The 115,799-nt window shown below is 39.0% G+C and overlaps 5 protein-coding genes and 1 non-coding gene across 14 annotated transcripts; 1 reads left to right on the top strand and 5 right to left on the bottom strand.

Moving 5' to 3' along the window:
* Window positions 1-1,353: 1,353 nt before the first annotated feature.
* Window positions 1,354-64,396, bottom strand: ldb3a (LIM domain binding 3a). Of its 9 annotated transcripts, none has more exons than XM_047154034.2 (20): window positions 64,290-64,396; window positions 55,427-55,617; window positions 42,045-42,196; window positions 38,293-38,368; window positions 30,742-30,764; window positions 29,683-29,886; window positions 28,066-28,095; window positions 26,699-26,862; window positions 25,768-25,804; window positions 16,475-16,633; window positions 15,453-15,602; window positions 14,726-14,848; window positions 10,897-10,953; window positions 10,144-10,337; window positions 8,777-8,827; window positions 7,087-7,525; window positions 6,774-6,954; window positions 6,547-6,667; window positions 5,149-5,264; window positions 1,354-5,059 (listed from the first exon to the last, which is right to left on the bottom strand). In XM_047154034.2, exons 2-20 carry the CDS (start codon window positions 55,520-55,522, stop codon window positions 4,970-4,972), a joined length of 2,463 nt encoding a protein of 820 aa, XP_047009990.1. In that variant the 5' UTR covers window positions 55,523-55,617; window positions 64,290-64,396; the 3' UTR covers window positions 1,354-4,969. The 9 variants fall into 9 exon arrangements, with proteins under 9 accessions (XP_047009990.1, XP_047009988.1, XP_047009991.1 ...); XM_047154032.2 differs by lacking the exon at window positions 64,290-64,396 and adding an exon at window positions 55,821-55,903; XM_047154035.2 differs by lacking the exons at window positions 28,066-28,095; window positions 64,290-64,396 and adding an exon at window positions 55,821-55,903.
* A 2,124-nt stretch (window positions 64,397-66,520) lies between these two features.
* Window positions 66,521-111,590, bottom strand: opn4a (opsin 4a (melanopsin)). Its single transcript, XM_017462838.3, has 9 exons — window positions 111,303-111,590; window positions 100,605-100,747; window positions 99,923-100,056; window positions 98,382-98,585; window positions 96,879-97,050; window positions 96,192-96,353; window positions 95,744-95,851; window positions 68,279-68,474; window positions 66,521-67,499 (listed from the first exon to the last, which is right to left on the bottom strand). Exons 1-9 carry the CDS (start codon window positions 111,465-111,467, stop codon window positions 67,407-67,409), a joined length of 1,377 nt encoding a protein of 458 aa, XP_017318327.1. The 5' UTR covers window positions 111,468-111,590; the 3' UTR covers window positions 66,521-67,406.
* Window positions 76,482-77,754, bottom strand: LOC128632740 (kelch-like protein 10). The gene is made up of 2 exons (XM_053679815.1): window positions 77,452-77,754; window positions 76,482-76,918 (listed from the first exon to the last, which is right to left on the bottom strand). The coding sequence occupies exons 1-2, from the start codon at window positions 77,718-77,720 to the stop codon at window positions 76,600-76,602; spliced, it is 588 nt and encodes a 195-aa protein (XP_053535790.1). The 5' UTR covers window positions 77,721-77,754; the 3' UTR covers window positions 76,482-76,599.
* Window positions 78,086-79,437, bottom strand: LOC108262320 (uncharacterized). Its single transcript, XR_006982168.2, has 5 exons — window positions 79,401-79,437; window positions 79,143-79,231; window positions 78,891-78,986; window positions 78,630-78,762; window positions 78,086-78,548 (listed from the first exon to the last, which is right to left on the bottom strand). It is a non-coding gene; the product is annotated as an uncharacterized LOC108262320 (transcript).
* On the bottom strand, window positions 83,185-85,903 carry LOC108262309 (tubulin beta-4B chain-like). The gene is made up of 4 exons (XM_017462846.3): window positions 85,723-85,903; window positions 85,263-85,371; window positions 85,041-85,151; window positions 83,185-84,368 (listed from the first exon to the last, which is right to left on the bottom strand). Exons 1-4 carry the CDS (start codon window positions 85,777-85,779, stop codon window positions 83,308-83,310), a joined length of 1,338 nt encoding a protein of 445 aa, XP_017318335.1. The 5' UTR covers window positions 85,780-85,903; the 3' UTR covers window positions 83,185-83,307.
* On the top strand, window positions 90,693-91,997 carry LOC128628624 (kelch-like protein 10). Its single transcript, XM_017462854.3, has 2 exons — window positions 90,693-91,023; window positions 91,551-91,997. The coding sequence occupies exons 1-2, from the start codon at window positions 90,755-90,757 to the stop codon at window positions 91,867-91,869; spliced, it is 588 nt and encodes a 195-aa protein (XP_017318343.2). The 5' UTR covers window positions 90,693-90,754; the 3' UTR covers window positions 91,870-91,997.
* Window positions 111,591-115,799: the final 4,209 nt, after the last annotated feature.

The raw sequence follows: 115,799 nt of genomic DNA, 5'->3' as shown, positions 1-115,799 counted from the left end.
AATTTAGAGTCTGCAGTTCACCCCCTGACATGTTTTTTCAGGTGGGAGGAAACCAGAGAACCTGGAGGAAACCCACTGAGACACAGGATGAACATGTGAAAGTCAGTAGCCCAGGCTCAGCATCAAACCAGGGACTCAGGTAAGGCAGCAGTGCTAGCTGTTGTGCCACAATGCCACCTTTAATCAGTAAATCTACCATATTATCAACTACACCTACCCTATGGGTCACTTTGTATTTATATAATTACAGTGTATATATAATTTAGGACTGTAGCCCATGTTTTACATCTGTTCATTTTCCCTTTTCTTTCCTTTTCTTTTGTTCACGCTATATCCCTATTCATTTCATCATTGTTTACACTGTTTACAATGTTTGCACTGCATTGCCACTTTAATTCCACTCAACTCTGCTGCTTATATCTACAATGTTTACACCCCACTGCACTAACACATCACACTCTTACACTGTATTATATATAGATAGATAGATAGATAGATAGATAGATAGATAGATTAGCAGTACTATACAGAGTGAGAAGTATACAAAAAAATTTCAAATATTCTTAATATGTTCTTATTTTGTTTAATTTATAATGTTTTTCATGACTGTAACAAAACTGTAAAAATCATGGTTTTAACCTGTTCAGCTACTGACCACATATTTGGGTCGTGACACAGCAGTGACACTGACATAATAGTGACAGGTTTTCAGAAAACATTTTTAGTTCAGCTCAATGCAATATCCTCTAGGTTTCCATCAGAGTCAGTTTCTACCAACATTGTCTCTGCTCAACTTTTAATGTCCTTTCCTTTCTAGTGATGGACTGGGTAGAGATGGACGGGCGACCCTGCTCCTGGAGGGCTACCTTCCCGAAGACGTTAACTCCAACCATAATCATGCCCAGCTGACCATCTAATCATTGCTTAAGAAGCTCTTGATCAACTTAAACATGTGTGTTTAATTTTGGTTGGGGATGAAAGCTGCAGGAAGGGAGATCTCAAGCAAGAGGGTCGGTGACCACTGCTGTAGGGTTTCAGCGAGTCAGATCAACTGGCTCAGTTCACCACTAAGAGCCGACACTTTTGGGTCCCAAATGGCTCACTACCATATTTAATAAACCACACAAAGTTTGTGATCTTTAACCAGTGATTATTCATATTTGCCCAACTGTGACTGAAATTGTTTAATTAAATCTTAGAGTACCTTCTAATAATTATTAGAATTTTTTTAAACAGATCTTTCCACTGTATAAAAAAAAACAGCTCTCAACGTTCACTTAAAAGAACGGTCTCAGAGCCGACTCATTCACAAATGACTGGTTTTCCACAAAGTAAGCCACAACCAAATGTCAGTATATTGCAAAATAATATGTTTATTATAATAATGACACACAGGAAGGAGTCATAATTACCTTGTACATTTCTGGCAGCCAAAGCAACGCTAATCATATTAGGCTAGTGCAAGCACATGGTAAACCAGGGATTAAAAAAAAAAAAGGCCGATGGAAATACATTCACAGAGCCTAACAATTTTCCCCTCCAGATATTACAAATCTTTAATCATGTTTATATACAGGTTTTTTGTAATGCTAGCACCTGCATTATTGAACAAGTGAACAAACCAGAATTCCTTGAACACTAACCTCATACCCTGTAGTGTGGAAGTGTGTTGTTTGGAACAGAGTGATGTGAATGAGTGATGAGTGATGAATGGTCAGAACAGTGATTTTTCTGTGCACTGTGACATTATCATACATGCTACAAAATTAATACAATATTCATACAAAGAAATGAAAGAAATTCCATACGTACTGAAACTAAACATAGTTTATCTGAAATAATCATAGAATTTTTGTCTCAAACAAATTACAAAAATATGCTGGACAGGTTACTTATGTGTACCTGATTGCAAAATTAAAAATAATAATAATAATAATAATAATAATAATAATAATCATCATCATCATCATCATCATCTGCTGTGTAGACTACATTAATGGAATTACAGACACATTCACAGGTAAAAGAGGGCATGGTTTATCCTACACTTAACCATGAGTTTTGTTAAGTTTTATCAAATTAAAACCATCAGCACCAAGAAAATTAGCGGGGACACACATATAGAGAAGTACTCATTCATTTATTCATCTTCAGTAACTGCTTTATCCTGATTAGGGTCGCAGTGGATCTGGAGCCGATCCCGGTAACACTGGGTGCATAAAGCGAGAGAATTCCCCATGGATGGGAAGCTAGTCCATCGCAGAGCACCGTTCCCACACTCATACACACCTGTAGGGGCAATTTAGCATAGCCAAACATGCATGGGGAGAAAGCAAGCAACTCTGCACAGACAGTAACCCGAGCTCAGGATCGATCCCAGGACCCTGAAGCTGTGAGGCGGCAATGCTACCCGCTGCAACACCGTGCCACCTCATGTACACTTGTACTGTTTAAAAACCTGTCAGTGTGCTGGAATGGCAGACTGTAGCAATGAGACAGGGAATGAAAGGCTTGCGCATTCAATGGAGCAACAAAGGAAAATTTTGATTTAGTACACGTATATTATATGATATGTTCTATGTTGAGCAGTTCAGTACTGGATGTGCCCTTCAGATGGCACAAAACAAAAATGTCTACAGTAGCCAATCGACTTGAAAACTGGATCTATGTTACGAGAGTACACTATGCATCTCAGCACACTTAGTTATTCCAATTTTTAAACCTTTTTTTTTGCCAGGTTGTCTGACAAGTTCTGAAGTTGTGAATGATAGGGTTATTCCATTCATCCATCCATTTTCTGTACCGCTTATCCTACACAGGGTCACGGGGAGCCTGGAGCCTCTCCCAGGGGACTCGGGGCACAAGGTACAAGGCACAAACCCATCGCAGGGCACAATCGCACACGCATTCGCACACTACAGACAATTTAGAGATCCCACTAAGCCTACAATGCACGGGACTTTGGACTGGGGGAGGAAACCAGAGTACCCGTTACAATCCACAAATGTTGCATAACGGAACTCCAAACCATGGAGGTGCAAGGCAAACGAGCTAACCGTGCCCCCTTGGCAGGGTGATTGATTTTAGAAAATTCAACACAATGACTTTCATTTGTTACAATCCACAAATTTTGCATGCCGGACAAATGGTAGCTCACTGTAAAACCAGTAGTGGAACGAGAAGTATTTCAACAGGATACAACAAAGAAATATATGGAGAGAATGTACATAATATTTGAACATTTCTGTGAAGTTCCTACACACATCCCCTTGGTTACAAACTGTCTCTACATACACTGCTACACAACATTACTTTACTTTTAAATACACCAGTTAAGTAAAGATGACAGAACCATGTTAAGCTGATCACTCGCTTTAAACCATTTGAGTAGATAATTAGTTGTTTTGAGACACTGTTCAATAAAAATGCATTTTCATAGTGGAAGGTACTGTATATAAATACATATATTAGCCTGTTACACCATTTTACAACAATACTTTTTTTTTTTTTTTTTTTTTTTACAATATTACCTAAATTGGTGTATTGTTTATGGAGTTTATGGTGAAATAAATAGCTAAATAATACACACAGAATAAATAACAGGAGTGAAATCCAACAAAGTAAATCCCCACTTAACTATAGAAACTGTGTAACACTATCAAAACCAGTCAAGTTCTTCATTACCATTTGTGTTTATTCATTCATTTATCTTCAGTAAGCACTTTGTCCTGGTCATGATCGAGGTGTATTCGGAGCCTATCCCAGGAACACTGGGTGTAAGGAAGGAATACACTCTGAATAAGACTCCAGTCCATCACAGGGCACCACACACACCACACAGGAAAATTTAGCATAGCCGATCTACCTACCAGCATGTTTTTCAGAGAAAACCCACTTCAACACGAGGAGAACATACAAAACTCTTTCTGTTTCTTCAACTAAAAATCAAAAGACAGACATATGGATTATAGCTCAACAGGCCAGATGTGATCAATTATTTGATATCAGTGGAACTGGAACATTATATATACAGATGCAAACAATCCATGCACTGCCTATCACACATACACAAAGCAAAAATAAATTAGGTATCAACTCAGCAATAAAACAACAGCACACCAAGGTTTCAGTACCAGTGTTACAATGTTATCTTAGATTTCATAAACCTGGATGTATACAAATAAAACATCTTGTGGGGAGAAAAAATTCATTAAATAAAAATATTATTAAGGTTCTCGTTTATGGGTTTAAGGAACAGGTACACGGGTACGTTTCATGAATTAACAGACGTATTCTCAAGAATAATAATGACATGATCTGGGCATAAAGAAATCCAGAACACTTTGCTTACAATAAATATTTCACACCCAACAACTTTGTTTAGTTAAAATGCATTATTAAACCTCATACCAAGTGATTCTAACTAAAATAAAAATACCAACTTGCCTCTCTGTAGATGTGTATTGCATTCATTTACCAATTAAAAATCGACACAATCCTTAGTCCTAACACAATAAAAGTGAAATATCAAATTCTATTTAAATAAAAATCTCAATCAATAGAATAAAACACAATCACCCCGAATAAAATGAGCACATTGCAAATGCAACATGCATGATCATACATCAATTCAAGTTCATCTGAAATTATATCCCCCTCCACATTGTACACTTAGAGCTCTGCATGTTCACTTCATATCAAATTGCATTAAATGCATTAAGATGATCTATCTATGCCCAGAGCATACGCTAAATTCACCATTTCTGTATTAAATTAAAACGTGACATTGCACCAACTCAACTTTTTTTAAAAAAAATATTAGTATTAGAATTAAATATATAATATGCGGGTTGGCCGTTTTGTTTTTCGGATCCGTGTTTAAATTGGTTTCGAATCCTCCTCTAAAAGAGCTCTAACCAATATTAAGGCAAATACAGTGACCAGCACGATCACGGTACTCCTGGTGGATCTACACGTTGATGGCGTGAGCGTGTTTCTTGCATAAAGGCTTGTCCTTCTTAGAATAGAACGGCTGGCCTTCCAGATTTATATGGCAAACCTGAAGAAGATAAGTGATTTGAGCATTGACGAAATCAACACAGCAGAAACAGAATGCAGATGTTCACAAATAGTTGAAGTTGTTCTTACCGTACACACAAAGCAGGTGTCATGCCATGTGTGGCCAAGAGCCTCAATAAACTTATCCCCAGCCTCCACTGGGAAATCACAGCCATGGCACTTAGTACTGAAGAGCGCAATGTAATCTGAGGAAAATGAAAAAAATAAAATAAAAAAAGGCAGTTAAAATACAACACTAAATACCTACACTTGTAAGGGAAGTTCAAGGGGCAGTTGTTGAGCAAGTAACAAAATGTTTACTTGAAAAAATAGTTTTATTTTATTGAATTCTTCAAAATTTTTACAAATTAAGCTCTTAATGTATGTAATTGGTCCTTTGTGGTCCTTTAACCGACACATTCTACATAGATGCTTAAAAGAGCCTCCATCTGGTCACAAGTGGATACCACAAAACCTCTGGAAAAGTGCAAATTAATAGAAGTACTATTCCAGTGGTGGTTAAACTTTACAAAACTACTTATCACTACTGAGGTCCTAAGAGGCCGTGTATTATTACTTTTTTCTTTTGTTTTCTTGTGATCTCGGACACTAATGTGGAAGTTGTCAACAATAAAAACGTGTTATGTTGAGTACACAGAAAAATTAAGTCATGCTCACGAGAAAACAACTTTTGTGAAGTCGAGATCACGAGAAAACAAGTGTTTGTTATGTGGACATGTCAAGAAAATTAAGTCGAGGTCATGAGAAAATGAAGTCATGATCATGATAAAACAAGAAAGAAAATAAAAGAAGAAGAATGCATGGCCTCTTAGGGTTTCAGTATATCACAGTTTTTTTTTGTATGAATCATTCGAATACATTCTAATATTATTTCTATAATAACAACTCATTCACAAGGACTTGTACACTCCACAAAATCTAAAACTAGTAATAAAAAGTTTAACAAAGAAAACATATCATTATCGATATGGCCGTTTTCTGTCGAGCCATGTTTATTTAACAATTTTGGAAGGAGTTTCCAATACATCTCCATCTACATAAGTCTGCCTCATCCTAAGATCTTTATTATTATAGAGCAACAGTTCTATAATCACACAAGTGCTTGTTGGCCAAATTCAACAACGGCCCTTGTCTGTGGTGATCAGACATGTGGAACAAGTGCAGCTGATAGAGACTGGGTGGAAAATGATTGAGTATTCCTTTAAGATGTGGAGCCCTGGGTTTACATTCACACATAAAATTAATTCATTTGGCAGATGCTTTTATGCAAAGACTCTTTCCAGCAAGGACATGTTATAACAAGTATAAGATGGCAGTAGGGAGGAACAGATACAGCTACAACTGAGCATGAGGGGTGGTCTAATTATGAGTACACAGAAGTGGTAATCACTAGTCACAAAGGAGCAAAACAATAAATAACACAATCCTACAATGTCATATAGAGCAGGTATTCTTTTCCCACACTACCTTTCTCACAGTAAGGTTCTCCATCCTCCATATGAAAGAGGCTGTTTCCAAACGGTTTCCCACATGCAGCACACACAAAGCAGGTAGTGTGCCAGGTCTGCCGCAGAGCATGCATCACTTCCTGTTTAGGACACAGTGGGCATAGTGACTTCCTACACATGTACCATGTTTAGAACTATGTGGGTGATTAAGTGTGTCTCTTTTTGTGTGTAGGTGCTAGAACTCACTCCCATGATCTTAGTGCTGCAGCGGGCACAGGTAGGGGCGAAGAACTCTCTGTAACAGTTCTCACAGTAAACATTGTTCTGCTCCTCCACAAAGCTGACGTCAGCCAGAGATGTGTGGCAGTAATGGCAGTTAAACTCCTCCGGGTGCCACGAGCGGCCCAGTGCCACTAGGAATGGCCCCCTACACCAGAGCAGTGATCAAATAAAAAGGAAACAACAAAAACAACAACAAAAAACCCATAATTTTATTGAAAACACACAAAACTGAATTTCTGTGCTTTATGTTTGTGTGTGCATGTATATTATTTCGCACCTGATGATGTTGTTGCAGGATCCACACATTGGTGTCCTATTGCTGGCAGCAAAGCGCTCTGCTCTCTGTGCTACTCCACGAGCCACAGGTGGGAAAGAGGCAGGGACAAAGGGGGCTGGGGCAGGGCTGGGGGCAGCAGGAGCAGGAGAAGGGTTGGGGATGTAGGCAGGAGCCGGTGGGGCCGCAGTGGGAAGAGGCTGCACTTTGATGCTGGTGGTGGTGGTCTTGCTGGGGTCAAACTTCTGGGCAAAAGTGTCATCCATAACCCATGGGGGTCTGTTGGAGGATTGGGCAGGGCCAGGGGCAGGAGCAGGAGGAGTGGAAGCAGGAAAATGAACTGGGGCTGGAAGAGGAACATGAACTGGGGCGGGAGCAGGAAAATGAACTGGGGCAAGAGGAGGGACTGGAGCAGGAGCATGAACGGGGGCTTGAACAAGGGCTGCCAGATGAAAAATCAAATGATTAGAACACTCAAAATCCTCCTAAACATTATAAAACATGTTGCTGTTTTTTTTAATTTGTGGTTCTGATTCTGTGCAGGCAGTAATGTTGTGTACTAATTTGGTTGGATACAAGCCAGTAGATTTCCAATTCATCACCAGTTAATGCACCTACATTGAAAAGGATAGGGTAATAAAACAGAGGGTGTGATTTCACTTTGGTCTAAAACTGCCTTACATTAAAGCCTTTTTTTAAGTCTTAGTGCCTTCTATTAGGACTGTCTCTTTGTGCCCACTTGTGGGAACCTCTCCTAGCACCCACTTTCTGGACTTACTCTTATCGCCCTCTCTTCAAACCCTCTCTTGGGACCTACTCTTAGAGCTCTCTTTTAGGATCTTCCCTTTTGTGCCCTCTGTGGTGGAAAAACACAGAACGGTTCACAAACTGGCATAGGCCAGGAACCCGCACTGGAACTGTGTCAGTGGAAAAGGGGCATCTTAGGACCCTCTCTTAGATTCCTCTTTTGGGACCTCTCTTAGAGCCCTCTTTTGGGAGCCCACTTAGATTCCTCTTTTGGGTCCTCTCTTAGAGCCTTCTTTGGGACCCTCCTCTTAGAGCCCTCTTTTGGGACCCTCTCTTAGAGCCCTTTTTTGGGACCTCATTTAAAACCCTCTTTTGGGACCTTCCTCTTAGAGCCCCGTTTTGGGACCCTCCTCTTAGATCCCTCGTTTGAGACCCTCTTCTTAGAGCCCTCCTATTGGACCCTCATTGTAAAGCCCTCTTAGTCCCAAAAGAGGGCTTTACAAGGAGGGTCTCTTAGAGCTCTCTTCTGGGACTGTCTCTTAGAGCTCAATTTTGGGACTGTCTCTTGGAGCTCTTTTTTGGGACTGTCTCTTAGAGCCCTCTTTTGGGACTCTCTCTTAAGGTGGCATTTCCCTAACTTCAAGAGAAGCCAGAAATACCTATATGTTCCTTATGAACTGGCTTTGTGAATGTACACTAGTTATGTTACTTCAGGGGTGAAGCTATGGGGGAGGCTGCCCATTTGGAGGCCTGGTCCACCCAAAAAGAACTGTTGTGGCTAGGGGTTATTCCACAGTCTTGTAAACATTATTCACGAAAAACAGTTCTAGTTCACTAGCAGATGCCACTTTAAGAAGTCGCAATAAGTGACATTGCTCGGAAACCGGTGTGAACTGTTTTGCGAAATGTGTAGCTGTGTAACAGGCTAGTTCAATAAAGCATTTACCTTCACTGAAATGGACGCCACGCTGTGCCTTTTCACCCTGCCACTCACACGCTGTAATCAGGGGATATAACATGAAATGTATTTCAGTTTCTGTTAACACACGAAGAACAGAACTGCATGTCTTTGAGAAATGCAAGGTATAAGGCTAAAACAAAGACATTTGTACTAAAAAATTCAAACTGTAATAAAAATGCTTAACAAAATTATTACTGGATTAAGCAATGTAATGTAATGTTAGGCACTAGTCTAAGCCTAAAGATGGGCAAAGTTCCTGCAATCTGTGGTTTTATCTGCTGTATCTGTGGCAACGTGTGGCAATGTCCATGTGTGTGTGTATACTACAGTAAACAGTTGGCACTGGTGATGACAATACTATGTGTTGTGAACTGAAGAGAGTTAGGCCACAAGTATTTGTGCAGTTGAATTGCCTTGCCCACCCTGTTTTACCCAGGCCCACCCATTGTTAAATTTTTGGCTTCGCCACGGTATCACCTTATTTTATTATAAATAGTCCACCTTACCCAGCTGAAAAATTCATTTGTTAGTCGCTTTGGATAAAAGTGTCTGCTAAGTGAATAAATGTAAATGTAAATGTAAAAATAAATATAACTAAATATGACTAGAAATGTTTTATCTGCAACAAATAAGAATAAATCACCCAGTTGTGTCTAATCAGTGTAAATCAGACTGCATGCCAGAACATTATTATAACAGAATTAATTATTATGGAATGCTAACAAAACTCATATTTGTCAAATGTACTGCATTGCCATAATATAGTAAAAAAAAACTGGCCGATATAAAATGCTATCCCAGAGCCTTACACATAATAGTACGTCCACAAATGTGCAGGAGAATACAGAAAACATATTAGTTCTGTTAGCCAAATGGTTTCTACCTAAAATATTGATATGAAATCTGAGTCCTTTTGAGTTCACAAACTGGCCAGATTGTAAAAAGTGTCACCAAAGTGTTTAGATGTATTCTAAACACAAGAGAAAGGGGGAAATAAATCACTGAAGAGTCTGAATTATAGCAAGTGTTATCACATCATAACATATAAGAGCGTATCAGGTTTCAATGTGCAAATGAAGCACCTTGAAGCACCAATTTGCATATTCAGAAAATCTGGATTTATTTATGAGAAAAAAAATTGTAAGCATGCGTTTGTTCCTATTAATGTTTATGTCTGATGATATTTATCCTGGAACTGCCATGCCAAGCAATTTATTAATTACGATAGAAAAATCTTGTGATCTTTAAGCAAGTTTTGGGTGACAATTAATAGGCCCTCGGGCATGTTTTTATGTTTTTCAGAAAAGACTTATGATGATACAAGTGTGTTGGATTGGATGTGCTGTAGTTACCTGGAGCAGTGGGATAAGCTGTAGGCACAATGGTGGTAGTGCTGACCAATTTATTTGGAGACGGACCTACAGGGATATGGATGGAGCTCTGCTGCATGGGCGGGGCCTGTTGAGTGGGTGGAGCAGTTTGAATGTGAAGAGGCTGTTGAGTAGGTGGAGCTTGCTGCATATGTGGTTGATGTGCATACTGGTTGCTAGAAAAAAAAATGATGATACCTGGAGTGACCACACTTCTGTTTGGATTACAACTAATTACCAACAAATATGACATTTATTTTATCAAAAACACTTGAAAGAAAATTTTCATAGGTTCAAAGATTGCCTCATCATGTCCAGGTGAAGAGGGTCCAGGTGTCATATGACCTTACCTGAGTTTTCCTGTTCATCATTTTTTAAGGAAAAATTAGTATTGCTTTTTTTAAACAGCCAAAACCCACATATACAGAAAGAGAGACAGAGAACCTGGTGTCAAAGAGACAGTGTTAAAAAATGTTGTTGTTTTTTTTAAAAGAGCCACCATTACCACAGTAAGATACAGTCAGCACAGGTCTTTCACACTTGCATACTGGTCAGAAAGGGTTAAAGCACAAATGGTTAAAGGAACATCATTAAAGCATAAGTAGCATCTTTAGAGTCAGTAGGCTAGAAATAAAGAGGGGGAGGGGAAGAGCAGGTTTGTTATTTACTCTAACGCTGTTATGGTGGGAGAGAAAGAGTAGTGGGGCTGGAGAAGAAGCTGTGCTGCACCAGTACCTGATGCCGGAGGTTTGGTACTGTGATCTGTAACTGGAAGAGGACTGCATGGTGAAGCTACAATGCAAGACAGTGAAAGAAAGTGACAGTGCAAGTGTGTGAGAAAGAGGCAACGTTCAAAATACTGAGATTTCCACAAAAGCCATGTACACTCATAGCTGTATACCATTACAGCTGATTTGAGCTATTACATTAAATTTGGGTTTGAACTTACTCTTGTTTTCCAAGACAAAATTAGGAACATCAGCAAACAATTCTATAATAATTAAATTATTTCCTGATTGTGTTTTTCTTTGTTGTTGTTTAAATGGTAGCAGTCCAACTTTATAGCCAACTATATATGTATTCCATTAGTTATACTGCACTGTATAGCATAGCAGATCAGAACAGTTTTGTTTCATAAACCATGCTTTGCTCCTTTACATGCACATACAGGCAGATGTTTTCTTACATCTGGCTCTGCTTAGCCTGAGGGTAGCAGAAACAGATGTCTGAAGGTCACTGTGCTAAGTTACAGTATAAGTGAACATGGCAACTAAACAGGATAGCATTTTATCTATGGAAAACATGCACTCACTCACTCAGCACAAACTAAACAAACATATACTGATGTGTCCATGTACACAAGGTTGTCAAGCCAAACAGGAAAAAGCTCTCCATCGTTGGCTTGCTGACTAAAAGCACTTGTCTCTCAATCCTAACACTTACAAAAATGAACTATTTACTACTATACTATGTCTGTCATAATTTGTAAAATTAGTCATATAACATTTAACAGAAACACCACAGTGAAACCATGGTAATGTCATGGTCAAGAGTATAACAATAATAGTTATTAAAAGACACCACAGTAAAGCTGTAGTTAAATACGTCAAAGACATGGTTTCCCTAAAGTACCATAATAAAAACCATGACAGCATAATGTTTTAATATACATTCACCAGCCACATTAATAGTAACGTCTGTACACCTGCTCATTTATGAAATCATCCAATGAAAATATGCAGCAGCAGTAACACAATACCGTAAATTTAATACAGATACAGGTCAAGAGCTTCAGTTAATCTTCACATGGATGTCGGCACCAGACGGGTTGATTTGAATATTTCAGAAAGTGCTGACCTCCTGGGACTTTCACACACAGTGAAAGGTCTTCACACACAGTGACAGGGCTGTAGCGTTTCCACAGAATGGTGTGGTGGAAAAAAAACAAACACCCAGTGAGCAGCAGTTCAGGCACCTTTCTGAAAACCAGACTGGTTTGAGCTGACAGGAAAGCTGTGGTAACCTAAATAACCACTACTTTACAACCCTGCTGAGCAGAAAAGCATCTCCGAATGCACAGCATTTTGAACCTTAATGTGGCTGGGTTACAACGGCAGAAGACCACATCGGTTTCCACTCATATCAGCCAAGAAGATTGGAAAAACTTAGTCTTTTTCCAATCTTAAACTGTTTAGATTCTGTTAGCTTGTACCTAATGTGATTGGCTGATTGGACAATTGCACGAATGAGCAGGTGTACAGGTGTTCCTGTTAAAGTAGCCAGTGAGTGTCTTACCTACCATGAAGTACAGCAATAAATTAATGGTGGTATCATAGTTCAGAATTTGATAACCATAGCTACCATGAAGCACAAGAGTAAAACTATAATGTTTCATAGTAAAACTGATGTAAACTATGGTGAAATTGTGAAGTCAGGAGTGCACAATACACTACAACAGATACATTATGATTATCAGTACATTATTTAGTTAAGTACTTTAACACAGAGAGATATAACAATTTCAAAATATGATGTGTCTGTTGCTAAATAATTGTTGCAGAACAAATCTAAAGCAATTGCTCATTATCATTAGTAATTGTAATATTATCATTATTTTTCACTAAAAACACATTTTTATAGTCATTCATTGATCTTCAGTAACATCTTTATCTTGATCAGGATCCAGTGGCTGTCCTGGGAATACTGGGCAGGGATTCACCTTGGATTGCATAGCAGTGACAAATTATAGTCACCAATCCACCTACCGATATGTTTTTTTGGAGGAAACTGTAGAACCCAGAGGAAACCCAGACAGACACGGGGAGAACATGCTAAACGCAGCATACACGGTAACCTGAGCTCAGGATCAAACTGGGGACCCTGGAGCTGTGAGGCAGCAACTCTACCCTCTGCACCACCGTGCCATTTTTAGATGTCTTAGCACAGCCTAAATCTGGTTAGAACAAGTATCACATTTCATGTACAAGTAAATTGAGCCACAGAGTGCTTTCAGAGATGCTCGACATGATATTTCATTTAAAAATCATTTTTCAAACTTAACTAGTAAAAGCAAACATTTGAACAAATCCATGTATCTGTTTAACAAAGTCTCATCACCCCACAACAGTTTCAGTTTCACTCCAGTCCACACTGCATCAACCTCGAGGTTGATGGAGTCATAAACCATAGACAAAGCACAGCAGGAGCGCTGAAGAAGCATGCATGAAGCCCTCCATCAGATTTCAGCACTGTTAGCGAGCAATTGCTTTTCTTAGCATGTAAATGAAAGTACACAAAAAATGCCATTTGAGTAAACTCAAGCCAATGGGTTTTACAGTTCATGGAGAGCTGCTGGTTAGTATTGTGTGTGCATGTATGTGTGTGTGTGTGTGTGTGTGTGTGTGTGTGTGTGTGTGTGTGTGTGTGTGTGTGTGTGAGAGAGAGAGAGAGAGCGAGAGAGAGAGAGAGAGAGAGAGAGAGAGAGAGAGAGAGAGAGAGAGAGCGTGCAGAGTGCAGGGGACGTGCAGAGTGAACACTGGCGAGCGTGGGATGGTGGAGCTGTGCACTACAATCACTCTCACACTCACACTGGGATACTGTATTGTGACATCACACCATTTGTGTCACCAAGAGGATAAAAATTGTGCAGCTGATAAAGTGCCATGTATGATTTATGGAAAATCAAAGCTCTTAGCAAATGCATCCAGGCCTGCTGATGTATCTAGAGAGCCACAGAGGTTACTGACTTACTTTCAGTGACATCATACACTCACTGGAAACACCTGTACCCTTGCACAGTAATGCAGCAGAGCAGTATATAAAATCATGCAGCTACAGGTCAAGAGCTTCAGTTCATGTTCACGTCAAACATCAGAATAGGGGAAAAATCTGATCTCAGTGACTCTGACTGTGGCATGGTTGTTGGTGCCAGATAGGCTGGTTTGAATATTTCAGAAACTGCTGATCTCCTGGGATTTTCACACACACACACACACACACACACACACACACACACACACACACACACAACAGTCTCTAAAGTTCTTGACCTACATCTGTATGATTTTATACACTGCACTGCTGCCACAGGATTGGCTGATTAGATAACTGCATGAATGTGGGGTATAGGTGTTCTTATTAAAGTGGCCACTGAGTGTACAATGCATCACACAATTTTCCTTTAGTGTAGTTATTTTAAATTAAATGATCATTTGGAGATTTGCAGAAAAAGTCGTACCATAAATCTGTCAATCAGGTTATCGTTCATATGATTCACATGTAGGTTCAAGTTGATTCACATGATTCACATGTAGTTGCAAGTCATTTTTAGTATTTTATCCCTTCAAATGGCGTCTTAAAAACCAAAAAATTAATTAAACGCAAAACCTCGGGCCATGGCAGGAGAGCACATGAAACTCAGGATGGACAGATTGCAGGAAAATCACTGGCTAAAGTTTTAAGTCACATGTCCTTCTTAAAGCACTGTATTTGTAGCCCTGTATCCCAGCATCCTCAGTCACTCTGCACACCCCTCTACTACGTTAAGCCAGGTGGATGTCTGTACCTCACTTTCTTTGCTTTTCCTGATTGCTTGCGTTTGGGCAAAGCTCTGCTGCAGAAGTATGGTGTGATTGGCAGGGCCTCCAGCGCAGAGGTGGGCGGCGGCCCTTTCTTATACACATGGTTTCTTAATGGGAGCCAGTGAGAGAGGCATGAAAGATTGACTGAGGTTCAGTTCAGATTGACATTTTTCTCAAGCTGCCGAATTTGAATATACGGAATGTGTTGAGGAATATAAGTCACTATATAGGGGATACGTTCTATACGCAGGGTGCGGATTACAGGAGTGTTTGGGAATGGAGGAGGCCTCGTAATTAGGACTTTAAGTTCCCTAAAAGACAGTAAGCCAACTAGTATCCTAACAACTTCTAGCAAGGTTGACAGCCTTCTCATATGTATCTAAGCTACTTGTCATATTTAGATTTACTAACAGCTAGGAGGCTAAGGAAGCTAACTACAGAAAGCAAAAATGTGTATGACTGCTAATTCGCAAACTGTATAATCCACACTCTGCTTTTATGGGAAAGGTCTACTGATCACATATGAATTGTTGTGAACTGTCATGTCAATTCGACTTCTATTATACAGACAGACTGTCCAATGATTGGACTTATATATCTTCCACTTGAAAAAGGGAGGGGGAATAGTGATAATAGTGATAATCAGTGGTATCGTTTTGAACAGCTCCTCAACTGGGTCTAAGTAGCAATGGACAGGGGGGCCGGGTGTACCTAGATTGAGCAGTCAAAGCAGTTGAAATGGTTGAGGCAGCAAGCGACAGGTGGCGTGGCCCCTCAGGGGGGAGAACAGGGACCTCATTAGCCTCGTGAGCCACAGGGTCAGCTTGAGATACAGCCTGTGGCTCAGGGGGTGACAAAAAGCTGCAGAAGACAGAGTTATAAAAGAGTTATGGAAGCCAGTGGATCAGTGACTGATGAGGAAAGCACCTGTGGGGTCTGTAAATGCAATTTTATGACTTGCTTCTAGCTGACACACACAAAACAAAATATATCCCAGTTTGACTAATACAACTTGGGCAGCTAAGGCATGAAATGGTGTGCAACAGTTTAACTGGTTTTTCCTTCAGCTTCAATCCCAAATGATTCAATAACCAGTGTATGAGCTCCAAGCTGGCTGAAAAGGAACAATCATTAATCAAGCAACTAAAAAAATTAATAAATAAATAAATAAAACACATCATTTATGTAGCAATAATGATACAGTGATGTAGCATGGAAGCAGCAGTGGCCAGTGTAACTGCTGTTAAAAAACAAGCTGAAAATGTTAAGAGTTATAAATCATAAATTACAGCATTATTTGGACTGGAGGACTGACTTTCAATTGCAATGGAGATGCTCTCTGTTCTACTATTGCAATTTCATAGGATCTGTTTCTCTGATTGTAAAAATAGTACAACTCTGAGCATATTTTTCCAATTAAAAGAATTAGAAGTGAAACTATTTAGAGAATCTCTTAAAATTTTGGAAGTTCTCAATTCAGGAGACCTAATATACCTGAGAAGTTTAGAGCAAAATCCATGAGTCCGGACCTACTGTACATGAACACTTGTATACATATTGAAATATTCACATCATGAATCCCCAAAACATCACACATTTAGCTTTCATTTAAACATCAAACATTGCACAAGATTTGTTGCATCACACACATACCTGAGATCAAAATGACAAACCATGGAAAGGTAGGCAGTGACACAAAATGACGCGAGCAAAATCGTAGCATGCAGCATTACCTGACATGGCTAGAGCCTACAGAGGCTGGTTCAGCAGACTGCTCAGGCGCCTGATTGGCTATCTGCAGCTCAGCGGCGAGCTGACTGGGCAAAGCTGCAGAAGCGGACAATGCGACAGCGGCCGTGTTCATGGAGACCGCAGCATGCTGGACAGGCGTACTGCACAGGAAGTTAGGATGCATTGAAATCAAACAAAAAGCCAAAGTCTTATATATGTAGACATGTAGTCTGAATATAAACACACAACAGCCGTGCATTTACATGCTTTAATCAGCAAGGCAACTGCATTAATATCATGAAAAATGAGAGGCCCCATCATTCCTCAGCCCAGTGCTATGATGTCCATCAAGGAAAAAGAAAAGGGGGGGTGGGGGTGTTGGGGGGGTTCAGAGATAAGGACAGCATGAAAGAAAGTAAAAGAATTTTGGAGCACTAACCAAAACATGAATTGCTAAACAACTAGTGAAGAAATCAGTAGCCTACTCAGTAAAAATAATGCATAGGAGAGAAGTCACGATTTACCCTGATTTGGAGGACCTACTATAGATACAGATGTGTAGATAGAGCAGACGGAGTTCTATGGGTTTACAGTGCTTTGCTGTGAATTATTGGCACCCTCTGTAAATAAAGCCAGCATGCTGCATAAAATGTACTCTATAGTTTATTCAGTGTATCCAATGGACCTGGATAAATGAACAATCTTACTGGGCTGTATTCAAAGCTACTTAAGTTAGACAAAATTATGCGAGTAGATAATTAGGGAACGTTATGCAGAGTATTTAAATTTAAATAGGTGTTTAACTCCTTTTTTTTTTTTTTGTCTGACGGTTTCAGGTTTTTCATGTGTAGAGCTTTTGGGACAGGACCTCTTCTAATTGCATCTACAGTACCACCTTTACAAAAATGGCATAAGGTGATAAAATTTTAGAGGCTCGGATTTTACAGGAGAAACATGTGGTGGCCTGGGAAAACCTACCAGACGTTGCCGTGCCTGAATCGTGACCATAATTGAGTTTTTCTGCCTACGATCTACTTTGACACCTCCACTTTAATTGCTAGGGTGTTTTCATTGTTAGCTTACTAGATAATTGTGCTTTCTTCACTCGGTGAATGTCATGTTTGATGCACTTTTTGGATATGTACCACAGTGAAACAATTGTAATCAGTTTGTAAACTGAAATGGTCTTAGAAACCCAGCTGTTAATTATCCATGATGCACATGCATCGTCTCTTACAGTATAGACAAAGTTGTAACGTTTGAATGGTAATCAAACAATGGGAAATTTAGCCAACAAGCGAGAACTAACTGATCAGTAATCCTTTCAGCACTGATATAAGAGTAGACATTGATGACTGCCTGTAACATCTATACTTTAAAGAAAACATAAATATATTTAACCAAATATTTTTTAAAACTGGGCTAGTCCATCTTCTTGCAAAGATCAAGTCTGGGTAAGGTGTCCGTTTAACAAATGTGCTGGTAAAAACAGTCGACCTGTCTAAAGGTGTCTAAAACCTGAGCTTTTATCACACAGTGAATGTCAGGCTTTAATCATATTGTTGGATAGTTGGATAGATAATGAGTTCATTTTGTAATAAGGTACTGGCTGTCAAAATAACCGCAATGCTCCTGCACTACAGTCGGAATGAAATCTTTAAAAGCAATTTTCACTTTTGGGGGTAACCAGATTTAAAATGCTAGAACTTTAATGGTAGATGTGATACATGAAAAATGAAAACCTGGAGTTTTTAGAACTATATGTAATAGAAAATTGCAAAATTGTGCCATGTGAAAGGTTTTCCCAGGATTCCACATATTTATTTATTAAATATTGGTAATGGACTGGTTTTTAAGAAATTCTCAGTGGACATAATACAGCTACATAATACAACAGACAAATGAGAGACTGTTTGAGATAACTCCCTCGTGCACAACTCAATAACGGTGTAACAGTGCACACAAATTTGGTATTGTCTCCTTGCTATAAATACTTAACCCCACAATCAATACGGTCTATACTTATTTCATTAGCGTTGCCTGTTTGGTTTTTTTTTTAAATCCTCTATTACATTGTTAGATGAAGCATGGTCTCCTTTGTTCATCTTTGCAAAAGGTGACAATAATTCAGCAGCACCGTAGCTATATTTTCCCTCTGATTAGACAAGCTACGGCTCAGAGACACTGCGATATTTCACAGCTGTTCATCACAGCTGGGCAAGAGTGCACTAAAATGAAAACGCAAGATAGACCTTTTTACATCACCTCAACACAGCAGTACCTCGATTGTTCTTGTCAAAGTACGGATCTATGCATCATTTTAAAAGTAAGTAATAAAAGTAATAAGAGGTGCTCTTATTGTTACAGATTCATTTGGTTTGGAACATGCAACACAGATAATGGATGTGGGAGGAACCAAAAGTAAGTGAATGGATCTGTGGGTCAAAATGAAAGACAGTGGATGTAAGTGCAACAAAGAAAGAAAATCATCTCTGTGATTACAGGTGTATTATGAAAATCTTAAAATGTTATAAACTGGGCACTTCAGGTGAACTATAACCCAAATTTTAGTGGCTAAAACAATCTACTTTCAGTAATGGATATGTTGGTTGATTAATACACAGTACTGTATAAGTGATGGTGCTGAGGCAGAGGAGTGAAGATAAACGGCAGGCATTTAGCAGCAGCAGCCTGGTGGTGGACTGATGGCTGACCCCTTTTACACACAACCACCTCTCCAAATTCTCTCCATCTACTCTTCCTTCCTCCTAAACCCACATTAAATATAAACAGAGCCCCAAAATCATGAAAGTTATATTCTTCCTACATTGGTGTCATGAGAAGGGCAAAAGAACAGATTGGAGATGATGGTTTCTGGTCTTCACAAATCACTTTCTGTGGTGAACTTATCAGATTATTCAGCACTTTAAGTGCTCTAGATGACGAGATGTGTAGGATGAGTGTGTAAGCTGTGAGTGTACTAGGTGTATTGAGTAGGTGTGTATGTAGGCCATGTGTTATCATTAGTGGAGTGGAGGCAGGATGACAGCAGGGAAGAAGTGAGATGCTTGAACAGGACACACAACACAGGAAACAAGAGCAAGAACTATTTCAACTTCAGCACAAACTCAAGGGGCGATGACTGATACTACTACTACTATTACACCAACACAGACAAAGCACACAGACACGCACAGTGAACAGTGAACGAAAGAAACCTACAAACAAACAAAATGTATAAGATATGATACAGTGGTGTCTAGATATATTTTTTGACACAGGTAAAATAAAGATTAATTCAGTTGGCAATGTTTTCAATTTTCAAGTGATTAAAACATTCAACATTATAAAAGTGCAATAACTGAAACTTAATAATGACAGTGTTTGAATGATCCATTCAGAGTGTTAGCAGCATTTAACAAAACAAAAGGAGACATGGCTAATTAACATTGGCTCTGGCCAACCAGTGGTCTGGTGTACAGGGTTGCCAGGTCTCTTGAATAGTTCCACACCATCTACAGCTCAGAAACTGCACAAAAAGCCCCAAAAATTCAGGCACTGGAAAAGAGAGTCACGTTTTTCTGTTCATTGGAAACCAGTTGACTCTGGCAACTCTGACAACCCTGCTGGTGTGATTCAAGGGGGTGTGTCATTCCTCTGTTAGCTAGCTGTGCTGTGAAAGTCATGTAGTGCTCTATTTTTTAAACCCCTGTAGCCTCTTAAGCTAAGGAGGAAGTTACATTTCAGAGGAAGGCGTGGGGGCATGATTAAGTTTAAAAGTTTATTACACCTCGCATAATCGAAGCAGTGTTTTATGATGGACAGCCTGCATTATTATTCAGTCATATCGAATTGAGAGGAATAGATAGATAGATAGACAGGCAAATAGATAAATAGATAGATAGCACTATCTGCTGCCTATGAGAAGAATTATAATCATAATAAAACAAGCCTTCCCCTTCTAACGAACCGACCCCCTGTTCAAACTTTGTATGAAATGTTCCTTTTTTGACAAGAAATATGGGCAGCTAAATTCTGACTGACTTTTGTGAGCAAAAGTCTGAACTCAACAAATGAGCCATAACCATGACAAATCTTGCAACTCTTTAAAATGATTTAATAATTATACATTTAGAGGCACTTTGCACATCACAAACTGCACTTTTAAAAAAAAAGAAAAAAAAGAAAAAGAAATGTCTACAATGTGCAAATTGATATTGCCATTATAATGTACCATTTTCCCTTAGGGTACATTTCAGTCTTTGAGAAGATGGAAGAGTCATTTTAAGCAAAACAGCACCACCTGCTGACTAATTTTCCAAGGCACATGTGCAGACTGCTACTCAGGGAGATCTGCATTGTTCTTATAACAGTTTCACCCATTCCAAAACCAGCAACTTAATGACAGTCTTTGCAGTGTCTAGCTGGAACCTACAGGTTATTGAACACTCCACAGGGTCAGGCCCATTTCCACAAGTTTAATCCTGGAGTATCACTCTGCTGCACTGCTGATGCTTTTCTTTCTTGATTCCACTTGAATCGACCAATAATTAGCTGTGATATTACTGTTAGTAAAGCATTCAATAGTATTGGGCAGTGGTACTCCAGGGAAATATAATTCACACAGACAAACCTTACACTATATCTGTCTGGTAAGCTGTTAAATCATCAGAAAGTGTCCTTACATCCAAAGTATATTTAAACTAATCACTGCCAAACTACTGTTCACTAATATCCCAATATATGAGGCCTAGCACAAAATCATAAAATCACATCAATTCAACTTCTGCATTAGAAAACAAACATACAAGTGTCCAAAACCTTGGACATCTACAACAACTTTATAATGAGTGGGGCTTTATAAGGGTTATAAATGTGGATAATGCATGCTGAATGAAGCAGACACAAGAAGACATTTAAGAGACAGATGAAAGAACAACAATGGGAAAAAAAACGACCACGTGTGAGTCTAGAGAGATATTTTAGGGGATGTTAGTTCATGGATGACTACAGATAAATGAAAAATAAATAGATAGATAGATAGATAGATAGATAGATAGATAGATAGATAGATAGATAGATAGATAATATTAATAATAACCATCCATCCATCCATCTTCTATATCACATATCCTACAGGGTCGCGGGGAACCTGGAGCCCATCCCAGGGAGCATGGGGCACAAGGTGGGGTACACCCTGGACAGGGTGCCAATAATGATAAGAAGAAGAATCCAAAAATGCATGAAAAATTTAAGCAAACAAACAAACAAGTATTCTACCAATAATGATACTGTTAAGAATGTAGTAGTAGACAAATGAATATAACGATCAGCAGTATGACTTGAAGGCTTAATAAAAACAATAAGGAATGTCTGATCTAAAATACTGAAAACAAAAAAGTAAAAAATATAAGAAATGTTGTGTGTATGCGCACACACACACACACACACACACACACACACGCACACACATTTCTACTATTTAATTGCTATTTGAAGTTTAATACTTTAATACTTTTTTACTTGTCAAGTATTTTATAGTGACTATAAACTTACTATATACTTTGAAAACAACGCACCGTGATTAAGCCAATACTAAATTGTAAGACTGAACAGTGGGCATATATAATGGATTTAATAGGTTAATAACAGTACAGTTAAGACTACAGGGGGGAAATCCTACAATTGTGAAACACTGTGCAATAAATCTACACAGTGTTACTGCTGGTGAAGGAGTTAAAGTCTAATTTGGCATGGACAAATATACATATGAATTATGCCTTACAATAGAACAGATGAGGTGGGGGAGTATGAGGCATGTTGTGTATGTACATATGACTGGTTGAGGAAGAGAAAGAGAAATGAAGGCCAGGAGGAAGGTCAGCAATCAAGAGACACTCTTTCAGGTGAAGTTCCATGCACTGCATGCAAGTGCGGGTGGAGGGAGGCTCAGCGGAAACAGAAAAAGCCCAGATGAGAAAGGCCAAGCAGTTAGCAGTGGCGTTGATTGAAACCAAGACCAAAAAGCAGCCAACAACAACAGTCCATGGCACAGCCATCAGTATTTCCCTATGTCACAACCAGACAAGCAGAATTACCTTCAGAAACAAGTTCTTGAAAGGCTTATCGACTCTCTACTTGCAAATACAGATTTCCTTCTTTCCTCTATTATCTCTTTTGCTGGAAGGAAGCACAGATGGCCAAGGGTGCAGAGATCGTATGGTTTCCATCTCCCTGATAAGTCCTCTCAGCCACAACGCAGCTCTACAGAGAAGACGCTATTCCTAGGATTTAAATCTAGCTCCGCTCCTTTAATAACTGCTTGATAAATCTTGGCTTTTTTTTTTTTTTACCAACTTACACTGTATACTTATGACGGTATCCATACTCATGACTGAAGTAATATATCGCACTATATCTGGCTATACAGTGGTAAACTATTAGAAATGCTACCTCCTGAAATACTAAACTCTGCTTAGCTACAGTTGAGTGCAAAGGTTTGCATCCAGGAGAAATGAAAACATATCTAATGTATCTACGGATAAACAGAATTTAAAAAAACATTACAAAAAAGTCAAAAATACATTGTAGGTGCATACTGACATGAGATAAAGTTAAAAAGAAAGGGCTGATCCTCTCATTACAACTGACCATAAATGCTGCTCAAAGAACAGGAAAGAAGATGGAGACAGTTGTTAAAGGAAAAATTAACCCTGAATGACTTGCACATTAATCTTTATAGTAATTAACATACAAGATTTAATGGCATCCGAGGCTTATTTTGAAGTAAAATTTGAGGTGATTGTTTCCTACATTACTCACAATGTCGTGATAGTGGTGACAATGTGAATTAGATATTGCTTCCTCAGTACCTAAAGAGAACCATGCAGCAGTGCTTTAGTCCTTTAGTCCGTCCAGCTCTCACACCTCCTCGTCTGTACACTCTGTTCACAACAGATCACCTTCCAAAGCTGAAGCCATCAGCACCACTACGCTCAACATCTTGTAGGCTGCGATCTAGCCGAGCCGAGCCGATGCCATAACGCAGCACAACTGCATCCATCGTATAGCTGCATCACATTCTGGAGCTTTCAGTCCAATGCTTGCTGTTTCCACTACTTCCATGTTGGATTTCTCATTAATAAGACAGAGACCATTGCTGGACAATGGTGCGTGAGAAAAGAAGCTCTTGATGTTATGTTTTTCAGCATAATAATGAAACACAACCACTGTCCACTATCTTTGAGATTGATGAAATCCCCCCCTAACCTTCCCCGCCGCCCCCCCCATTTTTCCCATCGGCTCAGAACGCAACTGCTATCTTGTTATGAGAATAACAAAAATATAGCACCGAGCAACAAATTAGCACCAGAAACACTAAACACACCACAGACATGTCAATATAAATATATTTAACATGTTTCAGCAATAAGGTGACTTTTAAGGGCATATGATCTATTCCGGAAGGAAAATCCAGACTGATGTTTTGTTGCTGTTTTTTGCCCACTATTAATAATTTAACATACACTATTTGATCAAATTTATTACTTGTGATACTGAGGGAACATCTGTGAGTCATCTTCATTTGGTTCTAAGGGTATGCAAACCTTTGCACTCAACTGTAAGCTCTCAGAACAGCAAATGCTGTGAGTTTATATAAAGTAAAGGCTGGATTAACTAAAAATACCTTCAAGAAACAGACATGTCTCAGACTTTTAATAACCCTGCCTAGCACTATGTGTTTTTACGAACTTCTATTTAAGATCTGCAAGAAAGAACTGGAAGCTGAAGATCATGTGTCTACACGGCATGCTCTGAGCACTAAATATCTGCTCTCTCTATAAACTGTCTAAATCACGGGTGTCCAATCTTTTCCACAAAGGGCTTGTGTGGGTGCAGGTTTTCATTTCAACCAATGAGCAGCCACACCTGATTCCACCCGTTTAATCAGTTTCTCTTGGCTATGAGAAGACTCCGGTTGGGGTTCTACTTGGTTAGAATGAAAACCTGCACCCACACCGGCCCTTTGTGGATATGATTGGACACCCCTGGCCTAAATGATCAATTATTCAGCAAACTGACCCCATTACAACGTACTACACTAATCACAATATCCAATCTACTATTTAAATGAATATTACATTAACAAATGAATAAAAATACACAGACCTAATAATCTCCACAAGCAGCTTGCTTAATTATCACTCAATCATACTTTGCCTTTAATCCAGATCTTTTTTTGCAGATTTAAACAGTTCCTATTTCAATCATTTTATCAAGCAAATTCAATAGAAGCAAAATGCCAAGAAACCTGCCCAATATTTTTCAGTTAACAGTCCAACAGCTTTTATTTGCTGATTATCATAGACTCAGATACAGAGACAGCGTGAGGAAACATTACACAATGGCCAAGACATTCCATAAAACATTCTACAATCCAGCCACAACATTGTGAGAGTATACAGTGTGAATATGAAATCTGTCCATGGGACTGTGCTGATTGAACCAACTTTGTCTTCTCTCTCAGTCCTTCACTCTCACATGCTTTGCCTGTCTACTTTCCATGACATCATCTGCCTACCGCTGTCTGTCCTGAGCTCTTTAGTGAGCTAAGTTAAGGATTTGAGCAGACAGGCCATTGTGCCAGTTTTTCAGTTTGGCAAAACGAGGGCCTTTAGCTCCTGACTCAAATATTTCTCTGTGGCATGAAGAGAGGTATAGAGAAAAAGACAGAAAGAGAAAGACAAGAGGAGAAGGGAAAAGAAAGAAGTGAGTTACTGATGAATGATGATGACCTCCACTCCAAGACCACTGTCTAAGATCAGTGAGTGTTCAAATACACTCCACGTCCTATAAATTTTGTCTTTAAATAAGAACACTGCTATCTAAGGTCATATCTAACACGTGAGATTATATGACTTTCAAATTTGCTGAATGACACAGTAGACTCTACAAAAAAGGGTTCTTCAAATGGTTCTTCGCTTACTAAAAGGATTCTAATTTGGACCTCTTTCTTATACTATGTTGTATAGTTCTACCCTTCTTTAAAAGTTCCTTTAGAGTGACAGCTAAAGAACCCTTAAGTCATACAGTGCATGACTGTAAGAATCATTAAAAATGCGTGTGGGTGGAGTATGAGATGATGTTTGTTTAAATAATGTTAAAGTTCAGCACAGAGAGGGGTCAGGCTACGGAGGTGCAGGTCAGTCCTTTATGTTTCGAATCGAGTTTTATCACAACTAGTCAATAATACGATGTCTTTGGCCACCAGGTGCTGCTGCTGCTAGCTGCCTACCTCGCTCTTGTAAGAGCTTCCTCGTCTGGGTCTTGCACTGCAGAAGAAAAGAGCGAGAAGAAAAGATTGAAGAATATTAGAGACCAGTAATCCTTCACCATGATAAGTTTATTAATTACGCCTAGCCTTTCAGTGAATAATTTCACCAGGTACTAAGAGAAACTGCTTGTTGTTGTTTACTTAACCTTCATGCTCTGTTGCATAATTTGAAATAGATATAACAGATATAAGCCCTCTCTTTTGAATTTTATTCCAAAAACTAAAACTTCATCTCATTCTGGCACTTTCAAGGCTGATAATGAGACTTTTTCCAATATGAAACCGAGCAGATAAAGTTCAGTGGACCATATTTGAGCGAATTTAGTTTAAATAAGCACGCATAGTGAAAGAGTTAATACCAAAAATTGTGCTTATTGGTATTCAAATCTTAAATGTAACTACTCTACTCAGACAGTAGGGCAGAGTTTGCCGAAAACAGTGGCGTGTCTCACTTATGAATGATTCTGGCCTTCCATTTTTTATGTGTGAGTGAGGAGCAGTATTACATCTGACAATTCAACATAATAATGACGTTAAATTATTCAAGGAGATTATTACATTCATGGATATAATATTATTAATTACTAAATTGTACCATCACTTTTTCTTTTCTTTTTTTTGCACAGTAGACATCGAATGAGACAGCATCGTAATCAGAGACCTTGTTTATCACAAGGACCAAATTAAATATACATAAAATTACGTCCTTTAGACCAGTGGCACATCTCTACAGTAAAGAACATTCCTACTATACACTTAACATCATAATAATGAATCGCTGAAAACATTAATTATTTATATTGTTCCATTTTTAATAATGATAGCTAACAGTTTATTGTCGTGAACAGAACATGAAGGTTAAATGGTGTGTGGGTCTGGAGGGCACACTCACAGTATTCAGTGCCGGTGACATGGGCAAGGAGGCGGAAGGACTTGGATTGCATGTGGGCGGCTCTCCGTGCCCACTCAGCAGGCTCCAGCACTTCTCCGCTGGCATTCACAGCCTGATACACTGGGGAAGCACTGTCTACAACACGCTCTTTAACAGGCAGACTACTGTAACCACAGAGAGAGCCGCAACCGTAAAGCACACACTCCTCAGATGGCCCGAGGTTTACGTGAGTGTACTGAGTGACTGGGTTAACTGCAAAAAGGTCCTTTTATGATATGTATTAAATATTTCCCAGCTTATACTAATAGGTGTTAGTAGTTGTCATAGAGCTAACAAAGGTAAAGTTACTAAGTTTATCTTCTGTGCTTTCATTATTTGTGAATTACAATCTTTTCTATACTAAGGTACAGAGGGAAAAGCCAGCACTCTCTAGCGTAAGCTGACAAGCGTAAGAGGAAAGGCATGGGACATGATTGCTTTCTAAACAGCAGAAGCTTGTCTAGTGCATCACTACCAGTGCAAACATTCAGTTCACATCAATCTCTTGCCCAGAAGGATGACATTAGAGAGTAGAGCAGTGATATTGTGGTTCCCGCATTTAATGTTTGACATATAAGTGAATAAAATCATTAACAAATCACCACACCAAATAGCCACAGTGAACAAAGCCCATTTCAACAGACCTTCCTCCACTATTCTAATGGTCAGTGGTAAGTTTCTTTAAAACTACAGTTCCCAAGTAGTGCAACAGAGAAGTGTTCACCCTCTAATCAAATCCTGAATGCAACATCCACAGCCAACAGCCAGAGTCAAAAACAGGCAAAGTTGGCCATGTTCTCTTGGTGGTGGGGGGTCAGACAATCGTGAGCAATCTAAACAATCTAATCTAAACAATCGTGAGCATGTGTGAGCTCATGTACGCAGAAGAGGGTAGTTTGTGCTTTCTTCTGAGCGTGTGCTGTGACTTTGCATGAGCAGCAGTATAACACGGAGGAAGCATGTGCTAGCCCTCAACCTCCCTGGCTGGTAGGAGAGAACTAGCTCGTGGGTGGCAATTGGCAAAATGAGCAATTTGAGAGAAATTAGGGTTTTTTAAAAAAAAAAAAACACACAAAAAAACCTACAGCTCATATGGAATCATTAAGATGACAAATATTGTATGTTCTCATGAGCAACATCAAGTATATCATTCAGACCTAACAGGTGAAAATGAGGGTTTAAGAGAAGCAGAGAAATGAAAAGATTGTCAGGGTTTAGAGATGAGGTGTGTAAACATGCTGGGTTGAATGAGAAAGACAAAGAGAGACTGCGCTGTGGGAGAATGAATGACCAAAGTGAATAATGAATACATGAATTGAGCTACTTACGAAAGGGGAGAGCCAGAGAGAGCCTCATCGCTGGGAAATGTCACCCAGCCAAGGCAGCAGAGGGGCACAGAGAGACAGCAGAGGAGCACAGAGGGACAGCAGAGGGGCACAGAGGGACAGCAGAGGGGCACAGAGAGAGGGTGGAGCCATGGATGAACATGAGTGAGGAGGGGCAATGAGACGGACACAACTGACCCATCAGACAGACATTTATGAAAAATCTCTGTGTAGCTTCCTACAGAAACATCTTATTTGCCTATCATATACCACATACATACACTCTTAGAAAAAAGTGTTCTTTGTGGGTTCTTTGCACAGGTAAGGGTTCCTAACTTTCTAAAATGGGTTCTACTTGGAATCCTATTTGATAGTGAAACCCTTAAAGGTTCAAGGTATGTCTCCACAACAGAGGAGTTTCACTATCTGAGAAGATTCAAACATGAGTTCTTTGAACAGTTAAGGGTTCTGTCACAGGGTAATACATAAAGGAACATACTTTTTTCCTAAGAGTGTAAAAGCCGGAGCTGTAATATGTATAACATACAGTATTACAGCATTCACACCCCCAACAAGACCAAAACTCGGGTGTAAATCTGATCATGCCCATTCAACCGAAAGCCATTCTAATGAATAAATTATCATGATAATCAATGAGACATGTTAAGTTCATTCTAATACCAATCTTAGGTTACTACAATTCTAGGTTACTACAGTCTGTGTGATTTTGTGTGATCGAGCTTTTACTAACTTCACAACTCATTCTATTCAAGTCCACTCTATCTATAGGGTTTAACATGAAACCAATGAATCTACACTACCAGTAAAAACATTTGGACACATTTGCTCATAGAAGAATTTTCTTCATTTTTGCTATTTTCTACTATTTCAGAATAAAAAATAATTAACTCTATGGAACAACACATGGCAATTACACAGTGGCTAAGAAACTATTGTGTATTTTTGGCATCTTCTCTACCAGCTACATGAAGCTGTTTCGAAAAAGTTCTCAAATAAGCTGAGTTTCTCATTGCTTCTCTAAATGAAAACTATTTGTTTGGGGAAACAATTACATTTTAAATAAAAATGACTATTAAAAATACATTATGATTCACAAATAAATTTACACATGGACGTTAACTAAACTATTAGTATTTTGTCTTATATAACTATAAGCCTTTATCAAAATGTCTTTAAGGCACTGAAAAATGTGTTGTGTCCAAACCTTTGACTGGAAGTGTACATAAAACTGCACAGCTAGCTAAATAATAACAAAAGCTAATATCCACAAAAACACTTAGAGTAGCTGTAACAACACACATGAATACATGTGACTAGAAACATACAGCTAGTGTTCCCCACAAACGCTTTGTACACGCTCAAAGCAACATGAAGTCTTACTAAAACCCATTCAGCAGTCCTTTGCATGTAACCGAACTACACAATCAACAGAAAATAATGGGTGTAAGAGAAAAATAATTGGCCATCTTGATGGAAATCTTCAGCACATAGCAGCAGCTGAACCAAGCACAGCTATTTGACCAGCACAAAGGGGAGGATGGCTCATGCAAGCAGGAGAGAAAAGACAAAAGAAAGGCAAGGTGGTGCATTTGGTCTTACCCGGACATTTCAGCCCCTCTGGCCTGAGACTGACCAGCGATTGCGTCCATGATGGCATCCTGCGAGTACATGCTAATCGGAGTGTTGTACTGGGCGTGGATGATGGTGGCCTTGCCTCCCGGCCCCTTCACTTCAATGGGCTTGTTGGTGGAAAGAGCCGTGTCCTTCAGGGCAATGGGGTTGAAACTGGGCACATACTCGTTGCTGTGGTGGTAGAGTTAGTTGGATGTGGGGAAAAGGTGAAAAAGAGAGGGGAAAGGGGCATGAAGAGAGAGCAAGGGAGGAGAGATGGTGTAGTGATGGCTAGAGGGTAAGACATGCAGGAAAGAGAACGTAAAAAGTTCCTTTGCAGAAAAGGAGACTTTAAAGGAGCTATGGTGCAAATTTTGAATGTGCAACCTGATTACTCATTATTTCTTCTTGTATTTATGCTTAAAATAAAATCAATAGTGTCTTTTAGATACGTCAATGTTTTAATCTAAACTTAGAATTGACACAATGGGGTAAGATGATTAACGCTTCTCGGGGTAATTCATCCTAAAACAATGTAAATTATATGCCAAAATTAGCATTCCAATGCATATAAATTAGCTCCTTTAAATACCACAATAAAAAGCATCCTGCACACGTCAACTATCGACAACCAGCCATAAATTCTGCCCATAACTCTTGTCACAACACCGTAACAGTTCTATGTCATCATCATGCTGGCCACAACCAATGATCAGAATGTAAGCTCTGAATATGACAAACATGCAGCTACAGAGATCATCAGTCTATCCATTCTACAGTCCCATCATTCCTGAGCACACCATGACACAACACAGCGCCACACACTGACATATACATGAAGCATATGCTGGTATGAGCCAGACAAATCTGCTTTCTCAACTCTGCAAAGCAAGATTAATCACAAATTCACAAACTCAGGTAGACAGATTTCAACTGACAATACACAGAATGCTGGACTGCACAAAAATCAAGGACCTGAACACGACACAGACACAGACATGCACATAAACAACACAGCACTACGGCACTCAGTGGCATGGTACTAACTTGATAGGCATGTTGGTAACAACCTATGGTTGCAAGAATAAAGAGAGATAGAAAAGAAAAAAAAAACATCTGTTAAGTGAGTCACAATCTGATGCCGTGTCTGAATTTGTTCCTTCGCCTTATTATACACTACTTGGGGTGCGGCCATTTTGTAGTGGTGTTTAAATTTTTAATGGAGAAAATATACTCCATGAATATTTTACTATATTATTACCCATAGTACACCGTAAATCCGGTGTACAACCAATATACACTCCTTCCACACTACAGTGCACACGATATGACCAAAAGGTTGTGGACACCTGACCATCACACTTACATGTAGGCCTTCCCCAAACTGTTGCCACAAAGTTGGAAGCACACAATTGTACAGAGTGTTGAGTCAAAGTTTAAGGCTCTGTGTTTCTGATCAGAAGGTTGGGGGTTCAAGCCAAAGCACCACCAAGCTGCCGATGTTGGGCCCTATCTGCTCCAGGGGTGCCTTATCATCATGGCTCTGACCCCAACTTCCAAACAAGCTGGGATATGTGAAAAAATTATTTCACTGTGCTGTAATGTATGTAATGTGACACTCATATGGCCTGCAGAGAGCCCTGACCTCAACCCCACTGAAGACCTTTGGGATGAACTGGAACGGCAACCCTGGCATTCTCACCCGATATCAGTGCCTGACCTGTGCTCTTGTGGCTGAATGGGCAAATCCCTACAGCCATGGACTAAATCTGGAATCAGGTGTTTGAAAAGCACATCAGGTATCCACAAACCTCTGGCCATATAGTGTATAATAATTGCTTTTGAAAAGATCTGCTACTGCTGGGCCTCTATGCTGAATCTGGACATGAAACAGTAAGTACACTCCAGGGAAATTATAGTTGTTGTTTTTACATATTTGGACAAGCAAACATTTGCTCCTCTTTGAAACAGTGCCTATTAATAAAGCTGATACACTCTATTAAATGACATAACATTGACATTATGTAGTCATTTTCACAGTTTAAATTAAAAAAAAACAAACAAACAACAGATCGGTCACATGGAAAAAAAGTAAGTACACCCCTACATTTAATCACACCTTCAAATCCATATAATTAGAATCAGGTGTTCAAGATTGGGTGCCAGTGATTAGAACCTGCTTAGGGAGTGCAGGTGGAACCTGTCTTATTTATACCCCTCTCATATCTAGTGTCTGGTGTTCCCTTTGTTATTGAGGTGTGTGGTGTCATCATGCCAAGATCTAAAGAGTTCTGGAAGGAGAGAGTTCTCAGAAAAAAGGTTGTGGATACCTATGAGTCTGGCAAAGGAATGAAAAATATCTACAAATTATTTGAAATACATCCTTCCACTGTAAGGAAAACAATCTACAAATGGTGCAGATTTCTAACGACTGCTAATTTGTCCAGGACAGGCTGTCCCAGTAAATTCAGCCCAAGAGCAGACCGTCTGATGCAAAAAGAATTCTCCAAGAACCCCGAAAGTTCATTACAGGATCTGCTAGTAAGTCTTGCAACTGTTGGTGTCAAAGCGCATGCTTCTACCATCAGAAAGAGATTGCACAAATTTGAACTGCATTTGAGGTGTGTCAAGAAAAAGCCTTTGCAAGACTACAGTTTGCCAATGAGCATATAGACAAATACCCGGCCTTTTGGAATAATGTGCGCTGGACAGATGAATCAAGGATAGAGTTTGGCAAAGACCAAAGACAGCTGTTCAGGAGAAGCAACTCATACCAACTGTGCTGCACAGTGGTGGAAATGTTATGGTCTGGGGTTGCTTCACTGCCTAAGGGACTGGACAGCTTGCACTCATCGATTCAAGTATGAATTCTGCATCATATCAAAGAGTGCTTGAAGATAATGGGAGGTTATCTGTCCAAAAGTTGAAGTTGAACCAAAAGTGGACCTTTCGACAGGATAATGATCCTAAGCACGCTAGCAAATCCATCAAGGAATGGCTCCAAAAGAAGAAATGGAGGGTTAAGGAATGGCCTGGTCAAAGCCTGGATCTGGACAGTACATACAAGAAACCACTCAAACATCTTGCAAATGAAAGAATATTACATGGGAGAGTTGTCAAAATTTCCAGCAATCTGACGTCAGAAGAAGTTATTTCTACTAGCTTCTGAGGCCAAGGGTGTACTTACTTTTCCACAGAAGAATATCACATCTATTGATATTTCTGTTGTTTGCCAAATTTGATCAAGGAATTATTCAAGGAAATGAAGAGAAAATCTGGTATAAAATTGTGGACAGTCATCGGGTGGGATATATGTTTACACACTTACAGTCAAAGAGTGAAAATGAATCAAACAGCGCTGCTAACAGGACAGAAACATAAAATATGCGTTCTCACTCAACTCACACAATTAGCAACACTATTTCCTCATGAAGTAAACATTGTCCTAATGGCCTCATTGGGCTATACTGAGCTGCAATTTATTTTTCATCTCTAAAAGAAAAACCCTTCAGTGTGAACTCTTCAGATGATGCATTATTCATTGCTTGAAGGGGGAACTCTAGATGAGTTGTGAGAGGGAGAGGGAAGGATATCATATTGGTGTGACAACTAGACACTTGAAACTTGACAATCCATGGCCTTTTATAGAGAGAGGTGTAACAGGTGCTCTCTCTCTCTCTCTCTCTCTCTCTCTCTCTCTCTCTCTCTCTCACTGCACTGATCTCTTTAAACTATCTGAAACATAAATGGCAGGTCTCAGAACTTTTATAGAACAGAATCCTCATACCACATAGAAACACTGACATTTATATGTCACAGGAAAGTAAAATGATATTTGTGCTACATTTAGTAAATCAGTAAGTGTCTGTTGATGTCATGGTGCAACATTATATTGCCAAAAGTTTATAGACACCTGACTATTACACCCATATGTGCTTTCTGAACATCCCATTCTAGATTTAGTCCCTCTTTGCTGTTAAAATAACCTCCACTCTTCTGGGAAGGCTTTCCCCTAGATTTTGGAGTGTGCTTATGGGGATTCAGCTACAAGAGCATTAGTGAGGCCAGGCACTGATGTCAGGTGAGGAGGCCTGGGGTGCAGTCAGTGTTCCCATTTATCCCAAAAGTGTTCAGTGGGGTTGAGGTAAGGACTCTGTGCAGGCCAATCAAATTCTTTGACTCCAACCTTGGCAAACCATATGTTCATGGATCTCATGGGTATAGTCATGCTGCAAAATTGTTTGGGCCCCTTAGTCCCAGTGAAGGGAAATCTTAATGAAACAGCATACAGAGACATCCTATACAGTTGTGTGCTTCCACCTTTGTGGCAACAGTTTAGGGAAGGCCAACATAATCGATAAATACTGATCTATAATAATAGAATTCCAGGATGAATAAAAAAAAAATTAATGTATGAATCCTCTACAAACATTTCAAAACATCTTTAAAAAATAAATAACCCACCAAAAGAATACCAAATTGTTCAGGGCTTATGAAAGGGACAGGGCACAGTTATGCATGCAGGAAAGATTTTCACGATCAATGTCAGCCGATAATAGTTTAAAAACATCCGATGATCAGGGCCGAGTATATCCTGTCAATCAAAAGAGGGCGGGAAAACACATCAACTTCGTGCTGTGTGTAAAGATGATGTCTCTTGTGTGGAATGATGTTAAAACTGCAGCCTGTACTCTCTGTAATCTCTGCACTGCTAAAAATTTTACACCGGACACTGCAGCAGTGAAGCAGGAGTTTCGGCGTCGAGTCGAATTTTTTTTCCCCTGCGCTGCTCGCGCTGAATTAAAGCACAGTACACCGTTGAAAGATTTAAATGAAGATGAGTTTACAAAAAAGTATATATATATATTGCACAGAAAAATATATTTGTAGAGTAGTGTATTTCATATACAGTTAATGTTAATATATAAAAAGAAAGCTGATATTATATATTACCAGTTTGATGTTCAGTGATGAAGTAGAAATGCTTTTATTCGTGGTGAGTGAATGTGAGAGTAACAGGAGGCTTTTTAGACTTCAGTCAATGTTAATATGAATTAATAACATTCAATAAGTTAAGAAATCTTACTTTAATCTTCAGAATTGAGTTCATGTGTTAATGTTAATTTGAGTAATGTGTTTTCTGTTTATGAGACCGAAATAAAGTTTTTATTTGTATTTCCTTCAGAATTGTGGAATTCATTATTATTATTTAAAAGAAGGCATAAAAGGCAGAACTATTGGTTATCGTATCGGTAATCGGCCGATATCACTCTGAATATTCGGTTATCGTATCGGCTGAGAAATTTAGTATCGGTGCATCTCTACTTAAGATACACTAAGCATTTTTGTTACTTGTTATGTTTCACAGATTTTAACACGAATGAACATTTTCAGAAATGAATGAACATCTGTGAAACTGGTCACTTAGTTTGTCTCCTGTGGGCACGTAGTGACCACTACTGTTGTCACTTGTGGAAGTGCAATGTCCAGAGTTCCAAACACACTAAATGTTGTGGCTGATTAACAAAAATTTCTGTCTTCTTCATGCCCTAAGGATGTGTAAATTTTGCACATCTATTGTAGATGTATAACAACTGAAATTTGTAGAATATAAGGAATGTGTAGCATGTCATTAGACCTTGAGATCAGTGTCAAAGTGTCCTGAAGGTGGATCATTAAACTGGGCTTTGTTACCTTTGGAGTAAATCCTTTTTTTTTTCTTTCATATTTTAATTCTGGTGTGGATTTTGATTGACAACAGTTTGAAATGTTTAATAAAAAAAAAAAGATTGAAAATGTTATGCCTAGAGGAAACTGATTTTTACAAAACATAGTCTTGTGTCAGAGCACCTGTTGGAAGGCAACCAATCGGCTGCAAGTGTTTGTGGTGTGTATAGTACATCACGCATGACTCTGGCGTGTGTGAACCCAGGCCTGAAGAGAGTTCATGTCCTAGACGGTATGGGAACCACTGCTGTATCGAATTACAAACTGCTTTTTACACTGCTGTCATCCTTCTGTCACACAACATATGCCAGTTAGCAGCCATGTGGGCCAGACCCCTCAAATTCGTTATATACATTGTATTTGTGCAGCTTGTCCAGCATCATAAGCAAGCAAGCTGAATTTTATCTGTCAATTCCAGCTTTTTTTGTCCATTAACATCTCAAGCATTCAGTAGGATTTGCTGGGTATTACCACAGCTGGTTACTGGCATGTTGTATGTACCTAATATACCTGCTTACATACCACAGTGGCTCGCCTGAGCCCAGGCTTTTAGCTCTCTCCTGAAGCATGGCCATTTCTCTCAGCGTTTCTGCTGAGTACAGTCCAATTGGTGAGTTATATTGCTGCCTCTTTTGTGTGCTAGAGGACGGGCTGAGCTCCTGTGTATTGCAGTGGTAGGAATTTGTTTCAGCACAGGTAGCAAGACCACCATTGATTTGATAAGGATGACCCTTAAAGGAGGAGACACATGGATAAAAAGAACAGGAGGTCAGAAGAAGACCTAGATGTGTGGTTCTCAAAAGTGGGGTCCCAAGAGGTCCGCTTTTTTATCAGTAAAAAAAAAAATGTTATTGTGGTGGTCATTACTGACATCTACTATAATTATTACTGTTATTGCTGATATATTTATTATTTTCATTACTGTAGTTACAGTGCCCTCCACTAATATTGGCACTAATATTGGTAAATATGTGCAAAGATGGCTGTGAAAATTGTCTTTATTGTTTAACCTTTTGATCTTTTGTTAAAAAAATTAACAAAAATACTCTGCTCTCATGGATATCAAACAATTACAAAAAAAAAATTACACAGGATTATCAACAAAACTTTTTTTTGTTAAATATAAGTGTGCAACAATTATTGACCCTTTTATTCAATACTTTGTGTTACCTCCCTTTGCCAAGATAACAGCTCTGAGTCTTCTCCTATAATACCTGATGAGGTTGGAGAATACATGGTAAGGGATCTGAGACCATTCCTCCATACAGAATCTCTCCTTCACATTTTCAGGTCCACGCTGGTGGACTCTCCTCTTCAGTTCACCCCACAGGTTTTCTATAAGTCAGGGGATTCTGATGGCCATGGCAGGACCTTGATTTTTTGGCCAGTAAACCATTTTTTGTGTTGATTTTGATGTATGTTTTGGATCATTGTCCTGTTGGAAGATCCAACCATGGCCCATTTTAAGCTTTCTGGCAGAGGCAGTCAGGTTTTCATTTAATATCTGTTGATATTTGTTAGAGTCCATGATGCCATGTATCCTAACAAAATGTCCAGGTCCTCTTGCAGAAAAACAGCCCCATAACATTAAAGAGCCACCACCATATTTAACCGTGGGCATGAGGTACTTTTCCTTATGGCTATCTCTCTGTGTGCACCAAAACCATCTCCGGTGCCAAAAAGCTCTATTTTGGTTTCATCTGATCATAGAACCCGATCTCATTTGAAGTTCCAGTAGTGTCTGGCAAACTGAAGATGCTTAAGTTTGTTTTTGGATGAGAGTAGAGGCTTTTATCTTGAATCCTTTCCAAACAACTTGTGGTGATGTGGGTGACTTCGGATTGTAGTTTTGGAGACTTTCTGACCCCAAGACGCAACTAACTTCTTCAATTCTCCAGCTGTGATCTTTGGAGTTTTTTTGGCAACTCAAACCATCCTCTTCACAGTGCGTCGAGACAATATAGACACACGTCCAATTCCGGGTGTATTCATAACATTTCCAGTTGACTGGAACTTCTTAATTATTACCCTGATGGTGGAAATGGGCATTTTCAATGCTTGTGCTATATTCCTTGCTCTTACCCATTGTTATGAATGACTAAGGGAATTTGGTCTACACGTTACCTCATCTTTATACCCTTGAACAGTAAGTCATGGTTGAACAATTTCCTTTTCCTAGTACACCCAGGTGTACTAATTTAATTTTTTAAATATCCATGGGAATATACGTCAAATAATTTTTCCTCATAGGAATTCACAGGGGTGCCAATGATTGTTGCACACCTAAATATTTATATTTAACAAAGATACTTTTTTGGATAAACCTGTGTTGTGTTTACAATGTTTTGATATCCATGGGAGCAGAGTATTTTTGCGAATTGTTTAAACAAAAGATCAAAGGGTTAAACAAAAAAGATATATTTTATTTTTCCCTGGCCATAAAAAGAGTAAAAGCCTTAATCTAGATGCTACTGAATTTATTTAAATGAAAAATTCTACTGTAATGTTGAATGAACTGATTTTCTAAATAGACTGCACCTTGTTTTGCAACCACTGGAGGGCATTATCAGATTTTCCACAAATGTTAACCCAAGTAAACTGGCATTGCTCTGAAAATGAAAGGCATTCTTGGAAAACTCTCGCACCCAGAGGCACATGCTCGGCTTAGCGTCCTGCAGAGGTGCATCTGTGTAATAATCTGAGCACAACTTCATCTAAGCTGACCCTTAGGCAGCTTTCCCATAAGAGTGAATATCCACAAAACTACACACAAAAAAAAATCATATTCATAGCTTGGGTTACAGGGAACATGACTTCTGCTCGGATTGAAAGTAGATGCATAGAAATTCTTTAAGCCTGGCTAGCACATACCTTCTGGTGAGGGATGACAGGAATTGAAGTGTCAATTCTTGGTGCAGTCATGGACAAAGGGACTGGGCGCTTTGACCTACAGCAAAACAGATGGCTGTCAGAGTTCATTCATAAGAGAGCCACAGCATGCAACACAAAGCTGATTAAAAAAAGCAATCTCCATGACAGGTCTGACTGTAATCTCAACAGAAACAGATCAGTGACAGAAGAGGATAAGGGCAGAAATGAGGAACACCTGAATAATTGTACCAATCTCATACATAGTGCAATATCCAGGAGCACTTTCAGTTACAAACTCATTCCACCAAGGTGAGTTAGAAAGGACTTTGGGAGATCTTTCCTGACAGCTGCTATCAGACTCGCAATTTCTCCTCCCACCATGTTATCTTGTCCCCAGCCTTTCAGTATGGACAATGGGATAAAATATCTAAAACTATACTCTACATCCCACAGAGCACGGAATGTTTCATACTATCCACAACAAAGCAGATCCACTGCACTACAGAATGTGAATGTCTCCTGCACTGTTTGTGTGTATGTATGTAGGGTACATTCTCTTTGTACGTACTGTATGCATGTATGTTTGTATGTACAGCATATATGTATGTACTCAATATACATATGTATATCAATATATAGTGTATGCACTAAAGTTTATGTACTGTGTGCATAAGACCTTGAAAAAATAAGGTTCGATTTTCTTATATTATATATATATATATATATATATATATATATATATATATATATATATATATATATATATATATATATATATATATATATATATGTGTGTGTGTGTGTGTGTGTGTGTGTGTGTGTGTGTGTGTGTGTGTGTGTGTGTGTGTAAATATTAATATAATATTATATATACATTATTACTCATGTCAAGCTTGTAATTTTCTTATTCTATTGGCAGATCATTTTGCTTCTTAAAAAAACTTAAAAATTAGCAAAATGATCTGCCAACAGAACAAGCTTGAAATGAGTACAAGTGGTTTGAAAAATGTTTAATGAGCTTATACTTGGTTTGTTGAAATCATATAATAAGAAATACTAGATAAGCGATAAGCAGCTATATTTAAAGTATTTCCACTTGCTGTCATTTTTTGCAGTGTAAATAGATAAAAAAAAATATCCCTTTAGCTCACTTACTGAAACCTCCATATCATTTCTTAAAATATTCTTATAATTTAACTATTGTTATATTTTATGTATTGGTGTTACATGTAGCTGTTTAACATAAAAGAATAATCATTATACCAGTATCACACATTCATTCACAGAATATCCTGTACAGAGCCCAAGTTTGTTCAAGAACTGCAAGTCTGTTGATGTGAAACTGTGAGACACAAGTTTCACATATGCATTTGGTTTTGTAATCATGTTTTCGGAGATTAAAGGGAATAATCTGTCATGCCAAAGCGAACAGAGAGAAATTCACAGAAAAGCAACAGGTATAATGTGTTGGCACTTATGTGAAGCACTCAGCACTCAATTTTGTTTCTTTAAAATGCAGTGATTCACAAAAGCATGAAAGATTTTGCTTTCAGAGTGACCATGGGAGGGATCAGACTCTAAAATAATCACTAGGCACAAAGTAGGCTGTGATTTGTTCTCAAGCAATATACCTTGAGTAGAAAACCAATAAATTGTAAATAGAAACATTATGAGACACTGCACGATGAAGCAGGATTGTTTCAGCCACACAATTTCTCTCAGTGTTTCTCCTAGTATAGCTGCACATCATATCTGTCTCATTACACTGAGGCGTGGCTAATTGACTGGAAAGAAACGTGAGAGAAATGAAAATCTGTGACCTTTATCTGGCAAAACACTGCACCACGTCTTCTGAATACAATCACACACATACATACATACATCTTACGATAAACAACACATTCACTGCACTTACAGCAAATCTGAGAGACCTGCTAATGATGGTTGGAGAAAGAAAGTGGAAATCTGTCAGACGAAAGTCAGTGAGATTACCATCAGTTTTCATTTTCAGAAATTCAGTAAGCAATTTGTAGAGAGGATTTAAAATAAATGGGTCGACAGCCACTGGTTATACCCTAAAGGAAAACACTATAAAGAATGCCTGGACAAAAAGATGTAATGTAAAAAATATTTTGATGCAGCGTTATAAAAATGTGTATCAGGTTCAAGGTGAAGCACATGGCACTTTACCCTTTTTCATTTTGTTCTGGTGGTAACTGAGAGGATGAGTGGTTGTTGTAATCCCTAAATCCTTCATGATGGGTGGAGTTAGGGAAAGCATAAGAAAGGCAATACATTTCAGTCATCATGAAAGAGTCCCAGTACTGGCTAGGTTGGTTTGGTTTGTCGAACCATTTATGACATTAACTTCTAGAAATCAAAAGTCTCTCTACCCACCACCGACACCCCATACAACCACCACTGCATCCATAAAGCCACCCACATTGTGGATGACCCCTATCACCCATCTCATGGACTCTTCACTCTCCTGCCATCTAGCAGAGCATCTATGCCACAACTGGCAGAGAGAAAACACCCTGCTGCTCCCCAACACTCACCTGGGCTAGTCAAACACCTAAACCAGTATGACTAAATAGCACTGCACAACTACACTTTATACAGCTGCATTAGACACTTTATGGAAGACTAAAAGTATTGCTGCTACCCTACCAAGAGTTTACAGCCCATGTCTTGTGTATTTATTGTCCTGCACTCGTCTCAAACCGTTGTGGATTTGCACTTTATTTCATCTTGTGCACTGTTGTGTGTTGCACCATGGTCCTGGAGAAACAACATTTCATCCCAATGTACACAAGCTATATAAAGAAATGACAATAAAAACCCACTTGACTTGACGGAATCTCATTTAGCCTGCCTTGTACTTCAATATCAGCACCAGACCCTTAACTCCTAATCTATCTGTCTGATCACCTTTACTGTCACGCTAAACACCACTGACAGCAGCTTGACGAGAGTGTGTCAGTCAAACAAGTGTGGCAGTGACACATTAACCAGTTAATTATCCATACTTGATTTTATTTGTATTGTTTTATTTATTCTATTTTATTTGCTTAGCCCTTTATTTCTTTTTTGCTTTCTGTCTTTTATTGTTTATTTTTAATACTGATTTTATTTTCTTGTATAAGTCTTCTGTAGAGCACTTTGTAAACATCGTTTTGAAAGGTAAGCTTCACTTACTTACTTACATACATACATACATACATATATACATACGCACACACACACACACACACAAAATAAATACTGGCACCATTATACATCTTAACACAATTAAAAGTGCCATTTAAACTGACTGTTATCAGTAATACTATATCACACATTTGACAAGGGTTCATAATATGAAATGCCAACTCTATCCCTCATCCAAAGATGTTTATAAGTTTATGGGTGCAATACCCTGAATGGTGCAATCCACAATATGGCCAGGTTTAACCCCTATAAAACCTCAAACAATATCCTCTACTTTCATCCTTACAATTCTGCTTGTGAAAATACAGCTGCAACCCGTAGTGCATATTTAAAAATATAAGGTAATATAATGTTATGTAATGTAGTATATAAAAGAAATAACTATAGTAGCATCTGAATTATAGTATTATAGTATATGTATTTATAATACTATATTATATATACACTATATAGACTTATTAAACCTAATATTAATAGGTTTACTATTATAAAGTACTCGCAGACACACACACACACACACACACACAGACAGGTCACTGTACTTCGCCATGGTGAGGGCCAGGTTGTAGTTGGCACTCTTGATCTTGTTCTGAGCCTCCAGGTGAGTCATGCCCTCAGTGCTGACACCATCGATGGCTACGATGATGTCACCCTGGGACAGGTTACCTGAAGCTGCTTTGCTCCCAGGAGTGATCTGTGGAAAGAGAAGGTGGACCAGTGATCAACATATTTGCATATCATCACCTAAAAACAGCTTTAAAGTTATCCTTTAAAATGATCTGCCAATGTACAGTCCCTTCTGAAAGTATTGGAACGGCAAGGTCAGTTCTTTTGTTTTTGCTCTATACTGAAAACATTTGAGCTTGAGATCCAAAAGATGAATGAGATGATAGATCAGAATTTCAGCTTTCATTTCCTGATATTTAAATCTCTGATGTGTTAAACAACTTAGAACATGGCACCTTTCAATTGAACCCTCCTATTTTTTCAAGTGATCAAAAATATTGGAACACACGACTGACGGGTGTTTCTTGATTGTTTAAACAATTAATAGCTTGAATATCTATTCTTGGTTTGAGCCCTGGGTTTTGCATGTGAAGACTGCATTTGTTAAAAAAGGATAAACCAGCATGAAGACCAGAAAGTTTTCTATGGAAGAAAAACAAGCCATTCTGAGGTTGGGAAAATTTGGAGTGACCTGAAAAAGAAATAAACCACTGGTGTACTAACAACCAGACATGGAACAGGTCGGCCAAGGAAACAACAGCAGTTAATGACAGACTTTGTGAGATGTTGTGAAGAAAAACCCAAAAACAATAGTCAGTGACATCACCAACAGCCTCCACAGGGCAGGGGTGAAGGTATCACAATTCACCTTTTGAAGAAGACTTTGAAAGGCCAGATTAGAATTTATAAAAAAATGCAGGGATGAGCCACAAAAGTTCTGGAACTAAGATTAACTTGGAGGTAGTGTCTTGGCTTGGGCTTGCATGGCTGCTTCTGGAACAGTCTCACTCATCTTTACTGAAGAAGCAACTCATGATGGTAGCAACAGAATGAATTCAGAAGTTTACAGGAACATTCTGTCTGCCAATTTAAAGACAAATGCATCCAATCTAATCGGGAGGAACTTCATCATACAGACCAGACGATGACCCAAATCACACGGCCAACAAAACAAAGGACTTCAGAAGGGGAAAAAGTGGAAGGTTTTGACAGACCAAGTCAATCACCAGACCTTAATCCAGTTGAACATGCATTTCACATCCTGAAGAGGAGACTGAAGGAAGAAATCCCCTGAAACAAAGAATAACTGAAAGAAGCTGTGGCACAATCCTGGAAAAGCAACACAAAAGAATAATGCAACAATTTGGTGATGCCAGTGGGTCGCCGGCTTGATGCATTAATTGCAAGCAAGGGATATGCAACCAAATATTAAGTGTTATCTACTTAAAGACAATCTGTACCAATACTTTTGCACACCTAAAAATTGGGCAGTCTGTCACCAAAAGTGCCATGTTCTAAGTTGTTTAACACATCATAGATTTAAACATCAGGAAATGAAAACTGAAATTCTTATCCATTGTCTCATATAATGTCCTCAGTGTATTGCAAAAACAAAAGAATTGGCCTTGCCGTTTCAATACTTTCCAAGGGGACTGTACATGGGCCAGAAAAAATAACAGCTAATTAGAGGATTATGTGATTATTTAAAAAATATACAAAGCCTTGCTGTCATTACAATAAAAAAAAAAACAGCATATGAAACAACACCATGCTGTCCTGCTTAAGTCATATTATTATAAATAAACTGGACACAGGATCCAGGCGTCTCTACTGACATTTCTCTTTAAATCTGTAATATCCATTGGGCTTTTTGGAAGGTTATTTCTGTCACCACAACACTCCTGCAGCCAAACTGAGTCTACTCATTCTCCCAGGGAGCTAATTATGTATATTAAGGGCAGAGGTTGGAAAATCTTCATTATCTGTAGTATCAATTGCAATAAAAAGTTATGACCAGACTGTAATAGATTATATTTTGTGTGTGTGTGTGTGTGTGTGTGTGTGTGTGTGTGTGTGTGTGTGTGGGTGTGTGTGTGTTTGTGTAATTTTATAGACTGACATCTATTCATTTTGCAGACAATTTTGTCCAAAGTGACTTTTGGAGCTAATCAGATGAAGGTGAAGGGTTGATGAAGTACTATGACTGCACTTTGTATGCAGGCTAAGGCTATATGTGTAATTTGTTAGCCATCTTGCAACTGGCCATATACTTGAAGTGTAAGGTAGAGATATACAGATGTGTCAATATTGTTATCAAGAAAATCTAAGCAAGCAAAGAGGGGAACAAAAAAAAACAACAGAATTTTACCACAAAAAACACTACCTATTTTGGTGGATGAGACAGCAAAATACAACAAAAATGGCAAAAGTCTGATGTAAGCTTCTAATAAGATTACAATAATAATAAACAGCTTCTCCATTTTTTTTTTTTTTGTTAAGACTCCACAATCCCACCCACTTGATTTCTATTGGCTCACAAGTCTAAGGATCCTTAATCCTAAATTCACAGGTTTAAATTACCTAGATAAAGTTGACTTGGAGACACAGTAACCACTACCAGAAGTAAATGCATATCTTTCATGTCTCATGTCTTTTCCCCTTCCGTGAATTAGCTCTTCCACAGGGGGAATTGTATTCATGTTTTAAAAAGGTTTTCAGGTTTTTCATGTATCATTGTAGCAGTGGGTGAAAAAGCGTAAATACTATGTCTAAACTGTAGCTGCTGGCACCTCTGGATAAACAAAAACATACAAAGGTAATTTAAGTATTTATTTTCTTCATGGATATTCTGTAGTATATTCATCTCATAGTCTTAACGACATATCAGTTTTCACCTGGTCTAGCTCGCCACAACTTTCTCCATACAATACTGCTAATACGATTTCTACTGTGAAGGTTGTTTCCACTTATAACAATAGGAACTGTTGAATGCACGTTAAAACACACTGTCTGATCCCCTTTCATTATAATACTTAGTTTTTGGAAAGGATATGATTTCCAAACATAGGGCTTCATGATGGACACCTGGCTGTCACACCAAAAAATCCACAAAAAATATGGCGAAAAACTTTTTTTCCCCAAATAATATAATGGTATCTTGACCCACATGCCAGTTCGGATGGGATTTATCTTGTGGGATTTATATAGCATTTTCCAGATGTGTGTATGTGCAGTCTGTGAAAATTTACTAACTGAAATCTCAGAGATACCCTGGTAATAATTAGATTACCCCACCTCTTCATGTAAAATTAATCCAATCCAAATAGGATACACTGAGTGGGTCAAACATATGCATGTATTTATATTTCCTGTTCCTTGGCTTTGCCCCGTTTTGCAGTCCCATATTACCCAGCTCTAAATTAAATCCCACTGCTCTCTCGTACTGTATCATATGCCAATATCGGCCTGTCAATATAAACCTTACTAAAATAATGGAGGGCAGAATTAACTGCATCCTACTCCTAGCCAGGTGCATTCAGTTGAATAACTGTCTTTGGACTGTTTGGCTGTGAAATGACAGGCAGAAATACCTAAATGCTGAGAGAGATCTGTACAGGGAAGCTCTTAAGCTAGGTCTGTGTGGCAATGGCTACGTTGGTTTTTTTTTCCCAGGGCAACAGTTGAACTCACTGGCTCAGCCTTGGGACTAACCACATGACCTTCTTTATAGAGGTCTTTCATACTCGGTATTGTAAATGACATCTCTACTTGGCTCTTGGAGCAGTCTGAGACTCCTGACATCTATGTAAAGGTTACCGTGGTGATAGTGTTGCTGATGTCGGGGAAGCCTTCTGGCAAATGACTCAATATCTTTGAGGAGTATTCCTGGAAGCCTCTGGATGACCTCTGCAGGTACATGATGCAATACCTCATCATGTGGTACAGCCTACAGTTCATTCAATAGTTTGGTTTGCTCAGACACATAGGTGACTATTGCACTTCAGAACAGCACTGTGATATCTAAGGGTGCTTTCACATATTCAGTATTTACTCTGTTTGAATTGAACATTGGTACATTTACTTCCTTGTTGTGCTTCATTTTCATCATAGTTGCACTTAAATGTGGACCGAAACCAAGTCCAAGACCGCTTATGAGAATTACTCTTGAGCCACCATCAAGGGAACCCTAGTGTGGTTCAATGCCTATAAACACAATTCAACCCTAAAGTAAACCAAACGTGCTGTGTATCATGAGTTGTGTGTAAGAGATTTTTTGACAAGTAAGAGGTCTCGGGTGACATGTGAGTAGGAAAAATGAGCCAATGAGGACAGAGTGGAGTAACCCAGCAGTATTCTGGATTACAGAACTGAACAATAAAAGAAAGGCTGATAAAGTTCACAAGCATCCATGTTCTCCAAGCTCCTGTGATTTCTTCCCGGACAAACCTTGCAAAAGTTTTGCTACCAATGAATGAAAGACTTTTCTGAGAACTTTTTCATCCTACCTCCATTTAAACATGTTACGTGAAACCGAATCATACCAAATAGAAAACTATTCAAAAGCTTAAATTTCCCTTTAATCCAGTTTACAGGATATTAAGTGAAAAGAGCCTTAACACAGATCAGGCTGCGTTAAGTATGATACTGGAGTTCTTTCATTTGACTACACAGGAGCACACTGAGCATTAGTCTTTATATTAATTCATAATATGGACCCAAAAACAAAAAAGCAAATGCCTAATGTAGTGTAATATATATGAATTTACTGGAAACTGGGTGCTCTCTGCTACTGGCTTTGTACCTAAAACTAGAGACAAGCCATTTCACTTCTGTTTCATTGCTCTGAATGCACAAACAGTTCTCCTTTCTATCTGATTTAGCGAAACTAACAGGTTGAGGAAAACTAAAGTAGCATGTCACAACAAAGGCTTTGAAAGTGCTAGGAAAGGATTAGCAGCACCGGCTCACACTTTACCTTTCTGCGCTCAGCTCATTCCAGTTGATGCCTGAGTGAATGGGTGGCTGATACGCAAGTACAAATCTCCTGTTCCCTCACAAACACACACAAAAGACCTGTTCTGCGAGCCAAAGAAAGCAGAGAGGGAGAAAGTAGGCCACTGAGAGAAAAGGAAAAGAGAGGAAATACGGACAACTAAGAAGACAAAGGTTAGGGCTGGATTGTGAGGCAAACTGTTCTTGATATTTGCAACTACATTATTAATGACTGTTGTTAAGACTGAATTGTGGAATTAAATGAGATGAGCTACTGGATCAACATTAAGTTCATGCCAGTACATCATGTCTGCAGTACATATCTGAATGAGTGCACATAACTGACATTTAATCTGATACTACTGTACTTAGTACCAACGGATGGTTTAGAATGAGGTAGAAATATGTATTTAGTACAAATGCTCATTTCTTCTAATAGGAGGTTTATAAGTGTTTTTTAAATATTGTAAATGTCATGTTGAATCATGATCTATGATCGGACAATTATCTCACTGTTAATTTTTTTTTTTCTTTTCAAGATACTTATTAAAATGCATTTTTGTTCTTTTTTTTTTTTTTTTTACCTAGTGCAGCTATTAAATCCACTGGTTCTCACGTCCAGCTGTGACTCCCCCAAAAATGTAAAATAAATAAATCATAAATAAATAAATACACTGTAAAACGTGATAGCCCCATTAAGTTACGGGAACTTATTTCTTCTATATTGAACTCAAGTTTATAAGTTTTCAAAAAGTAAACTTAAAGTAATCCATTGTCTTGCCGTGGAAAACTTAGAAAACATAAATATTTGAGTTGAAACAAAGGTTATCTTCAAGTTGAGTTTACTCACGTTTTTAAGGCAGAAGGTCAACCTTCGTTTCAAAGTTTAAACACCTGAAATCTTTTACAGATTAAATAAAGTCTTTATTTAAAAAAATAAGAAGAAGAAAAGAATAACAATTAAGGGATTTGGTGTTTTGTTTCCTTTTGGATTTTGTATAAAGTGACTTTATTACAAAAAAAAGTAGAAGAAATATTTTCAGCACATTTAAAAAAAAAATTTTTATTTTGACTGCCAGCTTGTTTGTTTATAAATGGTCGATTTATACAGACCAGGTTACCATACCATGAATATTTAAAACCGTAATACCCCTACATACAATTACAGTTTCCATTTTTAACTTAAGCTAGACATAAGGATAATGTCTAGATTACAACTATATAAAATAACTATTTGGTGAACATTCTTTCAGATGATATATTCACCATAGAGAGGATGGAGCAGGTTGGTTTGTCTGGGTGTGGGAGCTTACTGTTGATATATATAACTCTCCAATAGTGCTGAGCTGACCTTCAACAGTGTACTAAAAACAACCGTGCCTGTCAGCACACTCAGCTACTGGCTCTCATGGCACAGGCCAGGCCGGGAGGGGCTGCGGAGCTGCTGGTATGCAGGTGGTCTCTTTAGGATACTCTAACATAAGCAGCAAGTTATCTAATGACTGTCTGGAATGGCTGGAATCACAGAATATACAGCATAGCTTGAAGCTAGCATTGCAGAGGGATGCTTACAAGTGGACAGGTTAAGAGGTGATTATTTCTATACTACAGACTAATCTATGCTGCTAAACAAGAGACTGTCATAAACTACAAAACTAAGATAAAATACAGAACACAAGATGTTATAAATTCAACTCAAATGGTTCTTCAAATGGAGACTTCACAGAAGTGCTTAGCTTTGCCTTATAGCTTTGAACCAGACTGGAATGGGTTTTGGATGCAACTAGTAAAATAAGCAACCCAGTTGTGTCTTTGGTATGGGTTCTTTTTGAGAACATTACAGGCTACTGATATTAGACCAACAACAGTAAGGTCACAGGTTCAAGCCCTGAACAATGAATTAGTGCCTCCAAAAGTCCACACTGTGTATCAAGGGAGAAAAGGAGATTATACAACAGGGTAAAAAAATTTTTGATGAACATATTAACTAAACAACAATGAAACAAACAAATGGGTAAAGAAATTAAGTCATTAGTTTAGTAAAAGGTGGCTGAATGGGTGCAGAAGTGTGAGCAAAGCATTCCATGTAATGAAACTATCACTGAACATCTAGAAAATAAGCCCACAATCAATCTATCAATCTACCTATCTGATTTCACATTTGTAACCACAACTGACCCATAACTGTCTTTCAAATTTTTAATTTGAAAGAACCTTTTCCCTGAAATGACCCACATCCACACATCAATTTCTTGGTTTGGCCAATTGTTTTGGACAGTATTCGGTTTCATTTGGTTCCCCACAGCTTTGTTCGAATCAATTTCACAAATATCAAGTAAATCACCAATTCTTCATCCTTCCACTAAATACAGTCACTGCTGTTGCTGTCCTCTATTGTTGGTTTGTGTTGAGAAGAAAGTCACCAAATTTTGATTCATGATGCATTGCCACATATCGAATAGCCATTGTAGGTCCACATATGGAAGCGTCTCAGATCTGATTTGAAAAGATCTGATTTTTGAGTCCATACAGTCCTGAAAAATCTATTCTGTGTCACATTAAATCAGAAAATCAGATTTATATCACTTCAACCTGGTTATGTGAATGTAGTCTAAAAGCCTCATCACAGTATTCATTCACCCTAGACTTCAGAAAGCACCAGGCCTCCCTGTAGGCAAGTATATAAAACCTGGTCTTCATCTCTTTTTGGAAACCTAAGTTCAGTCCAATAAATGTCATGTGTATAACCGTTACATGTTTTAATACCTGTTTAAAATATCTTAACGCTAAGAAGCTGGTGGAATGGTATGTGGTATGGTAAAAAAAAACCTTTAGAACCATTAGGGCGTACATGCCAACGTGTCACCTACCACACACGCACTCAGGCACACACACTTTTGTAATTTTATCTTTGTGGGGTATTTTCAAATGACGTGATACTGTAGATAATGTTTAAGACTCTGGGTTACTGATCAGAAGGTTAGGGGGTCAAGCCCCAGCACTGCCAAGCTGTCACTGTTGGGCCCTTGAGCAACCCTATCTGCTTCAGGGGTGCTGTATCATGGCTGACCCTGCGTTCTGACCCCAGCTTCCTGGGATATGCAAAGAAAAGAATTTAACTGTGCTGTAATGTATATGTGATAAATAAAGGCTTCTTATTATTATTCTTTCAGTTTTTTGTTCTAAATAAAAGTTTGGGCCAGCCAAATTTCCCACAAGGACACAACTATCACATATTCCCAAAATTATGGGAACTTTATGGTCTCTATAAGGAAATAAATAAAGGGGAAAAATATGGCTACACACACACACACACACACACACACACACACACACCTATCCATGTATGATTGTAAATCTTGTGCAGAACATAGATAGTAAAGCATTGCAGATGTTGTAAATCATAAAACGTGAATGCGATGTTTGACATTTCAGTCTACTACCCGATGACAGAAGGACACATTTCTAATGCCACTGTCCAATTGGATCAAATGTCACAGGGCTTGGCTACAAAATATCAGGAAATACAAAGCCTACAATTCAGCGAGCTAAATCACGTTTTGGAGCCACACTGCAGTAATGATCATTAATGACCAGGTGGCCACTGGCTAGAATGCAGTCTAAGATCACTTACAGTGTAATTACAGTGCCCGTTTATACCACTGATTGAAGAGATATCTCCATTATGCTAAAAACTAGTGTGCGGCTCAAAGGAACTTACATTGCAAAACACAATATGTTTCTGGGGAAACTATACTGAAACTTTTTTGTAGCATTGTTACTTGATTAATTTTGATATAATTAGGTCAGACAGGAATAAACTTGGTTCTCAAATGCTTCAACAGTGTCCAGAGTTCGCCTGCAAATATAGTTGCAATCAAAATGATTTAAAACCCATTGCAAATCAGGTTTATTATCAAAATTTACAGATTGTTTGCAATGAACAAATCAAACAAAAGCAATTGAAATAGTTCAACACAACAAATATTTCAAGTGGTTTCCCCAAATTCAACTGAAAATACAACTTTAAATGATCTCTCCAGTTTAAAAATTATTCAACCCCTTCATAGCAAGCATCTTTAGTATTTAGTAGAGCACCCTTGTGCTGTTATGATCTGCTGCAAATGAGATGCAGAGCTTCTGGCAGCGCTAAGAAGCTCTGCATCTGTGATAAGGAATCTTATCACATTCCTCATGAGCAATGGCCTCCACTTCAGGAATATTCTTGGGTTTGTGTGCTGCTACCGTCTTCTTCAAATCCCACCAGAGATTTTCTATGGGGTTCAAGTCAGGTGACTGTGATGACCCTGTAGAATCTTCCAGGACTTCTTCTGCAACCAAGCCTTGGTGAAATTTGAGGTATGCTTGGGATCATTCTCCTGTTGGAAGGTCCAATGACGCTCAAGCTTCAGCTTCCTCACAGGCGGCATGACGTTTCCTCCTAGGATTTCTTGATACTTCATTGAATCCATCTTGCCTTCCACACGCTGCAGGTTTCCAGTGCCAGAGGATGCAAAGCAGCCCCAGAGCATCACTGAGCCACCACCATAATTGACTGTGGACAGAGTGTTCGATCTTCATTCTTTCTTTCTCCAGACATACCGCTGATCCATCGTGCCAAAAAGTTCCAGTTTTGTTTCATCGCTCCACAGAACAGAATCCCCAAACTTCTGTGGCTTATTTATATGATTTTGAGCCGACTATTCTTGTGCTTTTGGGACAGTAGTGGTGTATGTCTTGGAATTCTGGCATGGAAACCTTTTGTGTTTAGTACGTGTCTTACTGTGCTAACTGAAACCTCAGTGCCTATTGCCACAAAGTCTTGCTGCAGGTTTTTTGCATTCACTCGAAGGTTTTTCACAACCTGCCTTTTCAGAAATCTGGTTGCAGCCGTTGATAGCTTCCTTTTTCTGCCCTGTCCTGGTATTTCATATGTTTTCTACCCCTAGCCAGTTCAGGTATTTCATGTGTTCCAGCTCACACGGGGTGCAACCAATTGAGCCCTTAGGGAGTCGAATAATTTTGAAACTGGAGAAGTCATTATTAGTTACATTTTCTGTTGAATTTGGAGAAACCACTTGAAGCATTCGTTGTATTATTGAACTATGTCAATTGCTTTTGTTTGATTTGTTCATTGCAAACAGCTGAAAATCTGTATATTTTGACAATAAACCTCATTTGCAATGGGGGTTAAAAAGTTTTGATTGCAACTGTAAAGTCAAACTTAGCAATCTGTTATGTTTTTACCCAAACATAAAATCAGTTTATAAACCACAAACTCAATGAAATGCAAGAATTACAAAAGGGTTAAAGTGATAGTTCACCCAAAAATGAAAATTCCGTAATCAATTACTCCCCCTCATGTCATTCCAAAACCATGACTTTCGTTCATCTTCAGAACACAAATGAAGAATTTTTTTATGAAATCTGGGAAATTTCTGTCTCTCCATTTATAGTCCATGTAACCAAAACTTTCAAGCTCCAAAAAGTTCATATAGGCATCGTAAAAGTTATCCATGTGACTCCGATGATTTAATCCCTATTTTACAAAGCGATGCAATGATTTGTGTGCACAAAAAAACTCAAATAAAGTCTTTATTTACAAAATATCTTCACTTCCGCATAGATCTCCGACGCACATTCACACGTCTTTCAGCATTTCATCCAGAATGCCTACTGAATAAGAGTGCTGTATACCAAATCCATCTGGCCTCCGTCAGTAGATTTTTTCACTTCATCTAAACTTCACACAGAAGTGTATTTATATCCATCATCTGCTGTATTCGATTATAAGAGCTGCAATCTAATGCGTCCTAAGCGCCATCTGTTTAGTTTTTTATACAGCCCTTGGCCATAAAACCTCAACTAAATCTTTATTTCCAAAACCAGGCTTTTATAAATGCCAAATGCTAAAAAAATTTTAATTAGCGACTAGGAAAAGTAAATGGGAAAACACCATTAATGGTTTGAATCGATAGAGATTGATTGGTAAATCTGCTCTGGGAGTGGTAGTATGTAATTTTAATTAAACAGGAAAATAAGAATCCACTTAAATTGTTTTACGAATATAAGTACCACTCGGGAGAATGTCACAGTAGCCAGTGCTACTCAGCAGTTCTCTTGCTACACAGTCATACTAGAATAAAATTATAATAAAAAAATGTATAAGAAATTTCAGTTGGACCACAAAAATGACATTTGCTTCGAGGAAAAAAACTGGTGTGTCTGAAACAGCACACAATGTAAATATAGTGCACTGCATATTGTCATGTCCAAAAGCATAGTGTTGAATATTTATTGCACCAATATAATCCCAGAATGTTTAGGATTAGTATCTAAATTATTGTACCCTAGTAGGTACAGCATACCTTAATTGCACTTTGCAATTGGTAGGGAATTGAAACCAAGGAAATATATTTAGAGCACAATGAGAGTAGAAGAATCCAGAAGCAACCATAACTCATCCTATTTTCCATTGGTTAGACTCAAGCTTGACCCAGTGCATGAGAATCAGGAGCATATTTCATCATTTTAACTGTCACATTCATAATAAAACATGTTTTGTATTATAGTGCACCAATTACAAAATATCCCAAAGAACACAAAGACAAATGTGCAAACACAGTCACTATCACACACACCTGGCACTTAGCAGTAGTACCTCCATGCCCCCGAGTGTGTAGTTGAAATTGTCATTATTTAAGGCTATTTTTAGCAGAATGCCACAGAACCCCTTTGCAGAGAGTGAAGCTTTGCGTCTCAGCTGTCACTGCAGTGACTGACTAGGCCTTCTGCTGCTGGGCCTTTACTGCAGGGGGAAAGCCTTCACGACTGACTCACACATCCGAATTTAAACACCACACTCAAATACTATCCAAACTGAGGAATCCTCCTAAAACAAGACAGACAATCAGTGCGTCCGACTACGTTTACTGGAAAACCAGAATACTGTACCCACGCACTAATGTATCATGGATACGGCATTGTCTTTCACTGACCACAGTCATTTTCAGTGATGGACCACAAAAGGGGGTTAACGTCAGAGGATTGATGTTAACCAGGAAAATGAGTGGACACGCATTGTTCCTGACCACAAAGCATGTGAGGAGTGGTGACAGAATGGGAGAGGATCAGCGTCATTCAGCTCGTATCCTACTGCTACTGTTTGCCCCCCTTATCCCTTTACACACGGCTATTTTTTCAGGAGCCTTTCAAGCCAGAATGACAATTGAGTCGTGAACTTTTCCTCACCGCAGAGCCGAGAATAGGAATGTCCAGAACTTTAGCTCACAAAGATTTGTCGATAGGTGCACACACACACATGCACACACGCACACACAAATGTGTCCATCCCGATATAGAAAGAAGAACTACTACTAAGTGCAGATACCTTAAAATACCCGCATATCTATAGTACTTTATATCACATTCTCAAATCTGATTGGTCAGAAGGTGTTGATTAATTCTCTCTAACAATAACACTGACAATACTGATGGCTAAAGGGTTGTACTCGTTCTAATATGTGATTGTTCCTATTCTACACAGGAACTTGTATGTTGAATGATCCATGTAAATATATTTTTAAAAACTGTGTAAACGTTTATATGGTTAAGTTAGACATTAAAACTAACGCTTCTAACTTAAAAACGTCAAGATTTCAAGAATTCAGGACAGAGCACTTTGCGCTTCACAATTTCTCAGTAACATGACAAGCTTCTTAGCGTCAAAAGAAAGAAAAAGGCTAGTAAGGGTACACCTATTTATAGCTGGTAATGGTAACTAACTTGTTTTGCAATTTTAAATGTAAATATAAATGAATGAATAGTATGACATGTAACAAGTACAAGAAATAGTCAGCATTGATCAATTGCTGTGGTATAAGAGGAATAAAACACTTTGGGAAATAATTGGAAAATAATCAACTTCAGGGCATCACACCACCCCATCATTAATTACTTACAAGAGATTGGATTTCACAATAATAAACTCAATGAGAACACAAGCCTCTTAACACTGAAATGCCATTTCTGTCTAATAAGATGCCAAAAGTAAACAACCACAAAAAAAGATCATTGTTTTGAGATGAGCCTTCTTCACATAATAGAAGCAGATAAATAGAAACCATCAAGTCCCCAAACATTCCGACAGAAATGATCATCTGCATAATCTCAAATTATAAATCAGCACCCACACTGAATTCAGAGCATCCTGAGCATCTTGCTTGGACACCTGAATGTTGTTCTTCCTACAGTATATTATAGAGTAAATAAAGACGCTTACTCTTTCATTCATTCATTCTCTCTCATTCAGGCCACACACACTGATGTGGGACCTGAATGGGACCTGTTTCTCAGTGCGAGTGGATTCTAAACGATCGGTAAAGTATGAAGTGGACTTGAGGTACTTGATTTTGGACTTTCTTACCCGGGAAATGGTGAGAGGCATGTTGAAGTCCTTGCCTCCTTGCAAGCGGAAGCCCCATGGCGCGGGTCCAGCAAGTGTCACAGTATAAGTGCTCATGGTTCAAAAAAATAGCTGTATTATTGGGTTTGTACTTCTTCCTCCAAACAGTTGGGGAAAATGGAGGTGAAGATCGGGAAGGTTCTAAGTAGCCTCTGAAAGAAAACAAAAAGTTAAAAATAAAGATGAGAGGGGAAAAAATTGAGCAAAGCAAAACTTTTTTTTTTCCTTCCTTGATAAAGAAAAATGCAAAAATCTATAATACAACAAGCAATACAGGCCCAACCAAAACTCTAACACAAAGTAATGAGTGCAAGAGACAGAAAAGAATTGAAAGCTAGAGACAGAGGATTCTTGCCTGCTCAGATGAGCTGGACTGACAGCCTAAGAATAGGTGCCTCTCTGCAGAAACCGATAGCACAGAGGCATTGGGGCGGTGGGGTAGACGGGAGGGAGGGGGCCCCTTATATGGTGTGTAAGGGGACACCCAGAATGCCAGGCCTCCCATGATTCATAGGGCTAATATAGCCTCCTCTTAGGCCAAAAGAGATTTCTAGACCCCATTGCGAAGGTGCTTCACCAAACCAAAGAGATCTACAAAGTGGCCAGCAAAGAGAATGTGCAATTTATCAAAGTTATCATAGCGAGTAGGAATTAAATCAGTTCATAACTGTCCTGCCATTTTGAAGCACTCAGTATGTTTGATATTGTGACCATGTAATGCAACCATCATCCAAATCGACCAATTTCTCATCGTCCTACTTAAAGCTGGATGATAGTAGAATAACTAATGCATGAAGAAAACCGACTGGTTAGATACATGGAAGCTAACAATATTAGATGGGTACAGAAATACCACATTTAAGGATAATGGCGTATAGGGAACAGAAACATTACAGTTTCTTAGGACTGTAATGAGATGGGGGGGCGAAAACAGCTCTGACCCGACTCCACAACAGGACTCCACAAGACCTCTGAAGGTGTGCTGTGGTTTCTGGCACCAGTGGGGCCTCCATGGATCGGACTTGTTTGTCCAGCACATCCCACAGATGCTGGATCAGATTGCGATCTGGGGAATTTGAAGGCCAAGTCAACACCTTGATCTCTTTGTCATGTTCCTCAAACCATTTCCTAAACGATTTTTGCAGTGTGGCAAGGAGCATTATCCTGCTGAAAGAGACCACTGCCGTTAGGGAATACAGATGCCATGAAACGGTGTACTTGGTCTGCAACAATGTTTAAGTAGATGGTACATGTCAAGGTAACAGCCACATGAATGCCAGGACACAAGGTTTCCCAGCACAACATTGCCCAGGGCATCATACTGCCTCTGCAAGCTTGCCTTCTTCTTCTTGGGGCGGCTGTGGCTCAGGTGGTAGAGCAGGTTGTCAATTAATCACAGGTTTTGGTGGTTTAATCCCTGGCCCACATGCCTCCATATGCTGAAGTGTCCTTGGGCAAGACACTGAACCCAAAGTTGTCATTGGTGTGTGAGTGTGTGTGTGAATGATTGAGAAACAGTGTAAAATACTTTGTAGAGGTTTAAAAGGTTAAAAAGCGTTATATAAATGCAGACCGTTTACCATTCTTCCCATACTGGACACACACACGCCCAGCCCAGCACATGATGTTAAAGGAAACATAATTAATCAGACCAGATCACCTTGTTCTATTGCTCCATGGTCCAGTCCTGATGCTCATGTGCCCATTGTTTTCACTTTCAGTGGTGGTCTGCAGCTACGCAGCCCCATAAGCGGCAAGCTGTGATGCCCTGTGTGTTCTGACTAATTTCTATAGCCAGCATTAACTTTTTCAGCAATTTGTGCTACAGTAGCTCTTTTGTGGGATCTGATTAGACAGGATAGCCTTCGCTCCCCACTTGCATCAATGAGCCTTGGGAGCCCATGCCCTTGTCGCCGATTCAACAGTTGTCCTTTCCTGGTCGACTTTTGGTAGGTACTAACCATTGCATACCGGGAACACCCCAGAAGACTTGCTGTTTTGGAGATGCTCCGACACAGTCGTATAGCTGTCACAATCTGTCCCATTGTCAAAGTCGCTCAGATCCTTGCGCTTGCCCATTTTTTCCCTGCTTCCAAAACATCAACTTTGAGAACTGACTGTTCACTTGCTGTCTAATATATCCCACCCCTTGACAGTTGCCAATGCAATGAGATAATCGATGTTATTCACTTCACTTGTCAGTGGTTTTAACGTTATGGCTGATTGGTTTTGATTATGCATCAAAACCTACATTATTACTTATAGTCAGCATGGACAATAAGGCAAAAATATAATATTTTTACATGGAACATGTAGTGCTGGAAATGCTGGAACATCAAAAAAGCACAATGATTTTTACATGGAACATGTAGTGCTGGAAATGCTGGAACATCAAAAAAGCACAATGATTTTTTAAGCAATCACAAAAATAAAAATATTTAACTGCAAACCAAAAGAGAAGCCACCCAAAATTTGTTGCTGTGAGTGATAAAGTCAGTGTTATAGAAATACTCACCATAATGGGGATATTTTTAGAAATTGTATTGTGATGTAATTAATCATATTATTGACATCATTATCATATCGTCCACTTCTAGTAATGAAGTTATGTAACTGGGCAAATGTCAGCCTTAGAAAAAAAATGGAAAGACAGCAAGAAATCCTTTTTAAACTGCCAACTTAAGACTACTGCCTACAGTACTGATTTTTTTCAGAAAATAATTAGATTTTTTTAAGCATATGCAGTGCAGTGAAAAAGTATTTGCCCCATCCTGATTTCTTCTGTTTTTGTGTATATCTCATGCTAAATTGTTCCAGAAATTAAAAACGAAATCTAAGAGAAAACAAAGGGAACCTGAGTAAAATATAGTTTTTAAATGATAAAAGTTATTTATTGAAGCAAAAAAGTTATCCAATACCAACTGGGCCTGTGTGAAAATGTATTTTCCCTGTAGTTACTAATTCCCCAAATCTATGAAACTGCATTCATATTTGAGTTCAGCTGGCCTCTCTTGCATCAATAAAGATCACTGTTCATGACTCCACTATCAGAAAGACACTGGGCAAAAACAGCATTCATGGGAGAGTGGCGAGATGAAAACCACTGCTAACCTAGAGAACATTAAGGCTTGACTGAATTTTGCCAAAACACACCTTGATGATCTTCAAACCTTTTGGGAGAATGTTCTGTGGATTGATGAGTCGAAAGTGGAACTGTTTGGAAGACAAAACTAAGCATAGTATTCCACAAAAAGATCATACTTACAGTCAAGCATGGTGGTGGAAGTGTGATGATGTGGGGATGCTTTGCTGTTTCACGGTCTGGACAACTGGCAATAATTGAGGGAAAAATGTCTGGGCTTCAGTCCGTAAGTTGAAACTCAAGCGCAACTGGATTATGCAGCAAGACAATGATCCAAAGCCTAGGAGTAAGTCCTAGTCCAAGAAGTTAATGAAAGACTGATCTCCAGTTATTGGAAGCGTTTGGTTACAGTTATTGCTGCTAAAGGTGGCACAACCAGATTTTAAGTTTAAGGGGGCAGTTAGTTTTTCACATTGGTGACAGGTGTTGGATAACTTTTTTTCCTTTAATAAAATAAATATAGAAAAACTGTATTGTGTGTTTATTCAGATTGCCTTTGTTTTTTTACCTTGTAATTTGTTTGAACATCTAAATTTATTTAGTATGAGATATACACAAAAACAGAAGATATCACTTTTACACAGCACTGTACTTGATTCCTATTTCAGTTATCTATACAACACATATGAAGTGTCATGCATATCCGAGAAGTAACTCTGAACAACAGTTCCCAACAACCACTGCACCTCACTGCATCACAGTCACATGATCACCTGCACCTGAATCATGTCATGTTAATGAACTCTATGTGCTCATATAGCCACAGCTTGCACTGCACTCCTTGTCTTACATTTGTCTTCCTTTGCTGTTGTCTATGTTGCTGTGTTTAAGGTCTTTGGTTTATGTTTAGTCTTTGATGCATATTCATAGTTCTTATTTTGTTTTTTGTTTGCAACCAATTAAAAGTAAATCTGCACTTGCATCTGTCTTCACCTCCAATCGTGACATGAAGACATGTTATGTTAGATTAGGAAATGTCAACCTTATCAGCAGATGTTTTTAAAACTACACTTTTTATGTTCATTTTATAAAACAAATGTTTAAGACATTTTCTGAAACTGTAATATGTGTCCTCTCTTGACAATCTCTGTCCATGTAATTCCATATCCACCATTTATACATGCACATCTGTAACACGCAACTGAATATTTCATTTTTAAATATTGCTCTGTATTCTCTGTATAAAAGGTCAAATGACAAGCTATGCCTCAAAAACACAGTCTCAAACAGGCTCACTGATGCTAAGCCTATACAGGCAGTGACACATTTTTCAATTCAACACGAGTTAAAATGCCACCTATAACAATGGAATTGTCCAAGTACCTAATACTACTGTGATAGAAATATAGTTCTACCAAAAAGGTTTTGTTAAAATAACTGATGTTAGTAATTTAATGACTATTTTTTTCTTTTAACTACAAAGAAGCAATTTTTTTGATGAACCATTTCACGTTACATCAGTAGAGACAGATGTATGTAGGCATATGTTGTAGATCCAATCCAATTCAGCCATTCATAAAACATGCCTTAAACTAGCATCACCAGTTATAACAATTAAACTAATAATACATGAATGCCATGATTTACTAAGATTCACTCTTAAAGAACAGGTCAGGGAGTTTTTCCTAGGTTTCCTAGATTCTCCATCCCCCTTTTCACCGTTTCTAGTTATATTTTTCATTTCTAGCCGTCAGCATCAGAAACGTGAATGTGGGAATATCTATGTTTGAAGTGTGGATGTGTGAATATGTGAATGTGTGAATATCTAATAAACAACCAATCTTTTTTATCACTGAGAATTTCGTAGCACTATTATTAACTCTTACTGAATGGTCCTACATGTTGCTGTTTATAATAAAATCTATCTCAACTTCCCCACATTCTTACAGTGAATGAATGTTGGTATTTGTGTGCTCTAAATATTACCATAAAGCTAGTATGTAAGCAAGTGTGTTTTCCTGCCTCATTCAGGTGCTATAATGCATCTGAAGAAATTCCTCATAAGGAAGCCTCTGAACAATGTCAGTTCTGCACTCTCCTCCTACCATGCAGATAAGATGGAGCTGGTGTGCTGCCACAGGCTTTCGACATGGATATGAAGGAGAGAGATAATCATTTCAGGCCTGCCTGTCCACCCTGCCTAATTTAGGAGACCTCTATTGAGTAGCTAAATTTAGGGCTCTTTGTCACTGGAAGAATTTGAAGTAATGCTTGACGGTTCTGTAATCGAGTTCCTATAATAATGCCAACAGTGTGCTTATAGAGAGTCAGCTACTGAGAGGAGAACAGTAAGTGCATATCGCAATAAGAAATTTTTTTAAAATAGAATACGTGTCTCTGTTCACTGTGCCGCAAAAATACAGTAAATGACAGACACAATAATTGTAATTATTGTAATAATTGTGTTATAGTTTTGACGTTTGATGACACTGAAGGATGTCCTGAATGCACTGTTTTTTCTCTTTAAATACTAACCAAGGAGCATATTACTTGCAGAAATTATTGCAAATATTAATTATAATTTAAAACTCTCAATAGAGAGCTAGAGGCATAATATTGACATTAAGTAAGTATTAAAAAGGAAATGGTGTACTGTTAAAGAAAAATAATCAAGGACAGGGTGGTATGATAAGGCCTAATATGAAGCAGAGTTACTGGTACCACCATAGAGTTGATTATTTTCCTATGACAGCATATCCTGGAGTGTTTTATGTTTCTTCCTGTTATACCCCAGCAATTTGCCAGTGAATTCATTTTAGTTACAAGTTAGTTCCAGTTACAGATACATTTTCCTAACCAGCCTTCTTCTTTCTCTTTGAGGTAATAATAATAAAAAAAAATGCAGCTTGTTACAGTGAAACTTCAAAAAGCAACGATCTTCAGTATTACACTTTTCCTGTGCTGGAAAACCTTATGGAACAGCTTTATATTTACGGCATTTGGCAGACACCTTTATCCAGAGCAACTTAAATTTACCTCATTTACAGTATACAACTGAGCAGTTTAGGGTTAAGGGCCTTGCTCAATGGCCCAGCAGTGGCAGCTTGGCAGTGTTAGAATGTGAACTCCCAACCTCCTGATAATTAACCACTGAGCTACCGCTTCCCTCACTGCTTTACATCTGTCAAAAAAGTGCTGACACTGAAGACTTGTTCCCTGAATGTTAAATAAACGTCTCCTTACAGAAAGAATTCCCAGATCAATTAAAAAAATCATACTTTTCCTGTTTTTAGAATGTACTTAGATTATTATTACTATTAGATTTAGATGTAGATTATGTTGAGCATCCACCAAACAAGTCCCTAGGAATGAGTTGTAAACGTATTAGAACAAGAATAAACCTGTGATTTAGCAACAAAAGAGCATTCACCCTATCGATAGTCTGAAGTTGGTTGATACCACAGCCATCACTGGCCGAGCGCTCTGTGTAGGAGTGATGTCCTACTCTCTCCCCTTTGTTGATTAGGGCAACACTGGCCAATTGCAGACATCTGTAAGCTCATGTATGCAGAAGAGGGCAGACAGAGAGTCTGTCTCCAAGTGTATCCAGCTGCCCTTTGATATAGCATGAGCAGCAGTTTGCGAATATCCTGAAGCAGTGGCATCATGATAACCTTCACCCTCCCTGCTTGGTAACTGTGAACAACAACAAAAAGAAATCTGCTGCTATACAGGTGATAATTGGAACTTGCCCCACAGATGTTCCATAACACTGTGTAATTATATATATATATATATATATATATATATATATATATATATATATATATATATATATATATATATATATATATATATATATATATATATATATTTATTTTTTTAAACATGACATATAATAGCATCCTAAATTAAAAATTGCAATCGTTAACATATTGCTGTGGTATAAGAGGAATAAGAAACTTTGGGCTGTGCTGTTATAGGAAAATAATCCACATAGGCCTGCAGCGCACATTGTGTATTATTTTCATTTTTCTTACTTATCTTTATATATTGTATATATATATATATATATATATATATATATATATATATATATATATATATATATATATATATATATATATATATATATATATATATATATTCAAAATAAGGGAGAAAAGTGGGATAGATGCATTCCTGTGGTTTACTATATAAAAAGAAATGGAAAAGAAACATCCAAACCTTGTCTTCAAGAGTTACAGTAAATTCAAATACTAACTTAGTCATAAAATATAACATAAATAAGTAATATTGAGAGAGAGAGAGAGAGAGAGAGAGAGAGAGATAACTACCCAAAGACAAATTGTACACCGAGTAAAATGGTCATTGAAAAAATGGATAAAAATTAGTCATTATTAGAAATGCATCGACGCATCAGCCAATAATCGGCATCAGCTGATAAAGGCAATTTTTCATGCTAATCGGCTATCAACCATAGTTACAAAACATCCGATGATCAGGGCTGATTATATCCTGTCAATCAAAAGAGGGCGGGAAAACACATCGATTTCGTGCTGTGGGTAAAGATGATGTCTCTTGTGTGGAATGATGACAAAACTGCAGTCTGTAATCTCTGCACTGCTACAATTTTACACCGGAAGTGAGCAGCAGTGAAGCGGGAGTTTCGAGCTGCTCGCGCTGAATTAAAGGGGCACTACACTGATGAAAGATTTAAATGAAGATGAGTTGACAAAAAAAGTATACATTTTGCACAGAAAAATATATTTGCAGAGCAGTATTTTTCATATCCAGTTAATGTTAATATATAAAAAGAAAGTTGATATTATATATTACCAGTTTGATGTTCAATGATGAAGTAGAAATGCTTTTGTTTGTGGTGAGTGAATGTGAGACTAAACAGGAGGCTTTTTAGACTTCAGTCAATGTTAATACGAATTAATAACATTCAATAAGTTAAGAAATCTTACTTTAATCCTCAGAATTGAGTTCATGTGTTAATGTTAATTTGAGTGTTTTCTATTTATGAGACCAGTTACTGTGAAACAACTTGTTGAAATGGAGAGAATAAAGTTTTTATTTGCATTTCCTTCAGAATTGTGGAATTCATTATTATTAATTTAAAAGGCGTAAAAGGCAGAACTATCGGTATCGGTTATCGGCAGATATCACTCTGAATAATCGGTTATCGCATCGACTGAGAAATTTTAGCATCGGTGCATCTCTAGTCATTATTATTTTAAAAACTTATTATTTATATAAATATTAACATAATCTGTTCACTTTTCAACCTGTTAAACACCTGTAACCTGGACAGAGGAAAAAACCCCACAGTGGATAAACACCTATCCTTAGTGGTTATATTAATCCAGTTGGACACAAATAAACACTTTTATAAGTTTAATTTAATATTTATTTCATTCAACACGCCCCTTTTTTTCTGCTGTGGAATAACTGCTCATGTGTGCAGCTAGCTATTTTAAACATGCTGCTTGAAGTTAGAGTGAAACTGACTGAAAACAAACTACCAAACACTAGTTAGCAGATGCTAACTGTAAACAGGTGCACGCGCCGGCCGCGTCCATTCCAGCACGTGCGGTAGGCAGCCTAGATAGTCAACAAGTCGAGCACTAAACGGCTGCGTGTCCTGTTGCATCCAAAAGTTTAAAACAAATAAATAAGTCATTAAATAAAACTGTACTGAAAGTAACTGAACTCATTTCTGAGTTCACTACTTGCCGTAGAGAAGTGGAGTCGTGTCCGGTGTCCCCCTCCGTCCCTCTCCGTGTGCGCGCGCTGCCTGATCCGATTGCAGGACTGAGAGCTACGGAAGCCGCGGGAGTGGGACGGGGCATGGAAGGGCATCTTCATCAACTCAAGGGTCTTATTAAAGCCACCCCATCGTCTGCAGTGCTTAAAGGGCAATTGCGAGAAAGAAATATTGCCCACGCAATCCAGTGTGACCCCTGCTGAGGGGTATTTACTGCCTACGTTCGGTGTTAATTAAGGCTCCATAACAGGCTAAATGGACTGCACTTACAGCTCAAATACACGCCATGGTGGTGACGTCATTAAGCCAATACAATAAACCCACAATACTTGGACTTTTTAAAACAACCACACTCAACACTATTCATTCACATTTTAAACAATGATTAAAGTGTAAAATAAATAATGATTACTACTACTAAATACATCCATCCATCCATTTTCTATACAGCTTATACTACTGGGCCGCAGGGAACCTGGAGCCTATCCCATGGAACATCGGGCACAAGGCGGGGTACACCCTGGACGGAATGCCAATCCATCGCAGAGCACAATCACATAAACATTCACACACCCACTTACACACTACGTGATTGTGCCCTACGATGGATTGACACCACGTCCAGGGTGTACCCCGCCTTGTGGCCCATGTCCCCTGGGATAGGCTCCAGGTTCCCCGTGACCCTTTAGGATAAGCGCTATAGAAGCTGGATGGATGGATGTTCCTGGGGGGCATGCCCCCCCAAAAATTTTAAGTAATTTTGTAAAATTCTTGGGGGGTCTGTGCCCCAGTAGTGATCAAACTCTAGAGACGCCCCAGGCAAATACAGTGATATAAGATTCGCATTGGAGAGTGGTTTGTTTTGGTTCAATTCACACCGTGACCCTGTGTGTGCAGAGTTTGCATGTTGTCCCCATGCTGTGGGGGTTTCCTCCAGGTACTCCAGTTTCCTCCCCCAGTCCAAAGACATTCATGGTAGGCTGATTGGCATGTCCAAAGTATCTGTAGTGTATGAATGGGTGTGTGAATGTGTATGTGATTGTGTCTTGCGATGGATTGGCATTCCGTCCAGGGTATGCATATCCAGGGTATGCAACAATGTTCCATAGGATAGGCTCCAGGTTCCCCCATGACCCTGAAGGAAGGATAAGTGGTATAGATGGATGGAACTGTAATTGTACTGTAATTACTTCACCATAAAAATTGTTTATATTCTGCTTAATTAGAAAACACAGGTCACTTGAATGACATCACACTGCTTTCACTGCCTCAGTAATCAAACTTGTGTGCAGTTCACACGCTGGCCAGAGGAGGTCAGATCTGTTCTACAATCAGTATGCATTCATCTCCTAGCGAATTAAATAGGATTATAAAACTGATTTTAAGACATTGGGAACTAACTAACAACTCTGGCAATGCTTAATCCCAAATTAAAGACTTTCAGATTAAGCCATATGATATGAGGATGTGATTTTTTAACTAATAAACGATGACCAAAGCAAGCCTTACAACAATTATAAATGAGTCACGTAGTAAAACCAGTGGAATCAAGTCATGTCTTTCCAGGTTAATTTCAAATATTTACTAAAAGGTGATTTATTTAAATTTTTATTTATTGTTATTGTATTATTATATTTTTACAGTTTAACTTGATATGCCTGGCACACTTTCTTCAGTTCCTCTCTCTGACCTGAGAGATATCAGGTGAAACATCAAACTATTCCCATCTTTCCTTATTTACCTACCTGTGCACACATATATCTGCCATCAGAAGATCCATTGCCTGTCAAACACATGTTTGGAGGTCAAACATAAAGCAAAAATGTTGACACACTACCTTACTCTGTAAACTATATGGCCAGGATTACTGTGGCACTCACCAAATTGTCAACCTTCAGCAGATTAACAAGGTGACACTAGTGGCCTTCACTCAAAAGATAGAATTTTAATATATCTGGAAAACCAAAGCAATCAAGAAATTTATGAAAATTTCTTATTTTTATTTCTTATTCAATCTGAGGAGTAACACTGAGTCAGAAACACAGTGAAGTCTTTAATTATTTTGAATGGCCTATGAAATCTTTTCAGAGGATCTGCTACTAACGTCTTGGTGCCAGATGCCACAGCACACCTTCAGAGGTCTTCTGGAGTCCATGCCTCAATGGATCAGAGCTGTTTTGGTGGTACAGGGGAGACCTACACGATATTTGGCAGGTGGTTTTACTGTTATGGCTGATCAGTGTATATATATCATGACATGTTTAAGAAAGTCACATTGTGTCTCTTTCATTTGAAATTCAATTCAACAGGCTTATATATTATTTAATGTTTCTGCAGAAATACACATAATTTGGCACAATATATAATAAGTTCCTTGTGAGTTTTCATTAATAATTCTTATTCCATATACAGGAATGGTTTTTGATTATTTATTTATTATTTTATTTATTTATTTACATCTAGAAATCTATCAAAACTCATGAATGCTCAAAGAATGTTTTGTGTGAAAAAAAATAAATAATTCATATTTTTAGAACATTTATAGAACATTAAATCCACATAAATTCCTGTTTGATGTGGTGTTTTCATTAATTGTTATTCCATATACAGGAATGTTTTTTGATTATTTTATTTATTTATTTATTTATTTATTTATTTACATCTAGAAATCTATATATAGGATCAAAACTCATGAATGCTCAAAGAATGTTTTAGGTGAAAAAAATAAATAATTCATATTTTCAGAACATTTGTAGAACATTAAATCCACATAAATTCCTGTTTGATGTGATGTTCAATACATACTTTCACATACATATTAAGTTACCCTTAGAGAAACACAAAACACAGTAGAAATCCAGCAGAATTAGGACCAAACTGTACAATTCTAAAATACAATAATAAAAGATAAATGACATTGGGTTGGAGATTGTTGGTTACTTCTTTCCACGGAGGTAGGCAGATATTACCACCTTCTTATAAAACGACTAAATTTTTTTTAAAATAATAAAAACCTAATATGAATATGTGAACCAACAACCACCAGTAATTTATCAACACAGCAAAGAGTACAATAACACAATATGTCAAGTCCCAGAATACAGAATCAGGCCAGACTCAGAAGTGACCACAATTCTGGGGATCTGGATCGTAGCACTGTCCATGCTGTCACTTCCCTCCTAAAAGCAACAACAAAGAACTTCAGGTCTACATATATTAAAACCATTCACAACATTAATATAAAACTGTGATCTCATACTCCAAACAGCTCCAAAGTAGTAAAAAGTCAGGACCACACACATTCACACACTCATTCACAGCTAGTTGTGCATTCTTAGATGCTTTTCTGTTCACAACAGTTGTAAAGAGTTGGGGGGGGGGGGGGGGGGGGTTTGTTTGTTTTTTTGCATTACTGTAACCTCCTGTCATTCTCCTCTGACGGCTCTCATCAACAAAGCATTTTAGCTCACACAACTGCAGCTCATTGGAATTTTTTTGTAAACTCCGGATACTCTTTGTGTGTGAAAATCCCAGGATATTTCTCAATACTCAAACCAGCCCATCTGGCATAAATAAATCTGGACATAAATAACCTGTTCCTTTAATAGGAATATATCGTATAAATGATACATAACTAATCTAATACTGTATATATGCAAAATGTCCACACTCTCCAAGCAACATGTTAACATAATAAAAATAAAATAAAATAAAATAAAAAATCCATCATCCTACTACAGAAACATTCTGGGAATTTGCTCTTGGTAATCTGTGTGGTTCAGATCCCTAACTACAGAATACAAGACATTGACAGCCAGTCTGAAATGCATGAGTGCATGATAATAATTTAATGAAGCAAAAACGCTTAAGGTGTAGAATCCAGCTGTTTTTCCTCAGGTCCTGGATTAAACACCTACTGCACATCCCTAAACTCACAGTAAAAGAGCAGCACACTTACAGATTCATTGTCGGAGACAGAGGAGATGTAGGATTTGCCTGTGCTGCTTTGGGACAAGTTCCCGGACGCGTCTGAGGCACGAGTGGTTACAGTGGAGAGTCTGGTAGATATAAAACTACTGTGGAGAGAGTGAAGCTCCCTCTGAGGAACACACAGCAGCACACGCAGACACGGGATATACTTCACTATAGCCACTCTGAAACACACACAGACAGCATATAGCACATGTAAGTAAGGGTTCAGGACTCAGGAGTAGGAGCATAGGGGTGGCACAGGGTGGAAGCCACTCTCATAATAATTTGCCAATTCAATTCAAAAACATCTCCAAGAGGCCTGTTACTTCAATGCAGTTCATGCAGTCATTTGTAGATATTTTGACCAAATCCCTTGACTATTTCGAACTACAAAACAACTATGGAGTCAATACAGTAATATTGTTATGTTGCTATTCATTATACCAACAAACAACTCTGCAAATGCCATTGTGTCTTATAAATAACTGGACAAGAAGGCATAGGTAATATTGTATTAAGCAGTGTTGGCAAAGTTTTTCAGGGATTGGGCTACTGATTGGAAGATTGATAGTTTAAATCCCAGCACCATCACGCTGCCACTGTTGGACTCTTGGGCAAGACCTGTAACTGCTCATTTGGATCCTGTCTCCTGTAAGTTATTATAGATAAAAGCTTCAGTCAAGTAAGATGAATGTAAATTTCTTATACAGGTTTTAACAACAGTTTAATTAAGGTTCTATTTAATTTCTACTGACCTCCAGAGGCGGTGCTTTGCACTTGGACGTACAGGTCGAATGTTTATATCAACAAAGTTACTTGTGACCTGGGTGACGTGTGCCTTTTGCCCCTTTACTAAAGGCACGTTCACCCCAGAAACGACCTCTTAGCAATCTCCTCTTGTTGGTAAGCAGGTTCAGGAGTGCAGGCACCCTTGTAACCCGAAGTAGGGTTGGAGCTACGAACATTCGTCCTCCAAAGACTGCAGTTAGCCTTTTTTTGTGATTATTTCACTTCAGATAGTACGCTATCCAGCAAAAGGTGAGTGACTCTGCTATCAACGCCGTTTAGGAGTGGGCACGCACTAATTCGGCAGGCGGCAGTGTACGGTTCATTTTCAGTTTGGTGTTTCTCGCTTTAACGCTGATACAACGCTAAATAATTGAAGTCAGGTTGGAATCCCCTCAAGTAAATTTCTGTTTATACGTATCGTGGAGTTATTCCCCACGATTTTGGTCGTTTCATTTTTTGAAAACGCGCTGTCGGTAAGCAACGCATCCCTATTGGGCTTCATTGAATTGTTTTTCATCTCCGTGATTTAGTCCATGAATTGACTTAATTATTGGCTATAGTGTGAGCGTGTTCACTCTTAACTGCTCCATATTGCACCATAGTGCATAGTGATCATAGAGTGATCATTCCCCAATATTGTTATTCTTTAATTCTCATAATTGACTTGTGGCAGGATAGGCTACACAACACCCCTGATTGGGGTTCAATGAAACGGGTGATTGTTTTCGTCCCCTGTGATTTAGTTCCTGAACTTATTTTATTATTGGCTATAGTGTGAGCGTGTTTGCTCTTAATTGCACTGTATCACACCACTTAAGAGAGGGATTGACGGAGATGGCATGCATGAACTATAGCTCCATGAGTTTAGCAGCACGGGCAGCCAGGTTGGCCCAGCTAGAGGGCAGGTTGGGCACTCAACCGCATCCTACACAGGCCATGTCTCCCAGCTCTCATGAGGGCTGTAAGACACCTTGGTTTCTGAGTTTGCAGAGATTAAGTCTCTCCTCATTAATCTGCAACCACCCAGTGCACAGCCTCCTAGTGGTCCTGCTGCAGCTGCACTGCAATCTCCCCCCAGGGTGCTGCCTCCAATACTGCCACCAGCCTTTGAGACCCAGGAGGAGGATGCACTCTCCACTAGAGCCTTGGAGAGCCTAGTTATTGGGAGAGGTTATGACGAGGAGGGGGCAGGTGAGAGCTCCCATTCATCTCATCCCTATTCGCAGGGGACGAGCCACAGTACACTGAAGGACTCGAAGACCAGTCAGACATCAGTCAGGCCTGTGGTAAAAATGGCCTTGGCACATCTAGGGTTAGATGCAGCACCAGTCCAGGTGACTCCTCAGAGCACTTTTTTCAGGAAGACCTCTCAGTCCGCAGCTCTGTGTCCCACCCTCAGCTCCATATATCGGGGAGCTGCAGAGGTGCTAGGAAGACCCCAGACGTTTCCCTCATCTACAGACAGACTGTAGAGCACTAGCTAATATGCAGGATGCATCGGACCATGGCCTTGACCGCATGCCCAATATAGTGCCGGCTGTTGCCGCCCTTGTGGTATCACCTGATGAAGCACTTCGGCCCAATGCACGCTGCCCCCGGCCACAATGCCGGTTAACAGATGACTTCATTGTGAGACGCTATGACATAGCAGCACGTATGGGATGTATTGGGAATTCCATGTCACACCTTATGCTGGCCCTGTCCCAGACATTGCAGACTTTGGAGGTTGACCCTTCTGCCCACAGCCTGAGTGACGCCTCTTTGCAGGCATTCGCCTATATGATCAGGGAGTTGGGAAGGCTAATGTCCTCGTTAACCCTCACCCGATGCCAAATATGGCTGGCCCAGTCTCCACTTTTGGAACCCTGCAGGAGAGCCCTCCGCTCTCTCCCGCTTATTCCGGGGGGAACTGTTCGTCCAGGCTGCACCGCAAGGAGCGCAGCCTACAGGTTACACAGGCTAGACAACAGTTTGCTAGTCTGCATCGTGAACACCCCATTAGACAGAGACCCTCTAGGGCATCAAATACGGCTCAGTACATACCACAGCCGATTTCAAGAACACAACGCCTAGAAAGGTTTCGTCAGCCAACCCTCACCCAGCCCCCTCGCTTGGCACACCGAGGCCAGACTTCGGGCCGTTGCCCCTCCAGAAATTATAAGGGGCGAAGGGGTAGACAATGACTGTACCACTCCCGCGGTCGTGTGCTTCACCAGCCAGTAGCTCAGATGCGGGGAAGCGCTTACGTCAGACCCCTGGGTTGTATCAACCCTGTCACAGGTCTCAGAGCAACAACTTTCTCCAAGAACCAGGTTTCACTGCACTGTGTTGCTGTATTAACCGGTGACGACACACCTGATAACAAAGAGAACTGGAGTAAGGTATGAACGAACCAGCTGGCACGATCTACAACACTACTTCCAACAAATCGATGCTTCTTCCAAATTTTTGGAATAGTTCAAAGAAACAACGAAAATAAAAGTAAGGCTAGAAGATCTCTTCTGAGATCGTCAATATACCACGCTTGAGCAGAAACTCCACCTTCTCCAAGACTCCTCCCGCATGATATGTAAAAATGAGTCTGACTACATATCAAGTCAAAGCATTCTAAGCATCAACAAGCAATCAGCCCCGTTACTACAACTCTGATGCTACCCTGGATGATGATGTGACCAGTTCGGGTTCTGAAGATGGCAAAAACCTAGGAAAAAGAAATCTGACCTTTCTGACAACGAACAATGAAACCGTGCGGTTACGGAAGAACTGCGAGACAGAATTATCCAACGACATCTGAAGGACAACTGCCACGGCTGCGCGCTCGATCATCCGAGTCGACTGCAACACTCATGTTTGTTCGGTCCTGATGAGTACTATCTGCACCTAAACACCTACAGATTGCTGAAAAAACTGTTTAAACCGTGGTTCAAATACACGTTGGCAAGAGGTCTGAAATTGTGTGGTATCAATCACACCCCATCCCTGGAAAAAATTCAAGGTATCGCCGACGCCATTGTGTGTGAACGGCCAGATGAGTCTCACATCAAAACCGTGCTGAACGAGGTCAAAGAGAAAACCAAAGACGTTTTCAACGAGCAGGTGTACGAAGACGTTGTGGACTACTGGACCTTTCACTCATCTCTGGAACCCGCTGACCCACTGCATACATGGGGAAACTTCAAAACACGCCACGTCTATTCTGACTGCGAGAAAAGCTTGAAGCTAAACAAAACAAAATGCTGAAGACATTCGTAAACAACGTGTGTCCTTTACACACTTGCATGTATCGTTTTATCTTACATGTTTTGCTAAACGTTTGAATGTAAAACTAATCCTGTGTCTAAACCTGTGTGCGATGTAAAATTGCTTAGAAAGGAAAATGTCACTTTGATTGAATACGTAATACCATGTTCACGTGTTCTGAGATAAAATGCTTAATCTACACTTGCGTTTGATCATTCTTGTCTTGACACTCGAAAATGACTGAACGATTGATGAAGAATATATATTATATGCTGTCAGACCCTGGTTCGTACGGTGCCGTTGAGAGTTTGCAAAGAGCTATTGTTGAGAAAATTGGTAAAAGAGCTAATGACACTGAAATAAAAAACTGGTTAGCAGAGCAGGATGCGTACAGTCTACATAAACCAGTATCTATAAAGTTTAAAAGGATTTTGTCAAGAACATCGATGAACAATGGCAAGCTGATTTAGTCGATATGAGCAACCTGTCAGAGAGTAACGACAACGTGAAATTTATGATCACGTGCATAGATATTTGCTCCAAATATGCCTGGGTGTCATGATTCCCCCTTGAAGCAGCGTCCTCTAAGCGCGAATGCGCGAGCACCTGCTTTTCCGTTGTTGACCGTAATGACATCTGGACACGTGTGTTTTGTTTATGTTTCTGTCATGTCTCCTCCCTGTTCCGTCATTGGCTGGGATTTCGCGTGGGTCTGTATTGCTCTCAGCTGCTAGCGGTTTAGATGCTGATCATGTCCGCATATATATCGCGCGCCTCCCAGCACACAACGTGGAAGATTAATGTCATAGAGTTAGTTTAGTTCGTAGCGTAGTCTCGGTCCATGTCATAGAATTAGTTTTGTCCGTGTCACAGTCACAGTCACAGTCACAGTCACAGTCATAGTCACAGTCATAGTCATAGTCATAGTCATAGTCATAGTCACAGTCATAGTCACAGTTACAGTCACGTTTCATGTTTAAAGTTAGTTCGCGCTGGATTATCCGCTTCCAGTTCCTCGTCATAGTTCGTTTCTCGTTTTGTTTATCGACCCTGTTTTCCGTGACCACGAACTAGATTCCAGCCTTTCCCCATGTATGCCTGTTTGCCAATCGCCTGACCTCTTGCATGTTTGTGGATTACGTATTGGATCACATTTTGGATTTGTCTGCCTGCCTCTCTTTCAAATAAACAACTGTTCATCCTGCACTTGCATCCGCCTTATCTCTGCTCCGTCACAATTCGTGACAGAATCTTCCGCCGAAACATGGATGCAGCAGGAGAACGGAGGAGACGCAGAACCCGGAAGTCGACGCCAACTGTCCCCCCTATGGACTCAGTCCACTTCCCACAATGGACATTTATGGAGCTTCCTGATCCATTTGACGGATTTTTCGGTGCCCCAGGATATTTCCTGGTAGACTGTCAATGCTATTTCTCCAGCCTGTCAGACCCTAAGCCAGAGGAGAAGCACTGGCTCCGATTCATGTGGTCCCGGTTCTTTGGACCGGCCCGTCAATGGGTGCAGCTCAGACTGGATAAGCACTGTAGGAACCTGGACAGTGTAGAACAGTTTGTGGGGGAATTCATGATGCGATTTGGGAGTCCGGAGGTGAAGGACGAGCTAGAACAACTTCTCAGGGGGGTAAGTCTGGCAGGTGAACCTGCCCTGCCGTTTACCCACTACTACAGGCAAATTCATGCAGAGCTCAACTCTGAAATCCAAGTCAAGCCTCCAGTCCCCGAAATCCCAGTCAAGCCTCCAGTCCCCGAAATCCTAGTCAAGCCTCCAGTCCCAGAAATCCCAGTCAAGCCTCCAGTCCCAGAAATCCCAGTCAAGCCTCCAGTCCCCGAAATCCAAGTCAAGTCTCAAGCCCCTAAGGTCCAAGTCCAAGTCAAGCCTCCAGTCTCTGCGGTCCAAGTCAAGCCTCCAGTCAGTGAGGTCCAAGTCAAGCCTCCAGTCAGTGAGGTCCAAGTCAAGCCTCCAGACTCTGAAGTCCAAGTCAAGCCTCCAGGCTCTGAAATCCAAGTCCAAGTCAAGCCTCCAGGCTCTGACGTCCAAGCCAAGCCTCCAGGCTCTGACGTCCAGGCCAAGTCTCACGTCCCTGAGGTCCAGGCCAAGTCTCACGTCCCTGAGGTCCAGGCCAAGTCTCACGTCCCTGAGGTCCAAGTCAAGTCTCACGTCCCTGAGCTCACGTTCAAGCCTGCTGATCCAGTTGACCAAGCTCTGCTAATATCTAAGCCTAATGACCAAGTTCTGCTCATGCCCCAGTCTGCTGACACGCCCAGCCAAGTTCTGCTCACGCCCCAGTCTGCTGACACACCCAGCCAAGTTCTGCTCACGCCCCAGTCTGCTGACAAGCCCAGCCAAGTTCTGCTCACGCCCCAGTCTGCTGACACGCCCAGCCAAGTTCTGCTCACGCCCCAGTCTGCTGACACGCCCAGCCAAGTTCTGCTCACGCCCCAGTCTGCTGACACGCCCAGCCAAGTTCTGCTCACGCCCCAGTCTGCTGACACGCCCAGCCAAGTTCTGCTCACGCCCCAGTTTGCTGAGCTGACACGCCCAGCCAAGTTCTGCTCACGCCCCAGTCTGCTGACACACTAAGCCAAGTTCTGCTCACGCCCCAGTCTGCTGACACGCCCAGCCAAGTTCTGCTCACGCCCCAGTCTGCTGACACGCCCAGCCAAGTTCTGCTCACGCCCCAGTTTGCTGAGCTGACACGCCCAGCCAAGTTCTGCTCACGCCCCAGTCTGCTGACACACTAATCCAAGTTCTGCTCACGCCCCAGTCTGCTGACACGCCCAGCCAAGTTCTGCTCACGCCCCAGTCTGCTGACACGCACAGCCAAGTTCTGCTCACGCCCCAGTCTGCTGACACGCACAGCCAAGTTCTGCTCACGCCCCAGTCTGCTGACACGCACAGCCAAGTTCTGCTCACGCCCGAGTCTACTGACAAGGCCACCCACGCTCCTCTCCCTGGCCGCATGGAGACCCACGCTCCTCTCCCTGGCCTTACAGGGGACGTCGCTCTGCCTTCGTGCTCCGCCGAGGACGTCGCTCAGCCTGCCTGCCCGGCTGCGGACGTCGCTCCGCTTTCATGCTCCGACGAGGATGTCGCCCTGCTTCCCTGCTCCGCCGAGTACAGTGCTCTGTTTCCCTGCTCCGCCGAGGACGTCGCTCTGCCTTCATGCTCCGCCGAGGTCGTCGCTCAGCCTGCCTGCCCAGCCGAGGTCGTCGCTCAGCCTGCCTGCCCAGCTGAGGTCGTGGGACATTCAGCCCAAGGGGCCAGGGCCGCCAATGAAATGGGATGACTCATGGCACTCCGGGAGTAGTACCTTTTGAGGGGGGTGGGGGTTCTGTCATGATTCCCCCTTGAAGCAGCGTGCTCTAAGCGCGAATGCGCGAGCACCTGCTTTTCCGTTGTTGTCATAGAGTTAGTTTAGTTCGTACCGTGGTCTCGTTCCATGTCATAGAATTAGTTTTGTCCGTATCATAGTCATAGTCATAGTCACAGTCACGTTCCATGTTTAAAGTTAGTTCACGCTGGATTATCCGCTTCCAGTTCCTCATCATAGTTCGTTTCTCGTTTTGTTTATCGACCCTGTTTTCCGTGACCACAACCTAGATTCCAGCCTTGCCCCGTGTATGCCTGTTTGCCAATCGCCTGACCTCTTGCATGTTTGTGGATTACGTTTTGGATTTGTCTGCCTGCCTTTCTTTCAAATAAACAACTGTTCATCCTGCACTTGCATCCGTCCTATCTCTGCTCCGTCAGGATTCGTGACACTGGGTACGTGTGTTACGAAACAAGACCGGACTTGAGGTAACTAAAGCCTTTGATTCCATTCTAAAGGAAGGTAGAGTCACCAAAAAACTACAAACTGACCAAGGGAAGGAGTTTTTTAACAAAAATTTTCAAACATTAATGAAAAAACATGCCATTGTTCACTTTGCTATGGGTACGGGGCTAAAAGCAAGATGTGGACTGCAATAAAAAGATAAAGTTTGTAATAAAGTTTTGTGGGGTTTTTTGTGAGTCATGGTTCAAACGATCATTGATTTTGAAATGATTTTTAACAGCCTCAGATGTTTTAGCGCCCCCTCACCTCTCCACAAATAAACTCGTTTGAAATAAAACAGCCAGAGACAGAGGTTCTGCCAATGGGATGTAGTTTAATAGCGTTTTTAAAAGCTCCACGTCTAGAGAAGGTCATCGTACGCGACGGTGTACATCAGGAAGCCCGGATATCACACAGCAGCTCAACGCACCGCAGACGATATTCATGTCCAGGCCGTGACATGCAACAAGTAGCTGTAGGAATGATCCTGCAGCACGTTGTATGAGTGAACGTCGGCATACTGCCAAATCCCTAAGCAGTTTTCTGGGCTGAGATGTGCTTTCTGGAAGTCACAACAGTCACGAACAAGGTCTCGCATGAACAGGTAATCGGCCATGACCAACAGAGCCTGCACGTTATCAGTGGTGACTCGAATCTCCTTGGTGTAGATGTAGTGGATTATAAGCTCCATGATGTCCGGAGATACATTCGTCATGGTGTACACCTTCTGCTCCGAGCTGCTCCCTTTCGTGAATAGGGCTCTGGAATATCAAGAAGAGGAAACATATTAGGAACAATAGTTTGCTCTATAGTCTGGAAATCACGAATTGGAATCCTGATGATGATGATGATGATGTGAAAGCTGTAGTTTGAGAGAGTTTAAATGGAGGGCGTGTCTCTTGGCCTGTCAATCAGGGTAACCCTAGCTGATCAAGTGTGTTCGCTCAGGTACAGTACAAACACGAGATGATGTACAATGGTGTTGATGATGGTATTAGCAACCAACTAAAGAGGATCTGTGTATTTAGAAACACTGTACATCAGTGAATTATTGTAATGTCAGTGCATCACGAGTTGCTATGGTGATGATGTGAAAGTTTTACTGAATTTCCTGTCTAGTTATGAACTGGTTTTATTTTACTCTACTTATTAGCTACTGTATTATATCGTTTTTTTATTACTCAATTTTCTCTTTTTAGACACATCATTTCACCCTTCACTCATCTGCTGTATAGTTTTGCCCATTAGCCAACACTTTGAAGAATAAATGTGATTGGGTTTTTCTTCCTTTTACCGGAAATACGGGCTGCGCGCACAGAGGATGATCTTATGGACCTTGAATTCCACCTCGTTCACTCTGAGGACCACGTCACATAGCTCCTCCTTCAACCGCATCTTGTTCAGCACACCGCACAGTGTCATGGCTGCACTCATCTCTCTCTCAGAACTCCTATCCGACCTGTAATTTTCTTCTAAAAGGCCGTGATGATGATGAGCGTTCACACAGGGCTGTTTTATAAAGACCGGAACTTCTAGAACTCCAGCACCACGGAATTCCAGCATTCTTAGAATCAGCTCCTAGTGAAGGATCTCAGAATCAACGGTAGCTTCTCTTATTTATTTATTTATTTTTTAGGGACATTTTATTATTATTATTATTGCTGTACTTTTTATTGATCGGAGAGAAGCCTGTTAAATAAACCCTCTGCTTTACGTCACTAAGCTGTGGCCTCAAACTACATGATTTCATGATTAGTGTTTAATTTAAATTGCCCAACATCAAACACAGTATATTATAATGACATTGCTATTATAATAAACCTGGAAGCACTACATTCACCTGGCTCAATATATTACAAAACTTTACAGATTTTATTTATTTATTTATTTTTTACATTTTTACTTGTTAAAAAAAAGAAAGACAAAGAATTCTCATTGTTTAACGTACAACATGCCATGTTTCCTCTTGCTGCAATCAGTCTTAACTCTTGAAATGCAAAAGAACTCAACAAAAATAATAAATGAATAAATCCAGTCATTAAATCTAGCAATTAGATAATAAAAACTATTCTACAGGAGGCTCAAACATGAAGACAAGAAATTCACATTTAAGTGTCACACAAAAGATTGTAAAAACAACAACAATAACAACAACAAAAATAGAACACATTACAAGCATCTTTAAAACAATCCTTGAGGTGATCAGACGAGTGCGTCCAGTCTATTCAGTTCAGAGGTGAGCCCTGCGTTTGTATGATGTTTAATGTAAAAGCCGCACAAGTTAATGATGTTAATCCGTTTTTTCTTCCGTGTTTAATATCACACCGTGACGTACTCACCCTGTGTTTCTGTTTACACCCACACGTTCATTGCAGCCAGTCGATGTCTTTTCTAAATCAGAACAAAAACAAATCATATCGTCTATCTAACCATTTATCTATATATTCATATTCCTCAACAATACTCGCATACCTTACTCTGTTCTTCTTCCATGTGTGTGATGGGGAAAACGTGACAGTGTTTTAGAAGAGAAACTGGTCGTGTTTAGAGCATGCACAAGTACTAAACCGATCCGGCTGTAATTACACGGAGCGTAGTGTCCGCTCTAAGGGATATATTCAGAGTCAGAGACTTTTTATTTCTGTTACTGATATGACAATAGAATGAGAAAAAAGGTACACAGACCAGCTACATCAGATCACACACTGTGTCTTGTTTGTAGATTATACTTACAGAAAGCAGATATTTGTAAAGCAAGGCAGCACACAGCAAAGACGCATTCAGTCGGTAGGAGAATGACGTGCAGACCCACCGTACGCTGGCCAGTTTCTATTTATAATTGGAACAGAAATGAAATTGTAGTTCTGTACGTATATACATTAAAATGGGCTGGTTTCAATAAAATTTTTGCGATTAATATGTTAGTAATTTCACACAATGTTCACAATGTTTATACAGTGATCATGGACTATAGAGTTGACTCACGCGCTTTTGGGATCAGCTCCACTAATAACGCAACTGCGTTCACAAGGACCACCACCACTGAGCCATGAACACAACCAAATGGGATAAAGCTGTAACACAAAGACATGACAACTAGAGAAAACGTTCACTTTTCCATTTTAACTCAGTTTGTTGTTTTATATATATATAGAATAACGGTATTTTATGGCCTGAATGTAACTCGGACATATCCTGACAGAAATATCGTCATACTTTGACAGAAAATAATTTTGTACTTACGTCGCTGTGTCCCAGTGCTTCTGGAGTCAGATTCTGGACCAGTGGTGATTAAAGCGAAATCAGTGAATTTATATGAGATCTGTGATAGTAGAAACAAAACCTGCTCCTTTCTGTACAATCCAGTACACGTTTTCCAATTCCATATAAATAACAATGCACTAGTGGCACCCCAAACCTGCACAGCAGTGGTAATTGAAGCTGGTCAAAATCAGACCCTTTCAGCATGACCTTCACAACTATGTACATGGACGCCACATTTCTAGCTGTCTAACCCATTAAATTACTCATAACTACTGATGAATAGCTTTATGAATTATAAAACAGAAAGAGAAATAGTTTGTATATTTTGTAAAACCTTATTTTGACAGATCTAGGTCAAAGGTCAAGATCATTATCATCAATTATATTTATGTTGACAGGTGTAGGTCAAATATTAATATCGGTGGTCCTTCACATAGATTCGTATGTTCAACATTTAAAGTTGATGTTTTAAAAGAAACGGGTGTTTCGTCCATAATGGTAAAATAGAAAAATGGTTGTAATCCAATGTGAAATAAATCGGTGGAGACACACTGAGTACATTTCTGTTCCACAGTCTATAAGGATCCCACACCATTAATGTAGAGTGACAAATGTACATACACCCTCTGTGACTATATTACATAAGGTTTAACATTTTTATTTTGTGATGGCAGCAAGACAAACGGTCGTACATTTGATATCTGGTGACTTTAGAATTAGGCTACAACTGTCAGATGTGTTTTGTGAATGGCTTTGTCAGGCAAAGAGCATGATGGCATGGAAATATTATAATTATATATATATATATATATATATATATATATATATATATATATATATATATATATATATATTTATTTGCTTAAAACGCTTAAAACGTATTTGTTTACTCAAGCCTACCCTGACTAGATTCTGTTCTACTACTTCGCAGTCATAATAATCTTTTTTTCTCCCTCTCTCCTTTCGCCGAGCCCCACACGAATTTATGGAGATACTAGAGATCCAGATCCTTTCTGCCTCTGGATGGAGCTCAAATCTTCTCTAATTCCAGACTGCTGGGACTACAGCTGCTCCTAAGGCCATACAGACTTCAGATAAATCCATAATGAAATTTTTCACACTAACTGTTGTTACCCAGATGAGGATGGGTTCCCTTCTGAATCTGGTTCCTCTCAAGGTTTCTTCCTCTTAAAACATCTTAGGGAGTTTTTCCTTGCCACCGTTGCCACTCAGTGGCAACCTTTAATATCTGTATACCGTGTTGATATTTCTGTATAGCTGCTTTGAGACAATGTCTATTGTAAAAAGTGCTATACAAATAAAATTGAATTGAATTGAATATATATATATATATATATATATATATATATATATATATATATATATATATATATATATATATATATATATAGATCAGATCAATAGTCTGTCTTTACCCTCTCCTGATCTGGGGGGGAAATGATTACTTTTTATTTCCTTGTATGGGTTTATGACAGTGAGCAGTCATATTCACTATAAGCCAAAGGTATAGAAGCAGTTGAGTTATTTTTAAAGGTTCCAGAATAATTTAACAGTTAAGGCATATTTCCAAGAGAACAGAATATATTAGACATTTAGTGTAAACTAGTGTAAAAAAAAAAAAAAAAAAAAAAAAAAAAAAAAAAAAAAAAAATTCTCTGAAATATTTCAGTGGAAATATTTTTCCATACTAAATGCATTATATTAGAAATGATAGTACAGTCTTTGCTGATCAGTTACCAACTCATACTTTATAATAATTTGTTTAGGAGCATCTGAAACTGGCAAATAACTTTTATTGCATTTAGGCATACAATAAAAGTTAATAAACAAATTAGGAAGAAATGACTTGTACACTACTGCTGCGGATATTAAGTCAGTTCGTTATACGTTTCTTTTCAAGCATTGTGTTCAGACATTGCAAATCATTAGTCTGGGGGTTTAGGGTTCCTTAGATTTTTGCTTGTTTAGCATCAAAAAAGTCTAAACATAGACTAAACTCAAAAACAATATAACTGGCTGGTTGTGATCAGAATAAAAGGCAACGTGAAAGGTGACTTAATTCCCAATGAGATTTCTCTACGTTCTATGTGACCTTTCTACAGTATATGCCATTTAAGTCCTAGTTTCCAGCCATCATTACAGCACGGGAGAGGAAATCTCGTTCATCGGATGTGAGATGTACATCTAGACAATCTGATAACAAACTACACAAAAATTTATGTTGAGAAAATTCAGCTTGCTCTTTGTTCCCAAATAACATTGGACCAGATCCACAGTTTACATCATCTGCCCCCATGTTCATAGGAACATGGATTTTCACCATGCGCTCCACCGGCATCCTAGTTGAAAAGAAAGTCAAACATGTTAAATCTTCAAAGGTCAGACAGTGCAGGAGTAAGGAAAATAAAAGCACATCACCTATTTAGATTATATCTATGATTAAGTTCACATTCAGTTTAGAAATGAAGCTCATGTTAAGACTATTTCCTATACAGGATCTTTAGAAGAAATTGATGACCTATTCCCTAGGCATTGTGCCTCAATTTAAAATAAACACTCACATGCAGATACAGAAAGTATGATATTGTGCACAGAGGCAAGATAGACAGGAATATTCGAAAGCAAATTTATCTATTTAACATATCTATTTAAATACTTACTAAGATTACTGTGCTAGTAAGTGTTCCTTACCAGCTCCTGACTATGGCTATCACAGATAGTTGTGTGTTCATGTAATTTTGTGCAGATGCATGTTGTAGTATTGCGTTTATGTTGTCTATGAATCTGATTCATTTCTCATAGGATGCATTTGGATGTGTTAATTAACCACTAATAAAGTTTACTGATTTTCATTCACTCAGCTCAAGCAGGTCATTCCTGCTGATATCTATATTACTACTTTCCATGCCATGTCTTTATCTCCACCACCTTTCAAACAAAGTGATCCCCATGTATTGCCTAACCCTAACCTTACTGAGTGTACCTCCTCACAATCCTTGTGGACAGGCTGAACTTTACTCAAAGCCTTATATAGGAATAGTAAATGGGTGTGTGATTTCATGAAAAGAAAAGTACGTTCTGTGTGCATAAGAAACAGAGAAAGACCATTTTCTCAAAGGAGTCGCATGAAAAGACTGTGAATCGCTATTTCTGTGCCAGTATTTGGACTGCTGGGTGCCAATGCTCATGAAATGTGTCTCTGTTGCTGTAAAGTTTCCAAGTAATAATTATACATCCATTTTCCAAATTGTTTATCCTACACAGGGTCAAGGTAATCATTATTCATAATAAAGTGAGCATTTTCATTTAACAGTATCAAGGTCAAACTAAACAAATAAAAATTGAACTTAATTTCTCTACACACTATGGCAGCACCTGACTTCACATTTATATAAAACTACGGGAAATAAAGATTCTGTATAGCTGATGAAGCTTCTTACTGTATTCACATAGATCCCTCCCCCCAACCACCCCCCATTGTGTGAGCAGGTTTGTTCAATTAAGCAGTACAAGAAATCAACACCCTTGATCTCATTTTGGTTTAAAGCCAAATTTCACAACATAATTTTATTTGAATATTTTTGCTTTACGTAAAAAATCATATTTGGGGTTAGAATTTAGTCGAGGCAAAAAATGTAAATATAATATTCATAATTCTGTGCAACTACATGAGAACTAGGGCATTGGACTCCAAATTGCTGAATGATTTCATTAAAAATGAGCAAAGAACCGGCCAAGTTGCCCAAGTTAAACATTTATTAGAAAGTTTGAAAGTGCAAAGGTGGAGTTGTTAACTGAACTTTACATCAATTTCAAGGAACAGAACGACATAGAAAATATGAACATGTGAAAGATTAACACATCTTTATGCCAATTCCTCTTCTTCCTCATCATCAAACTCGCCCTCCTCTTCAGCTGTGGCATCCTGGTACTGCTGGTACTCAGACACAAGGTCATTCATGTTGCTCTCTGCCTCAGTGAACTCCATCTCATCCATTCCTTCTCCTGTGTACCAATGTAGGAAGGCCTTTCTCCTGAACATGGCTGTGAACTGCTCCGAGATGCGCTTGAACAGCTCCTGGATGGCTGTGCTGTTGCCAATGAAGGTGGCAGCCATCTTAAGCCCTCTTGGTGGGATGTCACATACAGCTGTTTTGACATTGTTGGGGATCCATTCCACAAAATAGCTGCTGTTTTTGTTTTGAACATTGAGCATCTGCTCATCCACCTCTTTCATAGACATGCGGCCCCGGAAGATAGCAGCCACAGTCAGGTAGCGGCCATGGCGTGGATCACACGCCGCCATCATATTCTTGGCATCAAACATCTGTTGTGTTAGTTCAGGCACAGTGAGCGCACGGTACTGTTGGCTCCCCCTGCTGGTGAGTGGAGCAAAACCAGGAATGAAGAAGTGCAGACGAGGGAAGGGCACCATATTGACAGCCAGTTTTCGCAGATCAGCGTTGAGCTGCCCAGGAAAACGGAGGCAGGTGGTTACACCACTCATGGTGGCAGAAACAAGATGGTTGAGATCGCCATAAGTGGGAGTTGTGAGCTTTAAAGTGCGGAAACAGATGTCATAAAGTGCTTCATTGTCAATGCAGTACGTCTCATCAGTGTTCTCCACCAGTTGGTGCACAGACAGAGTGGCGTTGTAGGGCTCCACCACAGTGTCTGAGACTTTAGGAGATGGCACAACACTGAACGTGCACATGATACGGTCGGGATACTCCTCACGGATCTTGCTGATGAGCAGCGTGCCCATGCCTGATCCGGTGCCCCCACCCAAGGAGTGAGTGAGCTGGAAGCCCTGTAGGCAGTCACAGCTCTCAGCCTCCTTACGCACAACATCCAGCACCGAGTCCACCAGCTCAGCACCTTCAGTATAATGGCCTTTGGCCCAGTTGTTTCCAGCCCCACTCTGACCTGTGAAAAGCGGGACAATAAGGCTAAATTACAACATAACGGCACCACAAACATGCCATTTTAAACAATTAAAGTGATCTATATAAAAATGTGTGCTTAATACATCCATTACTATTCAAAAGAAAATATCCAGATCTTTCAATGCATTTTTTGGAACTTTCTAGGTACACCTTAAGAAATATAAGTTGTATACTTCGGTTGTGACCTATATATCTAAAATGAGAAAAATCTAATATTCAATTCTTCATTCAATGTCACCTTGCATTTCTTTCCCTCATTTCTCTAAATTTGCATTATATTGGGGTAAACTGGACCCTCTGCCTGCATTCATCCACTCATTCAGCGTTGCTTATGGGCATAACAAAATGTGGCCCAGACACAAGATTTAATAAATAAAAAGTTGCGTCCAGGATCTGAACACAATATGTAAAGGGAATGGGACTTATTTCAGAGTGAAACTGCATATTTGGGTTTGGGTATGGAGATTAGCAATCAGAATTTGACTGACTTACAGAAACTGGGGATGTCTGCACAAAAAATTGATTTTTTTTTTTTTTTTTAACCATCCCACCATTTTGCCAAAATTCAGAATAAAGATAAATTCAGATAAAAAAAAAATTTACATTTTCATTTCAATCATTAAAAATAAAATGAAATATAAATGTCACCCACCAAACACGAAGTTGTCTGGTCTGAACAATTGGCCAAAAGGACCAGATCTTACAGAGTCCATGGTCCCTGGCTCCAAATCCACCAGTACAGCCCGGGGAACATACTTTCCACCTGTTTCACCACAGAACACACTTTCACTACGGCTAGTTAAGCATTTAAGGTGAGCAATTAAACCGCAAGCTTATTTGGGCACAAGGTGACGCTTTGAATAGCCGGGTTTACCAGAGGCTTCGTTGTAATACACGTTAATCCGCTCCAGCTGCAGGTCGCTGTCACCGTGGTAGGTACCGGTCGGGTCGATTCCGTGTTCATCACTGATCACCTCCCAAAACTACAACAGCATTAAATTACAAAACCAGACCGTTATTATAGTCAGTGTTTACAACAGCATGATCATAACGTTAGCAAGCTAGCTCGAGCAGCGCGCGCAGTCAAGTCACCGGCAGCAATTTCAAATCAAAACAAACAAACAACTAAAAAAGACGCTATTTTCGACCTAAGCCCTAAAATACACAAGAGAAAAGTAGCTTAAATAGTTAACCCATCGACAGCTGTTGCTGTCTAATATTCTTGTTGCTAAAAGAATAACCCAGACATTTCCAAAGACCACTTTTCCCCCCATGAAGTTAACTAATAAAACTAAACGGTAAGAATTGTAATAATATTCATGTTTTAAACTTACTTTTGCACCAATCTGATTCCCACACTGACCAGCTTGCATGTGAACGATTTCCCTCATTTTTAGACGCGTTTACTAAACACAAACTGTGAACTCAAACACACTCGTCCTTGCTCTCATAAACGTGTTGTTTCACGGATTGGCCGCCAAAAAAATGCGTTCCGTCTCTATAGTGACGGGAATTCTGATTCGTTTTTGTGAATCAGATCAGACTCAACTCAGCTCGCCAATAAGAGCCGACTCTTTCGACTCCAAATGTCTCAATGACATTTTTTCGATATTTGTGAAGGTTGTTATTTGTCCAACTATGGCTGAAATTGTTTAATGAAATCTAACTCCACCCTCCAATTAACAAAAAACTAACAAAACGTTAGATGGCATTATATACTGTACAATGCATTTGAATGACTGTTTCAGCAAGGGACCACACATGTACATCCATAAAAACAGTAAGCATCCCTGCACTGTTGTTGTGTTCTGTTTTATCTGTGCTTCAGTATGAAGATTTCTTTCCATTTATCCTGCTACGTACATTAACTTCCCTCAGACACATTGAGTCAAACACACCATTCGTGCAAACAAACAGCTCAAATGATGAAGACATTTTCATAGAGGTATTTAAGCAGTTACATTGCCTATATCCAGTCAATAAATTTAACATGCACACAGAACCTACTTTTGTTTTCATGAAATCACACACCCATTTACTATTCCTATATAAGGCTTTGAGTAAAGTTCAGCCTGTCCACAAGGATTGTGAGGAGGTACACTCAGTAAGGTTAGGGTTAGGCAATACATGGGGATCACTTTGTTTGAAAGGTGGTGGAGATAAAGACATGGCATGGAAAGTAGTAATATAGATATCAGCAGGAATGACCTGCTTGAGCTGAGTGAATGAAAATCAGTAAACTTTATTAGTGGTTAAATAACACATCCAAATGCATCCTATGAGAGATGAATCAGATTCATAGACAACATAAACGCAATACTACAACATGCATCTGCACAAAATTACATGAACACACAACTATCTGTGATAGCCATAGTCAGGAGCTGGTAAGGAACACTTACTAGCACAGTAATCTTAGTAAGTATTTAAATAGATATGTTAAATAGATAAATTTCCTTTAGAATATTCCTGTCTATCTTGCCTCTGTGCACAACATCATACTTTCTGTATCTGCATGTGAGTGTTTATTTTAAATTGAGGCACAATACCTAGGGAATAGGTCATCAATTTCTTCTAAAGATCCTGTATAGGAAATAGTCTTAACATGAGCTTCATTTCTAAACTGAATGTGAACTTAATCATAGATATAATCTAAATAGGTGATGTGCTTTTATTTTCCTTACTCCTGCACTGTCTGACCTTTGAAGATTTAACATGTTTGACTTTCTTTTCAACTAGGATGCCGGTGGAGCGCATGGTGAAAATCCATGTTCCTATGAACATGGGGGCAGATGATGTAAACTGTGGATCTGGTCCAATGTTATTTGGGAACAAAGAGCAAGCTGAATTTTCTCAACATAAATTTTTGTGTAGTTTGTTATCAGATTGTCTAGATGTACATCTCACATCCGATGAACGAGATTTCCTCTCCCGTGCTGTAATGATGGCTGGAAACTAGGACTTAAATGGCATATACTGTAGAAAGGTCATATAGAATGTAGAGAAATCTCATTGGGAATTAAGTCACCTTTCACGTTGCCTTTTATTCTGATCACAACCAGCCAGTTATATTGTTTTTGAGTTTAGTCTATGTTTAGACTTTTTTGATGCTAAACAAGCAAAAATCTAAGGAACCCTAAACCCCCAGACTAATGATTTGCAATGTCTGAACACAATGCTTGAAAAGAAACGTATAATGAACTGACTTAATATCCGCAGCAGTAGTGTACAAGTCATTTCTTCCTAATTTGTTTATTAACTTTTATTGTATGCCTAAATGCAATAAAAGTTATTTGCCAGTTTCAGATGCTCCTAAACAAATTATTATAAAGTATGAGTTGGTAACTGATCAGCAAAGACTGTACTATCATTTCTAATATAATGCATTTAAAATAGAAAAATATTTTCACTGAAATATTTCAGAGAAAGTTTTATTTTATATATATATACATATATACATATATATATATACATATATACATATATATATATACATATATACATATATATATATATATATATATATATATATATATATATATATATATATATATTTACACTAGTTTACACTAAATGTCTAATATATTCTGTTCTCTTGGAAATATGCCTTAACTGTTAAATTATTGTGGAACCTTTAAAAATAACTCGACTGCTTCTATACCTTTGGCTTATAGTGAATATGACTGCTCACTGTCATAAACCCATACAAGGAAATAAAAAGTAATAATTTTCCCCCCAGATCAGGAGAGCGTAAAGACAGACTGTTGATCTGATCTACCTATCTATCTATCTATCTATCTATATCTATCTATATCTATCTATCTATATATATATATATATATATATATATATATATATATATATATAATATTTCCATGCCATCATGCTCTTTGCCTGACAAAGCCATTCACAAAACACATCTGACAGTTGTGGCCTAATTCTAAAGTCACCAGATATCAAATGTACGACCGTTTGTCTTGCTGCCATCACAAAATAAAAATGTTAAACCTTAAGTAATATAGTCACGGAGGGTGTATGTACATTTGTCACTCTACATTAATGGTGTGGGATCCTTATAGACTGTGGAACAGAAATGTACTCAGTGTGTCTCCACCGATTTATTTCACATTGGATTACAACCATTTTTCTATTTTACCATTATGGACGAAACACCCGTTTCTTTTAAAACATCAACTTTAAATGTTGAACATACGAATCTATGTGAAGGACCACGGATATTAATCTTTGACCTACACCTGACAAGACCTGTCAACATAAATATAATTGATGATAATGATCTTGACCTTTGACCTAGATCTGTCAAAATAAGGTTTTACAAAATATACAAACTATTTCTCTCTCTGTTTTATAATTCATAAAGCTATTCATCAGTAGTTATGAGTAATTTAATGGGTGAGACAGCTAGAAATGTGGCGTCCATGTACATAGTTGTGAAGGTCATGCTGAAAGGGTCTGATTTTGACCAGCTTCAATTACCACTGCTGTGCAGGTTTGGGGTGCCACTAGTGCATTGTTATTTATATGGAATTGGAAAACGTGTACTGGATTGTACAGAAAGGAGCAGGTTTTGTTTCTACTATCACAGATCTCATATAAATTCACTGATTTCGCATTAATCACCACAGGTCCAGAATCTGACTCCAGAAGCACTGGGACACAGCGACGTAAGTACAAAATTATTTTCTGTCAAAGTATGACGATATTTCTGTCAGGATATGTCCGAGTTACATTCAGGCCATAAAATACCGTTATTCTATATATATATAAAACAACAAACTGAGTTAAAATGGAAAAGTGAACGTTTTCTCTAGTTGTCATGTCTTTGTGTTACAGCTTTATCCCATTTGGTTGTGTTCATGGCTCAGTGGTGGTGGTCCTTGTGAACGCAGTTGCGTTATTAGTGGAGCTGATCCCAAAAGCGCGTGAGTCAACTCTATAGTCCATGATCACTGTATAAACATTGTGAACATTGTGTGAAATTACTGACATATTAATCGCAAAAATGTTATTGAAACCAGCCCATTTTAATGTATATACGTACAGAACTACAATTTCATTTCTGTTCCAATTATAAATAGAAACTGGCCAGCGTACGGTGGGTCTGCACGTCATTCTCCTACCGACTGAATGCGTCTTTGCTGTGTGCTGCCTTGCTTTACAAATATCTGCTTTCTGTAAGTATAATCTACAAACAAGACACAGTGTGTGATCTGATGTAGCTGGTCTGTGTACCTTTTTTCTCATTCTATTGTCATATCAGTAACAGAAATAAAAAGTCTCTGACTCTGAATATATCCCTTAGAGCGGACACTACGCTCCGTGTAATTACAGCCGGATCGGTTTAGTACTTGTGCATGCTCTAAACACGACCAGTTTCTCTTCTAAAACACTGTCACGTTTTCCCCATCACACACATGGAAGAAGAACAGAGTAAGGTATGCGAGTATTGTTGAGGAATATGAATATATAGATAAATGGTTAGATAGACGATATGATTTGTTTTTGTTCTGATTTAGAAAAGACATCGACTGGCTGCAATGAACGTGTGGGTGTAAACAGAAACACAGGGTGAGTAGGTCACAGTGTGATATTAAACACGGAAGAAAAAACGGATTAACATCATTAACTTGTGCGGCTTTTACATTAAACATCATACAAACGCAGGGCTCACCTCTGAACTGAATAGACTGGACGCACTCGTCTGATCACCTCAAGGATTGTTTTAAAGATGCTTGTAATGTGTTCTATTTTTGTTGTTGTTGTTGTTTTTACAATCTTTTGTGTGACACTTAAATGTGAATTTCTTGTCTTCATGTTTGAGCCTCCTGTAGAATAGTTTTTATTATCTAATTGCTAGATTTAATGACTGGATTTATTCATTTATTATTTTTGTTGAGTTCTTTTGCATTTCAAGAGTTAAGACTGATTGCAGCAAGAGGAAACATGGCATGTTGTACGTTAAACAATGAGAATTCTTTGTCTTTCTTTTTTAACAAGTAAAAATGTAAAAAAAAAAAAAAAAAAAATCTGTAAAGTTCTGTAATATATTCAGCCAGGTGAATGTAGTGCTTCCAGGTTTATTATAATAGCAATGTCATTATAATATACTGTGTTTGATGTTGGGCAATTTAAATTAAACACTAATCATGAAATCATGTAGTCATGTAGTTTGAGGCCACAGCTTAGTGACATAAAGCAGAGGGTTTATTTAACAGGCTTCTCTCCGATAAATAAAAAGTACAGCAATAATAATAATAATAAAAACAATGTCCCTCAAAAATAAATAAATAAATAAGAGAAGCTACCGTTGATTCTGAGATCCTTCACTAGGAGCTGATTCTAAGAATGCTGGAATTCCGTGGTGCTGGAGTTCTAGAAGTTCCGGTCTTTATAAAACAGCCCTGTGTGAACGCTCATCATCATCACGGCCTTTTAGAAGAAAATTACAGGTCGGATAGGAGTTCTGAGAGAGAGATGAGTGCAGCCATGACACTGTGCGGTGTGCTGAACAAGATGCGGTTGAAGGAGGAGCTATGTGACGTGGTCCTCAGAGTGGACGAGGTGGAATTCAAGGTCCATAAGATCATCCTCTGTGCGCGCAGCCCGTATTTCCGGTAAAAGGAAGAAAAACCCAATCACATTTATTCTTCAAAGTGTTAGCTAATGGGCAAAAACTATACAGCAGATGAGTGAAGGGTGAAATGATGTGTCTAAAAAGAGAAAATTGAGTAATAAAAAAACGATATAATACAGTAGCTAATAAGTAGAGTAAAATAAAACCAGTTCATAACTAGACAGGAAATTCAGTAAAACTTTCACATCATCACCATAGCAACTCGTGATGCACTGACATTACAATAATTCACTGATGTACAGTGTTTGTAAATACACAGATCCTCTTTAGTTGTTGCTAATACCATCATCAACACCATTGTACATCATCTCGTGTTTGTACTGTACCTGAGCGAACACACTTAATCGGCTAGGGTTACCCTGATTGACAGGCCAAGAGACACGCCCTGCATTTAAACTCTCTCAAACTACAGCTTTCACATCATCATCATCAGGATTCCAATTCGTGATTTCCAGACTATAGAGCAAACTATTGTTCCTAATATGTTTCCTCTTCCTGATATTCCAGAGCCCTGTTCACGAAAGGGAGCAGCTCGGAGCAGAAGGTGTACACCATGACGAATGTATCTCCGGACATCATGGAGCTTATAATCCACTACATCTACACCAAGGAGATTCGAGTCACCACTGATAACGTGCAGGCTCTGTTGGTCATGGCCGATTACCTGTTCATGCGAGACCTTGTTCGTGACTGTTGTGACTTCCAGAAAGCACATCTCAGCCCAGAAAACTGCTTAGGGATTTGGCAGTACGCCGACGTTCACTCGTACAACGTGCTGCAGGATCATTCCTACAGCTACTTGTTGCATGTCACGGCCTGGACATGAATATCGTCTGCGGTGCGTTGAGCTGCTATGTGATATCCGGGCTTCCTGACGTACACCGTCGCGTACGATGACCTTCTCTAGACGTGGAGCTTTTAAAAACGCTATTAAACTACATCCCATTGGCAGAACCTCTGTCTCTGGCTGTTTTATTTCAAACAAGTTTATTTGTGGAACCGTTCCGGAGAGGTGAGGGGGCGCTAAACCATCTGTGGCTGTTAAAAATCATTTCAAAATCAATGATCGTTTGAACCATGACTCACAAAAAACCCCACAAAACTTTATTACAAACTTTATCTTTTTATTGCAGTCCACATCTTGCTTTTAGCCCCGTACCCATAGCAAAGTGAACAATGGCATGTTTTTTCATTAATGTTTGAAAATTTTTGTTAAAAAAACTCCTTCCCTTGGTCAGTTTGTAGTTTTTTGGTGACTCTACCTTCCTTTACAATGGAATCAAAGGCTTTAGTTACCTCGAGTCCGGTCTTGTTTCGTAACACACGTACTCAGGCATATTTGGAGCAAATATCTATGCACGTGGTCATAAATTTCACGTCGTCATTACTCTCTGACAGGTTGCTCATATCGACTAAATCAGCTTGCCATTGTTCATCAATGTTCTTGACAAAATCCTTTTAAACTTTATAGATACTGGTTTATGTAGACTGTATGCATCCTGCTCTGCTAACCAGTTTTTTATTTCAGTATCATTAGCTCTTTTACCGATTTTCTCAACAATAGCTCTTTGCAAACTCTCAACGGCACCGTACGAACCAGGGTCTGACAGCATATAATATATATTCTTCATCAATCGTTCAGTCATTTTCGAGTGTCAAGACAAGAATGATCAAACGCAAGTGTAGATTAAGCATTTTATCTCAGAACACGTGAACATGGTATTACGTATTCAATCAAAGTGACATTTTCCTTTCTAAGCAATTTTACATCACACACAGGTTTACACACAGGATTAGTTTTACATTCAAACGTTTGAGCAAAACATGTAAGATAAAACGATACACGCAAGTGTGTAAAGGACACACGTTATTTACGAATGTCTTCAGCATTTTGTTTTGTTTGGCTTCAAGCTTTTCTCGCAGTCAGAATAGACGTGGCGTGTTTTGAAGTTTCCCCATGTATGCGGTGGGTCAGCGGGTTCCAGAGATGAGTGAAAGGTCCAGTAGTCCACAACGTCTTCGTACACCTGCTCGTTGAAAACGTCTTTGGTTTTCTCTTTGACCTCGTTCAGCACGGTTTTGATGTGAGACTCATCTGGCAGTTCACACACAATGGCTTCGGCGATACCTTGAATTTTTTCCAGGGATGGGGTGTGATTGATATCACACAATTTCAGACCTCTTGCCAACGTGTATTTGAACCACGGTTTAAACAGTTTTTTCAGCAATCTGTAGGTGTTTAGGTGCAGATAGTACTCGTCAGGACCGAACAAACACGAGTGTTGGAGTCGACTCGGATGATCGAGCGCGCAGCCGTGGCAGTTGTCCTTCAGATGTCGTTGGATAATTCTGTCTCGCAGTTCTTCCGTAACCGCACGGTTTCATCGTTCGTTGTCAGAAAGGTCAGATTTCTTTTTCCTAGGTTTTCGCCGTCATCCAAAACCCGAACTGGTCACATCATCATCCAGGGTAGCATCAGAGTTGTAGAAACGGGGCTGATTGCTTGTTGATGCTCAGAGTGCTTTGACTCGATATGAAGTCAGACTCATTTTTATAGGTCATGCGGGAGGAGTCTTGGAGAAGGTGGAGTTTCTGCTCAAGAGTAGTATATTGACGATCTCAGAAGAGATCTTCTAGCCTTACTTTTATTTTCGCTGTTTCTTTGCTTCTTCCAAATTTTTGGAATAGTTCATCAATTTATTGGAAGTAGCATTCTAGATCGTGCCAGCTGGTTCATTCATACCTCACTTCACAGTTCTCTTTGTTATCAGGTGTGTCGTCACTGGTTAATACAGCAATACAGTGCAGTGAAACCTGGTTCTTGGAGAAATTTGTTGCGCTAATGTGGTATTTACATTGCAGATGTACTGCACCATTTATGCCTGTACGCATCCGGGGGAAAGAAGTCCATTCTAACAATGTAGTCAAAATCCTTACGCCATTTTCTGAACTTTTTCCAGTCACCCTCGCCAAAAGTTACGGTCTCTGTAGCACGGCTCCAGTGGACGTGACCCGGGACCAAGAACTTGAAACGCACAACGTCTCCTTTTTCTGCATCGAAAAAAATCCGGCTGTACAACCGTTTGACATTACGCAATACTGAATCTTTTCATGCTCTAAAATTTTTTCTAATCTTCCCAAAAAAGAGTGAACTTTTTTTGGTGCATTAGGGCAAGCTATGTTGAAAGCTCATACACATTGTGTTGTAAGTACAAAGTATTTTAAATCAAGAGGGTGGGTTTTTCTTCTTCTCCTATAAACTTATGGTGTATATACCGCCACCTACTGGATGTAGCGTTTTGATTGGTCAGGGGGTATCTTCTCTGTGGGTGTGTGTGTGTGTGTGTATGTGTGTGTGTGTGTGTGTGTGTGTGTGTGTGTGAACGCAACAGATTACAACAAACCTTTACTATATAAACCATTATCCATTTTTAACAACTGTTAAGAAAATGACGGTTGGTGAAGACCTACATCTGTTAAGATAATGACGGTTGCTAATAACCTTTAATGACATAAGTGTAGACCATATATAATATTATCTTTGGTGTGATTCTCTCAACATAATATGATTGCTTGATCTAAGTGCAGACCATAAGTGCTGAATATGTGTATCATTATCTTTGATATACAACTCTCAACATAATTAGGTTTCATGATGACCGTTAACAACAACTGTTAAGAACATGACGGTTGGTAATGACCTTTGACCTGTCAACATAATTATATTTGATGATGACCTTTGACTGAGACCTGTCACATCCAACTATCCAATTTGTGATGTACGAAATATACAAAGTATCTCTCTCTCTTATGCCTATAAGGGCAGGCGCCTCCGGATCCCTCCTCGGGTTTGAGGTCACTCAACCAGGAGTGTGTCTACTTCATGGGCAGTCCTACATGGGGTCCCTCTTTCAGATATTTGCACATCATGGGCATCAACCTGCACATTTGCAAGATTTTATAGGGTGAATGTGATCTCGCACAACCCAGTGGCTACAGCCATTTTTTCCCCGGCTTCACAGCCGTTGTTAAGTGGCACGTAGAACTTCCTCGTGACCTTGTTGGTATTAGTCATCCAGGTGCTGAAAGCACCTCTCTGGCGGTCAGTAGAAATGAAATAGAATGATGGTTACGTATGTAACCGCAGTTCTATGAATTTCGGATGACCGCCAGGGCTTGGCAGTCACTCGGAAGATTCGCAAGAAGATTGCCAAGAGGTCGTTTCTGGGGTGAACGTGCGTTTAGTACCGGGGCAAAAGGCACACGTCACCCAGGTCACAGGTGACTTTGTTGATATAAACACTCGACCTGCACGTACACGTGATGGACATCCAGGTGCTGAAAGCACCGCCTCTGGCAGTCATCTGAAATTCATAGATCCGCGGTTACATACGTAACCATCGTTTTGGTGGCTGCTTTGTTAAGCCATGTTTAGAGTTACAGGATGCAATTACATGCAATTAAAAATAAAATTAGTTCAACAAATCCCAAAGAAACCTTATCCTGGTTTTGCTATTTGACTTACTTGTGGCCTTCAATTTATATTCAAGTTAATTTCTAGTCAAATGTGGAGTGGGGAAACCCCAAAGGGAAGCCTTTCATACCTATGCATAAAGAAGAAATGAATTAATAAATATATTTTTTTTAGCTTACTGAAGGATGAAAGTGCTCACGGGAGGATGAAGGGACTTTGTTAATACCTGTATTTGGGGTGAGTGATGGCGTAAATGATAGGATTGTGGATTGCTGAAGCTTTGGCTATCACAGCTGGCACTGACTTCATATATGGTGTCAGCATATCAGCATACCTATAAGAAAATACACAGACAAAGACTTATAAAAGGTCATTTTGTGAATTTGGTGTTTGTGATCTGAATTCTATTGAACTTTTTTTTTGAAACATAAAAATTGAATGCCATTTGATTCAGCTTAAGTCCGAAAAGGAATTGACTGGAATTTTAATAGCTATAAGTAACTTGAATTGAAAATGGTCCATTATTGTATTTTGTGCCAAGGCTGTCCAATGAGTTAACTAGAAAGAAATAATGTCTTAGATTTTAAAATAACTTTTCTTGAAGTAATCATTTCAAGTCTAAAGTTTAAGACTGCATTGTGCATATGTATGTGTGTGCGCGCGTTTCTAATTACCCAGCAAATGCTGTTAGGGCAACAACTGAATAGGGAGACCAGGAGATGACATACAACATGATGACAATCAGGGCAACTTTGGCCATTTTCCACTCTTTCTTCATCTTGTTGAATCTCTTCACTGTGTGCCTGTTATTGTGCCTGTTCATCTTCGTCACGTCTCTTTTGCAAACAGAGAAATAACATTAGATTCTGGTTAAGGGCTAAGTGGATGCACTCTATGGCACAATTTAATATTAGCCCTCATTCATAGACACAAGTGGTGATTTGAGCACAAGGAAAGATGCATGAAGGAATCAGTGTCTGATTCACAAAACTGTCATACAGCATCAAAATGATCCAAGTACAAATAATGAATCAGCTTCAGCTGCGTGGGAACAAATTCTGCTCCATATTTACATGCCCTATGTGTATATACCACAAACTACTTCACTTTCAAAAAACATCAAATTAGTTATTTACATGAAACATTAATGAATTATGCAGGTATTGTGACAGTCAGCCAATAAAAGCAAAAATATCCAGCAGAGATCAGTCTGAGTCTTTAAACTAAGGAAAATTTAATTTCAGTGAAGCTGAGTTAGAGGTATGGCCAAGGTTGCTGCAAATGAAAATATAAAATAAGTCAAAAAAAAAAAACAACCTTTAAATAAAATTACTGTTGTGCTAACTTTGTTTTGTACTTACTGATTACTGTTACGAATGGCACGGAAGATGAAGACGTAGCAGTAGACGATGATGATGAGCGGTATGAAGAAGACAGAGATGAAGAGCAGCATTGTGTATGCCCGCACTGAGGGAGTAAACGTCATGTAATCCCATGTACAAGAAGTCATCAGACCTTCAGGAACATAGGCACCTAATGACAAAGAAAGAGAAGAAAAAGAATGAGTGAGTGAGTGAGTGATTGAGAGAGAGAGAGACTGAGACTGTTGACATTGTCTATTGTTAGCTTTCATTGATGAGAACTATATAACATTTACATTCCCTCTTGTTATTCTCATGCCAAAATCACAAAAAATACAAAATAAATAAATGGATGAACCTGAACAAAACACAACTGTTAAATGAAGGAAATATGCCATCATTTTATTTATTTTTTTTGGTCACTGAAACCTTATCAAAACTGGAAAACATTAGAAACATAAACAGAAGCATTTAAAATGCTGTAAGGCTACCGTCTTACTCTTCCTAAATTCAAGCATCACTGAAGTTTTTTTTGTGCAGGTAACAACACTGGCCTATATTTGGCCTATTTTCTTTTAATGTGTTTGTTTCCCTTCCCCCTTCCTTCTCTTTCTGTCATTTTGGAGGACTAATGCTGACACACTTATCAGTACAGACAGAGCAAACAAGACAGACAGAGCGGACATATGACTCCTACAGCAAGCTTTATCTTGGCACTGAGACTCAAAGACACGTGCTGCAGGGACCGATGCATCAGCCAAGCCTGCTAAGCTTGCACCATCACTGTCACCAGTAAGCCATCAGTAGCCTCCATCCATGAAGACTGTAAAGTCTTATCCACAGACAACACATAGTATGCAAAGCCTGTCATTACCTTCTGTTTCACATCCCAAGGATTAGACTGGATAAAAGTGATATAAGACCCATAAATGTCTCTTTTGGAAATACGCAGTTGTGCACCAGCACCTGTTCTTTAACATGAGGTGGATGTGCAGTTAATATTACTTTTAGGGACAGATAAAGTTAATAGGACTGCCAGGAAATCACAGATTGACCCCAAGTGAACATGTTCCATTACGTAAACCAGTTTGTAAGAAACTGGTCAGGTGTTTAAGTTAGGAATACCATTTTAGACTTGTGTTTATGCTAAAACAGGTCTTGGCAGGTGGTAACATTAATGCCATTTTCCATGGGTTGGGAAATAGCACTGTAAAAATAGATTTGATAATGAAAATAGCAACTGAAAATCAAATTAGTCAATAGCTACTGTTATACCGCTACAATTCACTTGTGCTGGCAAGAAAATACAGCCACAGTTTGCCATCATTTCAGTGTGTTAAACTGGAATCCAGAGATCTTTATATATATATATATATATATATATATATATATATATATATATATATATATATATATATATATATATATGTGTGTGTGTGTGTAGAAGAGTGACTGCATCATTGGAAAAGACACATTCAACAATTCTTCCCTCGAAATACTCACTCCAGCCAAAGAAGGGTGGCAGGCTCCAGCCCAGAGAATACAACCAGGCACATGTCAGGACAAGTAGTGCCCTCTTCTCAGACAGCATGCCAATGGAGCTCAGGGGTCGCGTGATGACAAAGTAGCGATCTACAGCGATGACCATGAGAGTGATCATGGAGCAGATCCCAAACAGAGCCCCACAGAACGCATACAGCTCACAACCTGTGCAGGGACGCAGAGCAACATGTCATCAGGTGTAACTGTTGATCAGGAGTTGCACTATATTTTAGTCACATATGGACTTTCCAGTCAGAAGCTTTTCAGCATGGGAGGAACAAGGGTCAAGAATCACAAACATAATTTGTAGAATTCCAGAGCAATTTTGATTGATTTCATACAAATGAAGAAAAGCTCATATGAGCTTGCTTGTGAGAAACTTATGAAACCATGTTGACTTTTCTGCTATTACTTTACAGCTATCAGGTGATTTCTCTTCCCTAAGCCAGGGACATCCTGTTAGGTTAGAGAGAACCTAGATCTTATGCACACATCTACATAGAAGGCATAATCCAAGGCAGTAAGCACTGTTCTATATCTCCCTCAAGACAATCTGCAATAGTCTGATTTTAAAAATTATATTAGGCTATGATACAGTATTTTTATGATCAGGTTCTTTATATACAATATATTTCAGTCTGGTTCTGTGAGATTGCAGTAGGGAGACATTGCCAGTGGTAAAATACTAGCTCCTGCCATGTGAAGTGGATAAGGCTTCCATGCTAATACATTCAAGGATATTCTGACCTGGGATAAAATCCAGGGATAGAAACCACTCTGAATAGACAAGAACACAGGCCACTGAGATTCAGTGTGATGTGCATGACACTCAAAACCTGAGCAGCAAATCAGTGGCAAAATTCAACTCAAATGAGGCTTAGGTCCCCAAAACTTGAGAAATGATTACAATAATTAAGATTTTAATTCAGATAAGTGCTGATATTTCAAGAGCAACATGAAGCTAAGTTTCATGGAATGCTAACCCATAACATGCTAACAGTCAACATGTTATATGACTAATCTGAACAACAACAGCAAAACCAAAGCCTTAAGTCGCACTCAAAAGTAAAATCTGAGAATAAAGATTCTTTTCCTGACAGCTCATCAAAAGTTAACTCAACGAATAAAACTAATTCACACGCAGAACTTTTTAAAATCAGAGCTCACTATGTCTGTGTAGAAGTGTGAAGTTTGTGGCCAGAAAAGTGTGCAAAAGGTAACAAACCGACATCCCTGTAAAGCTGCTCTCAGCCTCAGGTACTCCGACCACAGCACACAGAGCGCCTGAAGCTGAGAATAGCTTTAAAAGGATATCAATTCATTGATGAACCCAGGCAACACAACTAGTACAATAGTGATTGATGTGTTGAAGTATTGCGTAAATGTTGTACAAGTGTCTGTGGGGATTTGTCTATTGTAATTCATTAGGCTGTCAATAGTAAAAAGAATAAGGAAAAGGAAAAGTTTATTTTAAAAAATCCATTTTAATCAGTAGCTCTCACCTTTCTCTCCAAAGATCCATCTCTTGTGCATGCTGGTTATGAAGAATATTGGAGTCTGGGTGGCACACATGAAGAAGTCTGTGATGGCCAGGTTTATTATAAACATGTTGGCAGGTGTCCTTAGAGTACGACTCCTACAAGCATGCACACACACACACACTTTTCTTTTTGATACCTGTCTAGATCACCGTCATGCAGCATTAAAGTTACATTGACACTTGCTCACATGATTCACCTTAGCACAGACCCAGAGAGAGAGAGACACTTTCAGAGAGGACTTTCTGCATCTGCTGCCCCACGCAGTTCATTATTTAATCATGACTTGAAAAGCAAAATGTCCTTTCATAACTGAGCATACCAACTCAAACCAGACATCTAAATGAATAACAACAGAATGCTTCACAATGTAATGATTAACGACAGATAAGTTGGATCAATATACCGTACATGCCGAAATGCTGAAGTGCTGATGTGCAACCTGAAGTAGGCATTAAAACAGATCAAACTTAATAAAACTTTCATTGGTTGTCAACTAACCCTCCTACCGAGATCTGTAGGGGTCTAAAAGAAACACCACACACCACCTTCAGCTGTTAATCTAATAATTTCCTTCAGAAAACCATGGCTGACTAATTGAAACGTGGTTTGAGTTGGTGAAACACTCGGCAGGAGGGTAGCTTACCTGGTGAATGCGTAGATGACCAGAAAGTTGCCCATGATGCCGGTGATGCCGATGGCGAAGATTACACCACCAATAGTGTAGTGTGCGTGATCAGGGATGTCTACTGTGGGGAAAGGCTGAGGGGGCTGATGCACCACAGCAACCTCCAAACACAAGCAGGAGATGGCACACTTATTAACAATTTCATAATGATATTTGTGTTGACAAACCATTTAAAATCCTCTAGCAGAGTTAACGAAAGTCCACCCAAGCTTGCATATGGACACAAGCAGTGACACTGAGGGGAACAGCGGAGACATCTGATGGATTTTTATATTTTGCACATTGTGTTCCCCCAAATTAAAATGGCAGGAAACTGCCAACAATTCACAATAGAGCATTCTTGCATAAGATTATTAAATAAATACCGTGGGCAATTTGTTTGACGGAGACATGTTCATGTTTGTACACTTTATCAGAAGACTTGAAGGAAATCAGGCATCATCAACTATACACAAAATCTGGAAATACACTGGTAAACTTTTTGGGAAATCATGATAATGTTGTTCATTTAGATTCCCATGTAGCCCTCAAAAGTCCCTTCTTTACCAAGGATATTTATCAATGCCTCATTATGGGTCAAATTGAAGCGGTGATTCAACTAATTAAAAAAGAATGAATGTAAACTACTTGGTATCATTTCATAAAGCTAACTTCTGCGTTATGAATTTCTGACCTTCTTCATGGCATTCATATTCATATTTCCTACTCATTCAGGAACAGTGCAGCTTGAAAATAATATTGAAAATCTATGTGCTGAGTTCTTGTTAGTGTCTCATTATATTGGTGTATCATTCTCCTTTACCATCCTCCACATCAATCTTCCTCACACCCCCCCCCATCTCATTTCAGGATCCGAGATGAATTGTAGCAGCCTTTTGTCACTTCTGTTCTGCTTAGGTCTGCTAACCCCTGATGCTGAGGAATAACAGGACGACAAAAACAATTTCCTTTAGCCTTGATACCAAAGGCCAACAGGGAGAAAATAATGTCTCTGAGGACAACAATAGGACAACGACGGCTGTCTGCTCCGCCTCTAGCGTACAATATATACAGCAGGTCTCTTTATTTCCAAAATACACAATTTTCAAGTAAACGTATACAGTAATTTTTTTTTTCTTCAAAGTATGGGGAATTGGATCGTATCTAATTAAAAAAGACAGCATAATCACGTAAAACATTTTACTTCACAGAGACAATGGTGGTGGACATTTGGTGTGTTAAAGCGCTGGTAACCATCCAGGAGTAAGAGATGGAGATGGTGCAGTCCTACAGGTGCCTAGAGGTCTAACTGAACTGTAGATTGGAAGGGACAGACAACACCGAGGATTATACAAGAAAGGAAAGAGCAGGCTCTTATTCCTAATAAAGAGATACAGGGGTTGTTCTATCAGTCAAGCACCTCAATAAGCTGATCCGAAAGGTTAACTCCATCACAGGACTGACATTAGACTCATTAGAAACAATCATAGAGAAGAGGATGGTAGTAAACCGCAGAGCTCATTATGAGCAGTTCTGCCCATCTTCTCCATGACACTTTTTTCAGGAGCAAATTTAGCTCTCGGCTCATACCACCATGGGGTTCACGGAAGCACTATTGGTGGTCATTTCTACCAGCTGCTCTCAGGATCCACAACATCTCCTCCCAGTGGGATGCAACCCTAGCTTCTCACAATGAATGAACAACTGGACAGTATTTATTCCAGATCCACACCGTCCGGTTTCTTGGCGTCCTTATCTCTGCAAACATCTCCTGGACGGACAACATCACAGCGGTTATCAAGAAGGCTCAAACGCGGCTACACTTCCTGAGGGTTCTCAGGAAGTACAATCGGGACTCCAATCTGCTGCTGATCTTCTACCGCTCGTCCGTCGAGAGCCTGCTGACATACTGTATCACGGTGTGGTACGGTAGCTGCACCGCAGCAGACAGGGAGAGGCTTCAGAGAGTAGTAAGAGCAGCACAGAAGATCATTGGCTGCCCTCTCCCCTCCCTGATGGATATTTACACTTCCCGTTGCCTCAGCAGAGGAAAAACCATCATTAAGGACAGTTCTCACCCTGGCTTCGATCTGTTCAATCTGTTGCCCTCAGGGAGACGTTACAGGTGCATCAAAACAAGGACTAGTAGATTTAGGAATAGTTTCTTCCCGAAAGCTATTACCATGATAAACAAACACATGTACTGAGTTCACAGCATATGTATATAGTGTCTCAAAACTGTGCATTTCATAGTACCTCCCCCATCCACCCTAATATCTATCTTGCATATCTATCTTGCATATCTTGTATATTTATTTTGTTTATTTATCTTGTTTATTTATCTGTGTATTTATCTGTTTATTCTTCTTGTGTATTGAATGTACATGTTTGCACGGAACAAAAAGGAGTGGCTCTTAATTTCATTGTACATATGTATAGTGACAATAAAAGGCATTCATTCATTCATTCATTCATTCATTCATACACACACATGCAATACATACATGGATCACCACCATTTGGTTGTTGTGAATGAATGAATGTCTGGTGCTGCTATTCTGCACCAATTTTGTTACTGTTATACTGATGTTTTTATTCTGACGCTGTCCTTCTTATTATAGGACACTGTATTTTTGTGCATAAATACTGATGTCTCTTTGCACTGTTAATTGTCAATCAGACCTTACAAGATTTTGTGGAGTTTTTTTGGGGGGATTGTTGCAGCCAAAAATAGTTGATTTTGCTGCATATTTTTTGAAAATTTGCGATGCACCTTGCAGAGTTTTTTGTGTGTTTTTTTGCGGAAAACTACTTAAATTTATGAAATTGCAAGTGCATGAAATTATTCTTTCGCAGTGATTTTTGTTGGTAAATGACCCTTTTCAGCTGTACTCATGTTTGACACAGATGAATCAAAGAGGGAATGCATGTTGTGATGATGTTGCATCAGTGGTTCTCAAACTTTTCAATGTGAGGCCTGCCCTGTAGGGCGCATTCCTCTATAGCCCCCTAGAGTCATCAAATTTTTGCAATTTGTTTTTTTTTTTTTCTTCTGTATTAACTTTCTCAAATAAGAGACTACGTCCTCTATCTAAAAACATATCCATTTTAAATAGGCTTAGAGTTTATCAGTGTTGCTAACAGTACTGTACACTAGTATATCAGTGGATGTATCTGTTTGGTGACGTTTCAGCTTAGTGTGCTTTGTATAATTATTTTAATTTATTAATAGTTCTAATTTTAATGTAATAGTTCTTTAATAGTTTTTTTAATCATAGTTCAAAGGTTGACAATCCCGACTTACATATAGGTAAAAGTAATTTTTTTTTTAAATAAAAAATTCTATGCAGTACCCCTGGCTCCAGCTCCCTGGGATAGGCTCCAGGTTCCCCGCGACCCTGAAAAGGAGTAAGCGGTTGAAGATGGATGGATGGATGGACCCCTGGCTCCATCTGGCCCCCAGTTTGAGAACGACTGGGTTACATGACACATCTTGACCCAAATCTGTGGAAAACCTGCAGTCAATTTTAAAAATAGGAGGCTCCTCTGAATTTTGCGGAGTTTGCTTGATTTTTGCGTTAATTTCTGTGATCACAAAATCGTGAAATCCTGGAGGGACTGATTAATATACAGTATGTTGAATGTTATACCTTTGTCTAATACATCAATGTCCCTTACTACTGTAGCCCCCAAATGTCCCCCTGAGTGTTACTATAAATATATAATGGTTGCTGTTAATTCTAATTAAATCTTTAAAATAAATTTATGACATTGCTACTTCAAATTTAGCAAACATTACTACTATAATTTATTTTTGTAAACATTAAACAATTGAATCTAATTGATTCACTGACACTACATTTAAGTGTTCTATTCTTCATATACCACAGTGATTTGCCTTTCAATTTTTAATTCATTGCTGAATGAAGTACTTTTTAAAATCAATTTCTAGCTACATTTACTGTTGTGTGAACATCTGCAAAGCAAGTTAGTTCCTGTTATCCCTTAAATTATAGCCACAATAATCAGTTGTTACCTCACCAGCCCCTGTTTTTCTCTCTCTCTCTCTCTCTCTCTCTCTCTCTTTCAAAGTTCATAAGACAAAATGCCACTTGTCATATTACAGAGAACCCACAAAAATGATACAACAGAAATGTGTAATGTTAAAGTATTAATATAAACCTGTGATTTGAATTACAGCTGACATTGTCAGAGCTGTACAGTGTTGGATCTGGTGACTGGGAAGATCATCTCATTTGACTTTGAAACAAATTTGTATTTGACAGTAGAGGGTATATAGAAGAGCCATAGCCAAACAAAATTATACTTAGAAATGACATCAGCACGTATAATTGTGTTTGCTGTGCCCTGTTAGGTCAGTGACATGATTGAGTATAAAACGAGTATCTTAGAGAGGCAGAGTCTTTCAGAAGTAAAGATGGGAAGTGGTTCACTAATCTGCGAAAGACTGTGTCTACAATTTGTGCAACAATTTCAGAATAATGCTCCTCAATATAAAATTGCGAATACTATGAATATCTCAGTACATAATTTCCTCAAAAGATTCCGAGGATATGGAGAAATCTCTATGGGCAAGGGACAATGGTGAAAATCAATGTTGCATGCCCGTGATCTTCGGGCCCTCAGGCGGAACTACATTAAAAACAGGCATGATTCTGTAATGTAAATCACTGCATGAGCTCAGAAACTCCTCCAGAACTCATCATCTGTGAACACAGTTCACCATGCCATCCACAAATGCTGGATACAGCTCTATCATGCAAAGAAGAAGCCATATGTGAACATGATTCAGAAACGCTACCGTCTTCTCTGGGCCAAAGCTCATTTAAAATGGACTTAGGCAATGTGGAAAACTGTTCTGTGGTCAGACGAATCGAAATGTGAAATTCTTTTTGGAAACCATGGACGCCACGTCTTCTTAACTAAAGAGGACTAAAGATGAGAGGGACCATCCGACTTTTTATGAGCGCTCAGTTCAAAAACCTGCATCTCTGATGGTATGGGGTGCATTAGTGTCTATGGAGTGGGCAGCTTGCACATCTGGAAAGGCATCATCAATGCTGAAAAGTATATACAGGTTTTAGAGCAACACATGCTTCCATCCAGATTCCATCCCATCTTTACTTCTGAAAGACTCTGCCTCTAAGATTCTCTTTTTATATCCAATCATGTTACTGACCTGTTGTCCAGCTGTCTTTTTAGTAACACTTACTAAAGCCTTTTGTTGCCCTGTCCTAACTTTTTTGAGACGTGTTGCAGCCATGAAATTCAAAATGACCTTTTATTTCTTAAAATGGTACAGTTCCTCCGTTTAAACATTTGATATATTTTCTATGTTCTATTGTGAATAACATGAGTTTAGGAGATATAAACTTTTTATTTACTTTTTATTTACATTTTATACAGCGTCCCAACTTTTTGGGAATTGGGGTTGTAACATTGATGTTATTGAAACTACTGTTTTTTGTTCGTTTGTTAATTTATTTTGGAAGAGCCACCATACCAGGTCCCAACTCCCTTCAAAGACCACTTTGAATAGATCGGATTTCATGTTGCTTGAAAAGACTGCATGCAAATATGATTTCTTGGCACCATAAGCAAACAATCAAGAAAGAAGCACTTCTGCCCATTGGTGATTCATGGACTGCTGTTGCTAATGATAGACACCAAATGTAGAATTTATTTTCTTTCTATCTCCTCAGCTATGTGCTCTTGTGCATATACCCCCAGTCGAGTCCAGAATTAATAGCAACTCTTCAAAGATTCTTCAATAAATACACATTTTTCATATAAACAATTAGAGAAAATATACACTGAAGAGGATGGTGAGGGAGACAAAGATGATCACAAATATACTGCTTCACAATTACAATATAAAAATGTAATTAAAATTACAATTACAGTTTGCAAGGGTTGTACAAAAGAAACCTTCTTTGAGAGGAACCCACAAAATGCAGCATCTGAGCTTTGACAAACATTGTTGGATCTACAAGTGGAATTGTGTGTTATGGTCAGATGAGACCAATATCAAATATTATGGACTACATAGAAAGAAAAGCACTGGATCCCACTGCTATTTTGGTCTAAGATCTCTTGGCAGCATGAAGAATTCTGCTAAATATCAGGATATTTTAGCCTAATAAACTCTGTCAGGAGGTAAAGACTTGGCCATGGATGAATGGATACTGCTATAAACAGTCTGACTTCAAAGCATTAATGGCATTAGTAAGTTTAATCCTAATAATTAAAAATTATCCTAGTTCCTGATCCTTTTAACCTCTCAGCAGTCTTCACCACAGTCAGTTACAACACCCCCCTATCCATGCTAATAACCTCAGCATTTCTGTCAGACATCTTATCATGGAAGCCCAGCTAGAATCAAATGTTGTACATCACTGGAGATCCATTGCCATGTCAAGATCTTTTGACCTCCATGGAGAACCCTCTGATCAGGCCATCTTATAATGCAAACAACCTTGGAGTATTTCTGGACAACTATCATTCTCCCTTCATACTGCTGACCTAACCCAATCATGAAGATTTAGTCTCTAGTACATCAACGGATCGGGCTTTTTCACTCCACAGAGGTCAATCAGGCGCTTGTTCAGTCCCTTTTCATCTTGAAATTGGAATACCGCAACTTGCTCCAATCAGGTTTTCCCCTGCATGCAGTCTAAGCCTTGCAATCAGATGCTCACATCAGATTTGAAACACTGATGTTTCCAGACAAGCCATAAAATGGACCTTATCAAACTCCGCTCTGTACCACCTTCCATTCAAGCCACAAACATGGCTCGACTTTACGCACCATCCCTTATATCACAAAGAGATATGAATAATGACCCTGGTCAGTTCTGGCTCTCAGATTGAGGAATTAAATTCCCCTGGCTGACAAATGTTCAGTCAGTGACTGCCTTCAAATGAAGACTGGAGACCTACTGCAACCAATTATTCTGCACTTGACACTACATTTAAAAAAACAAAAACAAAAAAAAAACAATCTTTTTTAAATTTAACATGTACTCTATCTTGGATTAACTCATTGTACTAACTACTCTGTACTCCTTCTCAAAAACACTTCTGACAGCACATACACCCTGGCTCTATCCCTAATCTTAACTTTTGTACGTTTTCCTTAAAAAAAAAAAAAAAAAATCCTAGAGACTATATAAATGTAAACTCTTTCTAGTGGAGTAAATCATGTCTCAGAATTAAATTCACAATAGATTTGATGTTTATTTGATGAAGATACTGACGTGTTAACTGAGACTTGCAGAAAACATAAAACATCTCAAAAATCTCATTTCATAATCATTGTGCTTCAGGAAAACAAGCCAATCCTGGAGAATCACGCTTTCTTTCTTGTGTTCGGCCTAGGAAAGGACGAACTGAGGCACAGAGTAATTCATACCCTTGCACCGACTAAGAAAAGAGACAGCAGGATTTACGATATGATAAGTCACACTGATGCAGTAGACGACAGAAGAATTTGGCACACTTAAATCTCTCGATGCTGAGAGAGCTCTCTTTTATCTATAAAACAGAAAACCAGATTCTTCATGAGAAAAAAAAAAAACTTCTGAGATAGTGATTGATTACACATGTTTAAAAAGTACACATGCAGCTACAAATTCAAGGTACCTCAAAGGATGCTTTAAGTGATAACAGCTGAGTTCAAATGCAGCCCCAGCTGAAGAAGTACATGGGAACAAAAACAACACGGGGTAACAAACGTATGAAAGAAGCGATCAGAGGACTGATAGCTCTTCGGCTTTTCTCTGGTTACAACCACGCCCCTGAGAACAGCTTAGACCTACTGTGATTGCATTTCTGTGTGGTACAACTCGACTGCAACACACTGATGAAAATGAAATGCAATGCAGGGAATTGCATTTACTTCCAGTGCTAAGACAGTGTTCAAATATTTATTTTTAAAAAAAAAAAAAAATATATATATATATATATATATATATATATATATATATATATATATATATATATATATATATATATATATATATATATTTTTTTTTTTTTTTTTTTAAAGCAATCTGCTGCTGATTCCCTGTTTTTTCATTGGAGATGTAAGCGCAATGCAATAAAGATTTTACTTGTCAGTGTGGAATATTTTCTGCATGTCACTAATCCAAAGCAGTAGAGCTGTATTTCACATTTTCACTTCTGGCACAGAATCTTCTCTATATTTGTGTAGCGCAAAGCTGTTCTTTCTTCATTTTATATAGTGCCCAAAAAACTACAATTCAAAAGCCAGTTGAACCTTAAAAGGCCATTAGGATTTTTTTTTTTTAATGCATATCAAATCGTAACCACCTGCCCTGTAATATTCAAGAGGTGCAATGAAGTGCTCTAGCTCAGCCAAATTCTTCACTGTGTACCAGTAAAAGAGCTAATTACACCAGGTCTGTGATACCATACAGACTTTAAAGACAACAGTAAAAGAAATTATTATAAAAAGGTACAATTTACAAAAGATCAACTTACAATGGTAAAATGCAGTAATTACAAAGCAGTCAAGTTTCTGGGCTACACTAGACTTAGTGTATGTTGGTCTTTAATGTTGGTTTATCAAACAGAACCAGTGGGTTAAACGCTATGTGCAGGGCATTTAAATGTGCCCCAATTGCATATCTAAATACAATTTATCTTTATCTATATAAAGAATTCACTCAAGGTTACATTTAATTGTATATAACTAAGTGATAAACTCAGCAGTTGAGAAATGCTATATGTAGGTCATTCCTGTCCTTTATCTAGGCTCTGTAGACTCATGGCTTACATTTATTTTTACATTTATTCATTTAGCAGACGCTTTTATCCTAAACGACTTACAAATGAGGAAATACAAGCAAAGCGATATAGCAAGTGGAGAACAATACAAGTAGTGCTACCATGCAAGATTTTTATAATTGAGTTTTAATATTTTATATATGAGTTTCTCAAGAGCTACATCACCTCCTGCTGTCACTTACACTGAATAACAGGGGATACAGTTTAAAGTCAGCTCGCTTACACAGGATTAAAGCATGAATGGATTAAAGCATGTCAATGTCCACACAGTTAAAGATAATCCAAACATCCGCAGGTGTTACGTCCAGTCTGACATGAAAGGTACAAAACCTGAATTATATATACAGTAACCTGATTAAATAGCTAGCGAACCCAATTTCAGAACCTACTCATATTAAAGCTAGCAACAGACCATAATAAGCAACACAAATGGAGTCAATGAAAGGGAAAACAGCAAGTATGCCTGATCGCACATTGTAATGGTTAGTGCATTGAGCGCAGAACCTTGCGCGTGTAATTTGCCACAAGATGTCACACTGATGACGAAAATCTATTCGATTCTTTCTACTCACAATCAGCTTTAGGAAACACACAAAAGCAGAAATATGTAAAGCAGATTTAAGATGGATAGTTGTAACAAATCAAGGATTTTAATAAACTGCTAGTCAATTTGTGTAGGAATGTCAAACTCAGGATCTGGAAGGCTGCAGTCACACAGACATTTGGGTTTTTAGGTTGTTGTTGTTTTGTTTTTTAACAGTTCTCTGCTAACACACTAAAATCAGCTGCCTTAGCTGACATGTTTAATCAAGCAAGATGATGGATTCCAATAACAGTTTAATTTCACATGAATATGTAAATAAAGTCGTTCAGAGGATTCTGAAGAGCCGTTCCAGAGAAATTTAACCATGTGGATTTCTTTATAATGTATAGGAATCCGGGCTCATGATTTCCATATGTGTATTTCTCTATGTCATTTGGATAAAATGGTAGTAAATCTTTTCTTTTAACAACAGAATGGGAAATTCCTCCAAACAGAACTATTTTAAGAGACTGGGAAACTTAAATGACAAAATAAGCCTTTGAATTTTTTTTTTCTCTAAATGTGTATCAAGTTCTAAGACAGGTTCTAGATATTAAGATGAAAATAATGAGCAGAAATTTGGCATCTGTACCACACACTTACTGTAAACAGTTAATAAATACAGTAGCCTACACGCCTATAAAAAAAAGTGTTTTTTACGGGTGTTTGCTTAAACTCTTTTGTTTTGAGAGTTTATATTTAGTGCTGTTTGGTTAATTAAGTTCTCTGAAATTAAAAATAAAGAGAAATGTTTCAAAGCTTTTTAATGATAGTAATGTTTCAAAGCTTTTGTTAATTGTACACTCCTTAGAATAAAGAATAAAGGAGTCTTTACTTTGGACATCTCTGAGAACAACAAAGCAGTTCACTGTCAGAACTAAATTTTTTCACTGTGTTCTGTGAGAAAGAGAAATTTAGACCTATTGTTTTTTTTTTGTTTTTTTTTAATGATAAGAACCAGGGCACAAAACATCAATACATGTATATCTGTATAGAATTTGTTTAACATTGAAATGCCAGTAACTCTTTAGACCAGGGGGTTTTACTTTCAGAGAAGAACCCACAAAGCAAACCCATGGAGGAACTGATATTACTATTATACCACTGCAAAGTACACTGTCATGCTGCACGCAAAAAGTTCACAGGGTGACTATAAATTCTCCAAAATAGTACAGATTTACAGAGAAACAGTCTCTGGTGACATCTCTTCATGTGTACCGGACGCTTTAATCAGGTGAAAGAGTGCAGAGTTAGTTGTCACTCACTGTGGTGGTGGTGGGAGCTGCGGGTTCCAGCAGCAGCATGTGCTCTCTGTCCTCTGTCTCCTCGCTCCCGTTCCGCGCGCACACCATCACCTCCACCATCACTATACACACCAATGCGCGCGCTCGATCCGACACACACCGCCTCAGCGCATGTGTGTTCTGCATGTGTGTGTGTGACTGAGTTCTGCACGAGATCGTTCTCTCACAAGAAACATGACTGACAAAGAGGAGGGGTCAGGGCTCTCTTGCCTAAACGTGCCGGATTGAAAAAGGAGAGTTAGAGGGGAGCTTGAGCTCATAAGTTGCACAACAACAACAACAATAATAATTTAAAACAACAACAAAAATAACAATAATAATAATTTAAAACAACAACAACAACAACAACAAGCTGCACGGTGGCGTAGTAGTCAGCATGCTTTGCGTGCAAGTCTGGGGTTGGAGGTTCGAGTCCCACCTCCGTCCTGTGTGTGCCAAGCTCTCACCCCGCCCAGGCTTCCCCATGACTCTGTGTAGGATAAGCGATCTGGCAAATGGATAGATGATAATAATAATAATAATAATAATAATAATAATAATAATAATAATAATAATAACAACAACAACAACATCATCTCCAGAAATTAGTGGGAAAAGATTATCCAGCTGGATATTTCTTTCTATACTAATTAGAATCACAAGCCGTATAGGAAACATTACAGATGAGCAAAATAATGAATACAATGAAAATAAATGTTAAGCATACAGCAGAAACAGGCATTTTTATGAAAGCCAATTTATTATGAAAAACTGAACTATATAGATTAACATCACAGCACACTTACTGTAATATCCATCCATCCATCCATCGATCTGTCCATCCATTTTCTGTACCGCGTAACCAACACAAGGTCAGAGGGGAGCCTGGGGTCTAACCCACACACTTACACACCCATTCACACACTACAGACAATTTGGAAATGCCAATCAGCGTACAGAGCATGTCTTTGGACTGGGGAAGGCACCCGGAGTACCTGGAGGAAACCCTGAAGCACAGGGAGAACATGCAAACTCCGCACACACAGGGCAGAGGCGGGAATCAAACCCCCAACCCTAGAGGTGTGAACGTGTTAGCCACTACTGTTTGACCAACCATTGTTTTCCCCTTTCCATATACAGGTACAATACACTGTTTAAAGGATGGAGGATGAATGAATGCCTTTTATTGTCACTATACATATGTACGATGAAATTAAGAGCCACTCCTTTTTGTTCCGTGCAAACATGTACATTCAATAAACAAGAAGAATAAACAGATAAATACACAGATAAATAAACAAGATAAATAAACAAGATATACAAGATATTAGGGTTGATGGGGGAGGTACTATGAAATGCACAGTTTTGAGACACTATATACATATGCTGTGGACTCAGTACATGTGTTTGTTTATCATGGTAATAGCTTTCGGGAAGAAACTATTCCTAAATCTACTAGTCCTTGTTTTGATGCACCTGTAACGTCTCCCTGAGGGCAACAGGTTGAACAGATCAAAGTCAGGGTGAGAACTGTCCTTAATGATGGTTTTTCCTCTGCTGAGGCAACGGGAAGTGTAAATATCCATCAGGGAGGGGAGAGGGCAGCCAATGATCTTCTGTGCTGCTCTTACTACCCTCTGAAGCCTCTCCCTGTCTGCTGCGGTGCAGCTACCGCACCACACCGTGATACAGTATGTCAGCAGGCTCTCGACGGACGAGCGGTAGAAGATCAGCAGCAGATTGGAGTCCAGATTGTACTTCCTGAGAACCCTCAGGAATTGTAGCCGCGTTTGAGCCTTCTTGATAACCGCTGTGATGTTGTCCGTCCAGGAGATGTTTGCAGAGATAAGGACGCCAAGAAACCGGACGGTGTGGACCCTCTCCACACACTCACCATTAATGAAGAGGGGGGCCAGCTCAGTGTTGTGTTTTCTGAAGTCTACAATAAGTTCCTTGGTTTTCTTGGTGTTTAGAGTCAGATTGTTCTTTGAACACCAGGCTGCCAAGTTTAGGACTTCCTCTCTGTAGGCTGCCTCCTCTCCTTTTGAGATAAGTCCGGCATATAATAATTCTGGGAACTATATTTTATGACTGAATTAAGGTGTGTATATGGACATAAATGATCCTTTATTTAAAAAAAAACAAACAAAAACAAACAGTAAGTACAATCTCAGAAATAAAGGTACAAAACTGCCCTCGTCACTGGGGTGGTACTATCAAGAATACCTGGGAAGGTGCATGCGGTGTATCTTTCAGATTTTAGATTTTTTTAGATTTTAGAGCAGTTTAAAATGTCCATCAGTGTTCCTTAAGATCCAATTATGTACTGTAATTATTTTTAAAGATAGACAGATACATACTAAAGGTACAAATGATGTACTCTTGATGGTACCCCCTTAGTGACAAGAACATTTCTGAGAGCGTATTAGAAACAAAGCTTAGGTTTGCTCACCTGATTCAACACAATGTGAGACACCCTTTGGCTCGGAGGGACATGAACTCAGGGTCACTTTAAATCAGAGAGCTGTGCTGTGATATCCTGGGGAGTGGAATGTAATGCCATAATCCCCAGTGGGCTACTGCTCCTGCACATCACTGCACACTGTCATCATCATCGTCATCATCTTTTGAAGTCATACTTTTTAACAGAAGCTGCCCAGGAGCTAGAAGCAGTTCCTCATAACTTGTTTCATCCTCCAACACACTATTATTCCCAACTAACTCCGTGCATCAAGCCCTCATTTGTGTTCCAAAACAGCTTTATTTCTTAATACTACTGCTGGCTCTCTGCAAACAGAATAGGCACATGAATACAGTAGTTTCTGTGCAGGAACACTAACATCAACTAATCAGTTGAAAAGGTCAGGAACACTGTACTAAAGGAAAGTTATCACAGGGCTCCATGACACCCACATACATAAACCTTAAAGGCTTATTCCAGACTTCTTCTGTCAATTTTGATGTCAACTTGTGTCAAGTGGCATATTTTTGCTGACTTAAAGGTGTGGTGTGTCATTTTCTACTTATGTGTCAAATACCATCACAGCAGCCTACTAAGTGGTCTGTTAAGTTTTTTTATGTTGTTTTTCATTTTTCCAATTAATCTCACTTGGCAGGATATGTCATATCACTATTATGTTCCAGCAGGTATTTTTATACTAATAATTTGGGCAGAAACATTAACGAGCTACATCATCTGCGTGAATGTTTGCTCAATTTGTTCTTTAGCCAACATCAAATCTAACTTGGAGCATATGTTATATCAGTTTGATGTCAGTAATGGATTGCGTGCTTTCCTTTTTTGTAAAGCTTCCTTTCCCGTAAGTTCAGTCTCTCTCTCTCTCTCTCTCTCTCTCTCTCTCTCTCTCAATAATGTAATCTACCAATTGATTACATTTTAAAATAAATGTTTCATTCTTTTGGAATTTCTGTTAGTGGAATATGCTGGGCTCATTGCCAGTTTTAGATTTAACTCTAGGCCAATAGCTTACAGAACAAACTCAGAATTCACATCTCAGTGCAAACTGAATCAATACTGTAAATAACTAAATAAATAACTAACTAACTAAATAAATAAATAAATAAATAAAATAAAATAAAATAAAACCCTGCGATAAAATCATGTAACGTAACACAGACCCAAACACAGCAGCACCTTTGGCTACAAATCAAAAAGCAAACAACTGTTAGAAATTGTACCTTCACAATATGCACTCTCGAAGAATCGCCTAAATTTCCCTTATGCATTTTTTTTTCTCATCACATCCCTCAAATCACTGGGCATTCTTGGCTCGAGTTTACTGCTGGTTGTCATGGTTCCCTTTTTCACAAGCAAATAAAAATACTATTGTAATGAATAGGCCACTTGGTAATAGCACTGATGTACAGGTGTTATGCTTCGAGTCTGTTTTCGCCGCAAGAAGCAAACAAAAGGCTGAAAAAGTAAGTGCTACTAAAAAGAAACAGCTGGGGGAACATTTTGCAAGTAATTAGGCTAATTGGCAACAGGTCAGTAACATGAGTTTAAACTCAGTTTAAACATTTCATAAGTTTTCTATGTTCTATTGTGAATAACATGTGGGTTTATGAGATTTGCAAATGATTGCATTTTGTTTTCATTTACATTTTACACAATGTCCCAACTTCTTTGGAATTGGGATTGTAAATATAAGTCGCTCTGGATATGGGCATCTGCTCAAATGCCATAAATGTAAATGTTACTATAGAAACAACAATGTATTATAAAGAGTTCATTAATATGAATCTACAACTTAAATTACAGCTGCAATTATAAAAATTTAATCAACAGCACTGTGGTATAATTCTGTTCAGCTAATCCTATGTCAACCTTTTGCTTTTATCTTAATGAATGGAGCTTTTAGCTTGATACATATTTATGTTTAGTTAGCATACTCCAATAACAGACCCTCATTGCAGTGTTAGACTGCTTGGTTGAGATCAATCTATCTAGCTTTAGTG

This window comes from Ictalurus punctatus, chromosome 3 (assembly GCF_001660625.3).
Source record: "Ictalurus punctatus breed USDA103 chromosome 3, Coco_2.0, whole genome shotgun sequence".
Taxonomy (NCBI): Eukaryota; Metazoa; Chordata; class Actinopteri; order Siluriformes; family Ictaluridae; genus Ictalurus; species Ictalurus punctatus.
Note: the sequence above shows the minus strand (reverse complement) of the source record. Positions and strands in the feature narration are given on the sequence as shown.

Bases quoted from the DNA above. Each gene is read 5' to 3' on its own strand.
- LOC128632740 (XM_053679815.1), bottom strand. From the start codon at position 77,720: ATGCTGGAATTCCGTGGTGCTGGAGTTCTAGAAGTTCCGGTCTTTATA. The intron at 76,919-77,451 runs GTAAAAGGAAGA...TTGATATTCCAG, and splicing joins GCGCGCAGCCCGTATTTCCG to AGCCCTATTCACGAAAGGGA.
- opn4a (XM_017462838.3), bottom strand. From the start codon at position 111,467: ATGCAGAACACACATGCGCTGAGGCGGTGTGTGTCGGATCGAGCGCGC. The intron at 100,057-100,604 runs GTAAGCTACCCT...GCATGCTTGTAG, and splicing joins GTCATCTACGCATTCACCAG to GAGTCGTACTCTAAGGACAC. The intron at 97,051-98,381 runs GTGAGTATTTCG...CTTTGTCATTAG, and splicing joins GCCACCCTTCTTTGGCTGGA to GTGCCTATGTTCCTGAAGGT.
- LOC128628624 (XM_017462854.3), top strand. From the start codon at position 90,755: ATGCTGGAATTCCGTGGTGCTGGAGTTCTAGAAGTTCCGGTCTTTATA. The intron at 91,024-91,550 runs GTAAAAGGAAGA...CTGATATTCCAG, and splicing joins GCGCGCAGCCCGTATTTCCG to AGCCCTGTTCACGAAAGGGA.
- ldb3a (XM_047154034.2), bottom strand. From the start codon at position 55,522: ATGAGCACTTATACTGTGACACTTGCTGGACCCGCGCCATGGGGCTTC. The intron at 42,197-55,426 runs GTAAGAAAGTCC...CTCTTTCCACAG, and splicing joins TGCCTCTCACCATTTCCCGG to ATCACTCCTGGGAGCAAAGC. The intron at 5,265-6,546 runs GTAGTGTGGGAA...CATTTTCCTCAG, and splicing joins AGAACCTTACTGTGAGAAAG to ATTACATTGCGCTCTTCAGT.
- LOC108262309 (XM_017462846.3), bottom strand. From the start codon at position 85,779: ATGAGGGAAATCGTTCACATGCAAGCTGGTCAGTGTGGGAATCAGATT. The intron at 85,152-85,262 runs GTAAACCCGGCT...GTGGTGAAACAG, and splicing joins GTATTACAACGAAGCCTCTG to GTGGAAAGTATGTTCCCCGG. The intron at 84,369-85,040 runs GTGGGTGACATT...CGCTTTTCACAG, and splicing joins ACCAGACAACTTCGTGTTTG to GTCAGAGTGGGGCTGGAAAC.